The 142,549-nt window shown below is 44.7% G+C and overlaps 4 protein-coding genes and 3 long non-coding RNA genes across 16 annotated transcripts; 3 read left to right on the forward strand and 4 right to left on the reverse strand.

The window, feature by feature from the left end:
* Nucleotides 1-840: 840 nt before the first annotated feature.
* LOC118922425 (uncharacterized) lies at nt 841-1,760 on the reverse strand. The gene is made up of 2 exons (XR_008997124.1): nt 1,634-1,760; nt 841-1,545 (listed from the first exon to the last, which is right to left on the reverse strand). It is a non-coding gene; the product is annotated as an uncharacterized LOC118922425 (long non-coding RNA).
* Nucleotides 1,761-2,152: 392 nt separating this feature from the next.
* On the forward strand, nt 2,153-11,311 carry ZNF687 (zinc finger protein 687). 3 transcript variants are annotated; one of them, XR_005028769.2, is made up of 9 exons: nt 2,153-2,605; nt 5,510-7,626; nt 7,778-7,956; nt 8,367-8,543; nt 8,641-8,803; nt 8,957-9,289; nt 9,416-9,528; nt 9,718-9,882; nt 10,030-10,226. XR_005028769.2 is itself a non-coding variant. In XM_036905135.2 (9 exons), the coding sequence occupies exons 2-9, from the start codon at nt 5,527-5,529 to the stop codon at nt 10,525-10,527; spliced, it is 3,705 nt and encodes a 1,234-aa protein (XP_036761030.2). In that variant the 5' UTR covers nt 2,153-2,605; nt 5,510-5,526; the 3' UTR covers nt 10,528-11,311. The 3 variants fall into 3 exon arrangements, 2 of the variants coding, with proteins under 2 accessions (XP_036761030.2, XP_036761033.2); XM_036905135.2 differs by having other exon boundaries at nt 9,741-9,882; nt 10,030-11,311; XM_036905138.2 differs by lacking the exon at nt 2,153-2,605 and adding an exon at nt 2,696-2,813 and having other exon boundaries at nt 9,741-9,882; nt 10,030-11,311.
* A 1-nt stretch (nt 11,312) lies between these two features.
* On the reverse strand, nt 11,313-46,031 carry PI4KB (phosphatidylinositol 4-kinase beta). Of its 5 annotated transcripts, XM_036905140.2 has the most exons (13): nt 45,893-46,031; nt 45,066-45,455; nt 28,380-29,313; nt 23,745-23,789; nt 21,137-21,364; nt 20,054-20,281; nt 18,346-18,455; nt 17,680-17,784; nt 17,344-17,467; nt 16,393-16,658; nt 13,613-13,745; nt 13,239-13,359; nt 11,313-12,151 (listed from the first exon to the last, which is right to left on the reverse strand). In XM_036905140.2, exons 3-13 carry the CDS (start codon nt 29,283-29,285, stop codon nt 11,970-11,972), a joined length of 2,448 nt encoding a protein of 815 aa, XP_036761035.1. In that variant the 5' UTR covers nt 29,286-29,313; nt 45,066-45,455; nt 45,893-46,031; the 3' UTR covers nt 11,313-11,969. The 5 variants fall into 5 exon arrangements, with proteins under 5 accessions (XP_036761035.1, XP_057356715.1, XP_057356716.1 ...); XM_057500732.1 differs by lacking the exon at nt 23,745-23,789; XM_057500733.1 differs by lacking the exon at nt 20,054-20,281.
* Nucleotides 16,565-19,745, forward strand: LOC118922426 (uncharacterized). Its single transcript, XR_008997125.1, has 2 exons — nt 16,565-16,674; nt 19,640-19,745. It is a non-coding gene; the product is annotated as an uncharacterized LOC118922426 (long non-coding RNA).
* Nucleotides 45,495-52,617, forward strand: LOC118922424 (uncharacterized). Its single transcript, XR_008997123.1, has 3 exons — nt 45,495-45,681; nt 45,900-46,093; nt 52,433-52,617. It is a non-coding gene; the product is annotated as an uncharacterized LOC118922424 (long non-coding RNA).
* Nucleotides 48,309-58,627, reverse strand: RFX5 (regulatory factor X5). 3 transcript variants are annotated; one of them, XM_036905145.2, is made up of 12 exons: nt 58,440-58,627; nt 57,508-57,708; nt 57,228-57,261; nt 56,930-57,034; nt 56,731-56,813; nt 56,359-56,478; nt 56,053-56,172; nt 55,831-55,912; nt 55,329-55,530; nt 54,998-55,098; nt 53,867-54,846; nt 48,309-51,461 (listed from the first exon to the last, which is right to left on the reverse strand). In XM_036905145.2, the coding sequence occupies exons 2-11, from the start codon at nt 57,702-57,704 to the stop codon at nt 53,890-53,892; spliced, it is 2,001 nt and encodes a 666-aa protein (XP_036761040.2). In that variant the 5' UTR covers nt 57,705-57,708; nt 58,440-58,627; the 3' UTR covers nt 48,309-51,461; nt 53,867-53,889. The 3 variants fall into 3 exon arrangements, with proteins under 3 accessions (XP_036761040.2, XP_036761039.2, XP_036761042.2); XM_036905144.2 differs by having other exon boundaries at nt 48,309-54,846; nt 58,440-58,624; XM_036905147.2 differs by lacking the exon at nt 56,930-57,034 and having other exon boundaries at nt 48,309-54,846; nt 58,440-58,620.
* A 30,742-nt stretch (nt 58,628-89,369) lies between these two features.
* Nucleotides 89,370-97,228, reverse strand: SELENBP1 (selenium binding protein 1). 2 transcript variants are annotated; one of them, XM_036905148.2, is made up of 12 exons: nt 97,114-97,228; nt 94,591-94,647; nt 94,303-94,415; nt 93,910-94,095; nt 93,107-93,227; nt 91,762-91,944; nt 91,314-91,492; nt 90,798-90,876; nt 90,585-90,706; nt 90,228-90,320; nt 89,972-90,090; nt 89,370-89,772 (listed from the first exon to the last, which is right to left on the reverse strand). In XM_036905148.2, exons 1-12 carry the CDS (start codon nt 97,115-97,117, stop codon nt 89,610-89,612), a joined length of 1,419 nt encoding a protein of 472 aa, XP_036761043.1. In that variant the 5' UTR covers nt 97,118-97,228; the 3' UTR covers nt 89,370-89,609. The 2 variants fall into 2 exon arrangements, with proteins under 2 accessions (XP_036761043.1, XP_057356719.1); XM_057500736.1 differs by having other exon boundaries at nt 97,019-97,115.
* Between the last annotated feature and the right edge of the window lie 45,321 nt (nt 97,229-142,549).

A 142,549-nucleotide genomic window follows, 5' to 3' on the forward strand; every position in this document is an offset into this window, starting at 1 on the left:
TCTTGTATTAGTGTGGTACACTTGTTACAATTAATGAGCCACTATTGATACATTATTTATTATTAACTAATGTCCACCGCTTACATTAGGGCTTTTGACAAATGATAAGTGTCATGTACCTGCGAGCACAGCATCATACAGTAGAGTTGCACTGCCTTGATGTTTCCCTGTGCTCCACCAACTTGTCCCTCCCTCCATCTGAATGCTTGGCAACCACTTTTTACTATCTTTTTACTATCTCCATAGTTTTTCCTTTTCCAGAGTGTCATGTAGTTGGAATCATACAGCATATAACCCTTTCAGATTGGCTTCTTTCACTTAGCAATCAATGTGCACTTAGTTTCTCCATGTCTTTTTGTAGCATGTTAGCCTTGCTTAATTTTCTCCTTGGAAATTATCATTTCTAACATGTTTCTATGTATTTTACTTATTTATCATATTTACTGCTTGTCTTCTCCACAGGAATGTATGTTTCATGAGGGTAGGGATTCTTGTTCACTTTGTTCACTGCTGTATCCTCAGTGCCTGTGACAGAGTTTTACTCATTGATGGTGCTCAAGAAATACTGAATTAGAATATTCCTTAAATGAATGAACAGTGCACTTAATTGAAGAACAAACTTCTATTTAGAACTGTCCTGGCAAGGGAATCTGTGAAATACAGTGATTAGCTTTCTGGACCATTTCAACTCCATTGCCTTTGACCTTGGTTAAGTCACCTGACTTAACTTGTCTGTGCAAAAGTTTCCTTCTCAGTAAAATGGAGGTAATAATAGTACCTCCTTCACAGGGCTGTGGTAAGGAATGAGTTAATATAATATAATTAAGTTCCCACACATAGTAGTGTATAGCAGTAGTAATTATTATTCCATACAGAAAGACTAAGAAGGAGGTGGGAATGGACTGCGGGTTGGCTACATCCGATATGCGACTCTAGTTAGTTGCTCAGTGATGGAAGAGCGCTGTGAGCTGCAGCAACTGCAGGCAACCAAGAAAAAGAAGGTGGCGGAGTGCGGGATACTAATTCCACTTGTCCATCACTTTACAAAGCACTTTTACATTATAAACGCTTCTAATCCTCACAAAACAACGTCAATAGTTATTACAATGCCAATTTTACCCATGAGAAAACTGGTTCAGGGAGGTTGAGTGACTTGCCCAAGGGAACCATATGGTAAGTGGTGGCCCCAAGAGTCCCATCCAGAAGTGCCACTTCACACCTCAGTACAGTTGCTATTATCCCCACAACTTTCAGGGCATACGGAGTATCCTGGGTACAGAGGTCCAGTGACCCCAGGGCAGGGTAACAGAACCACTTTTAATACCCACGTGCCTGCTGTGAGGGGCTGGGTGCGCTGCAGGCTGCAGAGGCTCGCCGCCGGGGTATTGTTTGAGGAGCGGTGGTTCGCAGACGACTTCTGAAATTCTGCGTGCTGATGAGAATGTCAGGGCAAGTTTTCAGAATATTCCCTCCCCTTCCCCCGCCTCCAGGGGGCGGGGCAATGAAGCGCGGGAAAATCGGCCTAGACTCCACCCCTACCGCGTGCTGGGGGCGGGGAAAGAAGAGCTATTAAATGGGAAATGGACGTGGGCGGGGTTTCCACTCCCCCAAACCCCGTGTTTAGGAAGGCTACCAGCACGCCGCTTTAAGATCCCGTTGGAAATGGCCCAGGCCACGCCAGCACTCTGACGTCACCTCTTCCCTGTTTCCGGCCTGCTAGCTCCTCCTGGGCGTCAGGTGTCCGTTTCGTCCCTACTCCAAGTCCCGGTCCCGCTCCAAGTCCTCTCGGGGAACGTATGGGTGACGCCACTCTCCCAGGAGCTGGCCCGCGCGAGGACTCCCTACAGCCAGACTATAGGACGATTTAGACAGTGTGAAAACCAAGAGGAAATGGTCAGCCAGACGACGTAACGTTTTGGGTGACGTTACATTCTGTACTTTTGCACGGCATGACTGACATTGGGGTTTAGCTTGAGAAAACAGCAAACGAATCTACACACCTGGGCTCTCACAGTGAACGAGGTTCTCCTCAAAGTGGCCATCAAATGGAAGCTGAGAGTTCTTTAAATTTGCATAGAGAACTGCGGGTTTCGAGGACTGCGGCCAATTGGGAGTGAGGGGGGCGGAGACGCACCGGGATAGTCACTGCCTCCGGTAGGAAAGCGGGGAATCAGATCGGCTACTTTCTGAGCCACAGTGGCGGAGGCCAATCGCTTTTGAGCTGCACAAATGGGGCAGGTTTTGAGCTGCACACCCAGACACAACCAATAGGGAGAGGTATCTTCAGAAGGCCTAGGCTCCTTGCCCAATGAAGCTGGGAAGTCCGCTGGGCTTGTTCCGAACGGCAGTACATAAAGCCAACCCCGTGCGCGGCTGGGAGGGGCGCAGTACTGAACGACGCGGGTACTGGCCAATGGCGAGTGCGAAAGAGGGCAGCTCAGCCCGGCAACGCGGAGGGAGCCGAAGGAGGGGGAGGCCGAAGCGGGGAGAAGCAGGAAGTAGCGGCGGCCGCAGAGAGGGCAGCCGTGGCAGCGGACGCGGCGGCGGCAGCGGCTGAAGCAGGGGAGAGACGGCCGAGTCCCGGCCTGCAGTAGGAGCGGAACGAGTAAGCGTGCATGGAGAAAAAACACGCGCCCCTGGCCCCGCCCCCGGGGGGGGCGGGTGAATACCCCGCCCCTCCCCCACTTGGTCAACTACCCCCTTCTCCGCGCCGCCCCCCTGGGGCGGCTTCTAGGAAGGCCCGGACGCAACCTCAGTCCGTTGGGGCAGATGGAGGAAACTCCCAGCTTGTTGAAAGCACAACCCCTAGCAGGGTAAACGTGGGAGGGTCGGGGTTTCCAAGCACTACCGACTCCAGCCCCAAAGGTGTCTGGAGCGCGGCGGCGTGACTGGAGGCTGCGGATGTCGCGACCTAAAATGGTGTCTATGTCCGGGGATGGGGGCGGGGTAACCGGGCCCGGCCGGAGCGGAGCCTCAACGTCCGGGCCCGGACAGGACTCAGACGCTCCAAGCTGCCGCGCCCCCTCGGATCACTCCCCAATCTCAAGAGAACCTTGGGAGTCTGCGGGAGGGGCGGTGTGCTGCGCTCTGCAGGGAGGGGAGGAGGTCGGAGTCGGGACGACCCCCAGCTGGAGAACTGCGAGTAAACGCAAGACGGTCCCCTCTGCACTCCTCTTTCCACGCGCCTCCCTACTCCCGTGTAGTTCTGGGCTGGGAGGGGCTGCGCGGCGGTACCCCAAGGCTCTGGCTGAGGCCCAGCCTTCCCTTCTCATGCCGGTGGGAGGGAGAGAAGCGCTGCGCGTCTCAGTTTCCCCTCTGGCTTTTCCTGTATACACACCGCCCCCTCTCCTCAACCCCGGACATGCTCCCCGCGCCGGGCCTCGGCAGATGGTAGGGACTTACTACCGCCCGCTCGCCAGCTTGGCGGCAGCCTAATTGTCTCCGGCTGCTGGCCCCTCGCCGTCCTCTGCACTGCAGGCTCCAGGTCAGGGAAAGGGAAAGGGCAGTGGACACCGACCCAATCCAGGCCAGTTCTCCCTCTTCCTGCTCAGCCCCCTTCCTTTAGCTTTTGGGGAAGAACAGAGGGAAAGAGGGGTGGGGGCAGAGCCCAAGAGACAGGGCGCAGCAGCCTCGGAAAGGCCTGGGTCGGGTCGGGGGAAGTCTTTTCTTGCTGGAGCTTTACTGCTTGGGGGACTTCTGCTGGCTCTCCGACGACCTCTAAGTCACTTGGACGCCAAAGGGGGAGTTGCTTGGGGAAGACGAGTTGGCAGATGTTTTCTTATAGTCCCCACAGCTCTGTGCTCCATCAGCCCACTTTTCTGAGTGCTTTTCGGAGAGAGCCATGCCGAGGAGGGCCCTAGCGGTCCATCAAGGCAGCCACAGAGGGTTGAAGGGCTTTGTCGAAATCCCAAACCTGCGGAATGACTTGAGGTGATGAGGGGAGCACTCCCTTTCTTCCTCTGGTTGGTATCTTCTCCTCCCACCCACACCTTGGTCCCAGCAGTGCCACTGGCCGCTTGCTGGAGTAGCTCCAGTTACAGTCTAAAGGCTGGCAAGAGGTGAGAGAATTGGCCCTGAAAAATGACTTGCATCCCGAGCAGGCAATGTATGAGGACAGAGACTACTTCAGTGCTTCTTCCTAGATACAGAAACACTTGTGGGAAGAAACTGGTAAAGGACAGACTTGGGTACCCACGAGCTCTGGGCTGGCTTTCTTGTTTAAGTGCCACATAAGTCTTGTGGGACTTTTTGTGTGTGTGTGTGTGTGTGTGCTGGGCCATGTTGGGGCTGGGTGGGACTTCTTGAGCTACTTGTTGCCAAGTGAAGATGAAAAGGGTGAGGAGTGTGAGTTAGGAGCTCAGAGCAGAAATGACAGTGGGGAGCAGGCCCAGCTTTCCCCGTGGTGGCAGCTGTGCTGGTGAGGCTGGTGCCCTGGGGTTATAGCCCTGAGAGAGTACTAGAGGGAGGGGGAGGGGCCGGGGCGCTCTGGGGAAGGTAGGTGAGCAAGGCAGCAGGTGTTTGTGCCCCGGAGAGGCCTCGGCTAGGGCCCTTGTGACCAGGCTGCTGTCACGGCTTTCCCCTCTGTCTAGTCTCTTTATCTCTTTCTGTTCTGTGTTTTATTCTTTCTGTCTTGGTCTTTTGGGTGATTTCCCTGAGTCCACTTCTCCCTGTTAACCAAGCTGGATTTCCAGGTGTCGGGGATGACCCCACGTGCCCCAGATGGCCTTACATGGCCCTTGACTCTTGTCTCTGACCCCACCACAGATTTACAGTGCTTACTCCTTCCCAACTCCTCCTTCACCTGAGATGTCCTTGTTTGTCCTAGCGGGAATAGGTTCTAGATTCTGACTCTCATGTTTGCAGTATCATGCTCAGAATAACCCTGATATATGGATTACTTGCCCCCCCTTGCAAACAGCAAATGTAAGGTAGTGGAATAACGGTTTATCCAGCAGGCCATTGATAAAGCTGGAACTAGAATAATTTCTTAAGTCTTAGTTTAAGTCACTGCCTCTTTGTACTCATGGCCTTTCAGATCTCTGCGAACCTCCAGAAGATCCATGAAGAATTATGAATGGGTCCCATGCTGCCATGAATGAGCCCTTTGACCCACAGCATCGTGTACATCCTCCTCATTAATAGTAGTTCTGATTAATTGATTGATTCTGTGCTGGGCACAGGAGGGACCGAGGTGGTTTCGACCAAGATCCTCACTGAACTCCCTCTGCCTCTATTACCGTTTTGTCTTACCTGTATTTCTGAGCAGTCTCTTTCCCTTAGCTTTCTCTGGATCTTGGTGTCTTCCTTGGAATGTGCATATTACCTCCCCTTTCAGTGTTAGGGTCTGGCCGACCAGATGCCCTCACCGGCTCTCCAGGGCTTGCGCTGTGGTAGAGGGGCGCCCAAGTTGAGTGCATGTGGTTCTGACACAGAATGAAGAAGGTCCTGAGGGAGGAGGTACAGAGTTCCTGCTTCCAGAGGTCTCAGCTTCTCTTCTTGTTTTCATCAGGTCTGGAGCCCACTGCCATGGGGGATATGAAGACTCCTGATTTTGATGACCTCCTTGCGGCCTTTGACATTCCCGACATTGATGCAAATGAAGCCATTCACACTGGGCCAGAAGAAAATGAGGGGTCAGGAGGCTCAGGGAAGTCAGAACCTAGTATAAGAGGTGAATCTGGAGAAGCAGCAGCAGCTGCTGGTGATGACCCTGGGGCTCTAGCCCAGGCCTGTGACCATGGCTCGCCACCATCAGATATCTCGGCAGTCAGCGTCATTGTCAAGAACACTGTGTGCCCTGAGCAGTCTGAGTCCCCACCTGGGAGTTCAGGAAGGGAAGGGGCCCTGGCTGAAGGGGTGACTAAGGAAGGGCCTAGGGGAGTTCGTCTGATGCAAAATGGTTTTGGGGGCCCTGAGCCCCCTCTCCTAGGAACACCCCAGTCTCTACCTTCTCCTAGCGGGGGATCCTGGAAAGAAAAGGCCATGGAAGGCAAAGCTCCCTTGGACCTCTTTGCTAATTTTGGGCCTAAGCCAGGGGTGCATCCTGATCCCCTGCTTCCCTCTGCGCCCTCCCCACCTCAGGAAGGGGCTGTGACCCCACCTCCTTTTTCCTCTCCCTTTGAGCTGGCCCGGGAGAATGGCCCGGCCCTCCTGCCACCGGGTTCTTCACCCCGGTTGGAGGCCTCGCAGCAGGGCAGCTGCAGCCCCCTTCATCCCCAGAGCCTAGCCCAGCTAGGCTCAGGCTCTAGCCCTAAGGCCACAGGCATCCCTGCCAGCACCTTGCTTCCTCGAGTTGCTCAGGGGCCTTTTTTCAAGCAGTCTCCAGGGCACCAGAGCCCTCTTACCTCCGCTAAAGTGCCCGGCTGTCAGCCCCTAAAAGAAGAGGATGAGGGGTTGGTGGACAAGTCTCCCCTGGGAAGCCCCCGGAGTCACTCTAGTGGAGCTGAGGCTGCAGATGAGGACAGCAATGACTCCCCTGCCTCCTCCAGCTCCTCTAGGCCCCTCAAGGTGCGGATCAAGACGATTAAAACGTCCTGTGGGGGTATCACAAGGACTGTAACCCGGGTCCCTTCAGACCCCGATCCCCCTGCCCCCATGGCTGAGGGGTCCTTCCTGGCTGAGGCTAGCCTCCTGAAACTGTCCCCCGCAACCCCAACACCTGAGGGTCCAAAGGTGGTGAGTGTCCAACTGGGTGATGGCACAAGGCTGAAGGGCACTGTGCTTCCTGTGGCCACCATCCAGAATGCAAGTACTGCCATGCTTATGGCGGCTAGCGTGGCCCGCAAAGCTGTGGTTCTGCCTGGGGGCACTGCCACTAGCCCTAAGACAATGGCTAAGAGCGTGCTAGGTCTGGTACCCCAAGCTCTGCCCAAGGCTGAGGGGCGAGCAGGGCTGGGAACAGGGGGGCAGAAGGTGAACGGTGCCTCAGTGGTGATGGTGCAGCCTTCTAAGCCAGCCACCGGGGCTGGTGCAGGGGGCGGCACAGTCATCTCACGGACCCAGTCCAGCCTAGTGGAAGCCTTCAACAAGATCCTTAACAGCAAGAACTTGCTACCTGCCTACCGGCCAAACCTGAGTCCACCGGCTGAGGCTGGGCTTGCCTTGCCTCCAGCGGGCTACCGCTGCCTTGAGTGTGGAGATGCCTTCTCATTGGAGAAGAGCCTGGCACGACACTATGACCGCCGGAGCATGCGCATCGAGGTCACCTGTAACCACTGCGCCCGCCGCCTGGTTTTCTTCAATAAGTGCAGCCTGCTGCTACATGCCCGTGAGCACAAGGACAAGGGGCTCGTCATGCAGTGTTCGCACCTGGTCATGAGGCCTGTTGCCCTTGACCAGATGGTGGGGCAGCCGGACATCACACCCCTGCTGGCTGTCCCACCTGCTCTTGGCCCTCCAGCCTTGCCTTCGTTGGGCAAGGGTGATGCGGCCATCACCTCCACCATTACAACAGTTGCTGCTGAGACCCCTGTCCTGCCACTCTCAACTGAGCCCCCTGCTGCCCCTGTGACCTCTGCTTACACGTGCTTTCGCTGCCTGGAGTGCAAGGACCAGTGCCGGGACAAGGCTGGCATGGCGGCCCACTTCCAGCAGCTTGGGCCTCCTGCTCCTGGGGCCACCAGCAATGTGAGTTGCCTTTCACAGCCTTTCCCTGAGAAGGGGACAGCCAGTTGCCATGGGGATAGGATCTAGGAGGGTATTGAGGGCTTGGCTAGTAGTAGTAATGGGGGCAGGCCACTCCTCACTGACTCACCTTTTCTCACCGCCCCCTTTACAGGTGTGCTCAACCTGCCCCATGATGCTCCCGAATCGCTGCAGCTTTAGTGCCCACCAGCGCATGCATAAGAACCGATCTCCCCACGTCTGCCCTGAGTGCGGGGGCAACTTCCTACAAGCCAATTTTCAGACTCATCTCCGGGAGGCCTGTCTGCATTTCTCACGCCGTGTAGGATACAGGTGCCTCACACCTCTCTTCCCCCCAGTGTGTCAGCACTTTTCCCCGTGCACTTTGTGGTCTCATGTTGCCCATCCCCAGCCTTTTAGATGGCCTCTCCAGGAGAGCCCCATTTCTCCAGCTGAAGCCCTCAGGGTTCGTGCAGGCACGTGCAGCCTGGCGTCTGTCTGCCTTCCCACCCTTTTCCTCGGAGTGGGGGACGAGCAGGGCCACCTCTGGAGCCCCAGCTCTGCCTCAGCAGGCATCCCTCAGGGAGTCCAGTCTCTGGAGCTCCCTCCTTTCTCCACCGTGCTCGTGTTTCACTGCTGATGAACTTTCCAGAGTCCCCCCAGTTCCTGAGAGAGTGTACAGTGGACAAATGGGCATGGCGCTTTCCCCGCCTCACCACAGCACCTCCCACTTTCTCCCCAAGGTGCCCCAGCTGTGCAGTGGTGTTTGGGGGTGTGAACTCCATCAAGTCCCACATCCAGACATCACACTGCGAGGTTTTCCACAAGTGCCCCATCTGCCCCATGGCCTTCAAGTCTGCACCCAGCGCTCACGCCCACCTCTACACCCAGCATCCTAGCTTCCACACGCAGCAGGCCAAGTGAGACCTGGGGAGGGAGCATGAGGAGAGATGAGCTGGAGGGGGGCTTGGTCCTTGATGGGGTTGGGTGTCTACACTGTTCTCTCTGTCCACACAGGATGATCTACAAGTGCGCCATGTGTGACACAGTCTTCACTCACAAACCCCTCCTCTCCTCACACTTCGACCAGCACTTGCTGCCCCAGCGTGTCAGTGTTTTTAAGTGTCCATCTTGTCCTCTGCTTTTTGCCCAAAAAAGGACCATGCTGGAACATCTCAAGGTACAGGAGTCAAGGGATATAGGCAGGGTGCTCAGCTATGTTGACCCAAGGCTGGGGTCACATAACCCTTAGGAAGTGGGGGCCGGGGAGAAACGAGGATCTGGCAAAGCCAGGCCCAAGCCCCCAACTACCATCTGCCTTGTCTCCTTACAGAACACCCACCAGTCAGGGCTCCTAGGGGAGGAGACTGCCGGGAAAGGGGCCGGGGCTGCCCTTCTGACCCCCAAAACTGAGCCTGAGGAGCTAGCTGTGTCTCGGGAAGGAGTAGCTCCCCCTACTGAGGAATCATCATCATCCTCAGAAGAGGAAGAGCTCCCCAGCTCCCCAGACCCCCCTCGACCAACCAAACGGCCCCGGCGGGAATTGGGGAGCAAAGGCATCAAGGGTGGGGGTGGGGGCCCTGGAGGCTGGACCTGTGGCCTTTGTCACTCCTGGTTCCCTGAGCGTGATGAATATGTGGCTCACATGAAGAAGGAGCATGGCAAGGTGAGTGGGGCTCGCCCAGGGGAGCAAGATGGGCTGGAGGGGCAGCATTGGGGTGACCTGTGTGGAAGTGGGAATGGGGTCCTGATGGAGCCTGGCTTCTAGTTTCCCCACTCCTTTCTCTCCTAGTCAGTGAAAAAGTTCCCTTGTCGCCTGTGTGAACGCTCCTTCTGCTCTGCCCCAAGCCTGAGACGTCACGTCAGGGTCAATCATGAGGGTATCAAGCGAGTTTATCCATGCAGGTAACCCTTGTCCCTTGCCCACTTCCTTTTTCTGCCCAGCAGGTGACCCTCACTCCCATGACCCCATGTCTTCTGAAGTACCTTTCCACCTGCCTCTTGTCTGAGTGGACTTGAGACCTCCCTCCATTCCAACAGCCCACCTCCTCTCAAGTCACGGGCCTTGGTCTTGGGCTGTGCCTCTGGCACCAGTCCTGCCCCCTCTTCTCCTCTAGGTATTGCACAGAAGGAAAACGCACCTTCAGCAGCCGCCTGATCCTGGAGAAACACGTCCAGGTCCGGCATGGCTTGCCACTCGGGGCCCAGTCCCCTAGCCGAGGGAGTGCCCTGGTTCGGGGCCCTGGTGCCAGAGCCCAGGTAGGCAGAGGCCCAACCTGCTGTCCCGCTTTTTGGGCCATGATTATGGGAAAATGCAGGTTACTGACCCTGGCCTTAGGAAGCCAGGTGGGGTGCCAGGGGCAGTGGGGGCTGATGTGGGCACCCAATTTCTTCACTCTTCTCCAGGGGCCGGGACGGAAACACCGCCAGTCCTCTGATTCTTGCAGTGAGGAGCCTGACAGCACAACACCTCCAGCCAAGTCCCCCAGGGGTGGACCCGGGTCGGGAGGCCACGGCCCCCTGCGTTACCGGAGCAGCAGCTCAGTGGAGCAGAGCCTCCTGGTGGGGCTGAGGGTGGATGGTGGTGCCCAGCAGTGCCTCGACTGTGGCTTGTGCTTTGCCTCTCCTGGCTCCCTGAGCCGGCACCGTTTCATCAGCCACAGGAAGAAACGGGGTGTGGGTAGTGCCAGTGGCTTGGGCCTGGGGGATGGGGAAGAGGAGGCCCCACCTCCATCGAGGTCTGATCCAGAGGGTGGAGAGTCACCCCTGCCTGCTGCTGGAGGCCCACTGACCTGTAAAGTCTGTGGCAAGAGCTGTGATAGCCCCCTCAACCTCAAGACCCATTTCCGCACACACGGCATGGCGTTCATCAGGGCTAGGCAAGGCGGCAGCGGGGACAACTAGGCCCCAGGCCTGGACTGGCGGTCCCCCACTTCCCTAGGAGCCTGGGCTACTGCTGCTTGCCTGGCCTCTGGGCTGAGGGGTGTTGTCATCCATGTTTTGTTCAGTCCTCCTCCAGCCCCCAAAGATAAGCTTTTGAGGATTATAGTTACTTGCAGTCTCCACTTTGGGTTTGGTCCTTGGCCCTACTAGAGTGGGCCCTCCATTCTTCTTCCTAAGCCCAACACTAATTCTCCTGCTGCAGAGCGCTGTGTGCAACTGGGGATGTGAGGTGGGACGTTCCTAGGCCTGCCTGACAGGCCCAAGGAAGGACCACTGCTGGGGCAGTCAGGACATGCTCCTCAACCCGTGGGCCTGGCCCTGCCCCAGTGCCACCCCTCAGGCTCCCTGGCACTCAAGGACTGCCCCTGTCCCCTACAGTGCCTTTTATTCCCCTCCCCCCAGAAATCAGGGTGGGGATGAGTCCTGTCAAGGGGGCCCAGGAAGAGGAGGGGACTGGGTCTCAGGAATCCTTTATTCTTGTAGTAGTAATACTAACAATGGGGAAAACGGGAGGGAAAAAAACATCATTAAAACTGCTAACAGTTTAATCCCATCCAGGCTTCTCTTTTCATGTGACTTGACAATGTGGACTTGACAGGCAGGGGGTAAGAGTCAAAAATGTATTGACTGAGCTAGGCAGGACAAGGCAGTCTTCCTCCTCATTCTGGGTGGTGCACCTTGGATCCTAGACACTGAGGCATCTGTTCACTAATCACCTACCCCCCAAAATACAACTCAGAAATGACACACATGGCTAAGGACTTTATTTCAGATAAAAATTAAGAAGTTGAGAGCTATTTCCCTGGATGTGGGGAAGGGATCAGGGCAAAGAATTCCCCATGGCCAGGCCAATACCCTCATGTACTGGAGGGGTGGTAATTCCCTTCCTTGCCCCTGGGGACCTCAGCAAGTGCAGGACTTTGCCAGAGCCCACCTACCAAAGGGAACCTGGAAGGGGACAGTCGGGCAGCAGCATGGCCACAGGCCAACCACAGGGTCAAGTCTTAAGTACCAAGAACCCATTCTTCCTCCCCTCTGGGGACTAAGAGGATGGCCAGTGGAAAGAACCTCTTGGACCCAAGTGAGGAGAGGAAAGGCCCCAATGTCCCTCACATTTATTACCTCTTCCCTGGAGGGCTGTGAGTCCTGGAGTCTGTCAGGTGGTAATACTGACACAGCCGAGGGTGGGTAGGTGGCAAGGAAGGCCCAGCAATTCTGGACCCCACATCTGGCCCTCCCACCCCTGGCAAGCTCTATGGTTACATGATCCTTTGTATCTCTTGCCTTCCATTTCCCTTGGGTGGATGGTTGGGTGTGTGGGGTTTCCTGGTTTGGGTTTCTTAAGGGCCCTCCCAGGGAGGGTCCCCTAAATCCCCCCCCCACGGGGCCTGAGAAGGAGGGTGTCACATGATGCCATTGGTGAGGTACTGGAAGCCGTCGTAGAGTTTGGTGGTGATGGACCGCATGCTGCCATCTACCATCTGTTCCACCAGTAGCTGGAGCTGCTCCTCAGTCATGCTCATGTGGAACCTCTCTTTGAGGTTGCGGATGGTGCTGGAGCCATGGAAGCAAGGGAGCTGAGAACCTGGGGGAAGCAGCGAGGGCACTGAGTCATGGATGGAAAGGAGCGACAGGCAGTGGTAATGGCCAGAGCAAACACAGAGCTGGGGTATCTGAAGTGCCCCTTCCCTACCCCTCAGATCTCCCTCACAGTACGGATCCAATTCTGCTGGGCCAGAGGAGGGAAAATTGGCAGAAGGCCCTGTCCTGAGCCCATCTTCGCCCCACGCTCCTAAGCCCCTCTGGGTGAGGGCAGAGGAGGGAAGAGAGCCGACAACACACCTTCCCTGTGGTGGCCGAGGGAGCAGAGTCTCGACCCCGGGGGGAGGCCGGGGAGAGGCTCTGGAGTGGGCCCTAGGCTGGGCACTTATCTGGTTGTAGGCCTCTGCCTGTGCTATGTCTGACACTCACAGGTGACCTGGGCCACCATCACCACGGGGCCAGACGTGGACGCTCCTGAGCAACGATGGCAACCTGGGGGTGGGGACGGGGAGGAGGCGGAGGAGACAGGCAGCTTAGACTGGGTGTACACTCAGCCCTGAGGAGGGGGATGGGGACGAGGGCCCAGAGGAGCCAGGAGAGGAGGGATGCTGGACAGAAGGCAGTAGGTGGCGAGGCAGTGAGGAGAAGCACCGTGAGCAGGTAAAGATGGGAGATGGAGGAAAGACCTCTCAGCTCAGAGCAGGAGTGAGTTTTGGGATAGGGAAGGGACCTGAGGACAGGGCGTTCAGAGGTTAAAGGCCAATGGGTAGGAAAGTGGTGACTGGAAGCACCTGAGTTGGTAAAGAGCTGAGTGATGGAAGGAAGAGACAGAACTCAAGAGCTGGACAAGGGATAGGTAGATGGGAAGGGACCAGGAGGCTGGAGATGAGACTATTATGTCCTTAACCCCACACTCCCAGGACCCAGCTCTGCCAGGAGTCAGTAAGAGTGTCTCTGAGGAGAAACAGGGTACTAGACCAGAGCTAGAACCCTGGGAACTCCCACCCCTAGTCCTGAGGTGCTATCAACATTCTGGAAATTCCTTGCTCCAGGGACACAATAGAAGTGGGAATCCTGTGGCACTATGGGCAGTGCCCTACCCACAAACACCTGGCTTCCCCTCAACCCACCTTGCTGCATGATCTCCACGATTTGCACCACCTTATCCATGTGTTTCCGAGCAGCGATCAGCCCCTGCAGCATCAGCATCTTATAGTAGTTGAACATGTCCCCATCCAGGCCGCCCATCACCTGAGAAGGGAGCAGAGTTGTGTGTGCAAGGGGGGCTTAACAGCCTACAAGCCGGCCAGAACTCCTTCCTCCACCCGGGCAAACACACCAAACTGTTACTTCCCCACTCTCTTATCAGGCAGGAAGCCCCCCCAGGACACCCCGCCTCACACTGTCAATTCTGTTCTGCTCATCCCTATTGCAGGGGGAGCCCATTAGCTCCCCTTCCCAAGACAGGAAGAACCCAGGGAGGCACCTCTCCCTCCTGACTCACGTCCACAAACTCTGTGGTCAGCTTAAAGGCTGATGTCTCAAAGCCCAGGTTTCGGGGTGAGCTGGACAGGATGAAACCAAAGTCGATGTGGATGATGTGGCCTTCTGCGTCCAAAAGGATGTTCCCATTGTGTCTGAGGAGTGGGCAGAGGAGAGGAAGCGGCAGTAGTTAAGTCTGACTGAGGTGGGAGTCTCAAGCTGCAATGCACTGGCCATGTGATACCAGGCAGGGGAGTCCCTTGCCATGTTTCCTGCTGCCAAGAACTCTTGGTCTAACCTCCTAAAACCTTAAGCTAGTAGTGGAAAGAAGGAAAATCAGAAAAGTAAACTGTTACCAAATGCTGTGGGGTCTGAAATTGCCATTATTAACAATTGCAAAAAATAGTTTTAAGGTCATCCCCATTTTCCAAAAATCGTACTTTTTGCATCCAAACTGATCCCAATCTAGCAGAGAACTCAAAAGCAAGAAAAGGCAGCCTTTTTTTTTTTCCTTCTGTCACAAAGGCCAAACCCCTGGCTCAGTGAGAGGCCTCCAATCTGAACCTATTTACACCTGTGTTTCATGTGCAATTCCTCATCAGCCCACTGCAGATTGGAACCCCACCAGATGGGAGCAGCGATTTGAGGCATGCATATTGAGTGTTTAAATGTAGAACAATGTAATGTAAAATAGGGCTTCTTCGGGTAAGGCTTAACTATCTGATAAAATCACTTATGTAAACAAAAAAGCTCAGGAAGCATTTACTACAGGCTAGCTGCCGGAAGAAGAGTTAAAGGGAAGTAAATCCAAGCTTTGTGATTCCCACATGAATGGCCAGTGGGAGGAGTAACAATCAACATGCTAAGCCTGTAAGGCCTGGCCCATTCAGCATAACTGACCTCAGTGTCAACAGAAGCTTTGTGAGGCTAAAAGCTCACAGGCTGAGGGCCACCTGCTCCAGGTTTGGTCTGACTGGCCAAAAGTGAGCGACCAGAGGGAAAACCAAGATCCACCTGAGTCCTTCCCGCTCTGGGAAGCGTTACCAATTTAGCAACACAGGCACAATTTTGAGAGCCAGAAAGTTTCTGGTTGATGTCCTAGTGCAACCTCTCATTTTAAAGGTGATGAAACAGAGGCTCTGAGAGGAGAAGTGACTTTTGTGCCCAAGGTGCCAAAGCTAGGGAAGGGAAATTTCTATTTTTTCTTAACTGCGGGAGCTGCTCTCAGCTGCAAGGACGTTCTGGACTCATTCGGTGCAGTTAAAAAGACCTTAAACCTGCTTCTAATTTTGGGTCTGCTTACTGTTGCTATTTCTTTCCAGTAGCTGATTCCATTCACGGCTTGACTACATCTATTGATACTTTTTTGGGTTGTTATGAAAGATTTATCAGCTGCCTGACCCCTCCCCCACTTTTACAGGATGGACTCTAATCCTCCAAACGTACTGGTTTCCTAAAGGAAAGTCTAGAAACTGGACTAGCACCTACCTCCCTGGCACCCATTTACTCAGTCCCCAGGGCTCAGCTCTAGGATCTCTGGGTCTTGGGTTCAAAATCCTAACTCTTCAGGGACAGGCAAAAGCTTGCAACCAAACTCCTGATAAATCACCAGATTTCCCTTCAGCCCTTACATGCAGACCCTCTGCAGGATGCATTTGTAAGGCTAGCAGGGTGGAATGAGCATAGGTTCTGAAAGCTCCCTGACCCTATTTCCCTCATGAGGAAACACCTGTTTGACGGGGCTTTCATTTGATTTCAATATAAGAATGTCAGGCCATGGCAGGCATTTAATAGATGCTAGATTTCTGATAAGCCACCTTGTTAGCTAAATCTTAATGTGCCATCATGTCATTGGGAGCCCTGGAAACAGAGGCCACTGAATTTCCGTTTCTGCATTCCCAGGACAGCTGCCCTATGTGTCCAGAGAGAGGTGCAACTCACAGGAGCATTCGGAGTACTGACCCCTAGTCACTGTCTGCAGATAGTCTTAGAAAGCAGGGCCTTGGTGGTGTAATTATCTTTGTATGATCTGTAGTTTGCCTATATGTGAACTTAGGTTTCATAAAGGTCATAGGATTTTGGAAGAATGACAGCCCTGGGCAAAACAGATACTTAAAAAAGTTTTGAAGTCATATGTTGGAACAAGAAGGAGAATTCAGCTGGGAGTTCAACTTGATCTCCAACATGTCTCTCATATCCTCCTTGTCCTTTCTACTCTCAGTCACCACCCCTGCCCTCAGCCAGGCCTCATGATCTCCTGCTTTGTTGCTACACCCAACAATGCCCCATCTATATCCAATATCACCTTTGGCACCACGGGGTGCATTCATTAATCACAGACTGGACTGTGTCATTCTTCCACATGCGAAATACAACCTCTCAGCCTCATCAGGAAGGCCCTTTGAATCTGCCCTAAATCTCATGTCTGATGTCAGCACCTACTATTGCCATGTGGGGTAGCCCAAACTTTAATTACATTGAGTTGTTCCTCTACCTGGAGCATCCTTCCCTCACAGCGTTCTCTGTCCTCATTTCCTTTATTCTCCAAGACCCTGCTCACTCAACCCTTGCTTAAATCCTTCCCATAAATCCTTTACTTCTTTGTCCCTTTACCCTACCACTTGTCAGTATGCCTCCTCGGCTTAATGGCACATCAACACATCTTCCTCCGCTTAAGATATGTTGTTTCACCTTTCCATCTTGGCCAAGGAAAGTGGTGATGAACGAGTGAAAACTGCACACATGAAGGGATGGAGGGAACCCTGGAGAAAAGGTTAGGATGAGGGGCAGGAATTTACCTACCTGTCCTTCACTTGCAACAGGTAGCAGACCAAGCAGTAACCAGCGCAACTTTGTACAAAATTGCGCTGGGCACTGAGGAATGCCTCGGTGGTGTGACTGCCGTGCTCCTGCAGGAAGTAATCAAGCAAGGAGAGCTGGGACTGTTTCTTCACCTGATGGATGGACACAGCGTTGACCACTGGTTCAATCATGCCACTGTCAGCCGAAATCACAAGAATCTTATACGGCTTGATCCACAGGGGGACTCGCTCCTGTTCCCAAATGGACTGTGAGGAGACAGAGGTATTGGGACTATCATCTTTGTCTGAACTAGGGGAAGAGGTTAAAATACCCCTGTTACCAATCCTGGTTTCTAGGCCAAAAAGTCAGTAGAACCTGCTGATCCCACTGAGGGCTAAGGAGTTTTGAAAGGAAGTCCAGGGTCTGCCAAGACACAGGGAGGTATGTGGTTAAATGCATCTTCTAGGTAGAAAGCCCCCCAGAAGCAGGAAGAACAGGAAACTACACTGTCACCTCACAAGCAGGGAGAGTAGGAGATATTAATCCAAGTTCAGAGAAAAGGGGTAAAAGTCAGAAAAGGATTTAGATCAGTGAAGCCTTCTCTAGAAAATGAAAATATGAACTAACTGGATCAAGCAGGTGAAGCAACCAACCCAGAGGCCCATGAGATCAACATCTCAGCACACCGCAGCCCGCCTGCTGCAGACCAGGGGAGTTTCAACCAAAGGGCAAACCCAGCACCCCCGAAGTTCAGTTTTCAGAGCACGTGCAGGTCACAAAGGGCCACAAGAGGGCACTGTGGGGCTGTTCCTGGGCGTGCTCCTGGGGAAGTACACTGAGGAAGGAGCACCAGCTTTAGTGCAAACTGCATCTAATTTAAACCTGGGCAGGAAGCTGGTCCCCAGCCGCAGCTCCTGGCAGAATGACATGTGTAGTTGTCCCTTCTCTTACCTGCAGTTGCTTCAACACCTGGAAGGCTAGCAGCTCCTGCCGAAGGTCATCCCCACACTTGACAATGACTGACAGGAGTCGCCAATTGGGGAGATGGCCATAAGGGGAGCCCTCTCTGATCCGCCTGTGAAGAGAGAAGCCAAGAGGTGTCAAAGGGTGATGCCAGTGTGAGGTGTGAGGAGAGAGACAGAGCTTCCACCAAAACTCCAGATCAAACTCCCCAGAGGGCAAGGCCTCAGACCACCTGGGAGCCTGATGGGCCCCCGGGGGGTGCAGTGAGTACCTGCAGTTACTTCCAGGCTTTGAGAGTAGAGACCACCCCGTGACCTGACTCACCGCACTTTCTCCTGCCAGGGCTCTTTGAGAGCAACTGCAGAAGGGTCTTCTGGGTCTCGTTTAAAGGCTGTAGGGGTCTGAGCCAGCTGCTCCGAAAGGCGCCGTCTAGCAGGAAGAAACTATATCATTTGCTTGGAGGAGTTACCCTAGAGTCTCATGTCCCTGTCTATGCCAGCATTTCCTGCACTGTTCCCTTGATTCTGGGCACACAGAGATAGAAACCTCGGCTGAGAGGGACTCATGGAAGGCAACACACCACTGGTGTCTTGCTAACCAGGTGGCTTGGAATCACATTAAAATGCAGATTACCAGGCCCTCACCATTCTTCTATGAAGATTCTGATTCAGAACAGGTGTGGTTCCACCATCCATTCACATTTCCAACAATATCTCCTCCCTCTCCTTTGATTCTGACACATGTAGTTCTCAGGCCTACTCTGAGAAATGCTGCTCTAAGTCCTTCCTCTGGTGTTTTCATCCCTCTGAAGTCCTTTTCAAATTTAATTTCCATGTGTAGTAGTCCAGTACTCTCAACCTGCACCTTCACTGCTTCAAGTCTGGGGGCCTCAGGACAAGGACACCAGCTGACAGAGAAGAAGGGGACACAGCGACAGGCAGGGCCTGAAAGAGGGATGGAAAAATGAGGGGCCACTTGAGTTGGCCATACCGGATGTCCCCTGCTGCGATGAACATAGGCTCTTTGCTCTCTTGGCTGGTGATGCTGTCCACGGAGAACTGGGAGATGTTGTCACAGCTGTTGGTGTGCACTTCAGGAAGCTGGGGAGAGTGGGGAGTGCCAGTTGGAAGTGATCAGCACAGGTCTTGCTTCTTTCACTTCCTATTCACACTGCCCTGTGGGCTTGCCGTCTCCATGTCATACTCCTCCTCACTTTTAAACTGCTCCAAAAGGCCTCCCCTGCTCATGTATCTCCTCAAATTGCCTAGGCACTCACAGAGGTCATACAGCAGTGTTTCCCAAAGTATGAACTACCTGCATCAGAACTGCCTGGAATGCTGCTAAAATGGAGATTCCCATACCCCACCACTGATCTGAGTTAGAATTACCAGAAATGGGATCTGGAAGTCTAAATTTTTAATAAGTTTTCCAGAAGACTCTCAACATGCTGAAGTTTATAAACCACTGCATGACCATCACAGCAAGCTGAACTTTCAGGGTTACACTAGAAGCTCCCCAAGGGGAGGGATGCATTCTCCCTCAGAGTACAGAGCAGAGCCTCTCCAAAACCAGGCTCCTCTGACCATGTCTCAGCCTAAGGTATTCAATTTTATCTCCCCATCTCTCTCAAACTATAAAATACTCTACCAGACCCCAAGGCTCATATCAAGTCCTTTCCCTTGTACCAGATCATTTATCCTAAACTCCACTCGTCATATATTGCACACTGCCTTATACATCTTATAGATTTTTTTCATAAATGTTTGTGTCCAATCTCCCTAATCTGACTCTAAATCCAAGGACAGAGAGTCTGTCTTCACAAAGTGAAATCTGGTTGTGTCACAGCCCTACATGTAATCCTGCTCTGGCTCCTTACAACCTCAGAATAAAGTCTAACTTTCTTTCCATCATGTATGGGATCCTTCCTACAAATCTGACATATGACATTTCCAGTCTCATTCTTCACCAATTCTCACCCATGCTCACACATTACAGCCATACAAATTTCAGCTCCAAAACCAGGCCAAGGTCTCTTGTCTTCGAGTCTTTGCACATGTTATTCCCTTGAACTAGAATACTCTGTCCAGCTAATCCCTACCCAATCTTCAGGCCCAGCTGGATTATTACTTCCTCCAGGAAACCGTTTGGAGTGTGTCAACCCCCAAGTCTGGAATAAATATCCCCATGCACAGGTGCTCCCATAGCGCCCCATCCTCTCCAGCATGACTTGGAGCCCACCGTACTACCACTACCTGCTGACTGGTCTCATTCTCTCTCCTATTAGGTCTTAAGCTCCTTGCAGGCAGGGCCAAGATCACAGCACTCACTGCTGCCACAGAGACCCTCCATCAGGACTTCTTGAAATATTTATTAAACTATGAATTACTATTCTCTACTTTCCTGAGACTTTATTTAGCAGATGTTCAATAAATATTTTGATTAAATTTCCCTCACTCCACTGGGCTTTGAATTTCCTCCTTACATTTAACCTAAATTCCTCCTGCAGTAAAATGAACTCCACGCAAATCTATTCCACCCTAGGGCTGGTCAGAACTTTTCCCTCTCATACCTGTTCCTACCTGCCCTGGTCACCTGGGCCCCTGCCTAAGCCCTTCTCAGCATGTGGTCTTGTCTCTAGTATACTGGAAGCTCCTGCGGAAGAGTGCTGGCCCAGAGCTGCCTCTCCGGAGCCCCTCACCTCCACCTGCAGCTCGCCTATGTCATCCACTGACCAGGCCTCATCGTCGTTGTCGCAGTTGGGCACCGTGCTGAAGCTGCCTGCCCGCTGCTCATGGCTAACGCCACACTCGGGCAGGTTCTCCACGGACCGTGTGCTTCGAATGCGGTTTTCGGGGATCCGGGCAGGGACACTGGCGGTGTCGAAGTTCTCACATTCAAGGACTTCCACATAGATCAGATAGGGAGCCTGGGTTGAGGGGTGGATAGTATTTGCAGCTTACCTTCACCATTGCCCCCACATCTTAGCTCCATTCACACAACTTTTCCTGCTGCCCAGTCCTAGCTCCAACCTCATCAATCAGTCCCTGGACACTATAAACACCACGTTTAGGGCAGAAACTTGTCCTCTACACCTATATGAAGAATTTGGATGAGAGAGTACCCAAGTCTTCAAAATGTCTCAGCTGAGCTTCAAAAAGTATAAAGAATGCCCCAGGGCAAAACCATTCCAAACTATCGATTAACACTAATCAGAGAGGCCTGTCAGCTTCTGGAGGCTTGTCCTAAAGACAGACAGAAAGGGAAAAAGCTGGGCACTGTTCCAAGCAGGGTTCTAATTGTCCATACTTTCTCTGGAAGAAGAATCTGATCTATCAGTACTCATTACAACCAGCAGATAAATTCAGCTAATTCTCTTCAATGTGAATTGGGCATCCTAATCCCTGCCCACTCTGATCAAAAAAGGTCTTAGAAACAAAGTATTTCTCTATTCTCACTGTTGCTGTCCCTGGAAAGCCTAAGAGTTACAGAAGGGCTGAGGAAGAGCTACCAAAATCTATGAAGGGAAGGGAGAGTGACTCCCTCCTAAGAGGGCAAGAGGCAAGCTGAAATCAGGCCTCTTTGGTCCAGAAAGACAGGCCTGAGAAGGGGACAAGGCCTTTAGAATCACAACAGAACTGAAGTAGATCTAAGTTGACAGGTGTACATGGACTATGAAGGAGTCTGGGATTTTGGTGGGGCATTCCAGGGCATATATGTAAACCCCAGACAATCATGGAATAGAGTCAGCTGTGTGGTAGGGTTTGGGCCACAGCCCACCTACCTTGTCCTTGGAGTTGAGGACAACAGCCTGGGTGTGGGGCACACGGACCACGTGGTGCTCAAAGCCAGCAGTGGGCAGCCAGACTCGGGCAGGGAGCTTATGGTTGAGCAGGGAGAGCTCTGAGATCAGCCGCTGTGTTTTCTGCTCCTTTGTGGGGAGCGTGGCCAGCCGCTTGCCAATTGCCATCAGGGACTTGATGAATTCTCGCTCAGGAGCCAGTCTGACAGGCTACAAGGGGTTGGGGAAAAGCAAAGATAGTGAAGAAACCATAGAAAAAGGTGGCCCACCCACTCAGTCACTCCAGGCCATGCAGGCCAGAGATCCAGTGTCTGGAGAACACCAGGGAAGGAGCTACCTTTCAGCCTTAGTAGGAGATGCCCCCACCCCCCAATTCCTGTCAGCTTGAATTGGAAACATTCCTTTTCTACAGGCTGTTTCTTGAAGGTAAGGGGAACATGACTCCAGGTCATTGGGAAGCACCCTTCTTAATTTGACTTGAGTTTTTCAGGAACTATCCCAAGGCTTCAAGATGGGCCAGGGACAACATCCAAAGAGGTTGGCCAGGGCCCCAGAGAGAAGAGTTGCTTATACCTGAAGTGTTTCACCCATCTCAACAACAGGGTTGTCCCTCTCCCCACCTGGATCCTTGGGCTGGCACTCTGCTGAGGGGCTCTGTCAGGGCCTACAAGGCCAGGGAGGGGAGCTTGGAGTCAATATTTCCCCTTTCAAAATAAGGACTCATTCCATTCAAATGGTTTTTGCTGCTTTCCATGGCATCCCTCTGTCCACCCTATTATCTCTTATAAGGGGTCAGTGCACATGCCGGGGATGAGAAGATGAGCAGACTTTGCATTAATGGAGGAACGATCAACGGGGAGAGAAAAAGCAGGTGGAGGGGAGGTAGATGTAGGTAGGTAGGCAGGTCGAGAAAGCAGCTCCTTTCAGCCCATGACGCTGGCCTTGAAGGCCTGCCTCTCTGTGGTTCCTCCTTGGGTCCTCTTCCCCTACCTCTCAGGGACTAAGTTCCCATACTGCTGCCTGCTGTGCGCTTGGCTCCTTGTGCTGGGCTCCTCAGTCATTCCCAGAAAGGGCACAGTCAGTCTCCAGAGTAAGGCAGAGGTGGGGAAAAAAATGGACTGAGCTAGACATGAAGAAGGGCTTTTTTCCCCAAAGTCCTTGTACCAAAAGGGGCATTTTATCAAGATAGCCAGCCAACTCCCCATCCCAACTCCCCTCAGGTGGAGAAGAGCAGTATCTTCTCCTCTTCTAGAAACAGTATTTCACTCACCAGGCTTTTCTCTGTGTGTGTCTCACGCAATTTCCTGAGAATTGAGAATTTCTACCCTCACTCCCTCACACTGCAAAAAAGAGCTTTTTTTGAAAGCTAGGCAATACCAGCCCACCTCTGCATGTGCACAGAGCGCTCAAAGCCTCTCAGCCTCTATCCCACAGGGGGCTGGCTCAGGGCCTCACACAAAATAATACAGGGGGTCTGAATCAGTCAGGGGTTGGTTCAACCCTGGAAGGCAGGGTTGAAAAGTGACAGAGATAGGAAGACAACAGTACTAGGGTTCTGTGGTCCCTGGAGATGTCCCACGGCCTAATAGAGAAAGAAAGGAAGAAGAAATTTGGAGACTCAGCCTTTGTTTGCCCTGATCTCCTAAGTACATCCACTCAGATGACAAATGTTTACTGCCCCAAGGACCCTCCACTCCAACTAACTCAGTCATCTCAGATCAGAAAAGGCAGAATTCCTTCCCATCCTCAAATTAGCATTTGGGTTGGGCACCCCTAAGTTACGGGAGCATGGTGGAAATGTTACCCCAAGCCTTGAGAGGAAGGCTCTGCCACATGGGAGGAGACAGGAATCATGACTGCAAGGGGATCAGCACAGAAAAGAGAAAACTGATTGGATAGACAAATTAAAAATAAAACGTAGAAAAATCATCCAAACTCCCAGAGGGTCCAGCATTTCCTCTCATGTCTCTGCCCAGCAACAAGGCCCTAGACCCTGTGGGGCCAGAGGGAACAGGAAAGGAGAGTGAGGATTAAGGAACATTCTGGGCAGCAAGCTGGGAAAGGGAAGAGCTCAGACCTGGAAGAAACACGGTTGAAGAGCAAAAGAAAACCAGCTATGGGCAGGTAACTTTCTTTAGGCCAAATCCTGTTTGCTTTTAGAGTCAGCCCCAGCATAGGGCCTACCTTTCAGAAGACAGAGAATAAATATTTGATGGTCTGATGGCAGAAGCCACGGGGAAAAGGTTCTGGGTGGGAGAAACAGGATCCTGGGGGTTTCTGCCAAGTGGTTCTTGGCTCCAATCCAGGAGGAAATTCCACCTCTCTCCCAGCTGTCTGTTCTGGAGACCCAGCAACTGGAGGCCGAGTCTCAGGGCATCCCAGCTGTCTCCAGAAGGACCAAGTGAACTCTACTCTGCCTGGGCTCAGGGCACTGGCAACAAAGGGCAGGGTACTCCTCCAGGTCTGGGAGCCAGGGACTGATTTCCCAGGAAGAAAAGGCACCATTTAACTCCAGCCTTGGCCTGGGGACAGAGAGGAAATGCGGCCATGGGGGGAGCCTGCCACCCAGCCCCAGCCTGGCCCCACTTACGGAACTGAATGAATTATCAATACTCTCGGTGCTGGAGGAGAGCTCCTGGGAAAGGGCCAGAGGGCAAGAGGAGCAGGAGGGGCGGGGATGGAGGGAGAGAGACAAAAGGCAAAGAATTTAGCTCCAATTTGGATTATAACCACTTCTCTTGTGTAGCTCTACCTTTATGCTTTAATGAAAGAAAGTCAATCCAGAAAAGCCACTTGTCTAAATTCTTGACACTTTGGGAGATGCTTGCAGACTATCTCAGACCTTGAGGTCAGAAGGGTGGAAGAGACAGAGGCCTCTGCTTTTCAGTTTCTTCTCTTCTCTTCTTGATTGCACCAAGTCTGTCTTCTGGACAAAACCCTAAGGCTGGGTCCCTGAGGGAGGTAGCTCTGTACTGTCCAGTATCCCTGCTTTCTCTTTACCCACCCACGTGCTCTCAACCAAAGCCTTCTCTGTGGAGAGCACCACAGAAAAACTGAATTTAACAAGTTGCATGGCCCCCACACTGGAAGCCTCACATCCCTCCATCATCTTGGAAATGTGTGGAAGCAGAAGAGCTAAACTTTGTATGCCATGCTAGGTGCATCTCCACTCTATTCAGCCTCAGTTATCACCCTGGGAAGCCTAATCCCGACCTTCAATCATGTGACAAGGGGCACCACAGACTCATGAGCATCAGACCTCTGTGCCAGATACTGCTGGGAGTAAAGGACGAATAACTCTTCTCTCTACCAAACCTCTGTGGGCTTGCTTTCAGACTATTTCACATGACACCCAATAAATTACAATTTTTTGACATAAGGGAGTTAGGTCCTAGATGAGTCCATCTGAGAAAGCTGAGTAGTTGAGCAGCAGCTGTCCTAGCCCCAGCTCATGGGATTTATCTCAACCTCACCCCACTCCTGTGTTCCCTGGTGTCTGTGAACAGAACAGGGGAAAGCTCTGGTGGTCATGCTCTCCCTCAGCAGCTCTGCTGCAGCTGGTGCACAGGCCCATCCTGGGTTCTGCCCTCCATGGCCTCCCAGGGCAGGAAGAAGGGGCACCAGTGTGTACAAACCTCTAGGAAGGGAGAGGCCTGGACTTAAAGAGACAAAGTCCTGGGAGCATCCAGGGCAGAAGAGCAGTAGTTGCTGCTCTTATACATGCAATCAGCATGTCAAGTATCTACTTAATTCAATGTCATGGTGTAAGTTCTATTCTAGCTGGAGGTATTACACTCAGGTCCTTCCCTGAAGAATCTGGGGAGAGGGACACTTTGAGGAAGCCAAGCCAAATACTATCCCAAGGCTCTTCTGCACTGGGTAGAAATGGGAGGGACATTGAAGTAGTGAGGGTGCCAGTGTCCATTATGACCTAGTAGTTCAAGGCCCACACATGAGCTGGTTGGAGAAGGAACAGCAGGCAGATATTAGCTCCAGGAGCAATGCTCCAGCTGATTCTTCCACAGACAGGTCCTCTCTGCCTCATTTACAGTCTTGGGGGAAGGGAAGGTATACTATGACCTGCTCGTCTCTCCTCCTCTGTAGGCTTGAGTCACTCATACTGACTCAGCTCCAAGGGGAAAAGTTGAGGCCAAGAAGCTGACATGACACCCTATCAGGCTTGAAGGCCTACTGGGGCTTCTAGTGGGACATGCCACAGATTTCTCTGTACAAAGGCTGCAGTTCTGAGAAGACAAAGCTGATTTACTACAAGTGTCATTCTGTGGATGGTACCTAAATCACTCGTTGCTCTCTGTGCCCCCAACCTATGCCAAAGTATTTATTTACCATTTGATTACAAATGGGAAGAAAAACTACATGAGCAGAATTCCTTGACTAGGCTGATAAAAGTTGCTTTGAAGGGGTGGGCTTTGGGGTGGAAATGGTGGGAGATGGGAGCAATCAGTGCTACAGCCCTTTGATAGTAAGGAAGAGTGTAAAGGATGCCTCATTAAAAGAAAATAGAACCTTCTGTGAGAGCTGGGCAGAGAACTCTGCAGGGAGACCCAGGCAGAAAGAGGCCTGTACAAGCAGCCTTTGAGCCTCTTCTCTGAGACCTCACTTCACCCTCCAAAGTTTCTCAACTGGTGGTAGGAATGGAGGATTAAACTCAAAACCTACAGGGGAAGAAAGAGATGGGGAGCAGTGTGTCAGGTCCCACCTAGAAAGTCTCTGCTCAGACCTTAGATAATAATGGGCTTTGTTTTAGTAAGTGGGAAGCTTTTCTTGTTATATGCAGGAAAAGAGAGACACAAACATCACCAAAAAACTGTTGGAACTAATAAATTCAGTCAAGTTTCAGGATACAAAAACCAAGAGTGACAAACTAAAGTGTCCCAGAAAATGGGGTCTCCATATCACACTTTAAGTCACCCTTCATCCTCCACTACCCCTAACACAGGGCTTTGCACAGTGCAGTGACTATTTGCTGAGTGATTGAGTGCTGCATGACAAGGGAGCAGAGGGAGCAAAAGAGGAAAAAAAGTGATTCCCTTGGTATCTGGGGGACAAAGGCCTTAAGAAGTGTATCCTCAAAATGCCAAAGGTGTTTGGAGAGACCTCTGGGCTGAAAGCTCCAATGCCTGGCCTCCTAGTGAATTCATATTTATTCTTTCTCACTCTTGTTCTCACATTTTCTGAGGAGGTGCAGCAGATTCACCATGTCTTAACTCTGCCAGCATCAGCTAACCTAGGAGTGCCTGGGGACATGGTATCTCCTTCCTTTCCTGAATCCAGTGACTCAAGGTAAAGGAGCCACGTTGGGAAGAATGACAGCTAGAGAAGCCACCCTAGAGGATTTAAGTACTCACAGAAATGCCTGCATACCATAACCCTTCCTGGGCAGGGATTAGATGTAAGGAAGAGGGACCAAGGACCAGCACAGAGTAAGAGAAGTCCTGAGGCCTCATCTCTTCTGGTGCTAAGAAGAGGACTACAAAATGAATACAAGAGAAAAGCCAAGCCTGATAACAGGCACCAAGGGATTCACTTCCAGCTGCTCATACTCATGCTACAGGCTTGACCGCAAGAGAAGGAACTCCCAAAGCCTTTGTGACCTCAGTCTCACCAGATTTGGATGATTCTTCTTGCTCTGCAACAACCTCCCTTCAATGACCCTTGGCTGCTAAGCTCAACCAGCAACAAAAATGGCCCATTCTGGCTCTGAGAACAGCTGGGCTCTGCCTATACACAGATGTGCAAACCTAGATTGCTAAGACCAAGGCCATTCTTCCACAAATGGACACCAACAGCTGAGGACTTGGGAAAGTAGATGCTGAGAAATAACCAAGACAGCTCAGCTGAATGATTAGGGGTGCCAGCTATGGTCTGATTCCAGCCCTCAGATCATTTACCAGCTGAGAGACCTCGGGTAACTCATCTAACCTCTCTAAGCCTGTTTCCTCAATGACAAAATCATACCTGTAACTTAGGGTTGTTGTGAAGATTAAATGTGAAATACTTGACATGATGCTTGGTGCATAATAAATGCTCAATAAATGTTAGTTCTTTTAGCTTCACTATTATTAAATTACCATGATAAAATACTGAACCTCCAGAGAGATCAGGCTCTATAGTCTCTCTCCCTCCTGACTTTTCCCTTATCTGGTCACCCTGACCTCTCTCTAGTTGAAAGAAAGTCCCACTGTATAAAAAATGTGGGTGGCTTATGTGCCCTGCAGAGGCAGATGCCAGCACCATAGCTACATGCATTTTCCAACAAGTGCAAATTCCTTGTTCTTTTCTCCCTTCTTTCCTAGGCTGGGCTGGTGGCCAGAAGGAGCTGGGCTGGTGGTGAGAGGTGGGACTGGGGCACTACTGGCTGGCCAGGACAGCAGGCCACTGACCTTTGGTTGTCCACTGGGTAACTTCCCCTGCTATCTGTCCAGATGTGGGACGGACAGTGGGTGTAACCAACTGATCCCCTCCCTGCTCTGCATCCTGAATTGGATACCTTCAACTGCTATTGTAGTTTTCCCTTCTTTCTAGCCTTCAGGTCCTTGATTAGACACTGGGTATGCTCAAGATTTACTCTGAACTGAATTTGCTTCCTTCTTTCCTTTGTGCTTCTCCCAAGTGATATGGAAAAGAGACCAGCAAGACATCTCTTCCCCCAAGGAAAGGCAGGCAGGCAGAACATTCTGCAGATGCCTCAGTGATAGGGGATGAGCCCTAACCCTCATGTCAACAAAAAGCAGGGTGTTCAGGGTGTGAAGGAGAGGGATTATGAGGAGGGGCCAGGAAAATGAAGCTGAATGAAGCTATTTAACATCTCAGCTCTCCCAGCACACACAAAATTCACACACATTCACCCTTCTCCTTTTCAAAGGCTGCTGCTTTGAGAGGTTCTTGTAGATACCCCTTGTCTCAGGCCAAGGCAGGGAGGGTCTTTGCCATGGTTCTCAGTAAAGAACCACTTGGGCCAGAGTCAGGAGTACCAGCCTACTGTATTGGCTACATGACCGAAGCAAGTCCCTTCATCTCTTTGGGTTCTTCCTTTAGAAAATGAGGCTGTTGGAATATATGAATACTCAGGACTTGTTCCATTCTGATGTTCCATGTTTTTATCAGTGAAATGAAAACAGAGGGGAGGAGAGAAAAGGACAGAGTATGTCAGACATCCTGTCTCCATGGCTCCTTGCCCCTTTGTCCCTCCCAGGAATTTTACCTCATCCTCATTCTCCACTTTAGGATTGCTGGCTGTTCGTTTCAGGTTGCTGCTGAGACTTATGCTGGCTGTTGCATCTGACTTAGAGCGCTGGTGAGTCCTTTTAGAGGGAGACAGCCCTGTGTCAGGGGCTGGGCTCAAGGAGGGCAGCTCCCTCTTTCGGTGAGCTGGCTTCAGCTCGTCTGAGAGGATCAGCTTCCGCAGCTTGGTTCCACGGGAGTGTCGTTGAGTGGAAATGTGCATGTCTGAAGAGTAGGCTCCTAGCAACAGGGCACACTGGAGGGAAAAGTTAATGCTCTGGCGGCAACGGTGGACTATGTAGGGCTTGATGGCATCACCCACGTCCTCATCCATGTGAATGTACATGTTAAGCAACTGAGGCAGATAGAAGTCCACGTCCTCATTGCGAAAGCAGAATAGCCGGTTGCCAATGTAGGCTTGCACTCCAGGCTCCTTGGAGTTGTACAGGTATGAGATGGCCATGGAGATGTCAAAGAGTTTGGACTCAAATAGCCTCAGCAGCCACGACTGTTTGGCCGAGTTATTCTGCCGCCGCCTTGCTCCACGGGCTGTGCCCGAGGCCACAGTGGCTCCCATTTCATCTTCCTCCTCCCTTATTTGGGCAGGAGGATCGTCCAGGCAACGGATCTCACTATCCAGACCATCCCCATTGACCAACTCCAGCGGGGTGCCTCTGCTAGAGATGGCCACACCTCCATGCAAAAGCTTGACTTTCTCCAATACCTCCTGGCAGGCCTTCTGGGCCACCTCAGGGTCAATCACTGAGAGTTCCCCGACCCCCTCCGTGATGACACTTAGCAAGGAGCCCCCATTATTCCCTGGTGGGCCAGGAGTGGGCTCAGAAGTTGGCTTCAGGAGGGCAGGCTCCACTACCATGTCTCCCATGGCCACAGCCACACTTGGAGCTTTCAAGCTACAAGAGGAAGGAGGGAGAAAGAACAGAAAGGGAGACATATAAACACTGGTTAGCAGCGCCACTCTCAGGTCTTCCCTTTGCCACAGAACTTTCCCAGGGACCTCCTCCATACTGTCTTCCTGGACTTCTTAAAAATCATATGAAAAGTCATCTCCTCCCAGGAAGCTTTCCCTGACTACCTCCACTTCTGATCACTACATTACTCTTCATTCCTTCTGCACTGGTTACTTGGCTTAGCCTCTGTTCCTAACTTGTATTTGCAAAATGTTGCTTTGTATGTGTTATGTTTATATAGGTATACTCTTCCCATGCCCACCTTTAAATGTTTGCCAATAACATTTTCCTTTTCCTCTTTAAACTCTATTTCCTTACACATATAATACTCTATACACAAGTCCTAAGCATTTCAATTTTATTTAATACTAAAACCTTGATGTATTTTTCTAGTTACAGATACTTTCTTACCTTCCCTTTTAGTCTCAAAGCTCCCAAGGAATAAGGGCCAGCAAATAAATCCAGGCTTCACATAGAAGAAAACAGCTCTAAAACAACTGTCATAAACCCTGCTGAAGTACGACACTTTGCTTGTCTGACTTCTTAACATCATTCCCTCTTCCTCCAGTGCTGTGGCAGCTGAGGTATGGAAGTGGAAAAGACTCTTGAATTTGGAGTCAAATAGGCTGGGGTTCAAAATCCTGGCTCTGCCATTATGAGATGTGTAAACTTATGCAAACCACATATCGTCTGAGTTTAATTTTCTTCAACTGCAAAATGGGAAAAACATACCTACTTATCATTGTTGCTGAGTGGAATAACTAACTTCATGTACAAGCACCCAGAACAATCCTGGCACACAGTAGTACTCAATAACACTAGTTGAATCTCAATCACGTAAAAAAAGGTTAGCAAACTGTATACAAGTGTGTGTGCACACACATATACTGTTTATAAGGTAAGTGAATCACAGTTACATTCATTGTGTGACAGAGCCCTCTCCTATCCCAACACTACTTTTTCCATTATCATACACACACTCCAAGAACTGGAGTGACTGTGAGAAGGCAAAAAGAAATCAAGCCACAACTCATGGGTCTAGAATGTCCAAAGAACAGGGAGGAAGAGGGATCACATTGCCAAGAATCCCTTTCTGGAGGGACTCTTGAAAGGAAATTCGGTGATGGAACACTGCTGACAAAAGCCACTGCCCTTCTAGAATGATTCTTCAGAGCCTCTGCAAATCCAGACCAGCAGGATCAGTGCAGAACGGAAGAAATTTCAAAGCAAGGACTGGGACAGGCACACTGTTAATGTCAGATCAACCCAGTTCCAGCCCTTGTCAGCAATGGGTTCAGAGGCCTCTTTATAAAATCGCAAATAGAGTGAGTCGAAGACACTCAAGAGTGTAAGCAAGAGAAAAGCAGAGTCTATTGTAGAGCTGGAATGCAGGTAATTTCAAACTATTAATGATATCACCTTTGACAGTAGGGAAACTGGGCACATATACTTTAGGTAGGTGTAAGAGGCTGGAGATACAGATTCTCTAATCACTCTGGGAAGCTCTGTTTCCCACCACCACCTGTTTCCAGTGCCTCTTCTTGCACCTCTAAAATGTTAAGGTAACTTTGATCTGCTCAATATTTCATAGTCTAGTTCCCTGCCTCCCAGCAGTCAAAACTAAAAGCCTTACAGGAAGACAGATGGGGAACTCTTCTGTTCTTGGAGATCACCAAAAAAGGCTACTTCAGTTTATCTTTCTCCCAACTCTGTCAAGCAAGAAGTTCATCCCTCGATTTAAGTTCACTGATGCAGCTTGAGCTTAGTATCAGTAAAAAGGTGGAAACTCTTTCACTGTGCTCTCTCCCAAATCTAGGCAGTGCCCTGAGCAGTATAACCAGCATGGCTGCATGAGTATGTCTGTCTCTACTTGTAACTATGGGATGCACAGGAATAATAAAAAGAAAGTTTTTATTCATTCTCTGACACACCTTTGTAGGGTATTCTGCACCACAGTGTCATTCTAATTTAGCTGAGACCACTACTTTTAGGTCTGCTTAAATATTCACATGGATAGATGGTCAGGAGGGAGGAGCCAAGATGGTGGCGTGAGTAGGGCAGTGGAAATCTCCTCCCAAAACCATATATATTTTTGAAAATACAACTATTCCTGAAAGAGAGGCCAGAAGATACAGCACAACAGTCAGGCTACATCTCCAAGAACTCAGCACCTCACGAAGGGGGTAAGATACAAGCCGTGGCTGGGTGGGACCCGAGTGCTCCCCCGACCCCAGCTCACTGGCGGGAGGAAAGGAGTCGGAGCGGGGAGGGAGAGGGAGCCCAGGACTGCTAAATAACCAGCCCTAGTCATCTGCACCGGGAGCACAGACACACAGTGCATGGTGTGCTGGATATTAGGGAAACGGAACAGTAAAACCTGTGAGTGGGTCCCTGCACCCAGCGCCCTTGGGACAAAAGAAAAGCAACTGCTTTTTGAAAGTCTTAAAGAGACAGGGGCTTCACAGCTGGATGGAACCATCCCAGCACACTCAGCCTAGCAGCTGGGAATCCCGGGGAATTTCAGGTGCTGCAGCCACCTGGGAGGCAATGCAGCTCTGAACCTCCTCACGGCAATAAACAGCCTCCCCTCCATTCCCCCTCCCAAACGGCCCCGCCACAGCAGGGAGCAGCCCGAGAGCGGCCGCACCTACAGCGGCCACCCAGAGCCTCCTTCGCAGTCGCCCGGGCCAGACTCAGACTCCCTGCCAGTGTGCAGCAGCCCAGCATAGACAGAGGAAGCCGGGACAGGGCAGGAAGGGTCGCCGTCCTCACAGGAGAGCACACCCAGTGCGCCTGCCTCTCCCCGCGGGGCTCTGGGCTGCCCCGACGGCTGGCCCGCCTGCGACGGCTCAGAAAATAAAACTGGAAGCTGCTTCCTGTGTGTGGGTAACTGGCACAGGCAGCGAAGAAGGGCAAGGTGCAGGAAGGGATGTTGTTCTCCCAGCTGACACATGCACCAACTGCCTACAATTACCTCTATCGCCATGAAAAGGCAGAAGAATGTGATCCAGTCAAGAATTACCCAGACAACCACTGAGAGGGAGCCTGAGGAGATAGATTTAACCAATCTTTCTGAAAAAGAATTCAAAATGTAGGTCATAACCATGCTGATGGACCTGCAGAGAAATATGCAAGAGCTAAAGGATCAAGTTAGGAGGGAGAATACAGAAATAAAAGAATCTCTGGAAGGACTTAAGAGCAGATTGGATGAGGTGTAAGAGGCCGTTAATGGAATAGAGATCAGAGGACAGGAACACAGAGAAGCGGATGCAGAGAGAGTTAAAAGGATCTCCAGGAATGAAAGAATATTAAGAGAATTGTGTGACCAAGCCAAACGGAACAATATTCACATTATAGGGGTACCAGAAGAAGAAGAGAGAGAAAAAGGGATAGAAAGAGTCTTTGAAGAAATAATTCCTGAAAACTTCCCCAAACTGGGGGAGGAAATAGTCACTCAGACCACGGAAGCACACAGATCTCCCAACACAAGGGACCCAAGGAGGATAACACCAAGACACATAATAATTAAAATGGCAAAGATCAAGGACAAGGACAGAGTATTAAAGGCAGCCAGAGAGAGAAAAAAGGTCACCTACAAAGGAAAACCCATCAGGCTATCATCAGACTTCTCAACAGAAACCTTACAGGCCAGAAGAGAATGGCATGATATATTTAATGCAATGAAACAGAAGGGCCTTGAACCAAGAATACTGTATCCAGCACGATTATCATTAAAATAAAAGGAGGGATTAAACAATTCCCAGACAAGCAAAAGTTGAGGGAATCTGCCTCCCACAAACAACCTCTACAGGATATTTTAAAGGGACTGCTCTAGATGCAAGCACTCCTAAGGCTAAATAGATGTCTCCAGAGAAAATAAAATCACAGCAAAGAAAGCAGACCAAACAAATACTAACTAAAGGCAAAAAATAAAATCAACTACTTGCAAAAGCAGTCAAAGGAAACACAAAAGAGTACAGAATAAAACACCTAACATATAAAGAATGGAGGAGGAGGAATAAGAAGGGAGAGAAATAAAGAATCATCAGACTGTGTCTATAATAGCTTAATAAGCGAGTTAAGTTAGACACTTAGATAGTAAAGAAGCTACCCTTGAACCTTTGGTAACCATGAATCTAAAGCCTGCAATGGCAATCAGTACATATCTTTCAATAATCACCCTAAATGTAAATGGACTGAATGCACCAATCAAAAGACACAGAGTAATAGAATGGATAAAAAAGCAAGACCCATCTATATGCTGCTTACAAGAGACCAACCTCAAACCCAAAGACATACACAGACTAAAAGTCAAGGGATGGAAAAAGATATTTCATGCAAACAATAGGGAGAAAAAAGCAGGTGTTGCAGTACTTGTATCAGACGAAATAGACTTCAAAACAAAGAAAGTAACAAGAGATAAAGAAGGACATTACATAATGATAAAGGGGGCAGTCCAACAAGAGGATATAACCATTATAAATATCTATGCACCCAACACAGGGGCACCGACATATGTGAAACAAATACTAACAGAATTAAAGGAGGAAATAGAATACAATGCATTCAATTTATCAGACTTCAACACACCACTCACTCCAAAGGACAGATCCACCAGACAGAAAATAAGTAAGGACACAGAGTCACTGAACAACACACCTAACAGACATCTACAGAACTCTACCACCCAAAAGCACCAGGAAACACATTCTTCTCAAGTGCACATGGAACATTTTCCAGAATAGACCACATACTAGGCCACAAAAAGAGCCTCAGTAAATTCCAAAAGACTGAAATTTTATCAACCAACTTCTCAGACCACAAAGATATAATACTAGAAATAAATTGTACAAAGAAAACAAAAAGGCTCACAAACACGTGGAGGTTTAATAACATGCTCCTAAATCATCAATGGATCAATGACCAAAATAATATAGAGATCAAGCAATATATGGAGTCAAATGACAACAACAGCACAAAGCCCCAACTTCTGTGGGATGCAGCAAAAGCAGTCTTAAGAGGAAAGTATATAGCAATCCAAGCATATTTAAAAAAGGAAGAACAATCCCAAATGAATGGTCTAATGTCACAATAATCGAAATCGGAAAAAGAACAAATGAGGCCTAAGGTCAGCAGAAGGAGGGACATAATAAAGATCAGAGAAGAAATAAATAAAATTGAGAAGAATAAAACAATAGCAAAAATCAATGAAACCAAGAGCTGGTTCTTCGAGAAAATAAACAAAATAGATAAGCCTCTAGCCAGACTTATTAAGAAGAAAAGAGAGTCAACACAAATCAACAGTATCAGAAACGAGAAAGGAAAAATCACGAAGGACCCCACAGAAATACAAAGAATTATTAGAGAATACTATGAAAACCTATATGCTAACAAGCTGGGAAACCTAGGAGAAATGGACAACTTCCTAGAAAAATACAACCTTCCACGACTGACCCAGAAAGAAACAAAATCTAAACAGACCAATTACCAGCAACGAAATTGAAGCGGTAATCAAAAAACTACCAAAGAACAAAACCCCCGGGCCAGATGGATTTACCTCGGAATTTTATCAGACATACAGGGAAGACATAATACCCATTCTCCTTAGAGTTTTCCAAAAAATAGAGGAGGAGAGGATACTCCCAAACTCATTCTATGAAGCTAACATCACCCTAATACCAAAACCAGGCAAAGACCCCACCAAAAAAGAAAACTACAGACCAATATCCCTGATGAACGTAGATGCAAAAATACTCAACAAAATATTAGCAAACCGAATTCAAAAATACATCAAAAGGATCATACACCATGACCAAGTGGGATTCATCCCAGAGATGCAAGGATGGTACAACATTCGAAAGTCCATCAACATCATCCACCACATCAACAAAAAGAAAGACAAAAACCACATGATCATCTCCATAGATCCTGAAAAAGCATTTGACAAAGTTCAACATCCATTCATGATAAAAACTCTCAGCAAAATGGGAATAGAGGGCAAGTACCTCAACATAATAAAGGCTATCTATGATAAACCCACAGTCAACATTATATTGAACAGCGAGAAGCTGAAAGCATTTCCTCTGAGATCGGGAACTAGACAGGGATGCCCACTCTCCCCACTGTTATTTAACATAGTACTGGAGGTCCTAGCCATGGCAATCAGACAAAACAAAGAAATACAAGGAATCCAGATTGGTAAAGAAGAAGTTAAACTGTCACTATTTGCAGATGACATGATACTGTACATAAAACACCCTAAAGACTCCACCCCAAAACTACTAGAACTGATATTGGAATACAGCAAAGTTGCAGGATACAAAATCAACACACAGAAATCTGTGGCTTTCCTATACACTAACAATGAACCAACAGAAAGAGAAATCAGGAAAACAACTCCATTCACAATTGCATCAAAAAAAAAAATACCTAGGAATAAACCTAACCAAAGAAGTGAAAGACTTATACTCTGAAAACTACAAGTCACTCTTAAGAGAAATTAAAGGGGACACTAACAGATGGAAACTCATCCCATGCTCGTGGCTAGGAAGAATTAATATCGTTAAAATGGCCATCCTGCCCAAAGCAATACACAGATTTGATGCAATCCCTATGAAACTACCAGCAACATTCTTCAATGAACTGGAACAAATAATTCAAAAATTCATATGGAAACACCAAAGACCCCAAATAGCCAAAGCAATCCTGAGAAAGAAGAATAAAGTAGGGGGGATCTCACTCCCCAACTTCAAGCTCTACTATAAAGCCATAGTAATCAAGACAATTTGGTACTGGCACAAGAGCAGAGCCACAGATCAATGGAATAGACTAGAGAATCCAGACATTAACCCAGACATATATGGTCAATTAATATTTGATAAAGGAGCCGTGGACATACAATGGCGAAATGACAGTCTCTTCAACAGATGGTGCTGGCAAAATTGGACAGCTACATGTAGGAGAATGAAACTGGACCATTGTCTAACCCCATATACAAAAGTAAACTCAAAATGGATCAAAGACCTGAATGTAAGTCATGAAACCATTAAACTCTTGGAAGAAAACATAGGCAAAAACCTCTTAGACATAAACATGAGTGACCTCTTCTTGAACATATCTCCCCGGACAAGGAAAACAACAGCAAAAAAGAATAAGTGGGACTATATTAAGCAGAAAAGCTTCTGTACAGCAAAAGACACCATCAATAGAATAAACAGGAACCCTACAGTATGGGAGAATATATTAGAAAATGACACATCCGATAAAGGCTTGACGTCCAGAATATATAAAGAGCTCACATGCCTCAACAAACAAAAAACAAATAATCCAATTAAAAAATGGGCAGAGGAACTGAACAGACAGTTCTCCAAAAAAGAAATACAGATGGCCAACAGACACATGAAAAGATGCTCCACATCGCTAATTATCAGAGAAATGCAATTAAAACTACAATGAGGTATCACCTCACACCAGTAAGGATGGCTGCCATCCAAAAGACAAACAACAACAAATGTTGGCGAGGCTGTGGAGAAAGGGGAACCCTCCTACACTGCTGGCGGGAATGTAAGTTAGTTCAACCATTGTGGAAAGCAGTATGGAGGTACAACAAAATGCTCAAAACAGACCTACCATTTGACCCAGGAATTGCACTCCTAGGAATTTACCCTAAGAATGCAGCAATCAAGTATGAGAAAGATCAGTGCACCCCTATGTTTATCGCAGCACTATTTACAATAGCCAAGAATTGGAAGCAACCTAAATGTCCATCGATAGATGAATGGATAAAGAAGATGTGGTACATATACACAATGGAATACTACTCAGCCATAAGAAAAGGGCAAATCCAACCATTTGCAGCAACATGGATGGAGCTGGAGGGTATTATGCTCAGTGAAACAAGCCAAGCGGAGAAAGAGAAATATCAAATGATTTCACTTATCTGTGGAATATAAGAACAAAGGAGAAACTCAAGGAACAAAACAGCAGCAGAATCACAGAACTCAAGAATGGACTAACAGGTACCAAAGGGAAAGGGACTGGGGAGGATGGGTGGGTATGGAGGGATAAGGGGGGGAGAAGTAGGGGGGTATTAAGATTAGCATGCATGGGGGTGTAGGAGAAAAGGGAGGGCTGTACAACACAGAGAAGGCAAGTAGGGATTCTACAACATTTTGCTATGCTGATGGACAGTGACTGTAAAGGGGTTTATAGGGGGGACCTGGTATAGGGGAGAGCCTAGTAAACATAATATTCGTCATGTAAGTGTAGATTAGTGATACCAAAAAAAAAAAAAAAAAGGGCAGTTCCTGTGTGGTAACCTCCAATGTGTTCTACACAAGAGTATAAAGGGCATATAAAAGTGTAGGCAAAGGGTCTGTTTGTGTTTATACAGAGGATCAAAGCCTAAATGGGCTACCCCGAAAATGAACTAAGATACGATATGAAAAAGAACTTCCAACATCAGCACTCTCTGGAAGACTCATGCCAGAAGATGATCATCAAAAAACCCAACAAAGATCCACGCACTGCTACAGCTGTAGATGCACTCATCCCACCAGTTCCTGGACTTGCCATGGGAATGAGGAAGGAGATATCTAGCTGGCCTGTGCATACAGTAAAACAACAAATTTGACTGGATCTATACTGTTGGAACTCAACCAAGAATTAGGAGAAGTGCAAATTGTAGCGCTCCAAAATCTTACAACTACAGACTATTTACTGTTAAAAGAACATAAGGGATGTGAACATTCCCCAGGAATGGGTTGTTTTAATTTGTCTGATTTCTCTCAGACTGTTCAAGTTCAGTTGGACAATATCCACCATATCATAGATAAGTTTTCACAAATGCCTAAGGTGCCTAACTGGTTTTCTTGATTTCACTGGAGATGGCTGGTAATTACAGGTATGCTTTGGTTATGTAACTATACTCCTATTATGTTAATGTGTGTGCGCAATTTAAGTAGTAGCTTAAAACCTATACATGCTGAAGTTACTCTACAAGAAGATATGTCAAAGAAATAATCAATCTTCCCATGTTTTCTGCCGCCTGCTACTTCTATAGCTTTTCTTCTTCCTTCCTAATTACAACCCTTAAATAGAATTCGTGCCTCATATCAAATTTACCGAGTATCATAATTCTTCCAAGTGGTAACGATACCTCAAGACAAATGCTGGGCATAGAAGCTACAGGGCATAAATATGCAAAGAAATAAAAAGCTAACCATTTCAAACAATAAGGCTTCTCTCTCACTTACCAACTTTTCATTTCCCTGTATGGCCCTGGAAGATGACTGGTTAGCCAGAGACGGGTAAGATTCCTCAAGGAAGGAACAACCTAAGACAGGCACAGTCGCAGGGGGGTCATCAGGTGAGAAATTGGGGATCAACAGAGGTGAGGCTTAGAACCTCACCCTCCCTGTTCTGAGAGAAATCTTCTGCATACGTGGATGTTTTATTGCCCTTGTCTAGCTTGGATTAACACATAGTCTACAGGCACACACCTGATCATCTACGTTTGCTCTCTTACAACACTAAACTATGTTTTCTACCTTTATCTTGTATCTACCTACCACTTCAGCATTTTATTAAAAATAATAATAATAAAGAGAGAAATGTGGTATCCACATATAAATTAAGTATAAAAATCAAATGAGTATTCATATTTGAACTGACTGTTTATAGTTCATAATGCATGAGCAAAACCGAAGGTTTCTGTGATGGCTGCCCTTGTACTGTTCACCATGTAAGAACTTATTCACTATGTAAGAATTTGTTCTCCATGTAAGAACTTGTTTTTTATGCCTCAGAAGATTGGAGACTGATGAAAATTAGGCTTTGGGTGGATTAATGATTGTGCATTGAGCACTGACTCCCCTATACAGAATTTTATTGTTGTTAACAACCATTTGATCAATAAATATGAGAGATGCCCTCACAAAAAAAAAAAAAAAAGTACACACTTCCAATGGTAAAATAATAAGTAACCGGGATGTAATGAGTATAGTCAAGATATTCTAACAGCTTGGTATGGTGATAGCTGGTACCTAGAATTGTCATGTATATAAATGTTGAATCACTATGTTGTACACCTGAAACTAATGTAATGTAATACTGTGTGTCAACTACCCTTCAATAAAAAATAATTATCTATAAAAAAAAAAAAAAGACATAATAAAACATAGTTTGGGGAGAAAACTGCTTTAATATGTTACATATTTTTGTAGTCATCAGAGAGCTCAAATACCAACTGCTTGGTTCCAAACAAGACACCTGGAAACTCTACGGCTGACTCTTTCCCCAGGCAATGAAAGGCTGTACTTCAAAAGCTAATGCTTCCTAACAGAACTTCCAGCAAATTACTATTTCTGGCCCAAGGATTCACTCTGCTTTAAGCTCCTTTGCTGATTTGCTTATTTGTAGTAGACACTCACTATTAGTGTCTGTAGTTCAGCCTTGACCAATCTTACCTTCACTCAGAGGAATTCATGCCTGCTAGTTTCATTTTACATTCAAAGTAAATTTAAACATGTATTATTATGAAATTTTAGGAAAAACAAATATTAATAAGTACCTACAACAATAAATCTTATTTTGCTTCAAAAAAAAAAAAAAAAGCTCAAAATAGAAATACCATTTGACCCAGGAATTCCACTTCTAGGGATTTACCTTAAGAATGCAGCAGCCCAGTTTGAAAAAGACATATGTACCCCTAAGTTTATTGCAGCACTATTTACAATAGCCATGAAATGGAAGCAACCTAAGTGTCCATCAGTAGATGAATGGATAAAGAAGATATGGTACATACACACAATGGAATCTTATTCAGCCATAAGAAGAAAACAAATCCTACCATTTGCAACAATGGATGGAGTTGGGTATTATGCTCAGTGAAATAAGCCATGCGGAGAAATACGAGTACCAAATGATTTCACTCGTCTGTGGAGTATAAGAACAAAGAAAAAACTGAAGGAATAAAACAGGAGCAGACTCACAGAACCCAAGAATGGACTAACAGTTACCAAAGGGAAAGGGACTGGGAAGGATGGGCGGGAAGGGAGGGATAAGGGGGGGGGGAAAGAAAGGGGGCATTATGATTGGCATCTATAATGTTGGTGGGGGGCACAGGGAGGGCTGCATAGCACAGAGAAGACAAATACTGATTCTACAGCATCTTACTATGCTGATGGACAGTGATTGTAATGGGGTTTGTGGTGGGGGACTTGGTGATGGGGGAGTCTAGTAAACATAATGTTCTTCATGTAATTGTAGGTTAATGATACCAAAAAAAAAATTCACATGACAGCTTCAATTGTTTCATAAAACCAACTTACTTTTTTTCCTCAATGTCTCTATGCTTGGCCCATCTTTTCCTTTCCCTCTTTTCCAGAGATTTCTAATTCACTAAAAGCTCCTAAAAATCCACCATTCAAAACTTCCAAGGAAATGGCGTTCCAACATTCCCCCATATACAGCATCTCAGATCTCACTAGGAAATGCAGATGACTGCCTCAACTGCTCACAACTGGGATTATGACTGGCACCAGGAAGGGAGGTAAGGATACTATTATTTCTTATATACCAGGGCACAGCTAGGAATTCCGCAGTAGAGTGAGTATTCAGGGGGCTTACCCACTGAACAGAGAGTCCCCATTTGGCAGCCTTTCCTCCCTATGAAATAAGACATTGTCAAGAGGTGCAGGAAAACCAGACTCCTCTCTTATATAGGCAGCTCTGCCACTAGAAACTACCAAACTGAAGTTGAACCTCCCTTGGCCTCTCTGAGCCTCTGAGACTGCCTACAGCTGAAGCAAGCCATTGGGGGAAGGAGGTGTTGAAAGGAATTTAGGCTGTCTTGGCAATTTAGACAAGAAATAGGAATGGGATTCTCTAAAACCTAAATCCAGAAATGCTCCTAAACATCAATTTATTTTCAGATGTAAAGAAAATACTACTTTGATAAGTGAATCATTCTAATAAAGTGAAAGGCCTAGAAAGTAAAAGAGAAAAGGAAGGAGCAGATCCTATATTCATCACTCTTCCTGTTTTAAGTCAGAGAACAAGAGAAGTAAGAGAAGAAAAGCCAAACTTTTAATATCAAATGACTCCTCTGGCCCTCAAGGACCTTCAAATAACTGAAGCTCCACATTTCACACTGGAGCCTAAACTGGACTTCCAGTTAGACTGGAAGGGAACCAGAGGCCTTCTCTGCTCCAGCCTAGCAGCTGGCTTCCAGGAAGAGACGGTGGAATGGGGGAGTGCAGCCGATTGACTGGGCTCCACAGCTTATGTCTGGGCAATGTAGGGAATCCTCCTCTGAGCATCAGAGGGGTTGTTCAGGGCAAGGCAGAGCAGAGCAGCAGCTGTAGAGGACAGAGAGGGTATACATGTACGTGTTCTGTGTGACTGAGCATTTAAATAAATGTCTGCAAGAGGACTTTGGAGGGAAGGGATGCTATCACTTGACCTGGCTTCCCACTTATCATCTTCAAAGATTCTAGGCAAACAATCCTTCACTGGCCTTCACTAAAGGACTTACTGGATTAGACTTGGCTAGGATAAGATGGCAAAGAGGCACAAATCAATCCCCTTGACCAATTAATCACCATTCCCTTCTCTGAATCCTTTTCCATGGGGTAGATAAATATGGACTAGTTCAGACTGATCCTCATGTTTTTACATGTTCCTGTATTTCTGTAGAATGAATGGCCTTTAACAGATATCTGATTTAGTGCCTCCAAGCAGACAGGGGAGCTCAATTTTCTTCCTCCTTTTAAAAGACCCCTTTGAGATGGATCATGTGAAGTGGAAAAAAGGATAGTGTATCTTTATTCTACAAGGTGGGTAGTTAAGAGAGACTGTTTAAAAGTTAATGGAAAAGAAAGGGAGGTTCAAATATGTTATTTAAAGTTCCACAGGCTTCCAGTGGAAATAAAAATGATATAAACAAGAGGTGTAAATCTTCTAAAAGCTAAATCCTCTTTTGTAACAGTAAGTCAATAAATAGAGGCGCAATAATTTTATCTAAAGCTATTGTGATAACTTTCAGAAATAAACACTGAGGTAATTAAGAGGCTAACTCTGTGGGAGTTAAGAGTAAGGATGAATGGAAAGGGACTTGATTGTCATCATAAATCCTTAAGTACCATTGGATTTGTTATCAAGGCACATATGACTCTAATAATAATTTTTTAAAAGATGCTGCTTTTCAAGAGACTCCCCATCATGATAGGCTGCCTGTTCTGCTGTTAAGAAGTTCTTCCTCATGTCTTAAGATCTAACTCAGTGGTTAAGGTGGTGACTGAGAACTACTTTTTCTTCTAGAAGAACCTCAGGGCTAAGCAGTCAAGCAGGTTCAAGGCCTAGCAAGAAACACATAAATACTTACCCAAAACTGGGGCAGGGAATGGGGGAGCATCAGGGGAGAGGGCATTCTCAAGCTACTAGAGAAAGGGTAGGGAGGACAGTGGTCTAAGGGTAGTTAAGTCAATATTGAATCAGGCTGAGAATTCTCTGTGCAAACCCATGGGGCTGGTATAAGCAGATTCCAGCCAGATAGCCCAAGCCAGCTGTGGGAGCCCCTGGTGAAACTGACAGATGGCAGAGAAAGCAACCTGTTTGCTCACCTCTCCCTGAACTATTTCTCCCTGTTGCATGCCCCAAATGTGCTTGGACTGGGTCGCTAGCCTCACGCCAATTACTGAAAGGTTCCTCCCAAACTTCTTCCCCAAATCAAAGGATCTCAATTTGCTGCTTTGGATGGTGTTCAGCAAACATGTTCTTATGCAGTGTGGACCCAGCTGAGAAGAAAGCAGAGAAACTAGGAGAAACGATTTCTCTTTAGGTTTGCTTCCAAGGAGTGAAGCTGCTCCTAAAAAGGGGGATTATGAGGAGATTACACTCTGGCTAGCAAACAAGGAAGGAGACGAGGGAGAAGTGGGATAAGATTGCATGATTACTTTTAAATAGGCCTAGAGTCGGAAGATGAATGAAACTTCACAAGCACTCTTCATTAACATGGGCTAAAAGAAAGACATGGTGTAAAAGACAGCAACTAGTTTCCCAACTCCAAGTTCTTTTCCAGCCAGCTTCCTCAAAGGGCTTTCCTACAAACAAATTTTCCACCTATAGAATCTGGGAGTTAGGGAACAAGTACAACAGGCACAGCACAGGTGGTCAGGAACTTAATGCAGTGGGGAAAAAAGCAAGGCAAAGAAACAGGTCTGGAGCTTGTCTTTCAAACTGACTTACTCCCATGGTTGTAGACTAGAAAGACCCAGCAGAGAGACCAAGATGAAGGAAAATTCTCAGGACAACTAAATCACTATTAAAAAATACTTTTGTCTGAGGAACCCAGAATGTTTTGTAAACAAGTTAACCCAAGTTTAATTCCCCCCACCCTCAACTCACATCCTGCTATTAGCCTATTACTACACTAATGCCTATAGAGTGGGCCATTTTCCCGAAAAGGTCACCCTAGAGGTCAAGTGAGGAAGTTACAGAAGTCATGATTCTGAATGTACAAGCTCTTTCCTTTTCCCAGTTAACTCTCCACCATCACCCCAGGCCTAAGCTGTTATGGAATCAACCAAAACTGTTCTAGTAAACAGCAAACTGACTCCTCTTATATCTGGAGAAGGGTGGAAAACACTATTCTTTAAGACAAGCCTAAAATTAAATAATCCGAAGCAAAATTTCTCACAACCGCTTTCAGTTTCCATGCGGGCCTATTCTTCCCTGATAGTGGCTGATCATGAGTAATCAACAAAGTGTAATCTAATAGGGATTTCTTACTTGCTCCATCTTTCAGAAACACCCTTCTGTCCAGAAAAACCTGAGGCTCCCCCTCCTCCTAACACTCTTCTTAGTTCAGCTGATCATGAAATAGTGGCATGTATAGATAGTGTGACAGAGAACACATAAAAAGACCACAGGGAAAACAGAACCAAGTATCACAAGGATCAGCAAAATCCTTGAAACTTGGAGTAGGCGTCAAAGTTGGAAATCCTGAAGAGGGAGGGGCACTGTCATCTTTTCTATAGAAACAAACCTCTAGAGGTTGGGGGAGGGAAGGGAAGCTAAAGAGAAGTTACAGGGATCATAAGGGACTCCAGTGAAGAAGGATAAGGATTACTTGGGGAATGATGATTCCTTAAGGAGCGGGGAACAGGCAATTCTTGGAAGCGAGGAATGGGTGGGAGGCGGTGAGATAATGGAATCAACATCAGAGGAAAAAAGGGCCACGCTCAGGGAAATGGGAACCCAGCACAGAGACAACGGAGGAAAGGGGCAAGACAGGAAAAGGGATAAAGACGGAGACTATGGGAAAGGTTTGGGACAGGAACACAGACGACGAGGAAGGACAGGCAAGACTGGGCATTATAAAAGGCGTCCTGATGTAGAGAGGTTCAAGACTTAGACAGTAATTCGGGACGGAGGCCACAGGGATAAGAAGGAGGTAGGGGGGAGTCCCCGGGGCAGAGGGAGGAGCTAAACAGAAGAGGAAGCCAAAAAACAGAGGAGGACCCTAGGATTGAGAGGAAAGGGTGAAGGGACCCGTGGTGCAGCTGCCACCGGGAGGGCAGTTTTGTAGTGGAAACCAGCTGTGGTGATGGGGCGAGGCTGTGCGGGACAGAGTGGGAGAAGGACGCTCCCACATACATAGGGCTTGGGAACCTCACGGCGTAGGAGTCGCTTACCTCCGGGGGGCCCCCACGGAGGGGGTACGGGCGGTCGGGGTCGGGCTACCGACACCGATGCCTCAGCAGCAGCGGCTGCTCCCTAAATCCATTGGCCGCCTGCGCTTCCCTGACAGCGGCCGCGGCAGAGGCACCAGGCCCCGGCGAAGGGGCTGCCCTCGGCGCCGCCTGAGGGGGCCTTCGCGCTGCCTCAAGTTTGCCTCGGCTGCACAATCCTCTTCCTCTACACAGCCACGACCAAAAGAAATAGAAGAAAAAAAAAATCCCCAGCCGGGCTCTATTCTTCTGAGTCCAAGCCCTCTTGGGATATGTCTTCCGGCTTCTCCGACGCTCTGGACCCTATGGTTCCTACAGTAATCTAAGGAGTCGAGTGAGCTGCCTGGAACATGCCTGTTTAAAAATAGAAGGGGGCGGGGAGAAGACATTAAGAAACTGAGGAGGGAGGAGAGCACGGAAGGAGGGGCCTACGGGTGGAAGGAGAGGCCAAATCTTCAGAGGCTTAGAGCGTCTGCTAAGGAACAGAAAACGAAGTAAAATTTGCTGGATGGGGGCCAGGGCTCCGGGCCTAGTGAGCAGCCGGCAGGCAGGAGGGCGTGGATTCCCTTTACTTCGATCGGTACGTGACGTGCAAATTATATGTAAATGAGCCCGTTTGAGTTAACAACAGAGTTACCGTAATTGCAATTAGTGGCTTTTCCCTCTCCCCTATTCCACACAACTCCCTTAGTAAATCAGGCCGTGGAATAGACGCTGGGGCGCGGCGGGGATAGGAGAAAAATAGGGCGGGCAGAGAAGATAGTCACCGTCACTATCGTTCTCCTATTCACCTTAAAGGACTATGCCAAGAAGGCACCCCTTCTCGCTTTGGGAATGGCGCGGTTCAACCGCGTCAATCTGTCGCGGTTAGCGGAGCGGCTAGAGGCTGCGGTTCTGCCTCCGAGGTCATCAGCTGCCTGGACAGCGTTTGTCCTCCAGCCTCCAGACGTCGATCCTCCAGAAAGGGGCTGGACAGGGCCAGGTTGAGAGAGGTGAGTGAAATGATAAAGGCTTGGAGGGTATAATCTCTCCTTCCAAACGAAACAAAACCGTATAAAACTAAACAGAAACACGCCCCGCAGATGGACCACGCCACCAAAAAGTATTGGTTTTGTGTATTTGTCAGCATTGATTGGGATCCTTCTCCCTCAGAACCTCTTTCCCAACCGTCAATAAGCCCTTACTTAATATTCTACATTAAGGCCAGATCTTGGATGCCATCTTTCCTTGGGATGACTTATTTGACCTCTTTGAACGTCAGTTCTATGTCTGCAGAGTTGATCCAGGAATATTAACACTTTGCAAAATTCTATGAGAATTAAGAGAGTAGAGATTACTACTATAGTAGCCTATTACTATTATTGGGACAATAATACAGGATAGATGATGAAAGAAAAGAGGGTCACTGCTTCAGTGTTGAATTGGGAGGCAGAATAAAAGAATAGCTTGAAAATACCTATGTAAAACATGAAATATGTACAAAAGTAGAGCAAATGGGGTACCTGATTGCTGAAGGAACATAGTTAATGTGGAAGGCCCAGCCACTCAGTATATGGAGAAAGAATGAATGGAAGGCTTCTCAAAATATTGTGAGCCAGGTCTTAGAAGAGATATTGGATATGATCCATCAAAGCAAAAAAGAGAGAACATTCTGAAGGGTAAAAAATTATATGTTGAAGAATGGAAATGGTAATTTGCTTAAATCACGAGGAAAGGGCAAGACGATAAGCTAGTTTAAAACAGGAGTACAGTAATAAAACATGAGGAGAGAAAGAGGCTGAGTGCCAAAGATAGTTTAAATTTGTCAACACTAGTGGAGTGGGGAATCACCAGTCCACCTGTCAGGCCCCTCAGCTCTTGGTTAGCTCCCAGTCAGCTGTCAGGCAAGTATCAAGAGGTGATGACCCTGCTTTAGCCTAAAGTTAAAATGTCACACATCCATCCCTTCCAGGGAAAGGGTTCCAAAGGGCCAGAAGTCTTTTTGAAACATTGTAAAAAGAGATGTGACAGCCTTACTTTTTATAGTAGGAAGTGTATTTTCCAGTGACAAAAGATTTCAGGAATATTTCTGATCAAACCTTCTTTCTTCTCCTTTTCTTATTGAAGTATAGTTGATACACATTATTATATTGGCTTCAAGCATATAACATAGTGATTTGACAGTTATCTGTGTCATAAAAAGTTGGGATAGAACCAGAAGGATGATCTAGGCAAAGGAGTAGATCTACTGAGGAACCATACATGTGACAAACACTTAAGATAAATACATAATGAAGTAATTCCCCTGGTTAGTATGAGTGAATGTGTCATCTGGTTTGATTTCTAAAGAAAGCTGATACTTGTCCATAAAAATTACAGTTTGAAAAAACTGGATCAAATAAATGTTGTTATATGGACCCCATTAAGTGTAGTTACTATCTCATTCCAACTTTAGTAACTTTTTATAGCTATAGGCAGTTATAAGTGCTTTATTAACCAAATGAGACCCTGTTCTACACACGTACACACACACCCCAGTATCAAGTAGAGTTTGTTTCAAGTTTTCTGTTTGTAGTTTTAAGAGCTCATGTGTAAATTTCTTTCCATGTTTATGACTTTGTCTTTCTGACTTCTGTGTTTTTAAAGGATTTATCTTTGTATTCTAGCTGTATCCTTAGTTTCTATGATGGGTGTTGGTGGTGGGAATTATATTTGTTGATATATATATGTTGAACAGACTGAATGCAGAAACAGGTATGAGAATCAAGTCAGGCATTAAAGAGTTTTCCAAAAATGTAAAATAGAATTGTCTCACTGATTTTTTTTGGGAAAATAGAGTTAGTTTTCATAAGTAAATTAATAAATTAAAAATATTTAAAATATTTTGACCATATTTTCTTCCCCTTTTAGTTTTCAGTCTCCCTGTCAAGTTTTAAAACTGAATGCTATTTTTACTATATTAAATTTGGAAGTATAGTATATATATAATAGTCTTTAAAATTCTTCACCACACTGAACCTATTTTTCTAAAATTCTCTTCTGATAGAAAAATACCTGTATGTTAAGTCCCAGGAAGCTGCTGCAGGTACACATGGTTGCACATGGATGACATGTGACCCAGTGGGAATCCATACTATCCTGTGGGCGGCATGTGAAGCCTCTTGCATGGGAATGTATGCATGCATGTGGCACCTCGAGGAATGGGGAAAAAGGAAAGTACCAACGGGGTCAGTTAATGTCATTTATTTATCATATTTAATTTCCTAAAAGTAGGGAAAGAAGTTGGCTTATTCATCAACAGTTGGTAAAGCTAGTGGACCCAGGTCATAATACAACTCCAGTTATATAGGAAACACTCCTGTGGTTAAAGAAGATACAAAGTGATTTTTTTCCCTGAACCTTAGATGTTATGGGCTTTCTTCCAGAGAAAGGCTAGCAGTTACTGCTTGAGCCCCTACTCTGCATGAATATAAACATTACCTCATTTATTCCTCATTACAACCCTGTGAAAGAGATTTTTATCCCATTTTATGGAAACTGAGCTTTCAGAATGGTTGTCATTGTTTTTCAAAATTGTTTTACTTCAACCCACAATAAATACATTTTATATCATGACTACCTGAAGAACACATAGACATGTCTTCACTGAAATGTTTCATAAAATGGTAGTTACCCCTTACTATGTGCAATGTACAGGGATATTTTCTGTTTCGCTTCTTTAAAAGCTGCATTCTGCTAAATCAGTTTCACAATCCACTAAGGGGTTGCAATTTACAGTTTGAAAAAATTGGATCAAATAAATGTTCTGTGTTATATGGAAAGTAGTAAAGCTAATATGTGACCTGAGTTCATGCTCTTTCCAGTGAACAAATGCCTCCTTATGGACATTTAAGAAATACTGCATTATGTATATGTTGTTTTAACTTTCTCTTGTGGGATAGAGCCAGAAGGATGATCTAGGCAAAGGAGTAGATCTACTAGGAACCATACATGTGACAAACACTTAAGATAAATACATAATGAAGTAATTCCCCTGGTTAGTATGAGTGAATGTGTCATCTGCTTTAATTTCTAAAGAAAGCTGATTCTTGTCCATAAAAATAAGTTCATTTATTTGAGGTCACAGACTAGACATGTAGTTTGTCTTGGTTAAATAGCGAAAGATTATCTCAAATTTTAGTACATTATAAATTATCTTTAAGATAGGGCTAAAATGAAAAAAGACAACACTATGGGGGAAATGGGAGTGGGGAATAGAGTTTTTAGGAGAGAATAAGGAATGGTAAGAGAACAAGCAGTGGGCAGTCCCCCAAATTTTAATTTGGCCCATCATCTAGTAAACTGAAGACTGCTTGAACTACAGAAGAATAACTTGTTTTATGTTAGTTTTTAAAATTGGCTACTTAAAAGCCCCTTAATTGTGTAAATCTCAAAAATCATCCTATGGTCTGAGCTCCCAGAGTGCATGGATACATCACCATTCATGGTGAGAACAGTATTTCCTTTGAAGCTTCTATCTTTCCATCACCAGTGGTTTTATTTTTCCATGTACCTGTCACCTCTCTCAGCAGCGACAGGTCCAGTCCCTCATCTCCTCCCACATGGATAACAGCTGCTTCCTTTTGATTTCAGTTCCTCTGTCCTCTCTTGCAAACTTCATACCTTTCAATCAGTAGGTAACTATAATAGTTGTGTGTTCTTCTGGTTTATTTCTTATTATTGTTCATACACATCCCTTCTGCTTGACAGGTTTCTTTGCTGGGTTGTACTGCCACGCCTTTATTCACATTCCATATCCCTAACCCCCTGCTTTTCCTGGAATACCTTCTTCTTTTTCACCTATCTAAACTCTACTTACCTAAAGACTTAACTCAAGCCTACCCTTTCCATGTAGCCCTACCAAATTACTCAGCCCAAAGTGGTCTCTGAATTTACAGCTCTTGTGCAGTAGAATCAGTATCATGATTTAGTTCTTTTTACCACATCTTATTCTGTCCTTGCTTTATGAGTTAGACATGTCCAGCTAACTTCTAACTCGTCTTTACTGGGAAGTCATTTCTGATCTCTGTCTGACATACTCTGTTCCTCTGGGCTCCTATAGCTCTGTTTACTGCAAACATTAACTCATGCTGTGCTGTGAACATTATTGACTTGAAGACAGATCCTAAGTCAACTAGCTTCTAACAAGTGCCTACTACTTAAAAAACAAGAAGGAAAATATCAAAACTACAGTAATGGGTTCCTAATTCTGGCAGCATGGATAACACAAGAACTCTCCCATTACAATACAACTAGATCCTGGGTAAATTAGCAATGTTTAGCATATTGCTGGGCTAATTAGAAAGTAAGAGAACTCACTAAAGGAAGAAACAATAACATTAAGCTGACACCTATATGAAGAAGAACATGCAGTAGAAAACCAGGTTTGCCCTGTGGACAAATGCCAGTATTAGTATTCTGAACAGAGGATAAACCTTGAGTCTAATCAAGGGAGGGAAGAAAACTTGGGACTCATTAATTACACTGGGACTCTTGAAGGGGCTAACACAGGTCCAGGAGCACTGCTCCTGGTAGAAGCAAATGCAAATCTTCTCTGGAGGAAATTACCTCCAACTTAGACACTCTGGATTCCCACAGAATAAGTTTTAACAAAATATGAGCTGAAATATCCAAAATACACAATATATAAGGAAACAAATTACCATGGGCAAGATTCAGTGAAAACAACAAAACAAGATTTAGACATCCAAGGTTACAGAATATACAGTAACAATCCCAACAAATTTTAAAGACTTGGTATCACAAAGACTACATCTCTGAGCACAAATGATTAAGCTGAAAATGAATTATCAAAGAGAAATTTTAAAAAATCCATAAATTTGGAAAAACGTAATTTATAAATTTAAAAAGTCACAAAGGTAATTTAAATATCCTTGGAATTAAATAATTAAAATATTTACAACAGAAAAACTTGGGGAATATAGAAAAGCAAGTCCTTGAAAACTTAACAATAGAAAACTTGAAAATTAATAGGTGTTAAAGTTCAGATGTTATACAAGAACATGAAATTATAGTTGGCCCTTACACAACAAATTTGAACTATGCAGGTCCACTTAATGCATGGAATATTTTAATAAATACATTGAAAAATGTTTTGGAAATTTGTGACTTATTTTCTCTAGCTTACTTTATTGTACAACATATAGTACATATAATGTACAAAGTATGTGTTGCTTACCTGTTTATGTTATCAGTAAGACTTCAGGCTAACAGTAGGCTATTGGTAGTTAAGTTTGGGGAGTCAGAGTTATACACAGATTATCAACTGTGCTGGGGGTCAGCACCCTTAGCCCCCACATTGTTCAGGGGTCAACTGTAAATCTAAAGAAAGCGGATGGAACTACTGTATTTAAAATTCATAATTAATGAAATGGAAAAAAATTACTTAAGGGAGATCAACAAAGCCTAGTGTGGTAGCTGAAAGTAGACATGTAAAATAACACATTTCTCGTGCAATTGACTAAGGGTAAAAAGAAGGCACAAATAAACAGTAGGCATGAAAAGGGAGATATGACTACAAGCAGGGAGAGGCAAAAGAAGGAAATAGAAGAAATTTCATTTCTTAAAAACTAAATGAAATGCACAAAATTCTAGGAAAACACTTTACCTAAATTGACTCAAGAAGAAATAGCCCAAATAGCCTATAATTAAAGAAACTCAATCAATGGTTAAAATATTTCTCACAAAGGAACACCAGGCTCAGATGGCCTAACAGGTTTTACCAGACTTCCAAGGGACAGTTCATTTCAATATGATGAAAACTCTTTCACAGAATAAGAGGCATCAGTCCCCAACTTAAGATGTACGGACCAAAAGATCCATCCTAGAAGCCTTTTTAGATATCTTACTAAAAACAAAGACACTAACATGAATGAGAATGTTCATAGAAGCATTGTTTGCAGGAGCAAAAAATTAGAACTAACCAAATGTCCATTAATGGGTGAATGAGTAAGTAACTTGTGGTTTATGCACTTAGTGGAATATTATACACATGAAAATGAAGAATCATAGCTGTCTACAACATGGACGAATCTTTGAAATAATGTTAAGTGAAAAAAACTGTGGGGGACTATTAGAGCATAAAATTTTTTTAAAGCTAAAAAGCAAAACTGAACATCCTATATATAAACATAAAATTAAGAACAGTGGTTACCTCTAGGGGATAGGACAGGGGAGGAACACAAGAAATTCAATGGTATTTCTGTTTTAATGTGTGAGGTGATGGGTCATAGGTACTTATTTAATTAGTATGCTTCTTCATAATTTATTCATGTTAAATACATTCCTTATAGATATCAAATATTACACAGTATCGCTTTAAAAAATTTGCTGTGGTGGAAACAAATGAAATGAAGTCTCCCTGGAAGAAAATCTGTATTTCTTGGGAAGAACCATGGTTTCCTGACAGAAGCTACCCTATGCAGAAGACAAGTGAATCCTCAATAAATACTGATTGGTTTACTACTTTTCCCAAGGATACACCTGGAGGGTCTGGATTCCCTTCCTGCTGGTGCTTCCTGATATGCAGGGCTACCTCCTTCCATATGCCTATCCTGAAATCCATAATCCTGGCTAAGTCCTGACACATGTATGACAAGAGACTGACACCTGGTGGATACAGAATGAATTTAACAAAATGACTAGGAAGTAAATCACTTGGTGAAAATGACAGTAGGGTTGGGGATAGCAAAGCAGGAATGGGGAGAAAGCTAAAACTGGGAAACAGGAAAAAGAATAATCTCCATCTCTGAGATGTAGGTGAAAAAAAAAAAGGGATTGTCACCTAAATGAAACTAAAGATTTAGTCCCTAAAGGAGAATGACTTCCCTCTCATTCTTTATGGGACTGAAACAAGAGGAATGCAGTTATAGCTCTACTAAGGAAAACAGAAGACTATGAGGGAAAAAGGAAGCAGGTAAAGCTGATTTTAACCTAGCAAGCTAAAACCAAATGTACTTTATACTAGTGACGAGGGGTCAGGTATGTGACTGAGGAGGCTCATCCCACCCTTTTCCCCAAAAGTGAAGTCCATAATGTAGAATAAGCAAAAGAGCAACACACCATTCTCCTGGCCACAGTGACAAGTTAGGGGTGAGCATGTGACCCAGGCTGGCCTCAGAGTTAATCTTAGGGCTTTTGCTAGGGTTCCTGGCACAAAGATGCCTTCTCTTTACGGTTGGACATAAATGAGGAAGCATGTAAACACCCAGGAGTGCTAACAGCCACAAGGCAACCCAGGCTTCAGACGACCTTAGGGAAGGCAGAGGCTAGGGGACAGGGGAGGATCAACCAGGTATTTAGAAACATGCTGAGCCATGATCACCTTTACCTGGTGCCAGTGCTACCTCTGGGCTTACCACTTACATGAGCCAATAAATCTTTAAGCCAGTTTGAGTAGTTTCTATTGATTTAAAGCCGAAAAATACCTAAGTTTTATGTTCTTCATACTTACTCCATCTCTACCTTCCCACAGGATAGCACAGGGAGCCAGGTAAGGAAGCCACTACAGATTTATTAGTGACTCTAAATCCAAGAGTATCGAGCTGGAAAGGTCAGAGGCAGGAACCAGGCAGTACGTAAGACAGGGTGCCTTAGATAACCATATAAAAGAGAATGAATTCTCTTAGGAAAAGAGCCAAATGAGAAGCAAGTGCAGAGAAGGGCCTCTACAAGGCAGACAGGTAGAGTTCACACATGGATATAAACACTCTTCTTCATAAACCTACCATGGGGGTGTTGCTTTGGGGTCTTAACCCTCATGGGACAAGGAATTTTGAAGCACATGCCCCTTTGAGTCTTTATTACCCTGTGCTGTAGTGTCTACCTCTCCCTTTACCAAAGGAAGATCCTCCTTCTGGCTTCTGCTACCCTTGATGACACACACTTTTGGGGTGGCAAGAGGAATTTTACTTTCTGCTTCTTTGGCATGTCGGAAACTGGGGCCCCTACCTCCCCTGGCAACAGCATCAACTTCCTGACCTTGGGCAAGTACCATCCCCTTCTCGGCCTCTCTCACTGCCTCTGGCCTCTCTGGCCCTCCAGCTGAGTTGCTTTCCCCTCCAGAGGCCCGTGACTCCCGTGGTAACCTTGAGGATTGGGCAGAGTCTGTGGCAGCTGCTGTCCTGTCAGGAGTAGAATTCCTCTCCCTACTTCCACCTGATTTTTTCCGAGGGCGCCCCCGTTTCCTTTTGGCATCACTTCTGGTATCCTCTGTATGCTGCTTTGCTGCTTTAGCTGGTAGGTCCTGCCCAGTGGCCTCTCTCACAGGAACTTCGGCTGTCCTCTTGACACCTTTGTCATAGGGTCCCAGGTCCCGACCTGTGCCCACTTCTCTGTTCTCTGTGCCCCAAGACTGAGTGAACCCCCCAGGTGCAGCTTTCCCAGGCCCAGGCAAAGCAGGAACAGTTGGTAAGATCATGTTAATGATGGGCACAGCTGCCTGGGGCCCCCCAGCCCCACTGGGCAGGGGCAGCGTAGCCACTTTCAGAGCACCTGAAGAAAGCTTGGGGGCCAGGATGGGCGGAGAGACTCGGATTGGTGGAATAAGTGAGCAAGGGGCCCGGGGGAGGAGCAGAGGCAGCCGGGCCACTAGGGCATTAACTTGCGGGTTATTAGCTGCTGGGGCCAGGCTCTCCACTACACTCTTCTTCCGCTCTCCACGTGCTGTAGGGCCAGCCCCAGCCCTGGGTTCCAGCTCCTTAGAAGGCTAAAAAGTAAAGAGAGGAATACAGTACATTGGAAGACTGGACATTGGAGGAAACATAGGCACAGGAGGTGAACACGTATAGGACTCACCAGGGGAATGGCATACTAAACTCAGCCCAGGACTGCAAAGTTGGGGGCATCAACTTCCTTACCTGGGCTGGTCTCTCTGATTTCTTATGGGCTCCACCCTCTAGGTTCTCTACACCATTCTTGGATTTTGATGACCGTTCTTGAGGGGCATGTTCATCTTCCTCTGCAGAGGTGCCAGAAAAGGTAATAAGGTTGGGTGAAGAGACAGAATGGAGTGACCCAATTCTGATTGACTGGTAGAAGCAGGGGAAAGAAGATGGTCTAAGGCATGTCCTAGAAGGGTCTCTCTAGCAATGGAGGGCAAGCCCAAGGTGTTCATCCTAGCATATAGGAGGGCTTTTGATATTGAAAGTGGCTGAGGACTTCTCAGGACATGAGACAGGGTCCACCCACCAGCAAGCCCCATGGCCTTGAGCACATGGGCATGTGCAGACCGGGCAGAGATGAGATGCTGCTGTAGCAGGAAGCGGGCGACCTCAACGATGGAACTGAAGGATCGTTTCAGGATTCGTTCTGCCCAATCACAGGTCAGGGCACAGGCTGCCTCGACCAGTTCATCCCGAGGGGCTGGGGTTACTTCTGGCCCCATTTCTGGCTGCAGTGGGGAAGGACATGTCTAATCACATTCCAAACTACAGGATCCTTGGCCCCTGTTGGACACCAATACTGACTATGGTAAGCCCAGACTTGGACAGGAGTAGCCTCTATCACCTGACCCTAGAAAGCCAGAAATGTCTTCACCTCTGCCTCAGTCGTAGGGTAGGTACAAGGGCATATGCTATAAAGCTAGGAGCTAGAATGGCGTAGGCTGTGTTAACCCTCAAACCATGTCCCAAAGACCTCTGCCTTCTCCCTCGGAGAGAAGAGTGCAACTAGAGGGCTGTTTGTTACTTACACTCTCAGAGCCCTTTAGGTCAGGTCCAGGCAAGGGTGGCATAGATACCAAGGTCTTCCTTCGTATGCCACTGTAGCAATATCTGATTCAAGTTAAAGAGTAGCCAACATGTGAGGGTCTCCAAGCCCCTTGGGAAGTTTCGGCTGTTTCCAACCCTGGCTCTCCACATCCTAAGTTTCCCTCCCCAGGTCGTCCAGCCCCAACCTCTCCATTCAAGGATACTTGGACTGGCCCCGGCCACCTAGCCTTCGGGCTTTGATGTCAGGGAAAATTTCTCTGATGATCTTGCCAAAGTTAGCTGTGCTGAGTGGGCGACAACAGGCGAGGCTCTCACAGTACTTCCTGAGTGGGTGGGGGGCAGAGTTGGAAGACACTCAGTGGAGGAGGTCATTGATGGGTTCAGAGGCTCCCGGGGATTAAGCTTGGGAAACCCTTTAAAAAGTCAGGCTCTTTCAAGGTAGGGAGCTCTCCAGGGGTGAAGGGGCAGTCCTGTGCCTACTGTCCCTCCACTCAACCCCATCCACCCACCGATAGGCATCATAAACACTTTGCTTTGGCAGACAGGTATCAGTATGCTCTTCTAGGTGGTTGCGGATCCACCTGTAGGCATACATGTACTCCTCATTGCTGAGTGTACTTGGCTCTGAGCTGTAAGAGAAGTAGAAAGGACAGGCATTACTAAGATCCTAACAGTTGTCCTGGTATTATCCAGCCTACTACAGTATTGCTGGACCAAATCACCAGAATCCTCCTGTCCCTGGTAAAACATGACAGAACAAGGACTTTTCTTCTTGATCAGAGACAGCTGTTATGAGTAATCCTATTCACATGCCCCTTCCCAGCAGGCCATTTTTTAGGAGTCAAAATCTCTCACACCGAAAACTCTAGCACCAAACCTACCTTTTGTCTCCAGTACTGGGCCCTGAGGGTAGCTGAAGGTAGAGATACAGCTTGTCGTTGTCTGAGAATTTCTGCACATCTTGCTGAAGTAGGAACAGAGGCGGGAGAAATAATAAAGCCAAGAAGAAACTAAGGCAGGGCCCTCTGATCCTTACAGAAATGTCTAGCTGACTTAGCAACTGTCAGATTGAAAAAGGACCTTGAAATGATTTGAGGTTGGGTGCTCACTGTGTCTGAGGAGCCCTTGTGGACCATAGTGGCTGGGGGATCTGTGGGGATCGGCTCTGGTTTTATTTCTGCTGGGCTACATGGGAGGTCGCAGAGATGAAATGAGATGTTCAAGGTTAAATTGGTAGCAAATTGCAAAGTCAATTATCTTCTGACAGGGTAGACAACACTGCCTCTCCCCCATAAGCCTTTCATGTACCCATTATCCTCATTATCCTGATCCCCTACCAATTGCATCTCTTAATTGCCCTCTTCCCCAAAACACTTACCAGGATTCCCTCTACTTTGTTCTGCACGGCCTTGCTGTGGACAAGAGGAGAAAGCTGGAGGTCATACACCAGATTATCCCCCATCCCTGTGTCTGATTGCTAGGGAGAAGAGGGCTGAAATGCCTATCAGGTGTTCACAACTGCTACCATGATGAAGAGTCTCCCCCTGGTCAGATGCACTTGCACAGGGAGCAGCAGCTCATCTACAGAGGAAGTGAAACGCTGCAAGGATCTCTACCCAGGTCTGGAACAATATTTAGAGGTGATGGTGAGTACTTACGAAATGGTACCTTGGAGCCTCTGCAGGAGGGTGGTAGGTTCCCCCGCCTCAGCACTACCTGAGGGGGCCCTCCCCCCAGTCTTGGGGCTCTTAGCATCAGGTTCATCTTCTGCCATCGTGGCATGAGGGTTAGAGTTGAGAGGAGACAGGACTCGAAGACTTAACTTCCCTTCCTCGGGAGGACCCAGAGCACTCATCTCTCTACCCAGAAAAACAGAGAAACAGAAAGCAAGCCTCTGAATTTCCCTCGTGGCCTTTTTCTCACCACTTGCCTTCTCCAAAAACTAGAAATCATCCCATTTCTTCTCCAGGCCCATATATACCCAAAAAGATCTTTGCCATCTCTATTCTATCTGCCCCACTTTTCTGCAGTCTCCTAAATGTGAAAAACTGTAAAGGAAGAGATAGGGCGACTGGGAATTCACGTTAGAAATAAATTTGCATTTCTGCCTCTGACCCCATACTGCCCTCTTCCCCTGAAGAAACGATAATCACCATAAAACAGTTTTCTAATTCTCTAATATACTCCTCACCATTGAATTTGCCTGGGAAGTCAAAGGATACGAACATATCCTGCCCTTCCAGGCTTGGAAAAAGCTGGGCCCAAGTTCTCATTACTTAACCTCGAAACGGCTCTCCATCCCCCCGCCCCCGCGCTGCTTCCCTCCTCTCGTCGCCGGCCCCTACGTCATCTCCCTCTACATCCCATCCTCATGTGCGCCCCCGCCTCCCTCCCTTCCTCCTCTATTCAATCCCTGGTTGCTGCAGAGTAGGGGGTCCTGGGTTACGGTACTCTTGGGCTAGGTGTAAAAAAACCCGGTTGGAGGAACGGGGTCCCAGATTCGGGTACGTGCACATGGGTGAAGAAGCTGTTGAAAATAAGGCCAAATATTTTTCTGCTCTCCTCCCAGCTCACAGTGTCCCCTCCCTACCTTTAAACAGTCGCCTTCCAACACAAGTAACAATAAAGGTACGGGAGAAAGAGAAACTACCGCGTAGGCACCTTCACTCCAGCCCAGCCCTACGGTCGGGCCCAGAAGGCTAGTGCGTTGCTTTATTTTCTTTTTTCTGAGTGGCTGGGACAGCCCCGATCTGCCTAGATACTCGGACGGCCTGCTTTATCATTGGTCGTTGCTGCTACGGAGGCAGAAGGCGCCGGGCACCCACTGGCGGCAGCTAAAGTCTGCCTAGTAACAGGATCTGATTGGTCAGTAGAGGAGGGAAAATCCAAAATTGGTCTTATTTGAGTCAAGAGGGGAAGTCCGGTTTAGGTTTCGGTTGAAACGGGGGTGGGTTGAGAGGGCCGTTCCCAAAAGGTTCTTCTCTTAAAGGGACCGCAGGACAAAAGATCCGGCCCCGGGCTCCCTTTGGAGCTTTCTTTTCAAAATTTGCCCTCTCCTTCCGTGTTTCAGGTTTGCCTTCGGTCGTCAGAGCTAATGGAGGAAAAGATTCAATGGATGATGAATAACTAGAAAATGATGAGTAGTGTTAGCATGAGATCCGCCATCTTAACACCATCTCCATTTTGTGAAGAACGGAAATTTCCCGCCTGAGCTCAAGCCAGGAGACTATCCTGCTTGGCCCCTATCAACCCGACTTAAAAAGTTACCTCCATAGCAACCTCTAGCAACAGCTATCAAGCCGGCTTCAAAAGTTACATTCTTAGTTAAGGTTTTAGATTAGGAAAGAAAATACAGGAGGCAGGCTCGACAACACTGGAGATAAACGTGCAGAGGGTGTCTCCAGCAAAGGGCTGAAGTCCCCTCTGTTTACAGGCTGGGGTAGATATATAGGGCACAGGGAGGAGATATTTTGGGAGGCAGAAAATTTTGCTGTTACTGTTGCTAGGGAAGGAGCTTTTACAGCTGGGTTGATAATTGCTGCTAGGGTTGCTAGGGAGGTAACTTTTGAAGTCAGGTTGATAGGGGCCGAGCAGGATATTCTCCTGGCTTGAGCTCAGGCAGGAGTTTGCCATCTTCACAAAAATGGAGACAGTGTTAAAGATGGGGAATCTCATGCTAACATTCCTACCATTTTGTCATGGTCTTAAAGAAGGGAGGAAGGGCTGCTTCCTGTTGTGTGGGGGTGCAGTCTGGGTTGGAAGGGCCAAGTAGGTTTTTGAGGAGCTGGTGTCAGTGGTGTTGGAGCAGCAGGATGCTGGTGACATGCTTTTGTGTGGTTGTCTGGATGAATGAATCTAGGCATTAGGACAAAAATTTTGTTAATAGATTTAGGATACAGGGGCCAAAGGTTATGAGGAGGTAATCATTATGATGGGTATACAACCCATGGGACCTATTTTATGAGATCGGACCAGGGCTCCCAAGAGCTTTTGCTATCACCTGTGCAGTCTGATGGCTTCATCTCAAGAGTTTCTGTACAGTGCCCTGTACAGTGCTGACTGATTGATGTAGAAACAGAATTCTTCTTGGAGAAAGAGGCAGAGGCCTCCTTTTTCAGCAGTAAGGAGGTCTAGCCCTAGTCTGTTCTGAAGGATGACTCTAGGTAGGGAGTCAAGCTGGGTTTGGAAGGCTGAGATACTGTGTGCCATTTGGTCTAGGGCTTTTGTGTGTTCTTGGGAGAATTTCTGAAAGTAGAAAGCTGATGTGGTTACTCTTGCGACTCTGGCGCCTAGGACTGCAGAGATGCTTAGACCTGTGAGAAATGGGATGAGATGCAATGGCTCGTTTGGACTAAACAGCTGATGAGGAGCTGGACTGAAGGAGCGTAATGGTGATTGTGTGGTTACTGGGCATGATGTCTGTCTGGGGGATTTGCTCTATTAAGGTACAAATTCCGGTCCAATTGGCTGGGAGGCAGCAATAGAAGTGTAAGATAAATTCTAACTGAAATAAGCAGGTAACGAGAGGCAAAAAAGGCCAGGCAGTTTATTTGAGCACAATCCTGGGTGAGGTTCACCAGTCTGCACAAATGCAGGCTGGAGAAGTCGCGCCCAGCAGGGCAGGCAGTGAGTTTTTAAAAAACGTAGGGGGAGGCAGAGCATAGATTTACAGCGGCACGAGGATTGGCTAGCCCAAGGCACATTTTTCAGGTTGGGAGGGGGCAGCAGCCAGGGACTTTGGCACGTCATCAGTGTCCGACGTGCTCACCCCTCCCTCCCGTGCCTCCAGCCTTACAAGGAGGAGGAGCAGCAAAAAAAGGGCAGCTCCTGGGTGCTGAGACAGAACTCAAATTTTAGTGAGGCTAGCCAGGAAAACGAGGAAGGACTGTCATAGTTTGGTTTCTCTGTTCCTCAGGTGGAAGGCCAACTAGGAAGGGGGCTATTATATATCCAGTGGGGGAAGGATTTAAGTTTGGCTGCAGTAGGGGTGGTAAGGATGACTTGATATAGACCTTTCCACTTGGGTTTTAAAGGGGAGGGGGAGTTAGTAACCCATATCCAATCCTTGGGTTGGAGGAGTGGGGAGTCTTGAGTTGGGATGGGTTTTGGAATGGCTGATTCAGTGTATTGTTGAGGGTCTGTCTTCTAGGGTGGGCAAATGCAAGTAAGCCTCAAGGAGATGGAGAAGTGGGAGATACCCCATGTGCAAGCGGCCACAAACAGTGGACAGGATTTTTTTTTTGCTCTTGGGGGAGGATGAGCTTGTCATCACGGAGGAACCATCCGTTTCTCCTGGGGGTATTTGTCTGGGTAAACTGTTGTATTTCTTTGTCAGAGTATAAGGGGGAAAAGGAGGGGAAGATGGGGAGAAGGGATTATGTTTGGATATCTTGATGGGTGGTGGTGTTGATGGACTGGTTAGAGATTATATTTGTAGCTCTCTTAGCTGTTGATTCAGCGAGGGCATTACCAATTGAGATGGGTCTGCTGACCCTTGGTGTCCTTTGCAGTGGATGACAGCTGACTTTTGGGGTAGCTGTGCGGCTTTGAGCAGTTTATGGATCAGTTTTCCATTAATGATGGGGGATCCTTGAATGGTGAGGAATCCTTGTTCTTGCCATATTAGAGCATGGGAATGGAATGTATGGACTGCAGGTTTGGAGTCAGTGTATATGTTAATTTGCTTGTTTTGGGCTAGGGTCAGTGCTCTAATTAAGATGACTAATTCAGCTTATTGAGATGTGGTGTGGGGGGCTAGGGAGTCTAATTCAGCAATCCAGTTTAGAGTGACAGTGGCATATCCTGCTCTAGGACAAGGGTATTTAAAGAAACTGCTGTCAATAAACCAAGGAAGGGGCTGTGGGTATTGGGGTTTTGGAAATATGGGAAGAGGTAATAGGAGATAATCTAGGAGGTCAAGGTAAGAATGGGGATTATCAGCTGAGGGATCACCCGGAGGGGGCAGGAGGGTGGCTGGATTGAGGGCTTTACAGTGTTGGAAGGAGATGAGAGGGTTTTCTACACAGAGGGTTTGAATCTGTTGCAGGTGGGAGAGAGAGAAAGATAAGAGAGAGCAGTGGCTGGTGAGCTCTTGGAGGCCGTGTGAAGAAAGGATGGTGAGTGTTGATAAAGTGTGAATTTGTGAGCTTCAGGGGCTAGAAGGGTGGTGGCTCCCAGTAACTTCAGGCATGAGTGATCCTTGTATTGCCGTGTCTAGTTGTTCAGAGAGATGCGCTATTGCTTGGGGGATGTTGCCATAGGTTTGGCAGAGGCATCCTAAGGCTAGGTCTTGTGTGGCAGTGAGAAGGAGAAAGGGTCTGGTGGGATCAGGGGTCCTAGGGCCAGTGCTTGGAAGAGGTCCTCCTTTATTTTTGTAAAATAAGAAGTGAAGGGGAGGATTGGGTCTGGGCATCTGGCAGGGTTTCCTTTAGCAGCTTCATATAGGGGTTTGGCTAGAAAGCTGAAGTTGGGGTCCCAGAGGCAGAAATAGCTCGCTAACCTGAGAAAGGAAAGGAGGTCTCTTTGGTTTTGTGGAATGGGGAGTTCTTATATTAGCCTTTTCTGGGCAGTGGGGATAGCTTGGGACTGGGGGTGTTAGGGTTGGTCCTAAATAAATGACTTTGGACTGGCCTATGGGCTTTATCAGGGGAGACTTTGGTATCCTCAGTCATGGAGAAAATTCAGGAGCTGAGTGGTATGGAGAAGCAGATCATGTATGTATTGCAGGAGACTGCTGGGGAGGAAAAATCCTGTGACAGGGCTTGTCCAAAAAAGGTGGGGGCTGTCTCTAAACCCTTGAAGTAAGACTGTCCCTGTAATTTGGGAGGATGTGTTTGTGTCAGGATCGGTTCAGGTAAATGCAAACAGCTTCTGGCAGGAGGTTTTGAGAGGAATGGTGAAAAAGGCATCTTTGAGGTCAAGGACAGAAAAATGCGTGATGGTTGGGGGAATATGGGATAAAAGGGTGTAAGGGTTGGGGATTATTGGATGGATGGGGATAACAGCTTGATTGAAGAGGTGCATATCTTGAACTGGGCAGAAATAGCCATTAAGTATTTTTACAGCTAAGATGGGGGGTGTTGTGAGGGGAGTGGGTGGGCTTGAGAATATTGCCTTGGAAGAGTTGAGAGATGATAGGTTTGAGTCCCTTTAGCCCTTTGAGGGGTTTAGTGGGAACTGTGACTGTGTAATGAAGGAGGTTGGGTCTCAGAGGTGAATGACAATTGGGTTGTGATGAGAAGCTATAAGGGGTGTGAGGTGTCCCATACAGCAGGGTTTATGTGGAGCAGGAAGGTAGTTAGAGGGAGAGGGCTAGAGGGCAAGGGAAGTTGTGTCTGGATGGTGCAGGAGAATAAATGGAGAATGAGAGTGGGGCAGGGGAGAGAGTTGAATGGAGGCATTAAATTTGGTTAGGATGTCTCTTCCTAAAATTGGAGTGGGGCACTGGGAAATTATTAGAAAGGAGTATGTAAAAGTTGTGTCTAACAGACTGCAGAACAGTGGACCTGTTTGTTTTGGGGTAGAGGGAGTTCTATGAATGCCAACAATAAAGAGAGAGGAATTAAGAGGTCAGGGGAAGCTGGGCAGACTGTGTACGTAGCCCCCACATCTAGTAAAAAGGAGATTGGCTTCCTGAGACAGCATCACCCCAGGGTCAGCAGACATGACAGTGGTGTGGGCAGCAAGCCCTGGGCCCCTTTGGTTTTCTGTGGCCAGGCCAAGTAGGTCTGCCAGTTCTGGATTTGGGTCTGAGGTCCTGTTTGGGGCAGAAGCAACCGAGTGAGGACAATCTCTCGTTGCTGGACTGACTTCCAGCAACCTTTAAGACCACAGATGCGGCATCACCTCAGTGAGGGCAGTTTGGGATTAGGGCAGGCACTTGCCCAGTGGCCAGGCTGGCCCCATTTAAAGCACACACTCATAGTGGACTGCTGGCCTGAGGATCTGTTTAGGGGTTTTTTAGGCCCCTATGAATGGGGATAGTTCCTGCCAGCATCTGGTATTGAGCCTGATCTCTTTTTAATTCATAGGTTTTTGTTCTTCCTCACTATTGTTAAAGATCTTAAAGGTGGCTTTTACTAATTCTCTTTGAGGCATTTGGGGGCCCTCTTCTAGCCTCTAGCTTTTTTCTGATGTTGGGCCTGACTGGAGATAAAATGGAGGTGAAGATAGATTTTGCCTTCATCTGATTTGGGATTGAGTGGTGTGTTTGGTTACTGCCTTGGACAGGTGGGAGAGAAAGAGGGTGGGGTTTTCATCTGGCCCTTGGGTGGTTTCTTTAAGTTTTTCATAATTTACAGTTTAAGGGCGGCTTTCTCCATTCCTGCCACTAGGTAGGTAATCATGCGGCCTCTCCGTTCTCTATCGCGGGAGGCAGTTTGGTAATCCCACTCTCGGTCTTGACTGGGAATGGCTGCTGCCATTCCGGGCAAGGGCGTTTAATTGGGTCTTGTGTATGCGGAAGATCTGCGTGGGCTTCAGATACGCTTCTTATCCTCTGAAGAGAGGCAAGGGTGACATAAATGTCATGCCAGGTGAGGTCATAGGACTGCATTATAAATGTAGGTGAATTCTTTTTGGAACGTGGTTGGGTTTGCTGAAAAGGAGCCTAGAAGTTTTTCAATTTGGGAAAGATCAACAAAGGAGAAAGGGACATGGATGCGGACAATTCCTGTAGCCCCAGCTACTACTGGCAAGGGAAGGACGGTGGAGGGAGGTAGTGATTCTGGGGAATTCTAGCCCAGCAGGGGTCGGGGGATTGGCAGGGAGGACTCTGCCCCAGCGGGTGTGAGGTGGAGAAGGGAGTGGGGATGGAGAGCGGGAATAGGGAGGGGGAAGCTTCTGGGGAAGAAGTCAGGCAAAGGTGGTTGATAGGGGCCAGCAGGATATTCTCATGGCTTGAGTTCAAGCGGCAATTTCCCATTCTTCACAAAAATGGAGATGGTGTTAAGGTGGCGAATCTCAAGCTAACCCCCAGCAACCCCTAGCAACAGCTATCAGCCCGACTTTAAAAGTTACCTCTCTAGCAACCCCTAGCGACAGTAAACGTAAAATGTCCTGCCTCCCAAAGTACCTCCTCCCTCTGCCCTGTACCTACCCCAGCCTGTAATCAGACAGGGGCTTCAGTCCTTTGCTGGAGACCCCCTCCACAGTTTTATCTCCAATAAACATGTGTTGTCATCCAGACTTGCCCGCTCTATTTTCTTTCCTGACCTAAAAAACCTTACAGGTAGTTGTAATGGAAGTTCACTGTAAGCTCACATAACCCCTTTTTGATGAAAAACAAGTTGATCTCCCACCTCCACCCTGCGGGAGCGCACCATAAACACTCCTGTGTGCAAGCTCAGAATGAACCAGCAAACGGGCTCACGTTCCTCATTAATGGAGGCCTCAAGACCTCAGCAGCTATATACCACGTTCAGCTAAAATACCAAGTATTCCTTGGTTTCTCCTGTGTATTTTATTTCCTTCCAAAGAGTTGCTAATATATCTGCTTCTCCATAATTCTGCACTCAGTCAACACTGGGATTCTGACTGGCTCCCCCAGGGTGTGCTGAATGCCCACATGAACTTTTTACTCTCAGAGAGCATTATACTTAATAAGTCATGGGTTCTTAACCTTTTTAGTTAAAGCTTTTTTTTAGGTCCTGAATCAAATGAAAACAGTGGATCCCCCACCATGAAAAATGCACATACAGACAGACCAAATTTTGCATCTAATCTCAGAGGTAAGGAGGCAGGTTAACAACTTTTGAGTGGTGTATTTTGTTTTGCTCATCAGATTGTTACCTCAAAACCCTATCTGCAGTTCTGACTTCTAACATGTTCTCTAGGCTCCTCATTAATGTACTTTTGTAAAGAGGACAGCAGCGCTACCTCATCTCATCACCTTTGCCCTTTAGAGCCTCCATTTCCCTGCTAGTAGCTTCTGTGGGTACTGGGAGAAGCCAGGGAATTACAGAGTTGAGGGAATAAGGATATACTGGCAAGAAAATTTTCTAATAACAGCGAAAATATATTTGGTGTTTACTGTGTGCAGACACCATACCAAAATCTTAACACCTTATTCAAGGCAGATCTTTGAAGTAGGTACTGTTATTGTCTCCATTTTACCGACAAAGAAACTGAGATTTGGAGAGGCTACATATGTAGAAATGCTGGAATCAGTATCCAGAGGCAGCCAAGTGGGCTGCCTTCAGAGTCCATTCTCTTGAACATAGCCTAGGCAGCATATACACATGTTTGTAGATACTGATAGAAATATGGATATAGAGGGCTAGAAAGATACCTCAGATGCCACTGTTTAGTAGGGAAATATAGAGCACAGTGATTGGAAAAGAGTTTGGAGTAAATTCTGCTGGCTCAGGAACTTGCGGGTGGCAGGGAAAAACAGGAAACTGTAAAGGGAGAAAAAGTATAGCTGTGTAAAAGGGATTATTTTGACAGCACTGTAGAAAGTAAATTGAATGGGGGAAAGGCTGGAGATGGGAAAAACAGGTAAATATTCCTTTATGCTGGGCATTGTGCTAAGAGCTGGGAAACAAAGCTGAATAAGGTATGATGGTCCTTGGCTTGAGTATAACAAAAAAAATTGTCAAATAAGCATCATCATCTTAATGGCAAGTATTTATATACAGCTTAATATGTGCTGAGGATTTTTCTAAAGGCCTCACAGATATTACTGCTTTAATATCGTAGCAACTCTACCAAATATTATGATTATCTCCGTTTTACAGATGAGAAGACTAAGGTATTGAGAGGTTAATAATTTGACCAGTGTTACACAGTAAGTGATGGAGCCAAGATCTGAACCTTGGCTGTCTGGATTCAGATTTGCTCTTTATACAGTGCTTACGATTGTGTATTACACAATGTTCCAGTATTGGGAGTCATCTCTTAAACAAACATGTGAATGCAAACCATAAAAGAAAATATTAATACATTTAAATACATTAATATTTAAAACTTGAATTTATTTTAAAAACCACTTTGAAAAGAATACAAAATCAAGCTACAAATTCGGAGAAGATATTTTCAAGGCATATAACTGACAAAAGATCATTATCTGGAAGTTATAAAGACCTCCTGCAAATAAAAGAATAAACAACCAAATAGAAAAATAGAGAAAATGAACAGGAATGTCACCAAATAAGAGAAATTACTTATACATATGAAAAGTTGTTCACTCTTTATAGTAATCAAGAAAATACAAATTTAAACCACAATAAGATGCTATTTCATACTCACTGAATTGGCAAAAACTAAAAAGGCTGCCAATATTGATAGTTGACATGGTATGCATTAACAGGGACTTTCATCCACTGCTGGTGGAAATGTAATTTGGTATAACCATTTTGGAATAATACATTGTGGTATATTAATATGAGGGAATGTCAGACAGCAATGGACATGAATGAGCCATAGCTACATGCATCCAAATAGATGAACTTTATAGAGAAAGAACTACAACACAGAAGAAAACATAGAGTGCAATACAATTTATCAATATCTCATGTCAGGCAAAACTGACCAATATATTGCTTATGGATAGATAAATATGTTGTAAAACATAAACAAAAGGTAATAGAATTACTACCATAAAATCAAAGATATAAGTTACTTCTAGTGGGCAATGGAAAAGAGGTTTGGGAATGGTTGTTCAGCAGCCAATCAATAGTGTCTTCCATAGGATCTAAGTTAATTTGTTTTCCAAATCTATGGCCAGTCATTTCAAAACCTTTATCATTTCCTTCTTATTATAGCTGTTTCCTTTTATAGTTTTATCATATACTCAGTTCTCTTTTATAGTTGGGTCTGTTTCTAGACTTCATTCTCTTCTGTTGCCTTAATTTGTCTATTCCTCAACCCATAACACATTTTAAATTAATATAATTATAAACTCTTTTTGATATCTAATGCTGAATGTTTTCCATTATTAGTTTTGCTAAGTAGAAAAAAAAATTTCTACACATGGAAGATTGTATTTTCCAAATATGGCCATAACAGCATTTCTGGTTCCACACAGAATTCTAGAACCTCGCTACTTGCCCATCAAGAGGTGGAATATATTTCCTCTCCCTTTGAACCTGGGAAGGTCTTTGTCCTTTTTTTTTTTTTTTTTTTTTTTTTTTTTTTGTGAGGGCATCTCTCATATTTATTGATCAAATGGTTGTTAACGACAATAAAATTCTGTATAGGGGAGTCAATGCTCAATGCACAATCATTAATCCACCCAAAGCCTAATTTTCGTCAGTCTCCAATCTTCTGAGGCATAACAAACAAGTTCTTACATGGAGAACAAATTCTTACATAATGAATAAGTTACATAGTGAACAGTACAAGGGCAGCCATCACAGAAACCTTCGGTTTTGCTCATGCATTATGAACTATAAACAGTCAGTTCAAATATGAATACTCATTTGGTTTTTATACTTGATTTATAAGTGGATACCACATTTCTCTCTTTATTATTATTATTTTTAATAAAATGCTGAAGTGGTAGGTAGATACAAGATAAAGGTAGAAAACATAGTTTAGTGTTGTAAGAGAGCAAATGTAGATGATCAGGTGTGTGCCTGTAGACTATGTGTTAATCCAAGCTAGACAACGGCAATAAAACATCCACGTATGCAGAAGATTTCTCTCAGAACGGGGGGGGTGAGGTTCTAAGCCTCACCTCTGTTGATCCCCAATTTCTCACCTGATGACCCCCCTGCGACTGTGCCTGTCTTAGGTTGTTCCTCCCTTGAGGAATCTTACCCGTCTCTGGCTAACCAGTCATCTTCCGGGGCCATACAGGGAAATGTAAAGTTGGTAAGTGAGAGAGAAGCCTTATTGTTTGAAAAGGTTAGCTTTTTACTTCTTTGCATATTAATGCCCTGTGGCTTCTATGCCCAGCATTTGTCTTGAGGTATCTTTACCACTTGGAAGAATTATGATACTCGGTAAATTTGATATGAGGCACGAATTCTATTTAAGGGTTGTAATTAGGAAGGAAGAAGAAAAGCTATAGAAGTAGCAGGCGGAAGAAAACATGGGAAGATTGATTATTTCTTTGACATATCTTCTTGTAGAGTAACTTCAGCATGTATAGGTTTTAAGCTACTACTTAAATTGCGCACACACATTAACATAATAGGAGTATAGTTACATAACCAAAGCATATCTGTAATTACCAGCCATCTCCAGTGAAACCAATAAAACCAGTTAGGCACCTTAGGCATTTGTGAAAACTTATCTATGATATGGTGGATATTGTCCAACTGAACTTGAACAGTCTGAGAGAAATCAGACAAATTAAAACAACCCATTCCTGGGGAATGTTCACATCCCTTATGTTCTTTTAACAGTAAATAGTCTGTAGTTGTAAGATTTTGGAGCGCTACAATTTGCACTTCTCCTAATTCTTGGTTGAGTTCCAACAGTATAGATCCAGTCAAATTTGTTGTTTTACTGTATGCACAGGCCAGCTTAGATATCTCCTTCATTCCCATGGCAAGTCCAGGAGCTGGTGGGATGAGTGCATCTACAGCTGTAGCAGTGCGTGGATCTTTGTTGGGGTTTTTTGATGATCATCTTCTGGGATGAGTCTTCCAGAGAGTGCTGATGTTGGAAGTTCTCTTTCATATCGTATCTTAGTTCATTTTCGGGGTAGCCCAGTTAGGCTTTGATCTTCTGTATAAAAGCAAACAGACCCTTTGCCTACACTTTTATATGCCCTTTATACTCTTGTGTAGAACTCATTGGAGGTTACCACACAGGAACTGCGCTTTTTTTTTGTTTGTTTGTTTTGTTTTGATTTTGGTATCACTAATCTACACTTACATGACGAATATTATGTTTACTAGGCTCTCCCCTATACCAGGTCTCCCCTATAAACCCCTTTACAGTCACTGTCCATCAGCATAGCAAAATGTTGTAGAATCACTACTTGCCTTCTCTGTGTTGCACAGCCCTCCCTTTTCTCCTACCCCCCCATGCATGTTAATCTTAATACCCCCCTACATCTCCCCCCCCTTATCCCTCCCTACCCACCCATCCTCCCCAGTCCCTTTCCCTTTGGTACCTGTTAGTCCATTCTTGAGTTCTGTGATTCTGGTGCTGTTTTGTTCCTTCAGTTTTTCCTTTGTTCTTATATTCCACAGATAAGTGAAATCATTTGGTATTTCTCTTTCTCCGCTTGGCTTGTTTCACTGAGCATAATACCCTCCAGCTCCATCCATGTTGCTGCAAATGATTGGATTTGCCCTTTTCTTATGGCTGAGTAGTATTCCATTGTGTATATGTACCACATCTTCTTTATCCATTCATCTACCGATGGACATTTAGGTTGCTTCCAATTCTTGGCTATTGTAAATAGTGCTGCGATAAACATAGGGGTGCACTGATCTTTCTCATACTTGATTGCTGCATTCTTAGGGTAAATTCCTAGGAGTGCAATTCCTGGGTCAAATGGTAAGTCTGTTTTGAGCATTTTGATGTACCTCCATACTGCTTTCCACAATGGTTGAACTAACTTACATTCCCACCAGCAGTGTAGGAGGGTTCCCTTTTCTCCACAGCCTCGCCAACATTTGTTGTTGTTTGTCTTTTGGATGGCAGCCATCCTTACTGGTGTGAGGTGGTACCTCATTGTAGCTTTAATTTGCATTTCTCTGATAATTAGCGATGTGGAGCATCTTTTCATGTGTCTGTTGGCCATCTGTATTTCTTTTTTGGAGAACTGTCTGTTCAGTTCCTCTGCCCATTTTTTAATTGGGTTATTTGTTTTCTGTTTGTTGAGGCGTGTGAGCTCTTTATATATTCTGGACTTCAAGCCTTTATCAGATGTGTCATTTTCAAATATATTCTCCCATACTGTAGGGATCCTTTTTGTTCTATTGATGGTGTCTTTTGCTGTACAGAAGCTTTTCAGCTTAATATAGTCCCACTTACTCATTTTTGCTGTTGTTTTCCTTGCCCGGGGAGATATGTTCAAGAAGAGGTCACTCATGTTTATGTCTAAGAGGTTTTTGCCTATGTTTTCTTCCAAGAGTTTAATGGTTTCATGGCTTACATTCAGGTCTTTGATCCATTTTGAGTTTACTTTTGTATATGAGGTTAGACAATGGTCCAGTTTCATTCTCCTACATGTAGCTGTCCAGTTTTGCCAGCACCACCTGTTGAAGAGACTGTCATTTCGCCATTGTATGTCCATGGCTCCTTTATCAAATATTAATTGACCATATATGTCTGGGTTAATGTCTGGATTCTCTAGTCTGTTCCATTGATCTGTGGCTCTGCTCTTGTGCCAGTACCAAATTGTCTTGATTACTATGGCTTTATAGTAGAGCTTGAAGTTGGGGAGTGAGATCCCCCCTACTTTATTTTTCTTTCTCAGGATTGCTTTGACTATTTGGGGTCTTTGGTGTTTCCATATGAATTTTTGAATTATTTGTTCCAGTTCATTGAAGAATGTTGCTGGTAGTTTCATAGGGATTGCATCAAATCTGTATATTGCTTTGGGCAGGATGGCCATTTTGACGATATTAATTCTTCCTAGCCACGAGCATGGGATGAATTTCCATCTGTTAGTGTCCCCTTTAATTTCTCTTAAGAGTGACTTGTAGTTTTCAGAGTATAAGTCTTTCACTTCTTTGGTTAGGTTTATTCCTAGGTATTTTATTTTTTTTGATGCAATTGTGAATGGAGTTGTTTTCCTGATTTCTCTTTCTGTTGGTTCATTGCTAGTGTGTAGGAAAGCCACAGATTTCTGTGTGTTGATTTTGTATCCTGCAACTTTGCTGTATTCCAATATCAGTTCTAGTAGTTTTGGGGTGGAGTCTTTAGGGTTTTTTATGTACAGTATCATGTCATCTGCAAATAGTGACAGTTTAACTTCTTCTTTACCAATCTGGATTCCTTGTATTTCTTTATTTTGTCTGATTGCCATGGCTAGGACCTCCAGTACTATGTTAAATAACAGTGGATAGAGTGGGCATCCCTGTCTAGTTTCCGATCTCAGAGGAAATGCTTTCAGCTTCTCGCTGTTCAATATAATGTTGGCTGTCGGTTTATCATAGATGGGCTTTATTATGTTGAGGTACTTGCCCTCTATTCCCATTTTGCTGAGAGTTTTTAACATGAATGGATGTTGAACTTTGTCAAATGCTTTTTCAGCATCTATGGAGATGATCATGTGGTTTTTGTCTTTCTTTTTGTTGATGTGGTGGATGATGTTGATGGACTTTCGAATGTTGTACCATCCTTGCATCCCTGGGATGAATCCCACTTGGTCATGGTGTATGATCCTTTTGATGTATTTTTGAATTCGGTTTGCTAATATTTTGTTGAGTATTTTTGCATCTACGTTCATCAGGGATATTGGTCTGTAGTTTTCTTTTTTGGTGGGGTCTTTGCCTGGTTTTGGTATTAGGGTGATGTTAGCTTCATAGAATGAGTTTGGGAGTATCCCCTCCTCCTCTATTTTTTGGAAAACTTTAAGGAGAATGGGTATTATGTCTTCTCTGTATGTCTGATAAAATTCCGAGGTAAATCCATCTGGCCTTGGGGTTTTGTTCTTTGGTAGTTTTTTTATTACTGCTTCAATTTCGTTGCTGGTAATTGTTCTGTTTAGATTTTCTGTTTCTTCCTGGGTCAATCTTGGAAGGTTGTATTTTTCTAGGAAGTTGTCCATTTCTCCTAGGTTTCCCAGCTTGTTAGCATATAGGTTTTCATAGTACTCTCCAATAGTTCTTTGCATTTCCGTGGGGTCCGTCATGATTTTTCCTTTCTCGTTTCTGATACTGTTAATTTGTGTTGACTCTCTTTTCTTCTTAATAAGTCTGGCTAGAGGCTTATCTATTTTGTTTATTTTCTCGAAGAACCAGCTCCTGGCTTCATTGATTTTTGCTATTGTTTTATTCTTCTCAATTTTATTTATTTCTTCTCTGATCTTTATTATGTCCCTCCTTCTGCTGACCTTAGGCCTCATCTGTTCTTCTTTTTCCAATTTCGATAATTGTGACATTAGACCATTCATTTGGGATTGCTCTTCCTTTTTTAAATATGCTTGGATTGTTATATACTTTCCTCTTAAGACTGCTTTTGCTGTGTCCCACAGAAGTTGGGGCTTAGTGTTGTTGTTGTCATTTGTTTCCATATATTGCTGGATCTCCATTTTGATTTGGTCATTGATCCATTGATTATTTAGGAGCGTGTTGTTAAGCCTCCATGTGTTTGTGAGCCTCTTTGCTTTCTTTGTACAGTTTATTTCTAGTTTTATGCCTTTGTGGTCTGAAAAGTTGGTTGGTAGGATTTCAATCTTTTGGAATTTTCTCAGGCTCTTTTTGTGGCCTAGTATGTGGTCTATTCTGGAGAATGTTCCATGTGCACTTGAGAAGAATGCACATCCCACTGCTTTTGGATGTAGAGTTCTATAGATGTCTATTAGGTCCATCTGCTCTACTGTGTTGTTCAGTGCTTCCGTGTCCTTACTTATTTTCTGCCCGGTGGATCTATGCTTTGGGGTGAGTGGTGTGTTGAAGTCTCCTAGAATGAATGCATTGCAGTCTATATCCCCCTTTAGTTCTGTTAGTATTTGTTTCACATATGCTGGTGCTCCTGTGTTCGGTGCATATATATGTAGAATGGTTACATCCTCCTGCTTGACTGAGCCCTTTATCATTATGTAGTGTCCTTCTTTACCTCTTGTTACTTTCTTTGTTTTGAAGTCCATTTTGTCTGATATTAGTACTGCAACCCCCACTTTCCTCTCACTGTTGTTTGCTTGAAATATGTTTTTCCATCCCTTGACTTTTAGTCTATACATGTCTTTGGGTTTGAGGTGAGCTTCTTGTAAGCAGCATATAGATGGGTCTTGCTTTTTTATCCATTCTGTTAGTCTGTGTCTTTTGATTGGTGCATTCAACCCATTAACATTTAGGGTGACTATTGAAAGATATGTACTTATTGCCATTGCAGGCTTTAAATTCGTGGTTACCAAAGGTTCAAGGTTAGCCTCTTCAGCATCTCACTGCCCAACTTAGCTTGCTCATTGAGCTGTCATATACACTGTCTGGAGATTCTTTTCTTCTCTCCCTTCCTGTTCCTCCTCCTCGACTCTTCATATGTTGGGTGTTTTGTGCTGTGCTCCTTCTAGGAGTGCTCCCATCTAGAGCAGTCCCTGTAAGATGTTCTGTAGAGGTGGTTTGTGGAAAGCAAATTCCCTCAGCCTTTGTTTGTCTGGGAATTGTTCAATCCCACCGTCACATTTGAATGATAGTCGTGCTGGATACAGTATCCTTGGTTCAAGGCCCTTCTGTTTCATTGTACCAAATATATCATGCCATTCTCTTCTGGCCTGTAGGGTTTCTGTTGAGAAATCTGATGTTAGCCTGATGGGTTTCCCTTTGTAGGTGACCTTTTTCTCTCTAGCTGCCTTTAACACTCTTTCCTTGTCCTTGATCTTTGCCATTTTAATTATTATGTGTCTTGGTGTTGTCCCTCTTGGATCCTTTCTGTTGGGGGCTCTGTGTATTTCTGTGGTCTGTTCGATTATTTCCTCCCCCAGTTTGGGGAAGTTTTCAGCAATTATTTCTTCTAAGATACTTTCCATCCCTTTTCCTCTCTTCTTCTTCTGGGACCCCTATAATACGGATATTGTTCCTTTTGGATTGGTCACACAGTTCTCTTAATATTGTTTCATTCCTGGAGATCCCTTTGTCTCTCTCTATGTCAGCCTCTATGTGTTCCTGTTCTCTGATTTCAATTCCATCAATGGCCTCTTGCATCCTATCCATTCTGCTTATAAACCCTTCCAGAGTTTGTTTCATTTCTGCGATCTCCTTTCTGGCATCTGTGATCTCCCTCCGGACTTCATCCCATTTCTCTTGCGTATTTCTCTGCATCTCTGTCAGCATGTTTATGATTCTTATTTTGAATTCTTTTTCAGGAAGACTGGTTAGGTCTGTCTCCCTCTCTGGTGTTGTCTCTGTGATCCTTGTCTGCCTGTAGCTTTGCCTTTTCATGGTGATAGGAATAGTTTGCAGAGCTGGGACGAGTGATGGCTGGAAGGACTTCCCTTCTTGTTGGTTTGTGGCCCTCCTCTCCTGGGAGAATAGCGACCTCTAGTGGTTTGTGCTGCGCAGCTGCGCGCAGACAGGGTTTCTGCTTCCTGCCCGGCTGCTATGGAGTTAATCTCCGCTGTTGCTGTGGGCGTGGCCTAGCTCGGGCAGCTACTCCAAAATGGTGGAGTCGCGTTGGAGCAGGAGCAGCTGGGAGGCTATTTATCTCTGTAAGGGGCCTCCCTGCTCCCTGCAGCCCAGGGGTTAGGGTGCCCAGAGATCCCCGGATTCCCTACTTCTGGATTAAGTGACCCGCCCTGCCCCTTTAAGACTTCCAAAAAGCATCCGCCAAAACAAAACAACGACCACCAAAAAAAAAAAAGAAAAAAAAATTTTTTTTAATTAAAAAAAAAAAGGTGGTCGCTCGTTTTTCTTTATTCTCCGGTGCCAGCCTCAGGCCTCTGCTCACCGGTCTTGCTGCCCTGTTTCCCTAGTATTGGGTTCCCTATCCCTTTAAGACTTCCAAAAAGCGGTCGCCAAAACAAAACAACAAAAAAGAAAAAAAAAAAAAAAGAAAAAAAAAATGGTCGCGCGTTTTTCTTATATCCTCCGGCGCCCGGCCTCCAGTGCCCGCTCACTGTTCTTGCTGCCCTGTTTTCCTAGTATCGAGGGCCCTGCACTCTGGCCCGGATGGCGGGGGCTGGGTGTTCGGCAGTCCTGGGCTCCGTCTCCCTCCCGCTCTGCCTATTCTCCCGCCGGGAGCTGGGGGGAGGGGCGCTCGGCTCCCGCCGGGCCGGGGCTTGCACCTTACCCCCTTCGCGAGGCGCTGGGTTCTCTCAGGTGCGGATGTGGTCTGGATATTGTCCTGTGTCCTCTGGTCTTTATTCTAGGAAGGGTTGTCTTTGTTATATTTTCATAGATATATGTGGTTTTGGGAGGAGATTTCCGCTGCTCTACTCACGCCGCCATCCTCTGCCCCTCCTGGGAAGGTCTTTGTAACCGTCTCAATGCATGGATGCTATGGAAGTGATGCTTTGTGACTTCCAAATCTAGATTAGAATAAGTGATACAATTTCCTTTTGTTTTGTTGGGATACTTCCCTTGGAACCCAGCCACCGTATTGTGAAGAGGCCAACCAGCCACATGAAAGGCTGTGTGTAGGCCACAGGCCCAGCTGAAGTCCCATGTGACACCAACATCAATCATTAGACATGTGAGTGAGTGAGTCATCAGATGATTCTAGTGCCTAGACTTTACACAACTTCTGATGCCAAGTGGAATAGAATAAGTTGTTCCCATAAAGCCCTGTACAAATCACAGATTTGTGAGCAAAATAATGTTACCATTCCTTTAAGCCACTAAGTTTTGGGGTAGTTTGTTATATAGCAATAGATAACTGGAACAATATGCATTTACATTTCCAGATTAGTTTTAGAAACAGATTGCGAAATTTCATAGAAAACCCTCACCCCTCTGAGGTAACATGTTCTGGTAAGTATCCTCCCACACCCATTTCCACATTCTTACAAACACAAGGCTACCTAAGTAGAGATTTTTGTTTAATTTCTTCTTAAAAATGGGAACTATACTATTGTATATATATTATATATTGTGTAATAGAATAGTTATGTAATAATATATATAAATATATAAAATAGTAATATATAATAAAATCACAACAAAGAATGCATACCAACCAAGTACTAACTAAAGGCAAAAAATAAAATCAACTATCCACAAAAACAGTCAAAGGAAACAAAAAAGAGTACAGAATAAAACACCTAACATATAAAGAATGGAGGAGGAAGAATAAGAAGGGAGAGAAATAAAGAATCATCAGACTGTGTTTATAATAGCTTAACAAGAGAGTTAAGTTAGATGGTTAGATAGTAAAGAAGCTACCCTTGAACCTTTGGTAACCACGAATCTAAAGCCTGCAATGGCAATAAGTACATATCTATTGATAATCACCCTAAATGTAAATAGACTGAATGCACCAATCAAAAGACACACAGTAATAGAATGGATAAAGAAAGCAAGACCCATCTAAATGCTGCTTACAAGAGACTCATCTGAAACCCAAAGATATACACAGACAAAAAGTGAAGGGATGGAAAAAGATATTTCATGCAAACAATAGGAAGAAAAAAGCAGGTGTTGCAGTACTTGTATCAGACAAAATAGACTTCAAAACAAAGAAAGTAACAAGAGATAAAGAAGGACATTACATAATGATAAAGGGGGTAGTCCAACAAGAGGATATAACCATTATAAATATCTATGCACCCAACACAGGAGCACTGACATATGTGAAACAAATACTAACAGAATTAAAGAAGGAAATAGAATGCAATGCATTCATTTTAGGAGACTTCAACACACCACTCACTCCAAAGGAAAGATCCACCAGACAGAAAATAAGTAAGGACACAGAGGCACTGAACAACGTATTAGAACAGGTGGACCTAACAGACATCTACAGAACTCTACCACCCAAAAGCAGCAGAAAACACATTCTTCTCAACTGCACACGGAACATTTTCCAGAATAGACCACATACTAGGCCACAAAAAGAGCCTTAGTAAATTCAAAAAGACTGAAATTCTACCAACCAACTTCTCAGATCACAAAGGTATAAAACTAGAAATAAATTGTACAAAGAAAACAAAAAAGCTCACAAACACGTGGAGGCTTAACAACATGCTCCTAAATAATCAGTGGATCAATGACCAGATTAAAACAGAGATCAAGCAATATATGGAGACAAATGACAACAACAGCATAAAGCCCCAGCTCCTGTGGGACTCAGCAAAGGCAGTTCTAAGAGGAAAGTATATAGCAATCCAGGCATATTTAAATAAGGAAGAACAATCCCAAATGAATAGTCTAAAGTCACAATTATTGAAACTGTAAAAAGAAGAACAAATGAGGCTCAAAGTGAGCAGAAGGAGGGGCATAATAAAGATCAGAGAAGAAATAAATAAAATTGAGAAGAATAAAACAATAGAAAAAATTAATGAAACCAAGAGCTAGTTCTTTGAGAAAATAAACTAAACAGATAAGCCCCTAGTCAGACTTATTAAGAGAAAAATAGAATCTACACACATCAACAGAATCAGAAATGAGAAAGGAAAAATCATGATGGATCCCACAGAAATACAAAGAATTATTAGAGAATACTATGAAAATCTATATGCTAACAAGCTGGAAAACCTAGAAGAAATGGACAACTTCCTAGAAAAATACAACCTTTCAAGACTGACCAAGGAAGAAACAGAAAATCTGAACAGACCAATTACCAGCAACGAAATTGAATTGTTAATTAAAAAGCTACCCAAGAACAAAACCCCCAGGCGAAGTGGATTCACCACTGAATATTATCAGACATATAGAGAAGACATAATACCCATTCTCCTTAAAGTTTTCCAAAAAATAGAAGAGGGAATACTTCCAAATTCATTCTATGAAGCCAACATCACTCTAATACCAAAACCAGGCAAAGACCTGACCAAAAAAGAAAATTACAGACCAATATCCCTGACGAACATAGATGCAAAAATACTCAACAAAATATTAGCAAACCGAATTCAAAAATACATTGAAAGGATCATACATGATCAAGTGGGATTCATCGCGGGATGCAAGGATGTTACAACATTTGAAAATCCATCAACATCATCCACCACATCAACAAAAAGAAGGACAAAAACCACATAATTATCTCCAGAGACACTGAAAAAGCATTCAACAAAATTCAATATCCATTCATGATAAAAGCTCTCAACAAAATGGGTATAGAGGGCAAGTACCTCACCATAATAAAGGCCATATATGACACACCCACAGGCAACATCATACTCAACAGTGAGAAGCTGAAAGCTTTTCCTCTAAGATGGGGAACAAGACAAGGATGCCCACTCTCCCCACTGTTATTCAACATAGTACTGGAGGTTCTAGCCTTGGCAATCAGACAAAACAAAGAAATACAAAGCATCCAGAGTGGTAAAGAAGAAGTCAAACTGTCACTATTTACAGATGACATGATATTGTACATAAAAAATCCTAAAGACTTGGCTCCCAAACTGCTAGAACTAATATCTGAATTCAGCAAAGTTGCAGGATACAAAATTAATACACAGAAATCTGTTGCTTTCAGAAAGAGAAATCTGGAAAACAATTCCATTCACAATTGCATCAAAAAGAATAAAATACCTAGGAATAAACCTAGGTAAAGGAAGTGAAAGACCTATACCCTGAAAACTACAAGACACTCTTAACAGAAATTAAAGAGGACATTAACAAATGGAGACTCATCCCTGCTCTTGGCTAGGAAGAATTAATATTGTCAAAATGGCCATCCTTCCTAAAGCAATCTATAGATTCAATGCAATCCCTATCAAAATACTAACAGCATTCTTCAAAAAACTGGAACAAATAGTTCTAAAATTCATATGGAACCGCAAAAGACCCAGAATAGGCAAAACAATCCTGAGAAGGAAGTATAGCCCAGCGGGGATCTTGCTTCCCAGTTTCAAGCTCTACTACAAAGCCACAGTATTCAAGATAATTTGGTACTGGCACAAGAACAGAGCCACAGACCAGTGGAACCGGATAGAGAGTCCAGATATTAACCAAACATATATGGTCAATTAATATACGATAAAGGAGCCATGGACATACAATGGGGGAAATGACAGCCTCTTGAACAGCTGGTGTTGGCAAAACTGGACAGCTACATGTAAGGGAATGAAACTGGATCATTGTCTAACCTCATACACAAAAGTAAATTCAAAATGGATCAAAGACCTGAATGTAAGTCATGAAACCATAAAACTCTTAGAAAAAAACATAGGCAAAAATCTCTTGGACATATACATGAGCGACCTCTTCATGAACATATCTCCCTGGGCAAGGGAAACAAAAGCAAAAATGAACAAGTGGGACTATATCAAGCTGAAAAGCTTCTATACAGCAAAGGACACCACCAATAGAACAAAAAGACATCCTACAGTATGGGAGACTATATTCGTAAATGACAGATCTGATAAAGGGTTGACATCCAAAATATATAAAGAGCTCATGCACCTCAACAAACAAAAAGCAAATAGTCCAATTAAAAAATGGGCAGAGGAGCTGATGAGACAGTTTTCCAAAGAAGAAATTCAGATGGCCAACAGACACATGAAAAGATGCTCCACATCACTAGTCATCAGAGAAATGCAAATTAAAGCCACAATGAGATATCACCTCACACTAGTAAGGATCGCCACCGTCCAAAAGACAAACACCAAAAAATGTTGGCGAGATTGTGGAGAAAGTGAAACCCTCATACACTGCTGGTGAGAATGTAAATTAGTTCAACCATTGTGGAAAGCATTATGGAGGTTCCTCAAAAAGCTAAAAATAGAAATAACATTTGACCCAGGAATTCCACTCCTAGGAATTTACCCTAAGAATACAACATTCCAGTTTGAAAAGACATATGCACCCCTATGTTTATCGCAGCATTATTTACAGTAGCCAAGAAATGGAAGCAACCTAATTGTCCATCAGTAGATGAATGGGTAAAGAAGATGTGGTACATATACACAATGGAATATTATTCAGCCACAATAGGAAAATAGATCCTACCATTTGCAACAACATGGATGGAGCTAGAGGGTATTATCCTCAGTGAAATAAGCCAGGCAGAGAAAGACAAGTATCAGATGATTTCACTCATATGTGGAGTATAAGAACAAAGAAAAAACTGAAGGAACAAAACAGTAGCAGACTCACAGAACCCAAGAATGGGCTAACAGTTACCAAAGGGAAAGGGACTGGGGAGGATATGTGCGAAGGGAGGGATAAGGGGGAGAAAGGGGTAGTATGGTTAGCACACATAATGTAGTGGTGAGTGTGGGGGATATGGGAAGGCACTATAACAAGGAAGACAAGTAGTGATTCTATAGCATTTTACTATGCTGATGGACAGTGACTGTAATGGGGTATGTGGTGGAGACTTGATGATGGGGGAAGTCAAGTAACCATAATGTTGCTCATGTAATTGTAGATTAATGATACCAAAATTTAAAAATTATATAAAAATTAAAAAATGCAATATATATAATAGTATATTATATGTAGAAAATATATATATATATATCTGTATTTGTTAATTAACAAAATGTATGTTTTTCTCTAAGTCACATGGTGGTGAGAGCAGAGAGTCTGCTAGGCATCAAAATCAGTAAGTCCAGGAAGGGACTCCTGATGGCGTGCCAAAGAATGGGCAGGAGCAGATATTTAGAGCATGTGGTCAGGCAATCAAACAATTGGAAGATACAAGGAGGAGGATGATCCTCACTAAGCTTTTAAATGAGTACAGTTACCAGAAGTTGCTTTTAAAGACTTACCCAATTGCAGTATGTAGGAGGGCTAATCAAGTTGAAAGGACCAGTGGTGGAATGGACACCTCCCAGTACTCTCTCACATCCTTTGTCATGGTGTACTGTGTCTACAGCTTTTCCAGGGGTGTCTCTGAGCTCAGTAAACCCTCTGGTACCTTGCACATGGCCTCCCAGGCCATCTTTGTGGAGCTGACTGTGGTGCTGGCAGAAGATCCCTAGGAGATACACTAGCCTTTCTACATGGCAAGCCTAGCTTTGCCATTCTTGCTCACCTATCCAAGTGCTGGGGCATGGTGTAGAATTTTTGTGAGTATAATACACAAAGGTCTTGTCAGGGCTGGGGTACATAGGGTTTCAGGAAGTCTGGGTCATAGAGTGCTGGTGGCTGGGTCATCTGTGACAGGAGGGCTTCTCTTGTTTTTGGATTGTCTATTTCAATGATGTAGGGTCAGAAATAGTGAGATGTGGCCAGAATCAAGATGCAAATGAAAAGGTAAATTTTTTTCAACAAATATATTAACAATCAATTTATTTATTTATTTTTACTTTTGTAGTTTATTTTGTTTATTCACCAGTTGATGGACATTTTGATTGTTTCTACATTTCAGCTAATATAAATAATGCCACATGAACATTTGCATACAAGTCTTTGTAGATATATGCTTTCATTTCTTTTAGACAGATACCTAGGAGTGGAATTGCTAGATCATGTGGCTCATGTTTATCTTTTTAAAGAAACTGTTGAAAGATGGTGGCATGAGAGGTGAGACAGAGATCTCCTCCTAAAACCACATATAATATGAAAATATAATTAATACAACTAATCCTGAAAGGGCAACAAGAAAGAAGACTGCACCAGACTGCATATACCTGGAGAGAAGAGCAGACCTCACGGAACAGGGTTGGGAGCTTAAATGATCTTCAGGTGCTCCATCCCCCTGGCTGGTTATGCAGCTCCAAGGCCCCCCACTGTGATACGCAGCCTGCTGTGTCTTCCTCCTGGCTAGCCTGCACCTGGCTCAGGCTCGCAAACCGCAAGCCCTGCTCTGCCGTCAGGCCAGCCAGAAGGAAGCCCCTTCTATGGCATCTACAAACACAAAGCATAGAGGATCACACGTGTGTACGGCCCACTGATTCTGGCAGTGGAGACAGGCATAGCAGCCTGGAAGCAGGAAACAGCTCTTTTGTCCCCACAAGCACCAATGCCGCTCCCCTCTGACCCCTGACATTGCTTCAGGGGCTGAGCAGCTCCAGAGACTAGAGCATCTGGGCACTAGAGGGCACCACAGACAAATTATGAAACATCAAAGGAACCTGGTTCAAAGCAAAATTATGAATACACCTGAGAAAGATTCAAGTGAAATGGACCTCATGAATCTTCCTCAAAGAGATTTCAAAATAAAAATCATTAACATGCTCATGGAGGTACAGAAAAATATTCAAGAACTAAGGAATTAATTTAGGAAGGAGATCCAATAATTGAAGAACACAATGGAGGGCATTAAAGCAGGTTGGATATGGTGGAGGAGATGATAAATGGAATATAAATTAGAGAAGAGGAATACAAAGAAGCTGAGGCACAGAGAGAAAAAGGATCTTTTAGAATGAAAGAATATCGAGAGAACTGTGTGACCAATCCAATGGAACAATATTTGTTTATAGGGGTATTAGAAGAAGAAGAGAGAGTAAAAGGGATAGAGAGTGTCTTTGAGGAAATAATTGCTGAAAACTTCCCCAATCTGGGGAAGGAAATAGTCTCTCAGAGGTGCACAGATCTCCCAACACAAGGGACCCAAGGAAGACAACAGCAAGACATATAATAATTAAATGGCAAAGATCAAGGATAAGGACAGAGTATTAAATGCAGCCAGAGAGAGAAATAAAATCACATACAAGGGAAAATCCATCAGGCTATCATCAGCCTTTTCAGCAGAAACCTTACAGGCCAGAAGGGAGTGGCATGATATATTTCATGCAATGAAGCAGAAGGACCTCGAACCAAGAATACTTATCCAGCAAGATTATCATTTAAATTTGAAGGAGGGATTAAACAATATCCAGATAAGCAAAAGCTGAGAGAATTTAGCTCCCACAAACCATCTCTACAGTGTATTTTGGAGGGACTGCTATAGATGGAAGCGTTCCTAAGGTTAAATAGCTGTCACCAGAGGTAATAAAAAGGGATAGACAAAGAGTACAGAATATGATACCTAATATATAAATAATGGAGGAGGAAGAAAAGGAGGGAAAAAAAGAACCTTTAGATTGTGTTTGTAATAGCATACTAAGTGAGTTAAGTTAGACTCTTAGATAGTAAGGAAGTTACCCTTGAAACTTTCATAACCACGAATATAAAGCCTGTGATGGCAGTAAGTACATACCTATTGATAATCACTGTAAATGTAAATAGTCTGAATGCACCAATCAAAAGACATAGAGCCACTGAATGGATAAAAAAAAACAGGACCCAACTATATGCTGCCTCCAAGACACTTCAAACCCAAAGACATACACAGACTAAAAGAGAAGGGATGGAAAAAGATATTCATACAATTAATAGGGACAAAAATGCAGGTGTTGCAGTACTTGTATCGACAAAAAAGAGACTTCAAAACAAAGTCACAAGAAACAAACGACATTACATAATGATAATGGGGTCAATCCAACAAGAGGATATAACCATTATAAATATCTATGCACCCAACACAGGAGCACCGACATATGTGAAACAAATACTAACAGAATTAAAAGGGGAAATAGAATGCAATGCATTCATTCTAGGAGGCTTCAACACTCCACTCACTCCAAAGGACAGATCCACCAGAAAGAAAATAAGTAAGGACACAGAGGCATTGAACAACACATTAGAACAGATGGACCTAACAGACATCTACAGAATTCTCCACAAAAAAGCAGCAGGATACACATTCTTTTCATGCGTGCATGGAACATTTTCCAGAATAGACCACATACAAGGCCACAAAAAGAACCTCAGTAAATAAAAAAGGTTGAAATTCTACCAACCAAATTCTCAGATCACAAAGGTATAAAACTAGAAATAAATTGTACAAAGAAAACAAAAAGGCACAAAAACACATGGAGGCTTAACAACATGCTCCTAAATAATCACTGGATTAATGACCAAATTAAAACAGATCAAGTAATATATGGAGACAAATGAAAACAACAGCACAAAACCCCAACTTCTGTGGGATGCAGTGAGGGCAGTTCTAAGAGGGAAGTATATAGCAATCCAGGCCTATTTAAAGAAGGAAGAACAATCCCAAATAAATAGTTTAAATTCACAATTATTGAAGCTGTAAAAAGAACAAATGAGGCCCAAAGTGAGCAGAAGGAGGGGCATAATAAAGATCAGAGAAGAAATAAATAAAATTGAGAAGAATAAAACAATAGAAAAAATTAATGAAACCAAGAGCTGGTTCTTTGAGAAAATAAACAGATAATCCCCTAGCAAGACTTATTAAGAGAAAAAGAGAATCTACACACATCAACAGAATCAGAAACGAGAACAGAAAAATCATGATGGACTGCACAGAAATACAAAGAATCAGAGAATACTATGAGAATCTATATGCTAACAAGCTGGAAAACCTATAAGAAATGGACAACTTCCTAGAAAAATACAACCTTCCAAGACTGACCAAGGAAGAAACAGAGAATCTAAACAGACCAATTACCAGCAACAAAACTGAATCGGTAATCAAAACACTACCTAAGAACAAAACCCCCATGCCAGATGGATTCACTGCTGAATTTTATCACATTTAGAGAAGACATAAAACCCATTCTCCTTAAAGTTTTCCAAAAAACAGAAAAGGAGGGAATACTTCCAAACTCATTTTATAAAGCCAGCATTACTCTAAAACCCAAACCAGGCAAAGACACTACAAAAAAAGAAAACTACAGACCAATATCCCTCATAAACATAAATGCAAAAATACTCAAAATATTAGCAAACCAAATTAAAAAATACATCAAGAGGATCATACACCATGATCAAGTGGCATTTATCCCAGGGATGCAAGGATAGTAAAACATTCAAAAATCCATCAACATCATCCACCACATCAGCAAAAAGGTCAAAAACTACATGATGATTTCCATAGATGCTGAAAAAGCATTCAACAAAATTCAACATCCGTTCACGATAAAAACTCTCAACAAAATGGGTATAGAGGGCAAATATCTCAACATAATAAAGGCCATAAATGAGAAACCCACAGCCAACATCATATTTAACAGTGAGAACCTGAAAGCTTTTCCCCTAAGATTGTGAACAAGACATGGATGTCCACTCTCCCCACTTTCATTCAACATAGTTCTGGAGGTCCTAGCCACGGCAATCAGACAACACAAAGAAACAAAAGGCATCCAGATTGGTAAGGAAGAGGTCAAACTGTCACTGTTTGCAGATGACATGATATTGTATATAACAAACCCTAAAGAATCCACTCCAAAACTACTAGACCTAATATCTGAATTCAGCAAAGTTGCAGGATACAAATTTATACACAGAAATCTGTTACATTCCTACACATGAATGATGAACTAGCAGAAAGAGAAATCAGGAAAACATTTCCATTCACAAATACATCAGAAAGAATAAAATATCTAGGAATAAACCTAACCAAGGAAGTGAAAGACCTATTCACTGAAAACGACAAGACACTCCTAAGAGAAATTAAAGAGGATACTAATAAATAGAAATTCATCCCATGTTTTTGGGTAGGAAGAATTAATATTGTGAAAATGGCCATCCTGCCTAAAGCAATTTACAGATTCAATGCAATCCCTATCAAAATACCAACAGCATTCTTCAGCAAACTGGAACAAATAGTTCTAAAATTCATATGGAACCACAAAAGACCCCAGATAGTCAAAGCAATCCTGTGAAGGAAGAATAAAGTTGGAGTGATTATGCTCCCCGACTTCAAGCTCTACTACAAAGCTGCAGTAATCAAGACAATTTGATACTGGCACAAGAACAGACCCACAGACCAGTGGAACAGAATAGACAGTCCAGATATTAACCCAAACATATATGCTCAATTAATATACAATAAAGGAGCCATGGATATACAATGGGGAAATGACAGCCTCTACAACAACTGGTGTTGGTAAAACTGGACAGCTCTATGCAAGAGAAAGAAACTGGATTATTGTGTAACTCCATACACAAAAGTAAATTCAAAATGGATCAAAGACCTGAATATAAGTCATGAAACCATAAAACTCTTAGAAAAAAACATAGGCAAAAATCTCTTGGACATAAACATGAGCAACTTCTTCATGAACATACCCCCCGGTCAAGGGAAACAAAAGCAAAGATGAACAAGTGGGACTTTATCAAGCTGAAAAGCTTTTGTACAGCAAAGGACATCATCAATAGAACAAAAAGACATCCTAAAGTATGGGAGAATATAGTAATAAATGACAGATCCAATAAAGGATTGACATCCAAAATATATAAAGAGCTCATGCACCTCAACAAACATAAAGCAAATAATCCAATTAAAAAATGGGCAGAGGAGCTGAACAGACAGTTCTCCAAAGAAGAAATTCAGATGGCCAACAGACACATGAAAAGATGCTCCACATCGCTAATCATCAGAGAAATGCAAATTAAAACCACAATGAGGTATCACCTCACACCAGTCAGGATGGCCACCATCCAAAAGACAAACAACAACAAATGTTGGTGAGGATGTGGAGAAAGCGGAACCCTCCTACACTGCTGGTGGTAATGTAAATTAGTTCAACCATTGTGGAAAGCAGTATGGAGGTTCCTCAAAAACCTAAAAATAGAAATACCATTTGACCCAGGAATTCCACTCCTTGGAATTTACCCAAAGAAATCTAGATCCCTTATTCAAAAAGATGTATGCACCCCTCTGTTTATCACAGCATTATTTGCAATAGCTAAGACATGGAAGCAACCCAAGTGTCCATCAGTAGCTGAATGGATGAAGAAGAGGTGGTATATATACACAATGGAACATTATTCAGCCATAAGAAGAAAACAAATCCTACCATTTGCAACAACATGGATGGAGCTAGAGGGTATTATGCTCAGTGAAATAAGCCAGGTGGAGAAAGACAGGTATTGAATGATTTCACTCATCTGTGGAGTATAAGAACAAAGAAAAAAATGAAGGAACAAAATAGCAGCAGACTCACAGAACCCAAGAATGGACTAACAGTTACCAAAGGTAAAGGGACTGGGGAGGATGGGTGGGAAGGGAGGGATAAGGGGGAAAAAGGGGCATTATGATTAGCACACATAATGTAGGGGAGGGGCATGGGGAAGGCAGCAGGATATGCAGAGAAGACAAGTAGTGACTCTATAGCATCTTACTACACTGATGGACAGTGACTGTAATGGGGTATGTCGGGGGGGACTTGATGATGGGGGGAATCTAGTAACCACAATGTTGTTCATGTAAGTGTATATCAATGATACAAAAAAATGGCTAATGAAGTTGACCATCTTTTTATGTGCTTATTTGCCATCTGTATGTCCTCTTTGGTGCAGTATCTGTTCATGTCTTTTGCCTATTTCCCTGTTGGAATGTTTGCTTTTTTTTACTGGAGTTTTGAGCGTTTTTCATGTATTTTAGTACATGTCTTTCATCACATAAGGCATGTGTCCTTTAGTTATAACCCCTGTAGTCTTTACTAGTTTCCTTGCTTTCTGATATGAGAAGTGTTCGAAAGTCATCCTCTTGAATGGAATTTTAAGCTTTTAAAAATACGCAGAAATGATATAGAACCATATGATCCTTTCTCTTTCTGAAGAAGTTTTATTATTGAAAAGGACAGGTCAGAAACCTAGGAGAGAAACCTCAGGTAAGACCAGTAAATTCCAAGGCTCCCTATAACTCAGTCATTGTGAGCACCTCCTTTATATTAATTTATTCATTAAAGTATACTACGTGCTCACTTCCAAGCCAGGTAGTGAGAATAAGCAGAGAGTTCTAATATAGTGTGACATTTCTTCATGCTGAGGTTAAGTGCAGGAGGCCCCTAATCTGGAGAGTTCAGGGGAGGAAGCTTTCCAAAGGATATGATAACCTGGTTAAGGCAAGGGGAGAGAATTAGGACTCAAGCTGCGGGAGGTGTTTCAAGGAGGATGTTTAAGACCTTAAAGGGAGAGGTGTGATACAGCCTGGGGGTAGCCTGGTCATCTTGGGGGCCCTAGACTGCTCCAATGTTTAAAACAAAGAGCCTTTGCGGAAGACTGAAAAGAATGCAGGCTTATACCTGAATGTTGCTTGGTATTATCTTGGGTAGGGAATAAAGGAGTCAGTAGATTTACTGCCTGACTGCTGCCTCTTAGGTTCCTGAAACTTCTATCTCATTTCTTTTATAAAGAATTAAAGACCTAGAGCAGAGAAAGAAGACATGTCTGATTTGGGCAAGATTCTAAAACACCACCCAGGTAAGGAAGCAAGTCTGTTGTATTCTCTCACCTTGATGTCCTAGCCCTCCTGCCCTGTCATTTCCTGTCTTCTAGGAGGTGACACACCTAACCTCTAGCAACACTGTGTTCTCCAAGTGGTCTTGCAGCAGTGGAAACTGATCACACTATCTATGTCAGGGTCTGTGTGAGGGGGCACATTCATTCTCCTAGGGGTGGTGGGTGAGATTTTAGGTTCATTAAAAGAAAACATGGATTAAAAAAAAAAGTTTAGAACATCAAATGACATTTTCTCTTCCAAGGTCTCCCTATCATAACCAGCTCCAAAATTCTTTCTGGCCATAAGAGTGAGATTTTGGAGCATTGTGTTGTAATCACTGGTAGGAACCAGTCACCATAATGCCCTGGAGTCGTCTTCTGTGAGATACAAAGGGTCAGCAGAAGGTGAGTCATAGCATGGGCACAGGGGATCTGGGATGAGTACTCAGCCCATGGATGTGACCAGGTCTTGGAAGTTCTTTGAGCTGTACACTTCAACATGTGTACTTTCCTCTATGTATGGTTTCCTAAATTATACCATATTAAAGAGTTTATTTACAAAAAAAAAAAAAAGGTGAGTCATAGGTGCTGTGCCCCCAAAGACAATGTGATCTGAAGAAGTTTACCAGTTTATTTGGTGAAATAATTTCCAAGAACTCATGTAAAAACAGCAGTGAGCAACATGCAACAGTGGTCAGTAAATGGAGACACCACTCAATATGTCTCAACAGCCTCAATTTGGCTTTGGAAGGCAAAGTTGCCAAGAGTTGGGAGCCAAGAGAGCAGAGTGAAGCCAGGTCCCTGCAGAGGTGAGGGCTCAGAAGGAGGGGTGGGGCCGTGAGGGATGGGCTTCAGAGCCAGATGTCGGAGCTGCAGTCTCCCCCAGGGTAGCGGAGCTCATGGGCCAGGGCTGGGCCGAGAGGCTCCTTCCCAAAGTCCACCAGGAAGTTAGGGTTCAACTTCAGCCCTCCCTTTACTGTGTCTACATTGATCTGCAGCATCACGGAGCCTTCCCTTGTGGAAAAGAGGAGGGAATGAAAGAGAGGTCAGATGTGGCTGTCCCCTTTCCCCAAGAGTTTGTGAGTACAAGGGTGGGTTCTTAAGGAGGGAGCAGAGTCTGTAGGGTGGGGGCAGCTGGGGTGCCCAAGGAGTTTTCAGAAAGCCAGAGCCCTCCGGGAGAGGAGGCTGGGGAGGGAACCCATCTGCTTCTCACCTGATGAGATCAGGGTAAAACTGCTTGTCCCAGGCACTGTATAGCGATGTTGTGACATAGAGACGCTTCCCGTCTAGGCTAAGCTGGATCATCTGCGGGCCTCCGACCACCCGTTTCCCCTTAGGAAAACCAGGGGTCAGATTCCAGAGTAACTCACGGGCCCCTGGAGGGGATCATGGAGCATGCCCCCTCCCCATACTTCTCTAGCGTGGATCTGAGGGATAAAGGGGCGCCACAGGATGGGTAGAGATCTCACCTTGACCACCAGGGGCTCTGGCTGGGATTTTAGCTCCTGGTCCTCCAGCACTTGCACAGGGCCTCCCTTAACAATGCTGCCCCCAAGGAAGAGCTGGATAGGGAGGGGCAGAGCATAAAGGAGGATAACCGTGGGTGGTGAGGACATTTCAGGAGGAGTGGCTTGCCTCTACCAGGATCCCTCACTCCCTCACCCTGCAGGGCTAGCTGTGGCTCCTCGCAGTCCTGGCCTGCACCATCCCTCAGCCCCTATCTTTTTCCTTTTCCTGCACCTCCCTTATTATCCCCCAGCCACTTCATTCCTTCTACCTCATCCTCAGACTTCCCTCCCTTTCTCCCTATATTGCTAGGGCCCCACCTGTCCTGTGAGGCAGGGCCGCTGTGGGTCAGAGATGTCATACTGCCGCAGGTCCCCGTGTAGCCAGTTGCTGAAGTAGAGGAAGCGGTCATCCAGGGACAGCAGGATGTCAGTGATCAGGCCTGGGATGGGTGCAGTTCAGAGGCTTTAAAGATTCAGTCTCCCCAGGCCAGAAGTGAACCTTCTGATTCCTATCCTTCCTTGGGCACTCACCTGGCATTTCTGGCAGCATCCAGCCCTTCACTTTCTTGGGGGGCACCTGGATCACTTTCTCCACTGACCAAGTGCCTCCCTGCATTGAGAGGTGAAGAGTGGGGTTAGGAGGCAGAGACGTGAGCCTGGCAGAGGTGGTGGGTGGGAGTCAGATCTGGCTCTCCCAGGTACTGTCTGCAGGGAGACTGTAGATACAGGGGCTTCCTGCCACTAGGGTTGAACTCCTGTGCAGGCTCCTTACGGCTGGACTATGTCTGCTTCACCACTGTATTCCCAGCACTTAGCACTGTGCCTAACATAGACGCTCACAAATATTTTTGAATTAATGACTGAATATAGCCAGTTTAGTAGAGAAGAGAGGAAGGGCAAATGGCCTTGCTTTTTTGTTCCTGGCAAAGTCTGGGCTGGTGCAGCCAGGTGGAGGGGGCCTAGGGAGAGGGAGCATCATGGCTACAGAGGCCTGGGCAGAGTCACTGGCAGGACTGCTGAGAGGACAGGGCCAAAGGGTGCAGTCACCTCATTCTTGTAGAATCGTTGGATGTTGGAGCTGAGGGCACAGCCTACGAAGCCCTGAGTGGCGTCTGGGTTGTGCAGGAAGCGGATCTCCAGGGGGATGAGCCCATCCTGTAGAGTCAGGGTCTGCACCATCTCATGGCGTTGCCAGTCCCAGACATGTAAGTGGCTTCCGTACAGCCCTGGGTGGGGATGGGACCGGAGGATGGGCTCAGGACCAGGGCAGGAGGGCATGGGCAAAGGCTGGGGCATGGCCTAGGGCAGAACGTGAAAAACGGGTTGGAGGTATCAGAAGGACCCTTGAGCACATCAGAGCACTCAGCATATCCTATACAATCGAGTCTGGGGTCTACATGAGAGAAGTAAGAGAGCTGGACAGTGGGGTTTTCAAGCAAAAAATAGGGGTGTGTATGTGCCCAGGGTCCTGCTGACTCATGTGGGGAATTCTCACCAGCCTCTACATCAGCAGGGTTGAAGCCATTTTGAAAGACATTGGGAGCCGCCCATTCGGTGCTGATCATGACATTGTGTCGTGGTTGGTACCAGAAGTCATAGCCCATAGGTGCAGAACCCCCAGGCCGTTCCCATGTCCCCTTCACCTCGAATGTCTCGCCATCCAGCAGCACGAAACCCCCTGAGTAGGGAATGAAGTAAGGTGTCAGGCAGAGGCCCTAGAGACATCACCCCAATGCAGCCCTCACCCCCAGGCATGTCCAAGAGGCTCCAAGTCCATTGCCTGGCTCCAGCCCTGCCCTCACCGCCACCCCCCCCCCACCCCATAATGAGACTTGCCAGCTCCTTAAATTTCAGGTATCCAAAAGGTCTGGGGTAGGAGGTGGAGACTTTCTCTGGCATCCCCACCTCCTGTCAACGTCGTCCCTGTCCCAGACCACAGAGGAAATTTTCCTCTCCTTGAGTCCAGAGACCTTCTGGGACTCAGCGCCCTGTGCTTCTCTTGCCCAGCCTCCCACTCTCAGTGTGGGATTCCTCCCAGAGCCTAAGCTCTGTTCTGTTCACTACAATTTGGGGGGAGAGGGTACATAGGTTGTATTTATTTGTAATTCAACATGAATGCTCAACGTGTTTTCTCCATGCTCAGTATGTTATGACACTGATACTTCTTTACAACTAGATCGCCACTCTTGAGTGTTATTAAATCTTGAAGGTCACACTCCTTCTGTTTCCTGGAAAAAGCAGTTCGAGTCTAGTGCAGTAACCTTAACTGTATGACCTTAACTGATCCTACTCCAAGCCTTTGATTGAGGGCTCTGATGAAATCGGTAAGGCTCTGAGAAAAGCAGCACAGGAATCAGGACAGAGCCTCTGCAGCCAGATTGCTGGGTTTGAGTTCGAGCCCAACAGCTTATTAGCTGTATGACTTAGGGTAAGTTACTTATCCAGTCCGTGCCCTAGTTTTCTCATCTGTAAAACAGGGATCATAGTAGCATCTATCTCATAGATTGTCCAGCTCATGGTAGATGTTTTAGAAGTGTCAGCTCATACCATAAGTGAGATAGCAAATGTGAAGATTAAGGATTTCAAGGACTGTGAGATTTGCTCATGAATTTTCAAAGGCTAATATTAAATGTATGTTTGCTGAGGCCATATCTGTGCTCATATCCACAGCTGACTTTCTGACTATAACTTTTAAGTGAATTCACCAGTCAAGGCTCATTTTCATAGAAATAACAGAAAAAACTGTAGTTATAAATACTGGATGAGAGCCAACCCCTGGCCTTCCCCAGAAGGTCATTCCATCCCTCCTCCAGTTTGGGATCTGCCTTACTGGCAGATACCTTTGCCATTGCCGTCAGGGTCTCCCAGGGTGCTGACCATCACCTCCCCACTGGCCAGGCAGTGGCTGGTGTGGAGGTAGCCCAGGCCACACTTGGTATGGATGTCCTTGGACTCAACAACCTGGAGAGGGTAAGGAATGACATCAGAATCTTACAGGGCCCGGAGTCCCCACTCACTACTCCCATACTCCCTCTCTTCTATCTGCTGATACCATCCTCTTTGCCTTCAAAACATGGACAAATTTTCCCTGCAGGATATGGCAGAGACTGGCAGGGCAGCAAGGGAGAGCCAGGGAACCGCTAACTCTCCAGGCAGAAAGCACCGACTTCTTTCCACCTGTCTGTCTTTTGAAGACACTCACAGCCCAGTGAGGCCATAAGCTCCTCCCAGCCTGGGCCAATGCCAGCAACAGTCTACTTTATACCTCCAGCAGCAAGCAGCAAGTGCCTGGCAGGAAGAGGGAAAACTGTATGCAACAAAGTATTGAGAGGAAGGTTTGGAGGCTCCTGCCTAAGGGAAACCCTGGGCTCATAACTGACTAGAAAAGATGGCTCCTTCCCTCTGTCTTGGAGCAAAAACAAGAAGAGGCCTCCCATGCCTCTGGCACCGTAGCCCCGTGGTGCCGGATGGTGAGTGCTCAGCCCTTGGTAACTCTCCTCTGTAGCCTAGTGCCTCCCCACTGCTGAGCCCAGACCCCGCACAAGAGCTAGAGGCAGCAGGTCTAGGGGTGACTTCCTGCCCATAGGCTGCCCAGGGAAGCTGGCATATCAGGGTCTCTGGGTGTGCAGGGCAGAGAACATGCCTTGTATAGCTTCGGGGCACGGGGCTCAGAGCCCACGTCTACCACATAGATGCAGGAGGAGATTAGAGCCGGCAGCACCAACTTGTTGCGCGACTTGGTGCTGTCCCCGAAGCAGCTGCTGCAGGTGTTCCAGCCCGAGTGGTGCAGCTCGTCCTTCAGGCCGGGCATGGGCAGCCGGTGGATGACCTGGGGAGGGGGAGGTGTTGGGGGGCTTGCTCAAGCCATACCTCTGCATCAGTACTGCTCCCGGACCTCGGGGCCCTTGTTTGGTGAACGGGTGGTACAGTCATACTCAGGGAAGTCAAAGAAGGACAGAGTTCAGGAAGCGCATTGCTGGGCCAGAGATAAGCCCTGAGGGGTCTCAGGGTACTCTGGGCCCAAGCCCCACCTCACCTGACAATACTGGGGAGACTTGGGGTCAATGTCCACAGTGGCCAGGTAATCTGGAGCCTCAATGCCTGTGTTCCGGTAGATACAGGGCAGGTAGACAATCTCCTCCCTGGGGCCTGGAGGGGAGAAAGCAGTCAGAGGGTATGGCAGGGTGGGGAGGAACAGCAGGGCAGCCCCGGGTGTGCCTGAGGGCGGAGGCGGCGTCTGAGGTCTCCCACCCCCGCCAGCAGTGGCATCAGTGGAAGGTGCTGTCTTGCAGTTTCTTCCTGGGGTGCTGGCTCTCAGACTTACCTTTCATGGCCTCCAGAGGGGTAGCATAGCCAGGTCCACACTTCCCACATTTCGTAGCTGTGGAAACAATGGGACGTGCTGGCTGGACCATGCTCTGGAGGGCGGAAGCTCTTCCCCACACACTGTAACACCCTCCCCCCCACAAGCCAGGCAGAAACATTGTCCCAAGTCACATCTTCAGCCTCCCTATGCCTACCATCCTCCCCGCCCCTCAAAGCCCTGCTGAGTGTGTGGGTATGGCGGAAGAACCGCAGAGATATGACCCAAAGGTGGAAGACACTCAAGCAGGACCCAGGGGAAGGCAGGAGAAGAGTGAGTGCAGCAGACACGGTGCCCTGTGGTGTTTATGACGTTGACTTGGGCCCCAATTCCAGCAGGTCACTGACTAGCCAATGGTCCTTGGGCAAATTATCCCACCTCCCTGGGCTCAATTCCCATACCATTTGTAAAAAGAAGGCAATAAGAATACCACAGTGGACTTCTATGAGAAGTAAACAAGGCAGTACAATCAAGTGTGCAGCTCTGTGCTTTCCTGGAGGTGGCCAGTAACCCTGGCTGTTCTTGAGAAAGAGCCTTCGAAGAGCAAAGGTGATGCCTGTTCAGCAACCTTCACTGAAAAGTAGCTATACCAGCATCCAGGACACTTCCTGCTTTTCTCCGCTCTGGGTCCTTGCCCCCAGTCTGCAAAAGCCTGGGTTACATCACTGAGGGTCTGGTAAGAGATAAAAGGCTGAAGCTCAAGGCCACGGGGCTGATACCGGGGATGTCCTTAGACCAGTTTCTACCTTTAGGCAGAAGGCTCTACTTCCTTTATCTGTAAAGTAAGGTGTTTGACCCAACTCTGGGGAGCTCAGAGGCCCACCTATCAGAGCTACAGGGAGTGTCCCTCCTTATTCCCTGAAGTCTGACAAGAGAAGCCACATGGATCTATGGGACCAAAGTCAGTGGCTGAGCCATGTCAGGCCTCAGGGTTTGGGACGTGACCTGGAGGAAGGCTGAGGAGTAGCACAGAGGGAGCTGCAGGCTAGAAGAGGTCCTGGAGCGGGAATGACAGGACTGTCCCATGGCCGGCTGGGGGCTGCAAGTGGGGAGCCAGGAGTAGCCAGAGTTGTCTCAGGCCTTCAGCCAGGGAGCCAGGGCCCCTCCCAAGCAGCCAAGTGACTCAGAAGGCAGGCAGCAACAGCATGTTACAGTCCAGAAACCTGGTTTTAAGCTCCATGTTGATATCTGTTCTCCACCTTCTTCCCTTCATTTGCTGAAAGGTGGTAATAATATCCTACCTTCTTCTCTGAGTGGCTATGAAGGTCAAATAAGACAATGTATTCAGAAGTACTTCTTGTTTTATAGGGAGACATGTTTTATAAATATGGGTAGGGCTACACCAGAAGGGGTGGGGTGTGGGGGAGTCCCAGCCATGCTTGGTGTCCGGAGTGGGCTGGGGTTGGGGTGGGGCAGGGTGAGAAAGGCCCAGGTCAATCAAGGAGACCTGTTCTTCTCCACACCCATGCTGTGTCAGGACTTGGCACAGGAGGCCGGGGGAGGGGAAGGAGGCTGTTGAACACAACAGAAGGAGACTCAAAATGTGAAAACATCAAGACGGGTACAAGAACTACAAAGCCCAACAGAGACTGAGATAAAAATAAAGCTGTAAAGGAAGTGTTATCAGCTGCATGCCTACATCGTCTGCCCACCCGCCTCCCTCCCGTCCCCCAGGCATTTCTTAGAGGCCCTGCATACTGCCCAGGCCGGCTCCTTTGCTGTGCATCAGTTCTCTTTCTAAGGAACACTCCCTTGTTTCAAGCATCTCAAGCAAAATGTCTGAACATCCTGGGGGGCAAGATGAACCCAGAGAAAGCTCATTAAGTTTTCCCCATGCCAGGCTGGCCGCTGGACATTCTGCCAGCTCAGGAAAGAGCCAGATCCAAGAGAGCAAGGACCTTAATGTGCCCAACCAGACCAAATAAACTGCCTCCACTTGACACCCAGGAGACAGACAATCCTGATTTCAGCCCTGGGTCAAAGTCTTACTCCAGGGAGTAGGGAACTCAGCATTGATTGGCCAGGCTGCTCTCTAGCTACCCCACACCACCAGTCACTCTGGGAGGGAAATCACAAAGCCCCCACTCTCTCACCAGGGGCCTGTTTCAGTGCTTTCCACCCTCTCAATGTCCAAAGTCCTCCTCTTACCCCAGCTGTGACAGCAGAGACATAGAGATTCCCCCTACTAACCCACACCCGATAATCTCAGCTGCAGAGAGGTCCCTGAGCCCCAGCCTGCAGCAGGGGAGCTGGATGGGAGCCCAGGATCACCCTTCCCAGCACTCCCTCTGCCTTCCTTCGCTTGCTCTACCAGAAATTTTGGCTAATCTGGGAACTGCAAGGGTGGCAGTAGGGTGGGGACGGTGGAGCAGAGTCCAGGGGTCCTTACCCTAGCCAGCTCCCCCACAGGTTTTCTGTCACTTCCTGTAGGGCAGGCCAGGAGATGAGCAGGCATGGTGTTGGGTCAGAAACTTCCCTGCTTACCCATGCTTCTAGCTGGCAGGCTTTGGTCCTGACGGGTCTGCCAGGAGTGGGCAGAGACAGAAAGCTGGTGTCAGAGGCAGGTTGTGCCGGAGGAGGCAAAGGGAGATTTATACAACCAACTGGGAGTGGGGCGGGGCAGGGGGAGGGCCTGGACGGCAGCCCAGGGCCAATGACGAAAGGCAGCTGGCCAGGACACTCTCAAACAGTCTGGGCGGCTGATGTTTGAGTTACAGTGTTGTCAGGCAGCTGCATCTGTGGGGGTTTCTCCCTGCGCACTAGGTAAAACTTCAGCCTGGATGGAGAGAGGGTTCTTGACTCGGAACCAGAAATAAATCTCGAACAGGTCGGACAAGTGTAGGTAAGGAAGGAATTCATTAAAGCAATAGTAGTGGTGAATGGCAGCAGCTGTGGAGGCAGTAGAGAGCAAGGAAGAACAGGAGAAACGGGAAGCTCACTGAACTGCTCAGCATGGAGCAAATCTGCTCCTAAAGCCAGGCTCACCTGGTGTCCAGTGTCCGCTCAAATCTGCACAGTGTGGGAGCTAAGCCCCTATCATCCCAGCATTTGGGGGAGCCTCAGAGCACTGGATGAAGTGAGATTATGTTCTGAGAACTTCCCAAGGGCAAAGAAAGATTTTTGGGCAAGCTACTAAAGAGCATGATCATACAGCTGCAGTCCTGTCCGGGTCACCCAGGTGACAGGAGCTTGCAGACCCAAATCTGAGATTTCAGTAGCCCTTCCCTACTTGTCTGAAGTAGAACAGAGAGAGAGAAGACTAGTATTTAAGTTTAGAAAACAGAGTGAAATAGGAAAGTAACAAAGACACTACCAGTGGAAGAGCACACTGACAAAGTGCCGTAAGTTGAGCAGTGAGAAGTCTAAAGCAAAAAATATACACTCAGAGAAAGGGGAGCTCAGGCAACCTCAGAGAGGAGGCGTGCTTAGAGGCATAGGATCCTGTCTTTTAAGGTTTCAAGAATGGGGCAAAGGTAGGGGGGTGGAACATAGGCTTGACGTGTGGTCTCATAGTCTACATGATGCCTATCTCCTGTGAGAGAGATTGTGTCACCATCCATAGTCTGTCCTCTAGATACTCTGTAAGATAAACTTAATACAAGGAATTTCTTGATCCTGTTCTTCTCCAAAATAATGGTTACCCTCAAGCAATGGGGACATATAATTTAAGATTATCTGCCCTGCCTTAAGATAGGGTCAGTTATTGGCTGATTACCATAAAATACGTTAGGAGTCTTACCTCCTAATGCCCTGGTTTTTAAAATGGAATCTCAGTCTTAAGATAGAATTCCTCTTGTTCTTACTATACTGTTTATATCTCAGCATTTTTAGGAAAATTCATCATTATGCTACTCCCATGTCTGCCCTACCTCAACAGGGTATGCGGTTGCAAGTGTGTGTACAAGCCTGTGCATATACAGATACCGTGTTATGTTGTGCATGTATCTCTTTAATGGGTGCCTGGGCATGTGTGATTCTTCACGTCTGTGTAAGTGCATGCTCCTGTATGCCTATGTGTGTTTGTGTATTTGCTGGTATTAGTGTGCATCTGTGTGTGGGAATATGTGCCTGTGTGTGTGCCCATGTGTGCACATCTGTGCTTGTATAGGATGTGTGTGCCTGTATGTGTGCCTATGTGAGTCTGTCTGCCAGAATATTTATGCCTGTGTGGATGAGGGTGTGTATTTTTGTGAGCATGTGTGTGCACATGTTCCTGGACCTCTAAATGCTCATCTCTGTATTTATACCTGTCTGGTGGCATTTAAGGGCACCGAGGCCCATGGGCCCAATTTACTCCTACATCCACAGCCAGGATCAGCTCTCTCCTAAGACTGCCCTCTTATTCTGGACATCCACGCTCCAAAAGGCAAAGTCCTACCCACCCAAGGACTGCTCACCCATGTCTTCCTGCCACAGGAACCAGGGCTGAATAGTGTGTCCAGGTTCCACTCTCCCCAGACTCGTCATTTTCCTTGAGCTTTGAAATGAAAGAAAAGTCTCATTATTATCCTCATTAACCTCAGGAGGTAGAAGTAGAGGGCCTCCTCCTCATCTCCCAACCTGGTGCTTCAACAGCTCCCTAGTGCTGGGAAGCAGGACCCAAGGGCAACCCAGCCCAGTACCACTGTCCCTAGCTGACATGTGATAATCATACAACTCTCAGAGTCTCCATCTATCCAGAAAGGAGTCCTCCAGCTGCAGGACTGAAGACAGCTGGGGCTCCTGAACCTGCTAATATAGTGTCCCAGGAACATGCCATGGCCCCCAGGCAAATGACAACTGCTTACTGAAGAACCAAAGCAGGGTTGGGGCCTGTCTATTAACTCTCCCTGGAGCTGCCATCATCCAGAGAAGCCAGGGTTTGAAGGGCTGGACAAGGGATCACACCCAGATTGCTCTCCATCTTGAAGCCAAGGACCTCCTCTTCTCTCAGAGTTGGCTGCCTGACCTCTGCCTCACTCTTCTAGGAGCCTACTGACTCCTGACTCTGTCTACAGAAGCCACTTTCATTTCTTTGGATGAAAGTTCTGGGGTGAAGTTATTACATAGTGAAAGGAACAAAGTTTGGGCTTTAGCTTGCCAGCAGAGAGAGTGACAGGTTTTCAAACCAGAGTACAGGGAAGGAGAGCAAAACGGCTTCATTGTGATGAGTGCCTGTGTTCCTGGTTCTCTTGGGTGAGGGATCATGTGCCCACAAAGAAAGATGCTCTGTGAGTGCCCAGGGCAGGGGTCCTTTCTAATCCCCTTATCTCCAACATCACTCAACCCCTCTTGGCTTTCTCCTGCATCTGCATCCTCACCATTGCACTGTCAGCTGGGCACACGTCATGATAAAACCTGTGGGTGCAGTTACCCCACAGTGGGCAGCCCCTGCAGTCTGCTGCTTCCCCTTGGCCAGCTTCCTTGTCTCCTGGCTGCCTCCATTCATCCTGCCTTCATCTTGCCCCTCTGATCTTGCTTCTCCTGCTGAGGTCTCCATCTCCCCACTCCTCTAGAGAGTAGGCTCCCCTGCTTTTTGGTCTGAGTTAGCCCAATATCCAAGATCGAAAGAGAAAGAAACCCCATCTGTCCTATTCTCAGAAGTTTTGAGTCAGTAACTCCAAAGAAGCTGTTACTTTGCTTGTTCTAGACAAGAACCATTAAGTACTGTTCTGTCTTTGGTTGCAAGTTTCTTCAAGCCCTGCCCTGTGACCTGGTGGTCTCTGCAGCTCCTTCGTAACACCCCTACCTTCTACCTGCTGCTTTGTCCCAGGGTTCTTGCTCCAGGGCCTGCAATGAGAGGTAAGTCATCCCTATCCAGGCTGCAGGTGGAGGCAATCCAGACAGAGGGCCCAGGCTGAGGAGAGAAGCACCTGTGGCCCATGGAGTCTTTGCTGCTTCTGACACGGACAGGGTTTGGGTTTCCATGGTGAAGACCTGTACTGTACCTCCATCAGCATAATTGTCACCTGAGCATCCCTAATGTTGCTTCTCAGGAACTGAGGGCATCCTTCCCTGTCAGATCTGCCCTTTCCCAGCCTGAGTCCAACCAGAGCTGGTGACTTCCAGATTCCCATGAAGGAACACTGGGAGGGCCTTGAGCTTTTTGCCCTGGGCAGTCCCTGGGACGGTCAGACTTCACCTGGGTCTGCTGACCCTGGGAAGCCCATGCATGACCCTGAAGGAGAGTGTGTGGGAAGGCCACTGGGGTGGGTGTGACCCACTTTCCTTCCTGTTGTTTTAAACCCTAGAAAAGCACAGTAAATATTAGAGCAGGTAGGTTATTTGGCTGACAGCTGGACACTCAGGCTATGTAAATGCTGCCTGAACTTTAGCCTGTTGGGCCTCCAAAGACAGGAAGTGAATTCTGTGGCTGCTAGTTCCCCCTTTTCTTCCACCCTCAGCCAGATTTCTTTGGACCTCATTAAATAGGTCCTGACATTGAAGAGCAAGATAGAGAAGTGAGGTAAGAGATAAAATCCAGTAAAGGGAAGGGAGAGGAGATGAAGTTGGAGTCTCTAAGAATAATTTAATGTAAAAAATGAAAACAAAAAAACCCCACAAAACCTTGGTGTTCTTTAACTCCAGCAAAACAAAAATGACAGGGAAGCAGTCAAAGACTGGCCAGGGGAGATCCAGGGAGAGAGGAGAGCGACCCTGCGCCAAGCGCCCCGTCTCACGCTCACCACGGCCAGTCTTGTAGGCAAACCACTCTCTTTTCACTTATGAAGAAACAAGCTCAGAGGGACCAAGGCTGCTGGTAGGTGGCCAAGGAGGATTTCCCGGATCCATCTGGCGCCGGGGCTGCCAGTGCTTCCAATCGCGCCACGCCAGCCTAGTGTTGTGTTTCTCTTTGTTTGGATTTGGGGGGAGGGTGGGGAGGCAGAAAAACCGGAGGGAATGTGGGAAGCTGTGGTATTTTGTTTTTTGGACATCTCGGGATAGAGACTTTTTTTCTGAGATGGGGAGAGGAGTGAGGACGCGGATGTCTCCTGATTGGAGCAGTGAGGTCACATGGGGGAGGGAGTGGGGTGGGCTGGGGGTGGGGAGGGAGGTGAGGCCACATGGGGGAGGGAGGGGGTGGGGTGGGGAAGGGTGGGGGGGAGGGGGGAGGGAGGTGAGGCCACATGGGGAAGGGAGTGGGGTGGGGTGGGGTCGGGCCGGGAGGGAGGGGGTGGGGGGTTGACGGAGACCCTCTGTGCTGCAGCTGGACTGAAGGCTGCACATCCAGGTGCTGACCATCACTACCTCAGGGTAGAGGAAATGGTTTATACACTTATGATTTTTAAAAATAATCATGTATTATTACTTTTGTATCCAAAGCCCCAAGCAAAGGTATTGAATATCTATCATCTGTCTATTATCTACCTATCATCTATCTATCATCTATCTATCTATCTATCTATCATCTATCTCTCTACCAATCTTCTATCTATCTATCATCTATCATCTATCATCTATCTATCATCTATCTATCATCATCTATCATCTATCTACCATCTATCTATCTATCTATATCTATCTATCTATCTATCTATCTATCATCTATCTATCTATCATCTATCTATCTATCATCTATCTATATCTAAATAGAGAAAAGGATGACGACCCCACCGTGCAGGCGGGCCTGTGGTGGGAGAAGGGCTCGGAGAAGGGCTGGAAGGGCCGGCTCTGGCCCCTCTCACCTTGCCCTGTCCCACCAACCCGACTGCCTCGCCTTTGGAAGACACACATTCAAAAGTGATCATTTGTTCATTCATACAGTCTTGTACTCCACAAACATTTCTGGAGTACCTGCTTTGGTACACAAAATGGTGAATGAGGCAAAGCTTATGCCTTCAGTGAGATGACTTTCTAAGGGAGACAGCCAATCATCAAGTGAATATGTAAATAAATAACATTATTTCCAGTGAGTGTTTTACGAAGGAAGTATGATAATGTAAGGGTGACTGAGAGTGCGGCATTAGATAGGCTTATCTGTCATAGACAGGTACAGAACAGCACAAACTGAAAGACTCCAACAATACACAAATATACACAAAATGCCTGGAGTGTGTAAGGTAGACCTGTGGAGGCCTGAAGCAGGACTGGCTGGACAGGTTGAGGTTTTTACCAGCTAAGCAGAGTTTCTGACCCCTGTCCCTGTCATTTCTTCTCATTTAACACAGCCTCCCAGGAAAGCAGCAGCACTGACTGAGAGCCTGTTACCACGTGTGACTGGTGCCGGCAGGGCCCAGTGTCCTAGCAGGCTGCCCAGGACTGACCACAGTAAACCTAGGGGGAAGTAAATCTTCTTCATCTCACATCAAGGAAACACTAATTCATCTAGCTGCTCCCACTCATCTTGCAGCACCTCCCTGTCTCTGAACAATGCTGAGTACAGAGCCTGCGACTCACAGCAACAAGGCTCAGAGAAGAGAAATAAAAAATAGCAATCACCCCTGCCAGAGCTCCCTACAAAGGGCATGATTTGGGAGGCACTGAGAGGGCTTCTTCTTCACCTCCAGTCTACTCAGAAATAGCCTCCCTTCCAGCCTGCCACTGATGCTTGCAACTTCACACTACCTGCCTGCTTCCTTTGTGTTTACCCCTGGGCTGTTGAGCTCCCAGGACCCCGGCAGGACCCAGTTCTATCAGATGTCTGTGGGTCACGCTGGTGGCTACTGGCCTAATGACAGGAGTAAGGGAGGCACTGAAGAGGATGAGAAGGTGTGTGAGCAGCAGCTGCTGCCTTTTTGACATTTTATCCCCATCTCTTGAGAGAGAAGAAAAGAATAGAGTGGAAATTTTCAATATCTACCAAAGTAGAGAGAGTAGTATAATGAACCCACGGGCACACCACCCACCTTCAATAAAAACACTCACCACCCAGCTTGTTTTAATTATACCTGACAGCTTCCTTCCACCATGGGTGTTTTTGAAGCAAACCCTAGACATTATTATTTCTTGCATTAATGTTTCAATATGCATCCCTTCAAGATAAGAATTGTATTTTAAAACCACTATGTTATAATTACAGCTAAACAAATTAATGTCTTTACTATTATTAAATATTCAACTAGTGTTCAAGTTTCCCCTATTGTCCCTGTTGTCACATAAAATTTTGTTTGCAGTTTTTTATTTGGATCAAGACCTAAAGAGGGTCTATACATTTAATAAATCTCTTAAATCTTTTTAATCTGCAGGTGAGAAAGGGAGGTACCTTGAAGACTGATTTTCTGTTCAAGTGAAGAAGGGTCCAACTAGAACAGAAATGATATATCTTGTTACACATCTAATCCAGAAGAAGAAACGGTGAAGTGGGTTTGAAAACCAATCATGTTGTCTAGAAGAGGTGGCAAGTTACAGGGACACAAGTGAAAGTTTGCCACCAACCCCCACCCTCCTTTAGCTTTCCTCCTGTGCCAAGCCTGGCTCCAGAAAAGCTGAGACAAGAGTCATAAAATGACTTTTATGCAATCACCTCCACCTTTACAGGGGCTCACTTGGCTTGCACCCTCTCAGTTAAGAGCCCTGGGAAGAAAGAATTGCATCAGTCTTGGTTAATGGACCAAATTAAATCATCAAAACCCCTAATCAAGCCTCCATTTTGGACATGTTACAATACTGTAAATAAAATATCCAAAGGAAAATAAAGCCCTTTTATTTGAGGCAGGAAGTACCTTTGGTCCCTGGAGTCATATCCCTGAGTCACAGTTTCTCTACTGAGGCTCAGGACGGGCAGGAACAAATCCGTCCTTCCCTGGGGAGCCCAGGGCCTCCTCTTTCTCACCTCAGCACCAAGCACTCCCTGGGAGGAAGGTGGGGAATTCTTCTCTCAGTGTCCCAGAAAAACAAAAGTCCCAAGGCTTTGGGAAATTTGTCTTCAGTTCTACATGGAATTAGAGGAAGGCCTGGGAAAGAGCTTCATTACCTGTCCCAGATTCTCTGTCTTCCACATACCATGTCTACCCTGCTGTTTCTGCCAGGGTCTCCCCAGGGTCACACCTATGGGTAGCAGTGTGGGACGTGCTATCCAGGAGAGGGATAGTTTGAAGTTTGTTGTCAGCTTATTAAAAAGCTGCTGAGAAACCAGTTTAAAAAGGAATAAACGAAAAATAATGATTGCTCCTACTATAAAAAGATCTCCAACAAATCAACTGGAAAGAGGCAACACAATAGACAAATAGTCCAAGTATATGAAAATGAAAGATAAATGGCAAATAAACATAAGAAAAGGTAGCCAATCTCATCAGCAATAGAGAAATGCTTATTAAAACAACACTATGTGGAGAAATGACAGCCTCTTCAACAACTGGTGTTGGCAAAACTGGACAGCTACATGTAAGAGAATGAAACTGGATTATTGTCTAACTCCATACACAAAAGCAAACTTAAGACTTGAATGTAAGTCATGAACCATAAAACTCTTAGAAGAAAACATAGGCAAAACTCTCATGAATATAAACATGGGCAACTTTTCAGAAACACATCTCCTTGGGCAAGGGAAACAAAAGCAAAAATGAACACATGAGACTACATCAAACTAAAAACTTCTGTACAGCAAAGGACACCATCAGTAGAACAAAAGGCATCCTACAGTATAGGAGAATATATTCATAAATGACATATCCAATAAGGGATTAACATACAAAATATATAAAGAGCTCAGACACCTCAACACCCAAAAAGCAAATAACCTGATTAAAAAAATGGGCAGAGGATATGAACAGACACTTTTCCAAGGAAGAAATTCAGATGGCCAACAGACACATGAAAAGATGCTCCACCTCGCTAATCATCAGGGAAATTCAAATTAAAACCACAATGAGTTATCACCTCACACCAGTAAGGATCGCCACCATCCAAAAGACAGGGAACACCCAATGCTGGCAAGGATGCAGAGAAAGGGGAACCCTCCTACACTGCTGGTGGGAATGTAAATTAGTTCAACCATTGTGGAAAGCAGTATGGAGGTTCCTCAAAAAACTAAAAATAGAAATACCATTTGACCCAGGAATTCCACTCCTAGGAATTCACCCAAAGAAATCAAGATCCCTGATTCAAAAAGACGTATGCACCCCTATGTTTATCACAGCACTATTTACAATAGCCAAGATATGGAAGCAACCTAAGTGTCCATCAGTAGATGAATGGATAAAGAAGATGTGGTACATTATACAATAGAATATTATTCAGCCATAAGAAGAAAACAAATCCAATCATTTGCAACAACGTGGATGGAGCTAGAGAGTATTATGCTCAGTGAAATAAGCCAGGCAGAGAAAGACAAGTACCAAATGATTTCACTCATCTGTGGAGTATAACAATAAAGCAAAAACTGAAGGAACAAAACAGCAGCAGACTCACAGAACCCAGGAATGGACTAACGGTTACCAAAGGGAAAGGGACTGGGGAGGATGGGAGGGATAAGGGGGATATGGGGATCAAGGGGTACTATGATTAGCACACATAATGTAGGGAGGGGCATGGGGAAGGCAGTATAGCACAGAGAAGACAAGTGGTGACTCCATAGCATCTTACTACACTGATGGCCAGTGACTGTAATGGGGTGTGTGGTGGGGACTTGATAATGGGGGGAATCTAGTAACCACAGTGCTGCTCATGTGAAACCTGAGCATAAGGTTGTATATCAATGATACCTTAATAAAAAAAAAACACTATGATAGGATTTTTGAAAATAAAAAGATTGGTAACATTCAGGAGAGTGGTTAAAAGGACACTTGTATTTTATTGGGAAGAGTATAAAATGGTGGGAGAGTATTAAATGATTTTTTTGGTATCATTAATCTACAATTACATGAGGAACATTATGTCCCACATCTTCTTTATCCATTCATCTACTGATGGACACTTAGGTTGCTTCCATTTCTTGGCTATTCTAAATAGTGCTGCCATAAACATAGAGGTGCATATCTTTTACAAACTGGGCTGCTGCTTTCTTAGGGTAAATTCCTAGGAGTGGAATTCCTGGGTCAAATAGTATTTCTATTTTTAGCTTTTTGAGGAACCTCCATACTGCTTTCCACAATGGTTGAACTAATTTACATTCCCACCAGCAGTGTAGGAGGGTTCCCCTTTCTCCACATCCTCGCCAACATTTGTTGTTGTTTGTCTTTTGGATGGTGGCCATCCTAACTGGTGTGAGATGATATCTCACTGTGGTTTTAATTTGCACTTCCCTGATGATTAGCGATGTGGAGCATCTTTTCATGTGTCTGTTGGCCATCTAAATTTCTTCTTTGGAGAACTGTCTCTTCAGCTCCTCTGCCCATTTTTTATTTGGATTATTTGCTTTTTGTTTGTTGAGGTGTGTGAGCTCTTTATGTATTTTGGATGTCAACCCTTTATCGGATCTGTCACTTATGAATATATTCTCCCATACTGTAGGATGCCTTTTTGTTCTATTGATGGTGTCCTTTGCTGTACAGAAGCTTTTTAGCTTGATATAGTCCCACTTGTTATTTTTGCTTTTGTTTCCCTTGCACTTAAATGATTTTAAAAAGGCAATTTAGCAACACCTAGCAGCATTTAAATGGAAATTCACTTCTAGTGATCTATGCCATGGACATAGACAAGTATTCAAATACATGAATAGGATATTCATTGCACCACTGTTCATAATACTGAAAAATTGGAAAAAAACAATAGAGGAGTGGTTGAATATATTGTGAATATTCATAATATGGAGCACAAAGCAACTGTAATGTATAATTGTGTCTATACTAACATGGAAGGATACCTAAGAAATATGGTTGCGGGAAAAAAGAGGAAAATAGTATGATCCCATTGAATTAAACTGATATATAAAATTAGTTAAAGCATACAGTTTTAATTAACTTGATTATACATTAAACAAATAAATATACATTATAAATGTATATGGTTATATGTTCATAGGGAAGGATATGTAGGGATAAAGCTTCTTTTATCATACCATGTGTACTAAATGCAACTAAAGTGGTTACCTCTGAGGACTTAGAATATAGGGAGCAATTTTTATTTTTCACATTATGTATCAGTTATGTATTGTTAAATTTTATAGTAAGCTTGCAATACATGCATAATTTAAAAGCTGAAGTAGTGAAAGAACACAACGACACTGTTGTCTACTAGCTGAGCAAAAATTTAAAAGGTTACAATCCAGTATTGGTGAGAATATGAGGAAAAGGGCCTGTTCATTCAAGATTGGTGACAGTGCCAACTGGTTCTTTATTACTGAATGTAGTTTGTTAATACCCATGAAAACTCAAGCTGTGCCTACCATTTCACCCAGGTGTTCCCCTTCTAGGATGCAGTCCATAGAAAAACCTGGGCAAGTGGGCAGGAAACTGTTAATAATGACAATGGCAAGAAGAGCCACAGCTCATTCCGTACTGAGTGTGTCCTTGGCACCGTCCTAGCTCTGAAGGACAAAGAAGGAAATGAACCGCACACTCTCACAGAAAACCATACTTTGTGCAGGTACTTTTCTAAGCTCTTTGCATGCTCTGTCTTGTTTAATCCTTATCACAACACTATGAAGTGGGCCCTGTTACTATTCCCATTTTTCAGACAAGGAAATTACAGCATTCAAAAGGGAAGTAACTCACGAAAAGTCATACAGCCAGTGAGTAGCAGAAGCTAAGATTTGAATCCAGGCAATGGGCTTCAGACACTGTGCCTGTAACCCTTACCCTGTACTGCAGTAAATCATATAACCTTCACAACAGCTCCTTGAGATAGGTTGTTCTGTGTTTTATTGTTAGGGGCTAGCCAGCACATACAGTCCTTTTCATGCCTGGTTGGGAGACAGACGACAGGTTTTGACCACTATAGGAACCAGAAAGGCCAGACACTTTCCCAGGTCCCCTTGCAGCTAGGAGCAAGCATGTTGCTCAGTCTTGGACAGCCAGGTGTGCCCAAGGAGGACTCTGGCACAAAAAAGTTGAGACAGTGGGGAGTGCACTTTGCCTGACTGGACAAGCAAGTGTGGGAGCAGCTACTAGAGCCTCAGGAACCCCCAGGGTCCACACTGCCGTGGTGCCAGGGCAGCATTTGGAATTTGAGGGGCAGAGGCAGTGTCCTGAGAGTGGAGGGTGTCCGATGAGGCTCCATGGCTGTTTCTGGCTGCAATGTGAGCGCATCTTCCACTGGGCCCTCATGACTTGGTGGGTCCACGGTGCTCGACCAACTGGGGTTATCCGTGAGGTGGGGTCAAACAAGCCTCAGAAGGGAAGTACCCAGGGTGGCCCAAAGGGTTGTATGAGCCCAGCCCACTTCAGCAAGTTACAGTTCTTCTCTCGATAAATAACCTCTTGTGAGTATCTTCTGGGTCCCAACAGAAACCAAACACGGGACCATGGGGCACTAGGTGACTGTGACCCAAGCCCCTCCATGAACTGAGGATTATTTGATCCACCAAGCTGACCCAGGGTCTCACAGGCCCCAGTGCTCCTTGTCTTCAAGTAGAGAGCTGAATTGAGCCTGAGAATACGGTGAAGACAGAAAGAAGCCACAAAATGCCCTCTTGTGCCCTTTAGCTTGCCCTGTCTTGCTGGAAAGCCTCTCCCTCCACAGTCTGCTCCAGTGGCTTCAGAAGAAGTTATACAGGAGAAGTATGGAGAAGCATAAACATTCTAGCTTGGATTATAGGTAGCTGGCTCTGCACTGTATACCATTCAGCCTATTATTAAGAGATTAACAGCAAGAATTCTAGAACCATTTGCCTGTGCTTAAATTCTGGTTCCACCAGTTCCTGGCTGTAGGAATTTGGGCAAGTTATTTAACTTCTCCGTACCTCAGTTTCTTCCTCTTTAAAAGAAAGATAGACCTACCCTCATAGGTTGTTCTGAAAATTAAATGGCTTAATATATGTAAAGGTCTTAGAATAGCACTTACCATGCACTAAGCATTATTGTTATTATTGCAGCAATAAAGCCCTTCTGAGAAAAAGTTCTAGAGATCTGTTGCATGAATCCACAACTGACTGTATACTTAAAAATGGTTAACATTCTAAGTTTAATGTTGAAGGTTTTTTTTGAACATAGAATTTTATAATTAAGATACTTTCAAATCTAGAGAATCAGTGGTCCTTTCCTTAAATTGCACATAATTAATAAATGCCTCTTTATTAAAATAAAAAAAGTACCCTTCTGAGAGATGGTCCTGGAAGTTAGTGGAGAAGGAAAAAATCCTCCAGTGGATAAAATTTCAAGTAGAATCTGTTATTGGCTCTGTTGGGAGGAGAAATAGTCTGACGATCTGTATTGATTTATGTGCAAGGCTTTGGCTGGATGGGCAGACTTGGATAGAACAAAATCAGAGGGCTGGGGACAGGGGGGTTAAGGCTTGTGGATGAACCACACAGGAGGGTTCCAGGATATGAGACTATTTGTGTCTGGTATAGCCAGTCACCATCACAGGCCCTCTCCCTGGAAGCTGCTGCTGGTGATCAGATGAGTGATTTGAATGTTAGGTGAATGAATGGATGTCATTCCATTTCCTCCCCAGACCTTCCATGGACTCTGTGGCTGTAGAGGCCGGGATGCTGGCAGCACGGGGCCTTCTCAGGACAGCCGCCCTCACCATGCCCAACCCCACAAGCCATCACCGAAGGTCCACTTGGCCCACAAAGCTACCAAACCAGCCCACCCACCAGTCTAGGGTGGTTATGTTAGTTCTCTTCCAAGAAGGAGGGGCAGAAATCTGCTCTCTCTAGAAAATTTGGATTTATTTTCCCTACTTCCATATGTCTACCATCTGAGGACATCCCAGATGCCTCATACACTCTCATGGTGCATTACAAAACATAGCTTCTAACCAAAGCTCCCACTGTACAGTGATAGAGTGCTAAAAATGTCTGGTGTGCCGAATGCTATGCAAATATTAACTCATCTAATCTTTACAGCAGCCATATTGAGCAAGATACTATTACTATCTCCATTTTATAGGTAAGGAAACTGAGTCAAAGAGAAGTTTTGTAAATTGCTCAAAGTAGGTAAGTGAGTGCTGAGGCATGTATCTGGATGCAGACGCTGTGGCTCTAGAGCCCGTGCTCTTGCCCACCCCATGAAGACCTTGGGGGTTGTGGATGTTATCATGTACCCATCCTTCAGCATTTGGCCTCATAGAAGACTCAGCTATGGCAGAACCTGAGATTGGAGTGCTGACCACAGAGTGCATTTTGTGCTCTAAACCAGCAACCATTCGATGGCAGCATTTGTCTCTCAGCCAGAATACATGAGGGCACAACAACAGAGACCCAGAGGCGGGAGTGGGGCTGCTCATCATTACACCTGATAACCCCGTCACAGCGTTTTTTGCTTGCGGTTCCACAACTCTGGTTTAGAGGTTTTGTATCTCAAGATTTGCTTCCCCAAAGAGGAGACACCAATAGCTCCAGTGAACTGGAACCTGAGACAGCCTGGCTATTTTGGGCTTTTTATGCCATTGAGTGAGCAAGCAGAAAAGAGAACAGGATGTTAGCTGAGGTGATTAATCCTGATGATTTAGAGAAAATAGAGTTGCTGTCCCACAGAAGGTCGGGAGTGTGGGTGCAGCCCAGGGCCCCACAGGGGCACCTCTGCCACCACACCCAGCAGCTAGAACTAACAGAAAGAAGCCAGATCACTGGGAGCTCAGGTCCTCAAGTAAACATGTAGTACACTCTATAAAGAAAGAGCCTGGCCATCTTAGATCCTGGATGTATGACTTTGTGGTTTAGAGGCTGTGTTCTGGTACCAACTACCTGGATTTAAATCTGAGCATTAACACATGCTGGCTGTGTACCTTCTCTAGTTTTCACACCTATAAAATGGGGATAATAATAGTTCATATATCGAATGGTTATTTGGAGAGTTAAGTGAGTAATACTTGTAAAGCATTTGGGACAGGGTCTGGCATGTAGTAAACACTCTATAAATGTGAGCTATTATTAAGTCAAAGGAATGAGAAGTAACAGGAAAGCCATAAATTCTGGCGACAGCCTCAGGATCAGTTGTGAAAATGAGAACAGTATACACAAAAACCTGTACAGGAATGTTTATACCAGTTTTATTCATAATAGTAAAAAACTAAAAAGAAACAATCCAGATGTCCTTCAACATGCAGATTATTAAGCAAACTGATAGTCCATACCATGGTAGATTACTCACCAATAAAAAGAAATGAACCATTGAACAGCAAAGGTAATCATCAACAAAATGAAAAGGCAACCTACCAAATGGGAGAAAATATTTGCAAATCATCTATCTGATAAAGCATTAATATATGAAATACATAAGGAACTCATACAACCCAACAGCAAAAAAACACATAGCCTAATTAGAAAATGGGAGAGGAACTGAACAGATATTTTTTCCCAAAGAAGACATACAGGGGACTGACACATGAAAGATGCTCAATAACACTAATCATCAGGGAAAGGTGAATCAAAACCACAGTGGGATGTCACCTCACACCTGTAGGAATAGATGTTATCAAAACGAAAAGAAATAACAAGTGTTGGCAAGGATGTGGAGAAAAGAGAACCCTTGGGCACTGTTGATGGGAATGTAAATTGGTGCAGCCACTGTGGAAAAGAATAACTCAAAAAATTAAAATTAAAAATAAAACAATCATGTGACCCAGCAATTCCACTTCAGGGTATTTATCTGAAGAGAATGAAAATGCTAACTCAAAATATATATGCACCCCCATGTTCACTACAACACTCTTTCCAATAGCCAAGACATGGAAGCAACCTAAGTGTCCCTCGATGGCTGAATGGGTGAAGAAATTGTGATATATGTATGATACACACACACACACACACACACACACACACACACACACACACACACACACACACCAAAATATTATTCAGCCATAAAAAGAAAGAAATCTTGCCATTTGTGACAACATGGACAGATTTTGAGTATTTGAAATAAGTCAGACCAAGAAAGACAAACACCATATAATCTTACTTAGATATGGGATCTAAACCCAAACCAAAACAACCTATACTCACACCTACAGAGAACAGACTGGTGGTTGACAGATGTGGAGATGGGGAGTGGGGGGTAAAATGGGTCAAAAGGTACAAACTTCCAGTTTAAAATAAATAAGTCAGAGGGATGTAGTGTACAGCATGATGAATATAGTTAATAATACTGTATTGCTTATTTAAAAGTTGCTAAGAGAGTAGATCTTAAAAGTCCTTATCACAAGAAAGAAAAATATTCTAACTATGGCAATGGACCGTAACTAGACTTATTGTGATTATTTTATAATATATACAAGTATCAAATTATGTTGTACACTTGAAACTAACTTAATGTTGTATGTCAATTATATGTCAATTAAAAAAAATGAACTATTGTTAAACACGACAAGCTGGATGAATCCCCAGAGAATCATGCTAAGTGAAAACACCCATCACAAAAGGTTACATACTGTATGATTCAATCTTTATAACATTCTGGAAATGATAAATTATAGAAATGGGGAGCAGATTAATGGTTACCAGGTATCAAGGTGGGGATGGAGTGGGAGGGAAGTGGGTGTGGCTGTGCGAGGGTACCATGAGGGATCCTTGTGGTGGTGGAAATGCTCTGTGTCTTGACTATACAATTTCAATTTCCTGGTTGTGATATCCGTGCTACTGTTTACCAAGATGTGTCACTGGGGCAAACTGAGTTAAGAGTACACAGAATATTTCTGTATTATTTCTTACAACTGCATGTGAATCTATAATTATCTCAAAACTGAAAAATCCAATTAAAAATAAGAACAGTAATTTCTACTCATATTTCTGTCCTTGTTTTGTGTATGTATGTGTGTATTTTAATCTATAGCACTTGCAAATTTTGTACTGTAAATACAGTTGGCTCTTGACAACTTGAGGGTTAGGGCACCAACCTCTGTGCAGTTAAAAATCTTTGTGTCTCTTTTGACTTCTCCAAAACTTAACTACTAGTAGCCTACTGTTAACGGAAGCCGTACTGATAACATAAACAGTCAATTAACACCTATTTTGCATATGTATTATATACTGTATTGTTACAATAAAGTAAGCTACAGAGAAGAAAATGTTTTTCAAATTGCCACATATCTCCAAAGAATTTTCCAATATATTTTTTGAAAAAATTCACATGTAAGTGGACCTGCACAGTTAGTCAAACCCATGTTGTTCAAGGGTCAACTGAACTACTGATTTCAAACTACCAATGTGCTATCACTAAGTATGGAAATGGAAAGAAATGTGTACTACCTGGTTTTACAAGTCATTGTGGTCCAGCAAAACTTATTTGCCCTACTAGTTACAAGGGTTGATAATATCCTGTGTTGGAGAGATGTGAGAGGATACTCATGCAGTTAATGAGAGTGTACATTAAGAGGCTAATTTTTGGAGGGCAATGTTGTTAGTATCTTTAAAAATGTTACATATCAACTTTTTAATCCAAAATTCAATTTTATAGAAATACTTGAACAAGTGCATAAATATATAAAAATAACTGTCCATGGCAGCATTATTTGTAATAGTGAAAACAGTAGACTTTTCAGGAACAAGAGAGTGCGTAAACAAATCATGATATGTCTGTACTATGGAAGTAATTACAACAAAAAAAGTTAGACCATACATTTGGACATGGAAGGGAAGTCAACCTATTTGAGGGCAAAAAGCAGCTGTTGACATGTGCATAAAAAGTCTGAAAAGACACAACAAAATGTAAATGAAGGTTACTACTTGCGAAAAGAGTGAAATTGGATGGTTTTCCTTTGTATATTTGTGTATTTAAATTTTTTTCCCATAATAAACAAGCATTGTTCATATACTTCCTAAAACTAATTTTTGGAACCAAGCAGGAACAGGGAACATTTCATAAAATTCATAGTGTTCTGTTCAAGGCCAGGGACCCTGGAAGAGAGGGTGAGTTAGAAGAGAAGGATAGAATTTGAAGACAAGCCTGGCAATTAGATCTTAAATTATCTTAGTGAGAATGAAAATAGTAAAGGGACCAAAAAGGCCAATGTTGTAGAGACAAGTTCTCTAAAGTAGGATTTTTAAAGCCTTTGTTTCAAACATGAAAGTAGGAGGGCTGAACTTTCCTCCTTTGCCCTCCAGTATCTTGGTTTCCTCTTAGATCAGTTTTTAAAACAGATTTATTGAGATATAGTTCACATACCATAAAATTCTCCCATTTACAGCATGCAGTTCAGTGGTTTGTAGTATGCTCACAAAGTTATGCAACCATCAATACAATCTAATTTTTGAATATTTTGTTCATCTCAAAACAAAACTAGTATCCATTAGTAGCCACTTCCCATTTCCCACTCTCAGCCCTAGGGAACCACTAATCTATAGATTTTCCTTTTCGGGACATTTTATTTCAATGGAATCATATAATATATGGCCTTTGTGTACAGCTTCTTTTAGCATGATGACTTCAAGGTCCACCCATGTTGTAATACATAGTAGTATTTCATTCCATTTTATGGCCAAATAACATTTCATTGCTTGGATATACCCCATTTTGTTTATCCATTCCATTCAGTTTATTGATATGTGAGTTGTTTCCACTTTTTGGCTGTTATGAATAATGCTACTATGAATATTTTTGTACTAGTTTTCCTGTTGACATACATTTTTGTTTCTCCTGGGTGTATACTTGGGAGTGGTGAGATAACTTTTTCTGTTTGATTGAAGAGGGGGAGTTCTTTCTCTTTTATGTTGGAGGGTTTCCTCAAATAGCTAATGATCCTTGGGGATACTGTTTATATTTAAATCTGAATTTTCAGCACCTCGACCTCAGCCCATCTTTTCAAGTTACCCAATGCCTCCAAATTCTGAGATTTTTTTCAAGATGATAGTGAGGAAAGACATCTTTGCTTTACTATTCTAAAACCAAAAGTCTCATGTACACCTTAAAAAATAACTACACAAGCAATGATTATATACAGTCATTGAAAAAATTATACAAAGATAAAATCCCATTATAACCTCTCCCAATCCCTTTCCTCTCCAGGAGCCAAGTTACTCCCCTCACTCCAGCAAAGCATACTTCCGACTTTAATTCCATTTCGATTGGCAGATTTTCTTCATTTTTTTGTTGCTGAGAATTTTTTCTGAGTTCCCTTGATTTTTTCTCCACAGGATGTCATTGTAAGTAATATTACACAAAACTCACTTTCAACCACCATCATGAGTCTATTAGCCCATTGTATATGCTGCGTACCTAGTGTTGTTTTGAGTATTTAAATTAACATGAATGAGGGGGACTTGGTGAAGGAGGGAACCTAGTAAACATAATGTTCTTTCTGTAATCGTAGATTAATGATACAAAAAAAAATTAACATGAATGATATCATATCGTCAGTATCATTCTATGGTTTGCCCTTCCCACTGAACAATGTGTTATATGTTAGGTTCTTTCTTTTTAGCAACCTTGTAGTATTCCTTTGTAATAATATATTGCATTATATGTATTCATTCTCCCTTTGATGGATATTTTGACTGTTTCTGATTTTTTGCTATTACAAATAATGCTCCAGTGAACATTCTTGAACCGGTTTCCTTATGCATCATATATGAGTATCTCTAGGTCATAGGTTTACTGGGTCATTTAGCATGTATATTTTTCAACTTCATTAGGTGCTATCAAGTTGTTTTCAAAGTGCCTGCACCCCACGCTCCCATCAGCAGTCTACAAAAAAATACTTTTCCTTGTATCTATCTTCTCCAAGAGTTGATACTGCCAAATAGTTCATTTCTGATATCTCATTAGTGAAAAATAGTATTCTCTGCCAAGAAATACGAAAAGATGCTTAAATACGCAGGTACTCTAGCAAATGCAGTCTAAAGCAGCAATGAGATGTCACAAAAAGGGAAAGAGCTATTTAACTATTGCTGGCAAGGATGTGGAGAAAGAACACTTTCATTTTCAACTTTTGACAAAAGATAGTGAACCCAGAAAAAAAGTCCTTGCAGGTCTCTCACTAGACCACTTTGTTGAGCTTTATGGTCTACTTTCATTAATTTTAATTCAGACTCAAGTACTAGTTCTCATAATAATTTTATTCCTCAATATTTGTATGCTTTTCTGAGTGGCATTCTATATTCCAAGTACATTTTAATAGTGTGTTCATTTGGTCTCTTGGATTTTCTATATAGGCAATATTACAGCCTGTCCACAATTTTTCTCCTTTCTCAATCCCTGTCTCATTTTCTTCTTTCTTTCCTCCTTTCTTGCCTTCTGTCTTTTCTGCCTTCCTTCCTTCTGTTTTATTTATGAGGCTAGGATTTCCAGTCCATCTGATGCAGTGATAATGGTCTTCTTTATCTTGTTCTTTACTTTAATGAGTTTATGGGACTGACTACATCTAAAGTTTTGTCACTATTTATTGTAGGATTTTTGGTGTCAGGTTAAAGAAATTCCCCTCTATTCTTACTTTGTTAAAAGATTTTTATGTTCTTTTCATGGATGGCTATTAAATGTTATCCAATTCTCTTTCTGCTTCCATTGAAATAATTATATATTCTCTCTTCTTTAATCTTGTGAATTACATTGAAAAATTTCCTAATAGTGAATTAACCTTGAAGTCCTAAGGTAGACCCTACGTGCTCATAATGTATTATTTAATATGCCATTGGATTCAATATGCTAATATTTTTACAAAATATTAATTAACATACTAATATGTTTAATAAGCCTGAACTTTTATTGCTTCAAGCCTCAGTGACCTTCATATAGAGGTGTACAATTTGAATCTTAATTTGTTCTGATTATTCATATAACAATGTATTGACAGTGACTCTGGGGCACACTTTTGGCAAGAAGCTGGTTAGAATTATCCTTCTCATCTCCAATCTCTGTTTTTTTCTTGATTTAGGAAGGGTTGGGGAAAAATGTGAATACTTGAAACCAGACAGGATTCACTGGCATGGGAGGGGTATGGAGGTTGAACATGAGATTTCCTCTACCCCTTCTAGAAAGAGTCATGCAATTCAGTGAATCTATGAATGTGAATAAAAACATTATAGTAAGTGGGTTATTTTAATCATGTCTACTTCAAACTGGTCATTGCTTCTATAAAGAAAAGTTTGTAAATATTTATCTTTTTAATCTACCACTTTATTAAATTCTCTTATAAACTTTTATTAAATTCTCTTTTAAAGGTGGAATGTAAGAGTATGATGAAGCCATTTTGAGTTGCTGCCTAAGCAATTGACAGTGTGACAACCCTGCTCACTCCGAGTCTGGACATTTAGACAAGGACCTGAGCTTAGGATTCCTGCTCCAAGTTCCCACTCTGCTTTTCCCAGGACACCTTTAAGATAACCACTGAGAGCTGAGCCTGGGAAAAGTTAATGATTTTGGCTCCCACCACGTTGTAAGTAATAAATGCTTGCTACCCTGCTCTCTCTGTGGTATGCTCTGGAGGCCAGGGTTGGGAACTGCCCTTCCCCAGCTCATTCTTCCACCCACCTCCATTTCTGAGAGTAAGTAATAAGTCTTGTGACTTTACTTCCTTTATGTGGGCGTATTGAAACTGTGCCTTCAATCAAAATGACCCTTGGGGTTTTCACTTCCCCAAAATGGGAGCTTAGAGAGCTACTGGGAGCTGAGGAAGCTACCTGCTGATACCATGTGGGTGGCTTGTGCCTCCTCATTCTGCAGGTCATAATCTGTGTATTTTTAAGTTAATCCACCAGCTATGGGGGTGTTGGTGGTGGGTGTTGCAGTGATGGTGAGGCCAACACAAAGGGGAACAGAACTGCATGTGTAAACACTTGGTTTTTCTTCCAGGTTTCCTGGCTGTGAGCTTCCACAACATGAGAGGTGCTCAGAATGGTACAGGTCTGACAGGGGAGTTCAGTGGGGAGTATGTGTGTGAACATCTTCTTGCCCTTTTAAACTTCAGGACTCTACAAATTAGTATGGAACCATAAAAGACCCTGAACAGACAAAACAATCTTGAGAAAGACCAACAAAACTGGAGGTATCACTCTTCCTGACTTCAAACTATACTACAGTATAAAAAAAAAGCTACAGTAAAAAGAGTATGATATTGGCACAAAAATACACACAGAGATCAGTGGAAAAGATTAGACAGCCCAAAAATAAACCCTATATAGTCAATTAATCTATAACAGAGGAGGCAAGAATGTTCTATGATTAAAAGACAGTCATAAACGGTGCTGGGAAAACTGGATAGCTACATGCAGAAGAATGAAACTGGATCACTGTCTTCACTCATACACCAAAATAAACTCAAAATAGATTAAAGACCTAAAGATAAGAATTGAAACCATAAAACTCCTGGAGGAAAACATGGGGGGGGGGGGAGGAAATGGGTGAAATAAGTGAAGGGGATAAAGAGGTACAAAATTCCAATTAGAAAATAAACTGGTCATGGGGATGAAAGTACAGCATAGGGAATACAATCAATAATATTGTAATATCTTTGAATGTTGACAGTTGTAACTACACTTACCATAGTGATAATTTAGTAGTGCATATAATTGTCAAATCACTATGTTGTATACCTGAAGCCAATGCAATATTGTATATAAACTGTATGTCAATTAAAGAAATAAACTTAAATCAAATAAATAGAAGTCAACAGAGAAAATAAAACCACAGCAAAGAAAGTAGACCAATCAAATACTAACTAAATGCAAAATAAAATCAGCTACTCGCAAAAGCAGTCAAAGGAAACACAAAAGAGTACAGAATAAAACACCTAACATATAGAGTGGAGAAGGAAGAAAAAGAAGGGAGAGAAATAAAGAATCATGAGACTGTGTTTATAATAGCATAATAAGTGAGTCAAGTTAAACTCAACAAAGAAGCTACCCTTGAATCTTTGGTAACCATGAATCCAAAGCCTGCAATGGCAATAAGTACATATCTTTCAGTAATTACCCTAAATGTAAATAGACTGAATGCACCAATCAAAAGACACAGAGTAATAGAATGGACAAAAAAACAAGACCCATCTACATGCTGCCTACAAGACACTCACCTCAAACCCAAACACATACACAGACTAAAAGTGAAGGGATAGAAAAAGATATTTCATGCAAACAATAGGGAGAAAAAAGCAGGTGTTGCAGTACTTGTATCAGACAAAACAGACTTCAAAACAAAGAAAGTAACAAGAGATAAAGAAGGACATTACATAATGATAAAGAGGTCAGTCGAACAAGAGGATATAACCATTATAAATATATATATGTACCCAATACAGGAGCACCAATATATGTGAAACAAATACTAACAGAACTAAAGGAATAAATAGAATGCAATGCATTCACTTTAGGAGACTTCAACACACCACTCACTCCAAAGGATAAATCCACCAGATAGAAAATAAGTAAGGACACAGAGGCACTGAACAACATATGAGAACAGGTGAACCTAACAGACATCTACAGAACTCTACCACCCAAAAGCAGCAGGATACACTTTCTTCTCAAGTGCACATGGAACATTTTCCACAATATACCACATACTAGGCCACAAAAAGAGCCTCAGTAAATTAAAAAAGATTGAAATTCTACCAACCAACCTCAAAGGTATAAAACTAGAAATAAATTGTACAAAGAAAACAAAAAAGCTCACAAACACGTGGAGGCTTAACAACATGCTCCTAAATAATCAATGGATCAATGACCAAATTAAAACAAAGATCAAGCAATATATGGAGACAAATGAAAATGACTCCACAACACCACAACTTCTGTGGGATGCAGCGAAGGCAGTTCTAAGAGGAAAGGATATAGTTATCCAAGCCTATTTAAAGAAGGAAGAACAATCCCAAATGAATAGTTTAAATTCACAGTTACTGAAACTGGAAAAAGAAGAATAAATGAGACCCAAAGTCAGCAGAAGAAGGGACATAATAAAGATCAGAGAAGAAACAAATTAAATTGAGAAGAATAAAACAATAGAAAAAATTAGTGAAACCAAGAGCTGGTTCTTTGAGAAAATAAACAGATAAACCCTTAGCCAGACTTATTAAGAGAAAAAGAGATCTACACACATAAACAAAATCAGAAATGAGAAAGGAAAAATCATGATGGACCCTACAGAAATACAAAGAATTATTACAGAATACAATGAAAATCTACATGCTAACAAACTGGATAACCTAGAAGAAATGGACAACTTTCTAGAAAAATATAATCTTCCAAGTCTGACCAAGGAAGAAACATAAAATCTAAACACACCAGTTACCAGCAATGAAACTGAATTGGTAATCAAAAAACCACCCAAGAACAAAATTCCCACACCAGATGGATTCACCGTGGAATTTTATCAGACATTTACAGAAGACACAATACCCATTCTCCTTAAAGTTTTCCAAAAAATAGAAGAGGAGTGAATACTTCCAAACTCATTTTATGAAGCCAGCATCACTCTAATACCAAAACCAGGCAAAGACAACACACAAAAAAAGAAAATTACAGACCAATATCCCAGATGAACATAGGGCAAAAATACTCAGCAAACTATTAGCAAACCAAATTCAACAATACAGCAAAAGGATCATACACCATGACCAAGTGGGATTCATCCCAGGGATGCAAGGATGGTACAACATTTGAAAATCCATCAACATCATCTGCCACATCAACAAAAAGAAGGACAAAAACCACATGATCATCTCCATAGATGCTGAAAAAGCATTGAACAAAATTCAACATCCATTCATGATAAAAACTCTCAACAAAATGGGTATAGAGGGCAAGTACTTCAAAATAATAAAGGTCATATATGACAAACCCTGTGGGATTAATGGGCTTAATATAGAAATCAAGTAATATATAAATCAAATGTATGAAGATATGTGACTTGATTATCTCTCCTATGACCTCTGATGTTTGGTCAAGGACAGAAAGATTAAAGCCACAAAAAGTTCCTACAGCTCGTGACTGCCCTCACATGGTTTTGGTGTCCCTGAGGAGTGTCCCACCCTTCGGCTGGACTCAAGGGTAGGTAATGGTCATGTGCTGAACCCCCTATTCAGATTTCTTCAGATGTTCATTTACTCAATAAATATGAGGAGTGCCTTCTTGGCATTACTCTTGAGCTGTTATGCCTTCAGTCCCCTGGCTGGTCCATTCAGGTCTTTGATACCTCATTGCATCGCCTCCTTAATCTGTGGATCGGAGACAGGGAGGAGGCCGACAAACCCATAGCCAACATTATACTTAACAGAGAGAAGCTGAAACTTTTCCCCTAAGATCTGGAACAAGACAAGAATGCCCATTCTCCCCACTTTTATTCAACATAGTACTGGAGGTCCCAGCCATGGCAATCAGAGAACACCAAGAAATTACATGTGTCTGGATTGTTAAGGAAGAAGTCAAGCTGTCCCTGTTTACAGATGACATGATATTGTACATAAAAAACCCCAAAGAATCCACTCCAAAACAACTAGATCTAATATTTGAATTCAGCAAAGTTGCAGGATACAAAATTAATACATACAAATCTGTTGCATTCCTATACACTGAAGATGAACTAGCAGGAAGAGAAATCAGGAAAACAATTCCATTCACAATTGCATCAGGAAGAATAAAATACCTAGGAATAAACCTAACCAAGGAAGTGAAAGACCTGTACCAGGAAAACCACAAGACACTCTTCAGAGAAATTAAAGAGGACACTAACAAATGGAAATTCATCCCATGCTTCTGGGTAGGAAGAATTAATATTGTGAAAATGGCCACCCTGCCCAAAGCAATCTACAGATTCAATGCATTCCCCATCAAAATACCAACAGCATTCTTCAACGAACTGGAACAAATAGTTCTAAAATTCATATGGAACCACAAAAGACCCCAGATAGTCAAAGCAATCCTGTGAAGGAAGAATAAAGTTGGAGTGATTATGCTCCCTGACTTCAAGTTCTACTGCTAAGCCACAGTAATCAGGACAATTTGATACTGGCACAAGAACAGACCCACAGACCAGTGGAATAGAGAGTTCAGATATTAACCCCAGCATATATGGTCAATTAATATACGATAAAGGAGCCATGAACATACAATGGGGAAATGATAGCCTCTTCAACAACTGGTGTTGGCAAAACTGGACAGCTACATGTAAGAGTATGAAACTGGATTATTGTCTAACCACGTACAGTAAAGTAAACTCAAAATGGATCAAAGACCTGAATGGAAGTCATGAAACCATAAAACTCAGAAAAAAATAGGCAAAATCTCTTGGACATAAACATGAGCAACTTCTTCATGAACATACCTCCACAGGCAAGGGAAACAAAAGCAGAAATGAACAAGTGGGACTATATCAAACTAAAAAGCTTCTGTACAGCAAAGGACACCATCAGTAGAACAAAAAGGCATCCTACAGTATTGGAGAATATATTCATAAATGACATGTCCGATAAGGGGTTGACATCCAAATTATATAAAGAGCTCATGCACCTCAACAAACAAAAAGCAAATAAGGCAATTAAAAAATGGGCAGAGGAGCTGAGCAGACACTTCTCCAAAGAAGAAATTCAGATGGCCAAAAGGCACATGAAAAGATGCTCCACATTGCTAATCATCAGAGAAATGCAAATTAAAACCACAATGAGATATCAGCTCACACCAGTTAGGATGGCCACCATCCAAAAGACAAACAACAACAAATGTTGGCAAGGATGTGGAGAAAGGGGAACCCTCTTACACTGCTGGTGGGAATGTAAATTAGTCCAACCATTGTATAAAGCTGTATGGAAGTTCCTCAAAAACCTAAAAATAGAAATATCATTTGACCCAGGAATTCCACTCCTAGGAATTTACCCTAAGAATGCAGCAGCCCAGTTTTAAAAAGATATATGCACCTCTATGTTTATTGCAGCACCATTTACTATAGCCAAAAAATGGAAGCAACCTAAGTGTCCATCAGTAGATGAATGGATAAAGGGGTGGTACATATACACAATGGAATATTATTCAGCCATAAGAAGAAAACAAATCCTACCATTTGCAACAACATAGATGGAGCTAGAGGGTATTATGCTCAGTGAATATAAGCCCGGTGGAGAAAGACAAGTATCAGATGATTTCCCTCATCTGTGGAGTATAAGAACAAAGCAAAAAGTGAAGGAACAAAATAGCAGCTGACTCACAGAACCCAAGAATTTACTAACAGTTGCCAAAGGGAAAGCAACTTGGGGGAGGGGGAAAGGGAGGGTGAAGGGGAATATTGGGCATTATGATTAGCACACATAATGTAGGGGGGAGCACGAGAAGACAGTATAGCACAGAGAAGACAAGTAGTGACTCTATAGCATCTTACTATGCTGATGGACAGTGACTGTAATGGGGACTTGATAATGGGGGGAATCTAGTAACCACAATGTTGCCCATGTGACTTTTTATTAATGGTACCAAAATAAAATAAAAAAAGAATGCATGGCCAAATGTGAGGATTAGGAATAGTAAGATTTTTAATTGAGATAGCAGAAAGCTGGGAACATTTGGAGAGTCATAGATATCTATTTGAGGAAACCAGAATTTAGGATTTAGTTTATTTCACAATGACTAGTATTAGAATCTAGTATAGATGAAGCTGCATTATTGAAATAATACTTTTTAAAGTTATCCTCGTTTTTATTAGAGGTAACTATATTAAGAAAATAAGTTTAGCTTCAGAACATTTGGCTTGATTATTTACATAAGTGCAGCAAGAAGAACAATTGATCACATAGGATCTTTTAAATGTGCTCTGCTGGAACTTTTCATAAGGAATTTCAGATTGAGCTTTTAAAGGCCTCTTGAGGCTAGGAAGCCCAAGCCAGACTCGCCATCAGGTTTTCCCTCAGTACCTGTAGATTTGGGTGAATTCCTCTTTTCTCGAGGTCCCCAAGACATCCTGAGGTTCCTGCATCTGCCAGGAAGTGACCTTCCTTACTCACCTGGTAAGGCTGCTGGGAACCCTGTAAGCAAGGTACCAGGCCAGTTCTTCCAAGGAGCTTTGTTGGCTTTATAATGTCAACCTTAGTTCCTTAAAGCTGTCTGGTCATATATGAGTCTATGCATGTGTCTCTAATATGACATTCCAGTGAAAGCCTTCATAACATAACCAGTGTCTTCAATTGTGTCCTGTTACAAGGGGAGCAGAGTCTTATTGAACTTCTGCAAATAATAATGTTGCCAAAAAATATGAAAATAGTTACTGAGAGTTTCTAAATTCTGGAGGAATCAGATAGAGTAAGATAAATGTTTCAATTGTGCCTCAAAGGTATAATTTACTAAACTGTTGTAAGCTAGATTAAGAGAAAAAGTTTGAAATACACTTTTTCTGTTTAAGAGATTAGCAACATTTGAAACAAAATGTCATGAAAATAAAAATTATCCTCTTTAGTTTACTCAGTCTTGGGTAATTAATTCTTGCTTTGCTTGATTCTAGGCATTTTACTAGTTTTGGAATAAACAGCAATTATAAATGATAAAAGACTTAGAAATGTCTATGCCTAACACAACTGACAATGAAATTTGGTTATTTCTGTAATGTGTAACAGTTTAATCTAAAGTTTAGTGTCATTCATTTGACAGTGGTTCCCAAGTAATTACATATTAAATATATAAGCTGAATTAGCTAAGTTTTCCTGTATGAGGAGAAAATTTTCTGACCTCTGGAAAATCTTGGAGTTAACTAGAGGTAAAAGTACCTTTTTAATTTGATTTTGAGAAGAAAGCTTTTAAGGCAATTACTTAAAATAAGATTGTAAGTCATTAAGAAATAATATTTAGTTATTTATTTAACCAAAGTAACAATAAAAGATTTTAAATGAAGATACAGAAGGTTACACAGTTGGAAAACTTAGCTCTTTTAATATTAAGACTTTTGTCTTTTCGAGTATGGAAACATATTACTGAGACATTAGCACAAGAGTAAGCTGTTGTAAACTGTTACACTACGTTCTTTAGACCTGTCTTTATGCACAGGAGAAGTTTTTTTTTTTTCCACAGAGCATCTTTGTCATAACTTCAGTTAGGATCTACTGAGGGAACAGCAGTCTTTCCAATGGGAAACTTAGTATCAGACAAGTGAAGGCTGCTAGTAGACTTACAAGCTTCTATAACTCTTTTGCTTAGCTAAGTTTAGTTGTAAGCTCACATTGCAGCATAAGTAAAGTAGGGAGAGGAGCAAGGAGAGGACTGTATCAAGTTTGCAAGCTCAGCAGAGTTCTTTCTGGCTTCTGAGATAGAAGCAAGCCTGAACTTAAGGGACCTCTGTTCAATTGCCCACCCACTTACAGTTTAAGAGCCTCAGGGTTGAATTGGGATTAGTGGGAGAGAACGCAGTCTGACAGTGTGGCTTATCTAGGAAGAAAGGAAATTTCACTCTTCCTGTCCCGGAGGTCTTCGAGAGCAGGACAGAAGACTGCAGTCCTGAGGAATGGGTTAGAGAGCCCAGCCTCCCAGGGTCTATCCCAGAGGTCTTGGCACAGTCGGTTGCCCAGGACCTAACAAATCCCACCTCAGACATCTCTGAGTGGGACATGGAGGACTAGAGACTCATGGTTTCCTAGCAAAGGGATAGAGGAGGCTTACCACAGGTGGTCCATGAGATGTGGCAGGTGTTGACAAAGGCTGACAGCAAGGTCTTATGGGAGCCTGAAAGAGGCTCAACCAAGCCAGGCAGATAGCTAGAAAGCTGACTTGTAATAAGCAGGTGAAGGGAAAGGCTTATGAGAGGAGAACAGTGAAGCAGGTGCACGTGCAGAGGAAATGGGAAAATAAGATTCTAGGGTAGGGATTTTTAAGGAAACTTTGGCCTTTATACTTGCTGAGTCTTAATTGGTTACGGTTTTAGTAGTCATTGCAGGTGCCAGGATAAGGATGCGTGAAGGAAAGAGCGTCAGCTCTTAACTGAGCTTTTAGGGTCAGCAAAGGGCATAAAGAAATATTCTGGTCAGGCAAGACTACCCGAGATCTGAGAGCCTCCTCAGGGGACCATAAGAGGTCAAGGTCCCTGGGGAGGCCACTAAACTAGTTAGGAAAGATCATCTTCTGGTTGCCTGGGCTGAGCCAGGCAGCTGTGAGGGAAAAAAACCCTGCTGTGTTGAGGAGATGTTTTGGCCCTAGGCTGTGGCACTCTTGCAGGCTGCAGGCTAGGCTGGATGAGTCCTAAATGGGAGGTCAGTTAAGTCAGACCTGCAGATCCTGTCAGAGTAAAAGTCTGTTTCCCTCTAAATGGAAAATAGAGAAAATAGAGAAGATATGACGATAGAAAGAACTTAGCACAAAAGGGACAGAGGGTCATAGAATAAAGGTGAGTGATGATAATAAGAGTGAATGTCATATCCACATTGTTTTTTCTTGTGAAACCTTCATGAAGAGTGTATATCAATGATAACTTAATAAAAATAAAAAGAATAAAGGTGAGTGAGAAGGCTCTTAGTTCCTGCAGGGAGCCGATGAAGAACAGAGTAAAGGGAGAAATCTCCTGGATGCTCTGGGTGACATTCCCTAAACCCAATCATGACCTGCCTCCTAGGGAGGGGCTCCCCACAAGGTGAGCATAACTGGGTGCTGCCTCCAGCCGGGTCTGGTGGACATCTCATGGCTGAGGGATCATGAGATGGGGGTCCTTGGGGTTTGCCCCAATTAGCTGACCAGCAGATAACACAAAAAGCTTGGAGGAGGGAAGAAAAGAAATGCAGCAAGTAGGAGAAACCTGAGAACACAGAAAAGGAAGTCTCTATGTGGACATATTAAACCTTGTGTAAGGTAAACGAAACCAGACCAGGCAAGCGGCAACAAAGGAGCCCCCAAAAATTTATTAGCGCAATCCTGGCTGAGGTTCACTGGTCTGCCACAGGCCAGGGAAGTCGCACCGAGCAGGAGGGGTGACAGCCTTATCAAGGGAGCTGGGAGAGCCCTGAGGGTATTGTAAACAGAACTAATTGGCTGGTGTGGGTGTCGTAATTGTAAGATAAATTCTAACCGAAATAAGCAGGCGACAGAAGCAACAAAGGGCCAGGCAGTTTATTTAAGCGCAATCCCGGGCGAGGTTCACCAGTCTTCACTGGGACAGGCTGGGGAAGTTGCGCTCAGCAGGACAGGCAGCGAGTTTTTAAAGAAGGTAGGGGGAGGCAGAGCTTAGATTTACAGCAGCACAAGGATTGGCTAGCCTAAGGCACATTTTTCAGGTTGGGAGGGGGCAGCAGCCAGGGACTTTGGCACGTCATCAGTGTCCAACGTGCTCACCCCGCCCTCCTGTGCCTCCAACCTTACAGTAATCACTGATGATTGGTCATGCTGGGTTGCTGGGGAGAGAGTACTACGACGCGTGTTCTAGGTGGGACCTGTGGCTAGGGACCTTCCGTTGAATCATTTGAGTGACATTCGCTGTTCTCTTCCTTACTTGGCTCGATTCAGGTTCCTCCAGTGAGACCCGTCTCTTCCTCCGGTACCTCCAGTCTTACACCTTGCATGGGAACTTGCCATGGAATTGGAAGTGGGCACTTTTACAGTGGGCCTCTGTTGCATGGACATTGTCTTGCAGTTGGCACGGTGCCTAATGCAATCTTCCCTGGTCCACAACCAACTTATTCTGTCATGGGAGTCTTCTGGCGAGCGTCCTATGGCCTTTACTGCTCAACCCGTGCCCAGAGTGCAGCTATTTTTGGTCCATGAGAGAAAGAGAACGGAGGGAAGGATTCCCAGAGAAGAGGTAGATAGCGAGTGAGTGAGTAGTGCCTCCAGCCAGGGGGCAAGGCACATGCGGCTTACCGGGGGTTGGAAATCCATCCAAGCTGTGCAGCACTAAATCCGTTGGTGGGAGAGGTTGGTTCAGCTTAACAGGGATGGAAATCCATCTGAGTGGTGGCACCGAATATGTTGGGGGAGAGGCATTGTGTATTTTCCTTGGTTCTTGTCCCTGCCGTGACAAAGAATTGAAGGGCAGAGACACAGTAGTGAAGCAGAGTAAGAGTTTTATTTAAAGTTACTTAGAAAGTGCAGGGGACCTCAGAGAGAGAGAGGAGTTCCCTGAAAGGTTGGGGAAGAAGAGTTTTTAAGATTGAAGGTCATACACTTAGAAAGTGTGGGCGACCTCAGAGAGAGGAGTGCACTGAAAGGTTGGGGGTTCCCCCTTTTAAGGATTTTTTCAGGAATGTGACAGAGGCTAGGGTGTGGGCTTGTTAAGTGGTCTCAAGTATCTTTGATGAGACATTAAGTTTCTTTTCAGTCCTCTAGGTAATTCTGCAAAATTAGCTTAACATAAGAAATTTACTGCTCTGGTCCCCTCCCAGGATAGCAGCTTCCTGGTTTGGGAGCATATCAGTCAAGACTGTCTGCCCTTCCTCCAAGGTCGGCAGAGTTATTTGTTTGCTAAAGAGTATGTTAAGAACCTTTCTTCTTAAACTTTCTGGGTTTTCTTCAAAATGCGATTTTGGGGACTCTCTTGTCTCCTCCTGGCATGAGCTGGGAGCTCTGTCCCTTCACTTTATCTCTAAATAAAAGCCTGTACCTTGCTCTCCTACCTTGACTGTTTGTGAAGCTCATTCTTCGGCTCCACAAACAAGAACCCCAGCATCATTTCTGGGGGCTTTTCTGGGATTACTTTGGAGGTGAGTATTGGCATCCAAGCCTGCCTTTTCTTTCACTGTCCTTATAGAAAGAAGCTGTCTATGGCGCACAACATCCGGTGCTCATCAGCCACTTAAATGGGACTAGCCTGGCTGCCGATCTCAAAGACTCAAGCGACAGGTTCCCCTGCGTCTCCCTCAGTGGATCCCCCATCTCCCTTGGGAGGTGGGAATGTCAGCTGAGTGGAGGCCAGGATTCCCTTTCAGAGGCATCTCCCTGGATGAGAGGGACTGAGGAAAGCCATGGGCAACTGCGAGAGTCTAGGCTGAGGCTACACTTCAGCGGCTTCTCAAAGGCCCATGTGTCTGGAATCATACCCCGATAGCCCAACTGGGTATCCATGGGGAGCATCTCTCTTTCTCTGTCTCTGACTTCCAGCCTGCTTCAGGCTGCCCTGGCCTCAATGAGGCAGGGGGTGTTCCTAAGTCTCTCCTAACTTCATCAATTTCATGGAACCCAATGCTCACCACCGCAAGGTAGGAGATCCACGCTCCACACTTATTCCTAACTAAATGCTGTACTTTTTATCTCATAAAAATGTGTCTGGGCACCCATTAGCCACTTAAAAGATGATTAGCGTTGGCCACCAGTCTTAAGTCTTGGGTGAAAGGTTTCCTGGTGTCTGCCGCTCCTTGATCCCCCGCCTCCTGATGGACGGGAATGTCGGGGAGTGGCTGAGCCGATTTCCTACTTTCCTATCCTAATCTGCGGACTCTGAGGGCAGACCAGACTAGTAGACAGTGGTCCTTGGATCTCAGCTCCGGCCGATTGATCCAATGGCGCTGAGTGAACCTCCGGCTAGGCTGCTGCCTATGCAAGAGCCGCAGATGACCCCTGACCTCTTGTCTCAGTGATCAGATTTCTTATAGTGGGTGACTGGCAAGATAATTTCCAGGCAATGGCAGAAACTGGTGTTTGAGAGTGTAGACCCCCCCGTAAATGTCTGTGGCAGCCCCTGAATTTTATTTCTAGCCTTAGCAAAAAGCTCCCTTGCTCCCCATTCGAAGCAGTCCTCTTAGGCCTGCGCCACTTTCTCCTGTGTAATGTAAATGAAGTCTGTAAAGTAATCAAGCTGAAATCAGAGACCAACATGTAAATGGCTCTATTCTGTTGATCTCCTTTCCTTAAAGGCAGTCGTCCTGGGGCTAGGCATTTCCTTTTCTGCAGCCCCAGGAAAGCAAAACAGGCTTGTGACTTAGATCAGGACTCTGGCAGCAAGAAGTCACACAGTCCCTGCACTTATCAGACAGGCAGGAAGCACTCAAGGAAAGCTCGTGCAGAGAAAACTAGGAAAACTCCCAAAAGGCATAAGTAGGAGCACACTGGTAAGGTCCCACTAAATCCAGAGCTCAGAGGCGACTCTTGCTTAGTGGGAAGGCAAGAGGGGAATTAAGGCAAGGTGCAGGCCATGCTGGTAAGGAGTGGTTAAGTCCAGTATGCCTGGCAGAGGGGGTGATTGACCACTGTCACCTAAGCTCCAAGGTGAGGGGACGCCCTCACAGAGAGAGAGGCTGACCAGGTGCTGGACACCCGTCTTTCTCTCTCTCTCTTTCAGATGGGAGCATCCTCTTCAAGGTTAAAGCCAGACACGCCTCTGGCATGCATTCTGAGAAACTGGGAGCAATTCGATCCCCAAATCCTGAGAAAGAAGTGCCTCATCTTCTTCTGCCCACAAGCCTGGCCTCAATACAAACTCTCTGATGGAGAGGTTTGGCCCTCTGAGGGAAGTATACTATATAATACAGTTATGCAGCTAGATTTATTTTGCCTCAAAGAAGGAAAATGGTCAGAAGTTCCATAAGTACAAGCTTTCTTTGCCCTTAGAGAAAGTATTTGGCTAATTTAGCTTATTTATCTGATATATAATTACCTGCTTAATTACCTGGAAAGCACTGTTAAAGGGAACGATGCTAAACTTTGTTACTGAATGTTTTGTGTTACAGAAATGTCAGAATTTCCTTATGTCAACTGTCTTACAGTAAGCTCTCATCAGATCTTTAAACATTGTCATTTATAAGTTTTTTGTCATTTACAGTCACTGTTTTATTACTCCTAAGCTAGTAAAGAACTAGATTTCAGCAGAACAAGTATTGGTTACATAAGATTAAGTAAACCAAAAGATGATTTTATAGCTTTTTGTTTCAAATGTTGCTGATAGTGTTTTAAGCTTTTTCTCTTAAGCTAACAACAGTTTAGTAAATGACTAATCTTTATAAGCAGAATTGAAACTTATCTTTCTCTCTACCTGATCCCTCCAGACTGTAAAAACTTTCATTGACTATTTTTATATTTCATGGCAGTATGTTTATTTGCATAAGTTCAATAAGAACCTGCTTTCCTTGTAAGAAGACCAATTAAAAACAGATTATACTACCAAGGCTTTGACTGGAATGTCATACCTGAGAGACATGTGCATAAAGCTCAGATATGAACAGATTTAAGGAACTAAGGTTGACTTTATATAGCCAACAAAGCCCCTTGGAAGAACTGGCCTGGTACCTTGCTTACAGAATTCCCAGCAGCCTTACCAGGTGAGTAAGGAAGGTCACTTCCTGGCAGGTGCAGGAATCTCAAGATGTCTTGGAGACCTGGAGAAAAGAAGAATTCCACCCAAATCTACAGGTACTGCAGGCAAAACCTGAAAGCAAGTCTTACTTAGCTTTCTGGCCTCAAGAGGCCTTTAAAAGTTCAATCTGAAATTCCTTACAAAACGTTTCAGCAAAGCACATTTAAAAGAACCTATGTAATCAATTGCTCTTCTTGCTGCACTTATGCAAATAATCAAGCCAAGTGTTAATTATTTTCTTAATCTGGTTACTTTAATACAAATGAGGGTGATTTAGAGAAAAGTTTTATTTCAATAATGCAGCCTTGTCCATACTAAATCCTAGTACTAGTCATTGAGACATAAACTAGATTCAGAATTCTAGATTCTTCAAAATATCTAGCTATGATTTCCCAGAGGTTTTAGTTTTCTCCTATCATTTCAATTAAAGTTTTACTATTTCTGAAGGGCCCCCACCCATAAGATGGCGAACTTCCTGCTTCTCTTCTGAGTCCTCAGTTCCCGCCGGCGCCACCTGAAGCCCAATCACCCCTCACTCCCCTCCCAATCCCAGCACCTAGCCAATAGCCACCAGCCCCATAGAAGTGACACCTCAATCAAATCATGCCCTTCCTATATAACCCAGCACCTTTTCCTAATAAAGCGGAATTCTCCGGTGAATTGCTGCTGTGTGTCGCTCCTTTCCTTTCATTGGTGCCGAAACCCGGGAGACAGGACACCCCAACTGGGCCCCGTCTTCCCCCGACACCAGCAGCAGCTTGCCCTCGTCCTCTTTTTCCGGCGCTGGCTCCTCACACTCACCACTCCTCTCTGGCCTTTGGGTAAGTTTTCCCCAGGAGTGGGCCACTCTTCCTGAGCTATCGCAGCGCCATTGACTGTGATCGTCCGGCAAGGCCCTGACGCTCGAGGACGAGGAGGGAACTCTCCCCACGTCAGGCCTTCACGGCTGCGGCGGACCCTCAGGCCCCTCCTCCAACAGCCATAAACGAGGTGACTCCTTTGCGGATGAGAACACTCCCTTCCCCCCCTCCTCCTTCCGTTCCTTCCGACGAAAATTCCTAGTACTAGGTACCTCGGACTCCAGCACTCTGCCTTCTTAGAGAAGTCTGGGTGATGACCCACACTTCCTAAGAAACCGACTCGTATACGAGTTTCCGCAGACCACCAAGGATCATCGGGGACGCCCTTTGTCTCCTTGCGGTCTGCTCCCAGTCCGAGGGTCTCCGTTCGTCTTCCCCTGTTTGTCTCTTCTGTCCTTTAGCCATGGGAGCCTCCTCATCCCTCCCTGAAAGTTCACCTCTTGAATGCCTGCTCAAGTATCTAGCCACCCTCTCCCTGACACCTGATATAAAACCAAAACTTCTCCGCAAATACTGCTCCCAAGATTGGCCGACATACCCCTAGACAATAACAACCAATGGCCCGCAGGGGGAACTCTTGATCCTAACATCACTCACGATCTCTTTAACTACTGCCAGTGACTGAAAAACGAAGGAGATTCCCTATACGGAACCTTTCCGCCTCCTCCCCCCGCCTCCCCCCAAGTTCTCCTAGCCTGCAAGCCGTCTCCGCTGCAAAAGCCTCCCTTTCACTCCCTTCCCCCTCCTACAACCCCTCCGCCCTCTTCCGCTGCGGCCGCCGCCTCCCCCTCCTCTCCCACAACAGCCCCTCCCCCTTCCTCCACCACCATTTCCTCCCCCACCTCACCCCCCTTGTAGTTCAAGCCTGAGCTTTTCAGCCCCCCTCCAACTAATTTCCAGGAGCCTCCTCTGTCTTTGCTCCTGTCACCTGTTTCTCCCCCACAGACTGAGCCAGAACCCTTCAGTCCCCCTCAGACCTGGTCCCGAGGGCCTCCCAAAATTATTGCCCCCCTTCGAGAAGTAGCAGGATCCGAAGGCATCGTGCGCGTTCACGTCCCTTTCTCCTTAGGAGATTTAGCCCAACTGGAGAAACGCCTAGGTTCCTTTTCCACTGATCCCACGACATATATCAAGGAGTTTCAATGGACCCTCCAGTCATACAGCCTCACACATCATGACATTTTCATGCTCCTGGCCAATACCCTCCTTCCTGAAGAGCGTAGACGAGTTTGGGACTTCGCCCAAACGCACGCCACCAAAACCCACAGGACTGACCCCACCTATCCCCCTGGCCCCACCACTGTCCCCGAACAAGACCCACACTGGGATTATAACACCGCTGTGGGTCTCCGCTCTCGAGATATTTTTGCCTCCTGCTTAATAACAGGTCTGAAAAAGGCAGCTCGTAAAGTAGTCAATTTTCAAAAGCTCCAAGACATAATTCAAAGGAGGGAAGAAACGCCCTCCGAGTTCTTAGACTCACTCAAGCCCTATTACAGTATACCAGCCTAGACCCAGAAATGCCTGATGGGAGACATGTCCTTATGACATACTTCCTGGCTCAAAGCTACCCCGACATTAAAGCTAAACTCAAAAAGTTAGAACAGGGCCCCGCTACCCCACAGACTGAGATCCTAACAGTGGCCTTTAAAGTCTTCCATAACCGGGAGGAGGAGAAAGAACGCCGTAAACAAAAGGCTGATCAGGCCAATTTCCAAATGTTGGCCCAGCTGATAAAACCACAACCTGGACGCCCTTCTACAAACAAGCCCCCCACAGGAGCTTGTTTCAAGTGCGGACAAGAAGGACATTAGTCAAGGGCTACCACCCCATGCCCCAGATGCCACAAAAAGGGCCACTGGGAGTCTGATTGCCCAGCCACCCGAAGGGGAGGCTGGACGAACAACCCCCATCCTAAGCCCGCCATAGTGGGGCTGGTAGAAGAAGATTGACGGGGCCCGGGGCCTTCTCGTCCGACCATTTCCATCACCAAACAGGAGCCCAGGGTTACCTTAATAGTAGACGGTCACCCCATCTCCTTCCTCCTAGACACAGGAGCCACCTTCTCAGTCTTGCGGTAATACTGGGGCCCTACCATGCCTGCCATTACTCCTATAGTCGGGGTAGGAGATAAACAGATTTTCCCATTAAACCCCCCCCTTTTATGCACAATCCAAGACAATCCCATACCTTTCTCCCACTCCTTCCAGGTTATGCCCCAGTGTCCCATCCCCTTACTAGGACGAGACATCCTTTCTCTCCTCCATGTTTCCATAACTATATCCACTCCCACAGCCCCCAGTACTCCCTTTCTCATGGCCCTCATAGCTGACAACCCCCCTCTACCCAATGAAAGCTCCAGTTCCGCCCTCATACACCCTGTAAATCCCAAAGTTTGGGACATTACAAGCCCCTCCATGGCTCTATGTCCTCCTGCCTCTATCAAATTACGTAACCCCTCTCAGTATATCTGTCAGGCCCAATACCCCCCAACCACTTCAGCCCTCATAGGCCTCCAACCCATCATTCAAAATCTTTTAAACAAAAATTACCTCAGACCCACTCACTCCCCATTTAATACCCCCATATTAGCTGTTAAAAAAACCAACGGATCTTTCCGCCTTGTCGAAGACCTTCGCCTCATTAACATGGCCATAGTCCCTATCCATCCCTTAGTCCCAATTCCATATACCCTTTTATCGCAGATCCCTGCCTCAGCCTCCCACTTCTCAGTCCTAGATCTCAAGGACGCATTTTTTTTCTATCCCTCTGGACCCCTCCCAAGATTTTTTCGCCTTCACCTGGACGGACCCATACACAAGACATTCTGAACAACTCACTTGGACAGTTTTGCCACAAGGCTTCCGAGTCCACCTTATTACAATACATGGACGATCTTCTACTCTGCAGTCCCTTGTGGGAACAGTCTCAACTTGACACTGCCTCCCTACTTAACCTTCTAGCTTCCAGAGGTTACCGGGTATCCCCTGTCAGAGCTCAAATCTCTTCCCCTTCTGTCATTTACCTCAGATTTCTTCTATCTCAACAAAGAAAGTCCATTACCTTAGAAAACGGCTCCTCTCTGACCTGCCCGTTCCCAAAACCAAGACAGAAATCCTTTCCTTTCTAAGCCTGGCTGGGTATTTTAGAGCGTGGATCCCTAACTTCTCCCTGTTGGCAAGACCCCTATACGACCTCAGCAAGGGCCCTCCTGAAGAACCATTATCCTCCTCACCCCGACACTCCTTCATTAAGCTCCATCAAACCCTTGTAGAAGCCCCAGCTCTCCATCTTCCTGATTTGTCGAAGCCCTTCTCATTATACATTCATGAGAGGTCCAGTCAAGCTCTAGGAGTCCTAGGCCAATATTATGGCCCATCCTTTGCCCCAGTAGCTTATCTTTCCAAGCAATTAGACCCCACAGTTCAGGGATGGGCCCCCTGCCTATGGGCATTAGCCGCTGGACAGCTCTTGCAGAAGGAAGCTCATAAACTGACATTCGGGGCGCCCCTTACCATTCTGTCCCCACATCACCTAAAGGATCTCTTAACCTACAAAAGTTTACAGACTCTCCCTCCCTCCAGACTCCTGACCTTACTGTCCTCTTTCCTCCAAAATCCTGTTCACCCCCTTTGCCATCCATACCTGAATCATGACTTTTTCCTCCTTTACTGCTCCCTCGCTCTCTCTCGCTTTTTTTCCTCATTCCTATTGTCTTCCCCGCCACCCCAGCGATTCAAAGTCAGACAGACTTACACACAGCATCAAACAAAAATGACTGCCCTCATTGCCACATCAGACTGCCCTCTGAAAGGCTGCTCCGAGCCTTTATACCTCCACTTTCCTCCCTCCACCAAAGTGTTCACTAGCAGCTACCTTTATTCTCCCTACCTCTGCTTCCTCTATGACCAAAAACAAGCCTGTTGCAGGTGATGATCAGACACCTACGAAGAATGTCCCTACAAGTCTTGCATCATTCACTACATGGGTAACTCCCAGTACCCACAGTATTACTCCTTCAACCCATTCTCTTCAATACTAACAAACCCCTTCCTTACCTGGCTTTAGCCCATTGCAGGCCCTATAATAATCATTCTTCTCGCCTGTCTCTTCTTACCTTGTATAGTAAAGTTTGTCAAATCCCAAGTCGGTAAAATCTCTAATCAAACTTTCAACCAGCTTTTACTCAGGAACTACCAGCTTTTAGCCACAGAAGATCCCTCACCCTCACGTAACCTCCTCACCACACGCTGAGATAGACCCGTCTCTCCGCTGGAAACTGTTCCTGGAAACAATGGCCGCAGACGCCTGGCTTCTGGCACCCATATCCTTTTGGCACCATTAGAATCAAGTCCTTGACCTATGGTTACAGGGAACCTTCATTGATTTCCAACCTGAAGAAGTTCACATCTACTCGTCCTTACTGTGGGGCGTCCTATCAACCCTTTCCTCCCAGTCTTCAAGCCCTCACTCCCTTCTCTGGCCCCGTTCAGCAGGAAGCAGTCAGAGAGAAAGCAACATCCACAACCCCATAGAGGAGAAAGGGGGGAATGAAGGGCCCCCACCCATAAGATGGCGAACTTCCTGCTTCTCTTCTGAGTCCTCAGTTCCCGCCGGCGCCACCTGAAGCCCAATCACCCCTTGCTCCCCTCCCAATCCCAGCACCTAGCCAATAGCCACCAGCCCCGTAGAAGTGACACCTCAATCAAATCATGCCCCTTCCTATATAACCCAGCACCTTTTCCTAATAAAGCGGAATTCTCCGGTGAATTGCTGCAGTGTGTTGCTCCTTTCCTTTCAATTTCTAGTTCTCATATTCAACCATGCATTCTTAATCTCATCAAGTTTGACCTTCCAGAGTGGAAAATCCAATTCCACATATCGCTACTTAACTTAATAACATGATTCGTTCTATCTTGCCTAGAAGCCACAAAACTGCAAATAGTAATAGAAATGGAACCTGGAATAGAAGTGCCCATCTTCCAAGGCCCTCTCAGCCGTCCACTGATGGAGACCTAGCTGCACTCCTTACTGCACCCCCTCTCAGCATGAAGCAGCCAGAGAGGTCATCGCCCCCTTTCCCTAGCAGCTGCTAGGGTCTCTATCTGTAGAGGGGGGAATAAGACAGGGACCATATATGTAGTCAGAGTAGAGTGAGGGCCTCTGGAGGGGGGCAGGGCCGGATATTTGCAGTCAGAGCAATGTAACTACATGCAAGGAACTCCCCCCTCCCCACCCGCTAAAACTCTATGTTAAACTTTGAGCTCTGGAATCATTCTTCAGTGAGATCAGTTAATGTTCCCCAGATAAAGAAGAGTAGCACATGTTTTATTATGCTAATCATTTGTAGCCATGTGTAGGATTCACTTTAGCATGCTAAAAGGCCTAGGCCTATGTGCTGTCTTTCCTCCTTCAGACCTGACAAGGTGATTTTGCAAACTGAGCAACTAACTTAGCATGCAGACCCAGCTGTAACCGGCATAGTAAAGGGCAGGAAGAATTCCATCTTAAAGATAAGATTGCATTTTAACACCCAGGAAGTTCAAGAGGCAAGATTCTTTAGCAAGTAGACAATACCTCAGCCCACCTTGAGGGCTGGGCAGGCAGCCTTTTGATATGCTTCCAGACCAAGGCCCCGGTGTCCCAGAGAGAAATCAAGGCAGGAAATTCCTTGCTGTTAAGTTAATTTTTAATATTCAGCGACCACTTAACAAGTCCCCACCCCTAAGTTTTTTCATGTTCTCGAAAATCCTCAACTGCCTATAAAACCCCCTAGACAACGCACCACTACGGACTCTTGGACTCTCTTGTCCCCTCCTGGCGTGAGCCGGGAGCTCTGTCCTTTCACTGTATGTCTAAATAAAAGCCTGTACCTTGCTCTCAAAAAAAAAAATGCAATTTTGGCTTTAAGGTGGGATCTCCCCTGTCTTTATTATGATGTTTATAGGTGGGCTTTTTAGCAGGCTAGAGTAAATCTTACAATGATCTAATTGACACAATGAAGACATGGGCTGTGCTCAGATACTTTTCCTTATCTAGGGAATATTCAAACACTCAAGGCCAAGTTGCTCTTGACCTTTTGAGCTTTAACTGATTAACTCATTAACTCTGAATCTTTTCTGGATTTCAAGTTTTAACTGGTTAACTGAGTCCCTTCTAGGGGGCTTTACTGACCTTGTTTTCTTTCCACCCGGCTCATATCTATTTTCCTGCCTAACAATTTTATTTCTTCTTTTCAAATATTTCTGCTATTATTTCCACCTTATTGTATTATTCCTACACCTATAAGCTCCAAAAAGGCAAAGATTGTATTTGCTGCTATATAGAGTGTTGTATATGAAACAGTTCATAAAGAACACTCAAAAAATATTTGTTGAAGAATAAGTAAGTCAGATGAAATCTTCAACAGTAATGTTGAATATTTATGGTAATAGTGGAATTCCTTGTCTAGTTCCTGATTGGAATACTTCACCAGTAAATATGCTTGTTATTGGTTTTTGGAAAACAGGCATTGCTATTTTTCTAACTTCTATCTCTATACCTATTTTTCATAGAGTTTCATTAGGAATGGGTACTGACTTTCATACAGTGCTTCTTTAGAGGCATATGTTGATACAATCAAATGGGTTCTCTTCTTTATTAATATAGTGTCTTATTTGAGAAAATTAATAAAAATTAACAAATTTGAAGTCCATAATCTATGTGAGGAAAAAGAAAAACTCTTAAAGATCAAGAAATAACTCTGTGGAAAGGTAAATCTTATTTCTACATGGGAAAATTTAATATAAAAATGTCAACCCTTTCCCAACACAGGATCACCTACATATGTGAAACAAATACTAACTGAATTGAAGGGGGAAATAGAATTCAATGCATTCATTTTAGGAGACTTCAACACACCACTCACTCCAAAGGACAGATCCACCAGACATAAAATAAGTAAGGACACAGAGTCACTTAACAACATATTAGAACAGATGGACCTAACGGACATCTACAGAACACTCCATCCAAAAGCAACAGGATACACATTCTTCTCAAGTGCACATGGAACATTTTCAAGAACAGATCATATATTAGACACAAGAAGAACCTCAGTAAATTAAAAAAGATTGAAATTGTACCAACGAGCTTCTCATATCACAAAGGTATGAAACTAGAAATAAATTACACAAAGAAAATGAAAAAGCCCACACACACATGGAGGATTAATAACATGCTCCTAAATAATCAATGGATCAATGACCAAATAAAAACAGAGATGAAGCAATATATGGAGACAAATGACAACAATAATTCAACACTGCAAAATCTGTGCTGTGCAGCAAAGGCTGTGAGAAGAGGGAGGTATATTCCAATACAGGCTTCCTCAGGAAAGAAGAACAATCCCAAATGAACAGTCTAAACTCACAATTAAAAAAACTAGAAAAGGAAGAACAAATGAGGACCAAAGTCAGTAGAAGGAATGACATAATAAAGATCAGAGCAGAGATAAGTAAAATCGAGAAGAATAAAACAATAGAAAGAATCAATGAAAGCAAGAGCTGGTTCTCTGAGAAACAAAATAGATGAACTTCAAGCTAGACTTATCAAGAAAAAAAGAGAGTCTGCACACATAAACAGAATCAGAAATGAGAAAGGAAAAATCACTACAGACACCACAGAAATACAAAGAATTATGAGAGAATACTGTGAAAAATTATATGCTAACAAAGTGGATAACCTAGAAGAAATGGACAACTTTCTAGAAAAATACAACCTTCCAAGGCTCACCGAGGAAGAAACAGAAAATCTGAACAGATCAATTACCAGCAAGGAAATTGAATTGGTAATCAAAAAACTACCTAAGAACAAAATTCCTGGACCAGATGGTTTCAATACTGAATTTTATCAAACATTTAGTGAAGACCTAATACCCATCCTCCTTAAAGTTTTCCAAAAAGGAGAAGAGAAGGGAATACTCCCAAACTCATTCTATGAGGCCAGCATCACTCTAATACCAAAACAAGGCAAAGACACCACAAGAAAAAGAAAATTACAGACCAATATCCCCGATGAACATAGATTCAAAAATACTCAACAAAATATTAGCAAACCAAATTAAAAAATACATAAAAAAGATAATCTATCATGATCAAGTGGGATTCATCCCAGGTATGCAAGACTGGTGCCTTCAAAAATCCATCAACATCATCCACTACATCAACAAAAAGAAGGACAAAAACCACATGATCATCTCCATAGATGCTGAAAAAGCATTCGACAAAATTCAACATCCATTCATGATAAAAACTCTCAACAAAATGGATATAGAGGGCAAGCACCTCAACATAATAGAGGCCATATATGACAAACCCATAGCCAACATCATACTTAATAGTGAGAAGCTTAAAGCTTTTCATTTAAGATTGGGAACAAAACAAGGATGTCCACTCTCCCCACTTTTATTCAACATAGTTCTGGAGGTCCAAGCCACAGCAATCAGACAATGCAAAGAAATAAAAGGCATCGAGACTGGCAAGGAAGATGTCAAACTGTCCCTGTCTGCAGAGACATGATATTTCACATAAAAAACCCTAAAGAATCCACTCCAAAACTACTAGATCTAATATCTGAATTCCCCAAAGTTGTGGGATACAAAATTAATACACAGAAATCTGTGGCATTCCTATACACTAATGATGAACTAGCAGAAAGAAATCAGGAAAACAGTTCCATTGAGAATTGCAACAAAAAAATAAAATACCGAGGAATAAATCTAACCAAGGAAATGAAAGACCTATACCCTGAAATCTACAAGACACTCTTAAAAGAAATTAAAGAGGACACTAATAAATGGAAATTCATCCCATGCTATTGGCTAGGAAGAATTAATATTGTCAAAATGGCCATCCTGCCTAAAGCAATCTACAGATTCAATGCAATCCCTATCAAAATACCAACAGCATTCTTCAAAGAAATAGAGCAAATCATTCTAAAATTCATATGGAAATACAAAAGACCCCGAATAGCCAAAGCAAACTTGAGAAGGAAAAATAAAGCTGGGGGTATTAGGCTCCCCAACTTCAACCTCTACTACAAAGCCACAGTAATCAAGACAATTTGGTATGGGCACAAGAACAGACCCATAGACCAGTGGAACAGACTAGAGATCCCAGATATAAACCCAACCATATATGGTCAATTAATATATGATGAAGGAGCCATGGATATACAATGGGGAAATGACAGCCTCTTCTACAGCTGGTGTTGGCAAAACTGGACAGCTACATATAAGAGAATGTAACTGGAATATTGTCTAACCCCATAAACAAAAGCAGAGTCCAAATGGATCAAAGACCTGAATGTAAGTCATGAAACTATAAAACTCTTAGAAAAAAACATTGGCAAAAATCCCTTGGACATAAACATGAGCAATTCCTTCATGAACCTATCTCCCTGGGCAAGGGAAACAAAAGCAGAAATGAACAAGTGGGACTATATCAAACTAAAAAGGTTCTGTACAGCAAAGCACACCATCTGTAGAACATTAAGACATCCTACAGCATGGGAGAATATATTCATAAATGACATTTCTGATAAGGGGGTGACATCCAAATTATATAAAGAGCTCATGCACCTCAACAAACAAAAAGCAAATAAGGCAATTAAAAAATGGGCAGAGGAGCTGAGCAGACCCTTCCCCAAAGGAGAAATTCAGATGGCCAACAGGCACATGAAATGATGCTCTACATTGCAAACCACCAGATAAATTCAAATTAAAACCACAATGAGATATCACCTCACATCAGTGAGGATGGCCAACATCCAAAAGACAAACAAAAGTGTTGGCGAGGATGTGGAGAAAGGGGAAACCTCGTACACTGCTGGTGGGAATGTAAACTAGTTCAACCATTGTGGAAAGCAGTATGGATGTTCCTCAAAAACTCAAAA

This window comes from Manis pentadactyla, chromosome 4, assembly GCF_030020395.1.
Source record: "Manis pentadactyla isolate mManPen7 chromosome 4, mManPen7.hap1, whole genome shotgun sequence".
NCBI lineage: Eukaryota > Metazoa > Chordata > Mammalia > Pholidota > Manidae > Manis > Manis pentadactyla.

What these genes read in the sequence shown, in the direction of transcription:
- RFX5 (XM_036905145.2), bottom strand. Translation starts at nt 57,704, where the DNA reads ATGAGTGCTCTGGGTCCTCCCGAGGAAGGGAAGTTAAGTCTTCGAGTC. An exon ending in AGGCTCCAAGGTACCATTTC is followed by an intron (nt 57,262 to 57,507) that starts GTAAGTACTCAC and finishes TCTTGTCCACAG; the next exon opens with CAAGGCCGTGCAGAACAAAG. An exon ending in ACAAAGTAGAGGGAATCCTG is followed by an intron (nt 57,035 to 57,227) that starts GTAAGTGTTTTG and finishes CCTCCCATGTAG; the next exon opens with CCCAGCAGAAATAAAACCAG.
- SELENBP1 (XM_036905148.2), bottom strand. An exon ending in GGCCCTGCCTCACAGGACAG is followed by an intron (nt 90,321 to 90,584) that starts GTGGGGCCCTAG and finishes CTCCCTATCCAG; the next exon opens with CTCTTCCTTGGGGGCAGCAT. An exon ending in CAGAGCCCCTGGTGGTCAAG is followed by an intron (nt 90,091 to 90,227) that starts GTGAGATCTCTA and finishes GGTTTTCCTAAG; the next exon opens with GGGAAACGGGTGGTCGGAGG.
- PI4KB (XM_036905140.2), bottom strand. Translation starts at nt 29,285, where the DNA reads ATGGGAGACATGGTAGTGGAGCCTGCCCTCCTGAAGCCAACTTCTGAG. An exon ending in TTGATAATTCATTCAGTTCC is followed by an intron (nt 21,365 to 23,744) that starts GTAAGTGGGGCC and finishes AACCCCTTGTAG; the next exon opens with CCTGTCAGACTGGCTCCTGA. An exon ending in AGGTGTTGAAGCAACTGCAG is followed by an intron (nt 16,659 to 17,343) that starts GTAAGAGAAGGG and finishes GTCTCCTCACAG; the next exon opens with TCCATTTGGGAACAGGAGCG.
- ZNF687 (XM_036905135.2), top strand. Translation starts at nt 5,527, where the DNA reads ATGGGGGATATGAAGACTCCTGATTTTGATGACCTCCTTGCGGCCTTT. An exon ending in TCACGCCGTGTAGGATACAG is followed by an intron (nt 7,957 to 8,366) that starts GTGCCTCACACC and finishes TTTCTCCCCAAG; the next exon opens with GTGCCCCAGCTGTGCAGTGG. An exon ending in TGAAGAAGGAGCATGGCAAG is followed by an intron (nt 9,290 to 9,415) that starts GTGAGTGGGGCT and finishes TTTCTCTCCTAG; the next exon opens with TCAGTGAAAAAGTTCCCTTG.